Raw genomic sequence first — 144179 nt, 5'->3', positions numbered from 1 at the left:
TAGAAGAAAATGGTAAGCAGAAGATGTAAATCCAGATTCTGGATAAGAGGGGACTCAACTCCTGGCAGATACAGCTGACGTTAGCCAATTATGGTTGATCTGAAGTGCATACTCGTTGCTAAACTCTACAGCTTGAAAAATGACAAGGCAAAATTACTTATAATGATATAAATAGACAAATGTAGAGATGATCTTAGACTATGAGTTATATTTGACAGAGACAATTGTGCCATAGTTTCTATGGTATCTACTAGGAAATTATTTTCCTTCTTGACTTAAATTTCTTCCTAGGAGGTACAAATAAAACACAAAGTAGCCGGGCATGGTGGTGCACACTTGTAATCCCAGTACTTGGGAAGCAGAGACAGGAGGATACGGGTTGCCAGCTAGCCTCAGCTACTTAGTGAGGCCCTTTGAAACTTAGTGAGATCCTGTTTTAAAATGAAGAATAAAAAATAGGGCTGAGGGTGTAGCTCGGAGGTAGACTGCTCTTGGGTTAAATCCCCAGTACTGCAAACAAACAAATAAACAAACAAACAACAAAAGCCACAAAGTAATTTTATGAGTTTTTTTAAAGCAAGAATTTTTGAAGAATGGGTAATTCATTCACTAAACTCATAGTTGTTATAATATTTCTACTTTCTATAAAATACATATGAGGTAAGATATACAGAAAAATAGATTTCTCAGGAAAATATGTAAATGTATAGAATATAAGGCAATCAATGAAAAAGAAAACATAAAATGAATAATTCAGATAATATATTCTGGATGAGAAATTTTTTATAATTACAATATACTTTCTTTGTCAGCTTTCTGTATTATGCCTAATCATGCATCATTTTAAGACACTATTTTCATAACACTTCACAGCTAAAGTAGAAAAATAATAATGACAAATAACATTCCTTAAACAACAAGAAAAGAAACCTGAAATTATTTTCAATAAGGCCTTGCTAAAATGCACTGAAACATTTGTCCAATATGAGAAAAAGGTCAATGTTTCATTTGTCTTTGGTAAATGCTGCTTTAGAAGCAAAATCAAGGAGCGCTCTCCATGACATGTGCTTCCATTAGTGGAACTACAACAGTGTTTAAGTGGTTCCTTTCCTCTTGCATATCGCCACTAGTTTTAATAGCTTTAGATTTTTTGTAGCATGAAACAACTTTAAAAAAGGACAATCTGCCTTGAACTCTGTATTTTAATCAAATAATAGACTCTCTAATAAATTTTTGTACACTTAAGTTTTACAACATGATGTTAAATGTGATATAGAGAGTAGAAAAATTTTTATAGCAATGCAGATTAACATGCCTATAATTTTTCATAGTTACTTTACTTTTTGTGTGAAAAAGCAGCTAAATTTACTTTCTAGACAAAAATCCTTAATATGATTCAATTTTACTAACGTTAGTCCTTACGTTGTATGTTAGGTCTCTAAGCTTGCTCAACGTACACACCCGCTATTCTGTCCTTTGACCTGGATCTTGCTGTTTCCTCCCGACTCCCATGGCTTCCACCACCTCCCAAGCCCATGGTAACCATGGTTTCATTTTCTGTCTCTTTGAACACTTTTTAAAAAATTTTACATGCATGTTGGCATATGCCCATAATGCTAGTACTTGGGAGGTTGAGACAGGAGGATTGCAGGTCTGAAGCCAGCCTTAGAAACTTACTGAGATGTTCAGCAACTTCGCAAGACCCTGTTTCCAAATAAAAAATAAAATAGAGCCGGAGTGTAGCTCAGTGGTAGAATGTCCCTGGATTCAATCCCCAGCACCACACACACACACACACACACACACACACACACACACACACATTTACATGGGAGATCTTGCAATATCTTTCTCTTTTCCTCTGCATTATTACACTTAGCACAATGTACATCAGTTTCATCCATGCTGTAGGAAATGGGAATTTCTCCTTTCTAAAGCTGAATAATATTCCATTGTGTATATATGCTACATTTATTTCTGAAAGACATTTAGGCTGCTTCCATATCTTGGCTATTGTGAATAATGCTGTGACAGTTATGGAGGTTCAGATACCTTTACAAGGTTGTCGGATCATCTTCTTTGTGAATACACCCAGAAGAGAGATGATTGCTGGGTCATATGGTAGCTCTGTGGGGCTTTTTTTCTTTTAAACATCATTAATCTTATTCATGAGAACTCTACCTTCATGACCTCTCAAGGCCCATCTCCAGACACCATCACATTGAGGATGAGGTTTCCACATATGAATTGTGGGAGGACACAAACATTCTGATTATAGCATCAATTTATATTTTCCTAGGCCCTTTCTTCTTAAAAAACTCTCCAATCAGCTAAATCCTATTACTCAGAGGCCAAGAGTATTATGGGCTCCCACCATTCCTCTTAGGAACATAAAGCCATGGAATACCATGACTTCTAACCCCAGGTTCCTCCAGTGCCTGCAGAGGTGATAGTTCCAGTAAAGGTACATAGAACGTAAGTATCTTTGATAATTTTGATGGAGATTTGTCTGCATCAGAGGTTGGGACCTCTTGGGATTTCTTTTCAGTGTCTCAGTGTTAAGGGTTAACCTCTTAGTGTGCACTTTTTCAGACTGTGTTACTGTGTAGAGATCACAATTTGGAGGTGGTCTGCAGTTATAGTCCAATCAGTAGCCCTTTTCTGTTGGGCTTTTCCAGTGTTTTTAAAAGACTTTGAGGCCGGGCGTGGTGGCGCACGCTTGTAATCCCCGCGCTTGGGAGGCAGAGACAGGAGGATCGCGCAGGTTCGAAGCCAGCCACACGCGCTGGCTTAGGAGACCCTGTTTCCAAATAAAAATGTAAAAATAGGTCTGGGAGTGTAGCCTGGAAGTAGAAGGGCTTCCAGGAACCCCAGTACCAACAACAACAAAAAAAAAGACTTTGAGTTAGGGTATCAGGAAACTTCACATAAACCAGTGGGTTCCCATCATGGTCTAACTCAGAAGATATGGTAAAATGAGAAGATATGGTAAAAAGATATGGTAAAATGTTCCATTAGACACAGGCTGTGAGATTTGGCAGCAGTAGCCCCTTAGATGGGATATGGTCTTCAACCTGTACCCTGGTCACTTCTCTCTCTTTCTGTCCTATATCTAACCTCCTTCTGTCTGATTATGTTTTCTGCCTGGTCCTATAATTGTTAGATTTTGTAACTCGTGTACAATATTTCAGGGAAACTGAAAATTTAGGTCTTCTTGGTATATTTAGAATAAGTTTTTCTTTGAAATATGTAGCTCATATTTTATTCTGCCTTTTAAAAACTCAGGGACAATCATCAACAGAATTAATTCTTATGGAGTCAGTTTTCAGAGTGCATTAAAGTTGGATGTAACATGAATACAATTTATTTATTTAAAAGAATATTTTTTTCCATATTCTTTTTTTTTCATGGTGCTGTTAACTGAACCCAGGGCTTTGTATATTTATAAGAATCTTTAAGGCAATGTATTTATTGGATAAACCAGGCACATTTTATAATGGAAACATTACTTGATTTTTAGAACTTAGCCCTCTCACTGTCCTTGTAGCTTGTCCTTAGGTATGACTAAAGACTTTTCCTTGCCTGTCAATTTGTCTGAAAGAGAGTACTGCTATTCTCACAAAATAAGGGCATTGGTTCATATTGACTGGGGTGAATGGTACATCTGCAAAATTCTTTGAGTTTCTCTTATTAATAGGGCTATACAAATTCTCTGAAAGGAGTAAAGGGATAATTGTGATCCTATGATCATAGAAACTCATATCACACATGAGGAAGCAAGAGGAGGATTTATAACAAAAGCATTCACAAGGATTCACTGTAATTCAGAACCAAGGTAAAAGGGTCTCATGTCAGAAATAGCACTATTAGAAGCCAGATCATTATAGAGGATGTTTAATTAATTCTTTACTGTGAGAAGAAATGCCATTGACACTTCATTATTTTGATACGGAAACCACAATTGATGCTTTCAGCATGTATATGAAACCACAAATAGATCCCATCCCTCCATTGTGAAGGCAGCTTCTATTTCTCCATTTAAAACCACTATCTGCTGGCAATGTCCTTGTAATTCTCTTCTAATAAATTTCCACACTTAGTCCCTGCATGTCTGCTGATGTGAATTGTTAGATGCAGTTTTTAGAATTTAAGAGATCATGTCTTTGGAATGGGAATAGGAAGGTGCTCTAAAAATAGATTACCAACAATTTATTAAAACTATTTCATTCAGATAAAAGTGGTACTCAGAAAATGAGAGAAAGGTAATTAAACTATTTTATAGAAGACAGAACAAATCCAAAATCAGATTAGTCACTCCTTTTATAGTTTCTTTTTATCTATTACTTTAATTACAAGATTTACACTTAAAATATGGTTATTTTCTTCAAATTTTCATTAAAAAGGGATATTTAAGATTTAAGAAAGTGATTTAGAACTACATGTTTGTATTCTTAATTTTTTAACATATGTTTATTTTTATTTTTTATTTTTTGCAGTACTGGGAATCGAACGCAGGGGCATTCTATCTCTGAGCTATACCCCCAGCCCTATTAGTGTGTGTGTGTGTGTGTGTGTGTGTGTGTGTGTGTGTGTGTGTGTATCTGGGGATGGAACCCATAGATCTCTGAGCTATACCCCTGCCCTATTTTTTATTCTTTATTTTAAAGCAAGGTCTCACTAAGTTGTGGAGGGCCTCACTAAGTAGCTGAGGCTGGCCCCAAACCTGCGATCCTTCTGTCTCAGGCTCCTAAGTACTGGGATTACAAGCATGCGCCACACCCAGCCTACATAAATTTTTAAAAGGCAAATATTCACTAGTCTAGTTTTGTGGGTATATTTTTGGTGCTCTGATTTAAGGCAGTTAGAGATACAAAATAATTTTTCTCTGTATTTACTTCTCACTTTATATGTCTTTAAGTTTTTTATTTTTATTTTTTTAAATATTTTATTGGTTCATTATAATTACAGCTCATAGTGATATTCAAAGTAGTACAAATGTGCATGCACTCAGATCCTGGTGTATGTCCCTCCATGTTCCTCCCCATACACGTTAGTGAGATTGGCAGTGATAGCTTAGAATATGGAAGTATTATTTGAAGTGTTCGCTTTCTTTCTTTTTTTTTTCTGATTTCAAAACACATATATATATATGATATATCATATATATAACATATATAATTATAAATATATAATTTTTTTGGTGGTACTGTGGTTCCTGGAAACCCTACTGCTTCTGGGCTATACTCTCAGACCTATTTTTATAATTTTTTATTTGGAAATAGGGTCTCTTAAGCCAGCACAGCTGGCTTCAAACCTATGCAATCCTCCTGTCTCTGCCTCCCAAGCGCGGGGATTACAAGCCTGTGCCACCACGCCTGGCCTGATTTCAAACCTTATAAAGCTACAATAATTGAAACAGTGTAGTACTGCTATAAAGATAGATATATAAGCCAGTAGAGTAAAATAAAAAGCCTAGAAATAAATTCTTCCATATATGGTTAAGTTATTTTTTGACAAGGTTTCCAAGAACATTGGGTGAAGGAAATAATAATCTTTTCACTAAATATTGTTGAAAATATTAATTTCGTGGAAAAGAGTAAAATTGGACCCTTACCTAACACCATACAAATATTAACTCAAAATAGATAAAAGACCTAACTGTAAATCTTAAGACTACAAACTTTTAGAAGAAAACCTGGGTCATAAAACTTCACAACATTGAAATTGGCAGTGATTTCTTGGATATGATTCCAAAGGCACAGGCAACAGAAGAATAAACAAACAAACTTCATAAAAAATAGAAAAAAATATTGTACATCCAAAGACAATGTAAACAGAATTAAAAGTTACTGATAGAATGGGATAAGATATTTTCAAATGCTATATCTGAAGGTATATTAATATTCCCAATAGAAATCCTAAAAATTAGCAAGAGGAGTTCTTAACTGAACCAGAGTTGTTGCATGGATAGAAGAAATTAGTTGTATAAAATATTGCTTTAACAAAGACATGGGCAAGTATAATATGATACTAAAAGTAATAGAAGATTTAATGGTACATGTTTTTAAGAATTCAAGCATGAAACATATATTTCCTCTTTCATTCTGTGTTCAGCCTCTGAAAACTAGACAGAGTGTCGTAAATGGCAGAGAAGGCTTGGCAACAAAGCAAACTAAGAAGTGACTGGATTTGATGAGTGACTAAAGAGATTCATATTCTTAGGAATGGTTCAATGTAGCATTCTATAAAAATAACCTTGAATAATAAATAATACAAAAGCTACATAAAATATATATCATTCTATGTGCTATGTTCTATAAGTATGTGTTATTTTGAGTTTGGCTGGTGTCCTAAAAATTCACCAAACCATGATCAATAAAATCACACAAATTAAAAATATACTTAATATTGTTCAGAAAAGCCTAGAGAATATTAAAGTCCTAAGCTGCTCCCTAAATTACCAACTGCGCTAAGGCAGGGAGTCCTGATGCATATTTCTCCTTACTTTCAAGCCCATCTGTACTCCACATATGCATAGTTGTGGGCATTTCACTGAATTCAATTTAGCAAAAATCCCTAATTCATCCTTTGAGGCACAAACAGCAATTCAATCTAATTTTACTAAAATTGGGCATCTCTCATGTGTTGGCAAAATACCCTCAATATAATTCAGGACTTGTGACAGAAAAAGAATAAACAGAACTGTAAATGTTATGGTGGTGGCTTTACTTTGTTTTAGGAAGCCAATGATGACTTCTACAGAAGGAACTGATCAACTCCCAAAGGTTAGGAGATTAAAGAAAAGGCAAAGAAAATAGCGTTGATAATGGTAGTAGTCAGATTTTCCTGTAACCAAAACACCTGACATGAACAACAAAGAGGAAAAAAAGTTTATCTGGCTCATGGCTTCAGAGATATAATCCATACTCTGCCAACTCCAAGGCAGGCATTGTGGAAGCCAAGTGTGACAGAAAAAGCTGAGCTCAACTCTTGGCAGCCTGAAGCAGAGAGAAAATTCAGAGGGTCCAGGGGCATATATCAACTCTAAGGTCATGTGTTCAGGGATCTACTTCCTCCAGCCACACACTACCTGCTCACAGGCCAACTCAGTAAATCCATTCAAACTATTAATCCATCAATGGGTCTAGCTACTGATTAGATTAACCCCAATTAAATGATTTCACCTCTAAAATTTTTTGAATTTCCAATCCATGAGATTTTCTAAGGAACATTCTATATTCAAGCCATAAACTATGGGTTAGAGCTTATCAGCTCTCTGTTCCAAGATATGCAGGCAATTCAGAGGATGCTGGGGCAATGCGGCTAAAATTTAGCCAGGTCATAGAAGACCTCCTGCTCAATCTGTTCTTTCTCCTGCATCCTCTGAACTGAAAAATACTGCAATCACACACAGCTACTGTCTGAAACCTCAAAACCTTTAGTTCCCACTTGCTGACACCTTCCACATTGAAGGAGTTAAACTTGTCAGTTACAACTTCTTCACTATGCCTACAAATCTGATTTTTTTGTCCCAAACATAACATTCTACTTTTTCTCTTTGTTGCCAGTGTCCAAAGTATTAAGGATTAATTAATTAATTGATTGATTGATTTTTATTTTGATACTGAGAATTTTAACTCAAGGGCACTCTATCTTTGAGCTACAGCACTGGCCATTTTTATCTTTTATTTTGAAATAGGGCTTCACTAAGTTGCTGAGGCTGTCCTAGAACCTGCAATTCTCCTGTCTTCCCTAGTACTGGGATTACAGGCGTGCACCACCATGCTCATTTTGTGTCCAGAGTATTAAAGAATGAAGTTATAACAACACTCATTAGTGATAATTGCATAACTCAATGTATTTTAACAAAAAGTTCATGTAATCATTATTTAGACCAGGAAATAAGCCACTGCTGTTCCTTTAGAATGTTAGTGGGGGGAAAAATCTATAAATCAGACCAAGTTGACTAATGTTATTGTTCAGATAATCTATTACTTCCTTATATTTTTGTCTACTCACTTATACATTTCCAATAAAAGGATAATACAATCTTCAACTCTGTGACATTATTTCTCCTTTTAATTCTGTTGTTTTTACTCTATGTGTTTTGGGGTTTTGTTGTGGAGCATCTATACACTTGTCATTATTCTGTCTTCCTGATGAGTTGAAAATTCAATCACTATAAAATGTCCTTTTCTATTCTTGGTAACATTTTTTGTATTGATGTTTGTTTTATCTGATATTAATACAGTCACTCCAGCTTTCTCATACCTTATATTTTTAAGAGCTTAATCTTTTTATTAGTTGGAAACTAATAAAATATTTATTAGTATTTATTATTTATTATATTATTATATTTATATTATATTTATTAATATTTATTAATATTTAATATTTATTAGTTGAAAACTAATAAAAAGTTTTCCTTTTCATTATTTCCTAGATGTCTCTTATGATCTTTTCTCTATCTTTATCCACTTCTACTAATTTTTCCAGATAACAAGCACTTATTCAGCCTTGTCTAGTTTACTGTTTTACCACTTCATAGCTACATTTTGATTTTATTCACTTTAGAATTCCCATATAATGCTTTATTATAGATGTCAGTTCTTTGATTTAGTTATATTTTGCCACCTATTTTATTGAACCTATTAATAATAGATATAAAAATTATAATTCCTAAGTCACTTGTTTCTCTTGTCATTTATTTTGTCTTTTCTTTTTACTGTCTCTTGAATTGCCTGTTTTTTTTATTAAATTCCATATATCTTATATAAAAATTCTATTATCTCTGGATTTTATTATTTTCTTTCATTAAAGATCTTGTTAATTTGTGAGAGACAATCAATGTAACTTACCTTAATCTAGTCCAGAATTGAGATAAAGACTGCCTTTAGGTCATGACAAGGCCTTCTCTCTATTTCTGATTAGCTGTTATTGCCAGAAAGAAGTTCTTTGAGGCTCCAACTGAGTGCTGGGGATGTTTACCAAGATTTCTCTTCTTTGGATGAAGGTCCAGTTTTTATCTCTCCAGACCTGTGATTATGCCAGTAGCTCCATTCAGGTTTTCAGCCGCCTTGTGCTTTGCTTCTCAAACTCTGTTTATATGGCTTTGGATTTCAATAAATATTTTCATAAACAAAGAGCCATTGGGCTTGTCTCTTCTTTTCTCTCTTGTATGTAAACACCTTCTCCAATTCCTAATGGTTCCCTTTGAACTTTTATTATACTGGGGATTGAACCCAAGAGAATTCTATATTCTACATTGGAGGTACACACCCAGCCCTTTTTACTTTTTTTTTTTTTTTGACACATGGTCTCACTAGGTTCCAAATATATTTTAATTGAATTAATGCATAAAGGAGTGATAAGTATTTGATACAAATGCTCCAGTATCAATACGATGGAGACAAGAGTTTTCCTCTCACCTCTCAGGGTTGCAGTATCACCAGGAGTACTGAGAGACAACTGAACATGATGAATAATTATCCCCAGAAGCAAAATTTTAACATAACACATATGAAAATCCAAATCATTGTTTTAAGCAGACATAATTTAGTATTGCTATGGACAAATATATACAACTTTACCTAACATTTTATTTTATCTTTTAATCAAATTCTTGTTCAAAAATTAAGTTGTTTACAGGAATGTTACCAAAGTTCTTTCTATTGGCCTTAGTTGACAGGTTACTCCAGCCATCAAGACTTCTCATTGATCAACTCTTCTATGCATTCTGGCACTTAACTCTGGAAGTTCATTAAAATATTTGCTGAAACATGTATGGCCATCCCCAAAGAAATACACCATAGAAACGTCTTGATCCATTCTGTCATTGCTTAAGATATAAATCAGGATAGTTTATTGACATAATAAGATTTTACTTTTTTCTCTTACTCATTTAGAGTCTGAAAATGACAAGTTTCCATTCAGTGGTTAGCAGAACATTTTTTTTTTTTTTTTTTTTTTTTTTTTTTGCAACCAACTGTTAAGGCCTGGCGCACCCTGGGGATGGATGCTGGAAGGTTCAGAGGGAATGCTATTCCTCTGTACAGCGTGGTATTCACAATGATTCTCAGGTCTCATCTGTTGAGATACTGATTAAGAATTCCACAAAGCTGGGCGTGGTGGCGCATGCTTGTAATCCCCGCGCTTGGGAGGCAGAGACAGGAGGATTGCGCAGGTTTGAAGCTAGCCCCGCGCGCTGGCTTAGGAGACCCTGTTTCCAAATAAAAATGCAAAAATAGGTCTGGGAGTGTAGCCCGGAGGTAGAAGGGCTTCCAGGAACCCCAGTACCAAAAAAAAAAAAAAAATAATTCCACAAGTCTTTACATATAAAGCACTCATCTGAGACATATATATGTGTCCAGTAATAAAATCATAGTGCCTAAGGGACTTCAAAAAACCGTAACTTACCTCAAGTGTCAAGAAGAACAACTATGTCATAACAAATGGGTGAAACTCTTTTCCTTTATAAATCCAATAGAAGCACATCAACCAATTTTTCTTGTCCCTTATTCACTTTAAGATTAGCACCTTCAATCCGTATGCTATATATTGCATGTTTTCTAATGAGGACAGAATATTTGAAATCAGAAGATAAAAAAAAAAACCTTTCCCCAGGCATGCTGACTTTAGTCCTCATCTGTGAAAATGGCTAGCCCTAACCATTCTAAGGCTAAGAACATTTTCAAACAAGTATTAGTTGATACAGTACAGATTTGTGAAGAGCTTTTTCTCTTCTTCGTTAGGGGTAGTTGTTATTGTCCAACACAAAGCTGCAAAAGCTTCTGCACTCAAGTTTGTTTACTGTGCATTCTCAGTGTCTACAAATGCCAACAGACAGATTAGGGAAACAGTCAGCTATTGCTTTTAGCAGGTTTTGTAAGTCTCACACAAACCGTACCCCAAATGCCTTCAGGTGTGGATAGAGCTGCATCTTCCTTTGTGTGATTGTGAGGCCAATAATCAGCTTCAAGCCAAAGCAGAACTAGCCGGACTTCCTCTTCTGATCAGGCAGAGATAAGAGTGAAACCTTACCTGTCAGACTTTGACTATGGTCCTTAGACAAAATGACAATCTTGATGGACCTTAGTAAGCTCATTTAACTTAGAGGTAAAGAAAACCCTTAATAGTGGAATATTCCAAAGCAGCAGGGTGATTTTTTGTTTGTTTGTTTGTTTGTTTGGTGGTACTGGGGTTCCTGGAAACCCTTCTACCTCTGGGCTATACTCCCAGACCTATTTTTTTATACTTTTTTATTTGGAAACCGGGTCTCTTAAGCCAGCATGGCTGGCTTCAAACCTGTGTGATCCTCCTGTCTCCACCTCCCAAGCGCCAGGATTACAAGCGCGTGCCACCACGCCCAGCTCGCAGCAGGATGTTTAAAGCAAATATCAGAACACATATCAATTGACTTATTGAATGAAAAGAAAATTGCTAGGTAAAAGACAATGCGCTGGGCACAGTGTTGCTTGCCTCTAATCCCAGTATTTGGGAGACTGAGCTAGGAGGATAGCCTCAGTAATTTAGCCTGGCCCTGCACAACTTAGTGATACCGTTTCAAAACAAAAAACAAAATAGGGCTGGGGGTGTAGCTCAGAAGTGGGGCACCCCTGAGTTCAATCCACAGGGCTGATACATTTTTGTTGTAACAAAAAGCTATTCATTTCTATGCTTTGGGAAATAGGGAGGAGAAAGTCAGGTTTCAGAGTTAGGGTAGAAAAGGGTACACTGGAGAGGATTATGAAACATGTCTGCCTTCACTGAGATGTGTCTGCAGGCAGCATTTGAAACTCACGTGTGGAGAGAGGCTGTCATGAAGCCGATGTCAGATTCCTGAAAAGGAGGCTCACGTGCCCCTCACCCTGGGGCTGCCTTGATGAAATGCTATGTCACTAAAGAGCAGCTTCACAGAGAGAGCTTCCTTAGTTTAACACTCAAAAACCTCCAGTGGAAATAGAATACGTCCGTTCTTTTACTGTGGACATGAAAGGAACAAAAAATAGGAAGGAGCTTTCTGACCCTCTGAAACAAGCTCCCAAGCACTTTACTCCCTTTTGAAAACCCTGTGAAGTTTCCTCCAGTGCTCCTGGGCTGAGTCGCCTGGAGTGAGGAGCTCTCACTCTGCCCCAGCTCTGCACTCCGCCCGCCGCCTGGTCGCCTGGTCGGAATGCCTGCCTTCTGTGAGCCCCTTGGCCAGGGCCCCTCTTCTCCCGCGTAGCAACAGCACGTGAGTCGTGGCAAGTGAAGTTGGCGTGTGCTGTGGATTGACAATAGGCTTGTGGGTAACCTGGGTTCTATTCCCTGCTTACCCATAAAATTTTGTGTTCCAAGCAAGTCACTTTCCCTCCCTGGCCTTCTGCTCCAATATCCACAAACCGAGAATATTAATTGGTTGATTTGTCAGGTCAACCAGGGATTTCATATCTGGAATTTTAAATTACTATATTAGCAAAATATTATCAGTAGGCAATATTTATTTATTTATTTATTTATTTATTTATTTATTTAATGATACTGGGGATGAATCCAGGGGCATTCTACCTCTGAGCTACACTCCGCAGCCCAGTTTTTTATTCATTACTTTGAAACAAATTCTCACTAAGTTGCAGAGGGCCTCACTAAGTAGCTGAGGCTGTCTGTGAACTTGGACCCTCCTGTTTCAGCCTCCCAAGTACTGGAATTACAAGCATGCATTCCCACTCTGGGCTGGCAATTTTTATATTTGACATCCTCTTTTTTTGGAGGTGGGTAGGATCATTACATTCCTTCGTGGAAGATGATAACTTTCTATGTGCTTTTTTTTTTTTTTTGGTGGTATTGGGGATGGAACTCAGAGACTTTCTACCTCCAGGCTACACTCCCAGACTTATGACTTATTTTATATTTTTATTTGGAAACAGGGTCTCACTAAGTTGCTGAGAGCCTCACTAACTAGCTGAGGCTGGCTTCAAACCTGTGAGATTCTCCTGTCTCAGCCTCCCAAGCGCAGGGATTACAAGTGTGAGCCACTACACCCAGCTTTCTATGTGTTTTTATTTTCTTCAATCAAGCATACCCTGCTCTTGAAAACTGAAATTCAACACTTCAGTTTTCTACCCCTTGGCTTTCAAATATTCTCAGGAATTTAGTGGTGACTTAGCAAAACCTCATCCACCTCAAACTGGCTCTGATTTACTTTCCAGGATTATTTACACTGACCAAAATGCCTTGATAAAAAACCCTAAATGCTACTTTTGAATGAAGATTTATAGTGTTTTTGTTTGTTCAGTTGCTTGTCTGGTTTGGTTTCTCTCATCCACATCTGGGGAGAGCCTGGCTCAGCTGCGTTGAGAAAGCGCATCCATTTTGTAACCCTGCAAGATGTCCTCCTTGTTTAGTCTCTTCTGGTAAGATTCAGCCAGAGAGGGGAGATCAGCACTTAAGAAAATTTACTAAGCTACCTGGCAAATGTGGATACAGAGAGTTTATTAAATAATCCTTCCAATGAGGTGACCATTATCTTTTTATTTCATCCAGTTCTCTGGTAGGTTTCTTTACTTCTTTATTTAATTTTTTTTTCTTTTGCATTACTGAGATTGAACCCAGGGCCTCATATACGTAGGCAAGTGCTTTATCTCTGAACCATATCCCCAGCCCTTTCTTTTCTTTTACATTTTCACTGTCAGTAAAGTTATATGTGATAATTTAATATATCAAATCACTTTGGAAAGCTTATTGCAATAAACTAGTTCCAGCCCAGCCCAGCCCAGCCCATTCCACCTCCCTACCACTCTTACCTAGACATCACCACCATCCTGTGCCTGTGGCCCGGGTTGCAGAATCCCTTGTCATCCTCCAGAGTCATTTCTTCATATTACTATTAGCACATTCTAGCAACCTCCTGCAAAGGATGCCCATTCTTCTATTCTGCATAGATATAGACACTTTCATATATTTTACTAAACTTAGGTTACCGAAGGAAACAGAGATTGATGTTTATTCAATCTGTTTTGCTCAGTGAATAAGGAAGCCAGTGTATTCTTCATAATATTAAACTCAACTGTGGATAAATTTTAGTATGGAGTTGAAAACAGATCCTTAACACCACTGGAAATGCTACCATACTGATTTCCTCCAAAACTATGATACAATTTGTCTTATAAGTAATTAGTGAAGTTAATTTTAGTGTTTTTTGTATTCTCCAACTCAACTCCAAAATCATAGTCATTGCTTTCTGCTCCAAACACATTTCTTATCTGGAATTCCTAATATTCATAGGAGTCACATATACAATCAACCAGATCTTAAACTCTGACATCTTTATCTCCTTCTTCCCTTCACCCCTTCATGTTCAGAAATGTACTCTTTTCTATCCTACCTCTTTGGGTTTTCCCACTTTTTTATTCTTATTGCAGCCCCTGAGTTTTGTTCAACCTCTTGTTATTTTTAGCCACATTGCTGACCCTTAACTCAAAAGGTAGAATGGTTTCAACTGCAAGAGCTGAAAGATGGACTGAAAGTGGAGTTATCTTAATGATGCCACCTTCCTCATCAAGAAGTTCATGGGCAGGCAGCTGCTGGGTTGGCTAGCAGCCCCAGATGTCATCAAGGACCCGCAGGCTAGCTCTCTGCTCTGCCACTCCTACTGTTAGTAATGCTTCATTTGTACTCACAAATTGATGTTTGCAGTTCCAAGCAAAAAATTTTCCCAGTCCTCTAGTCATAGTTGACTTATCTCTCCTATGTGTTCAGAGAAATAGCTATATTATTCCTTCTATGACATTTAAGAGTGAACACATCTACCTTGTAAAATCATGAATTTCATAATGAGTGATTTATATCTGCTGTATATATCCCTGTTATTTTGTTCATAGGTGTTCAATAAATATGCATTGAGTTAAATAATTTTAAATTAAATTATTGAGCTCAAAGTACTGGAAAAATAACTCTAACTTGACATTCCAGTAACCTTCAAAGTTTCCTAATGAACTTTTCTCTCACTAAAATGAGCCTATCTTGTTCTTTTTGCAGGGATTTTACTCTGAATAGTATATTGCTGTTTGGCTGGAATGCAATTTACAGATTTGGAATTCCAAGAAGTTTAAAGTAAACAGAATACAACAATTGAAGCAATTTAAAACAAACAATATTATAGACATGCTCACCTTCGGAACAAAGTCAAGTGCTGAAGGAACACTTACAGATGGTGTCAATTTCTTTCCATTCTTCTCATTCTTCCATAGCTTTAAAAGCTGAAACTAAAGATGGTTCTTTCATGTTACTTTTAAGGCATGTGGTTGATTTACTCATTCATTTAAGGGCATTAACCAAATACAAAATAAACACAACTTGTAATTTCTAATATAGTGACATACAGGCAAATGTATTATTAGCTATATAACAAGTGCATGAGTAGCTATAACTTGAGTTTATTTTTCCAGTTACTTGAGTAGGGTGGAGATAAGGAGAAAGGAATCAAAGATAGACCCAAGATATTTCTTCAGTACAAGGACTCTTGAAAAAGTGGCAAGATCTCAGCTTGGGCTGCCTTGATCCAAAACAGAGCTTCCTACATGAAAAATTAAGTCACTGCCAATCACAGGATCAGTTTTTTGTGTGTCTGTGTGTGGGAAGGTTCCAGATGTTCTTCATCACTGAGTTTTTACTTTCCTGAGTTAAAGAAAAACTTGTGATCTGATTTTCTTCAAATCTTTCCAGAAAGTTTTTTCATAAGATTCCCCTGGTTTACCATTGCTGATTGCACTTATCAGAAGCAATTGTTTAATTTGCAACATTTACTCTGAAATCACAAATTTTTGTCATTATTCCTGTTGATAATTTAACCGAAGGATGTTCTACCACTGAGTTATACACCCACAGCATATTTTATATTTTATTTTTTATTTTGAAATAAGATCTTTCTAAGTTGAACCTTCTGTCTCAGCTTTCCAAGTAATGGGATTACAGACCTGCACCACCACCCTTGGCTCAGTTTCTTCCTCTGTAAAAATGGGACGAGGTGTGATAAGTATATGGTTTTTGAGAAACTAATACATGTGAGCCATCTAGACTACTTCACTATAAATTGCACATGCTCAGTAAATGCTGGCTAGTAGATTTTTATTATTATTATTTTATTTTAGTTTTTGGTGGTACTTGGGTTCCTATTTTTATATTTTTATTTGGAAACAGGGTCTCTAAAGCCAGAGAGGCTGGCTACGAACCTGCGCGATCCTCCTGTCTCCGTCTCCCAAGCGCGGGGATTAGAAGAGTGTGCCACCATGCCCAGCCTTGGCTAGTAAATTTTAAGTTATAGATAGAAGTACTTTTTAGTTTACATGTTTAGAAGTACTTTTTAGTTTACATGTTTAATTGCCTCTGGAATTAAATTTATATATCACTGAATTAGTGAAAATACTGACTGGATTCTGTATATCTCTGACCCATCTGAAGGCTTAAAGTGATATTAAGAACTGAAAAATAAATGTTTCCCTAAAGTTTTCTACTCCCGCGATTTTCAAGATCCTTTTGGCTTTACATTATGAATGAAGCAAGTATAAGTTATTACTATATTTTAAAGCATTAATATTTTTCATTTAAAAATTAATGCTATAAATTTAAGCTATTTTATCTGTACAAAATCGATGTCAGTCTATATAGGTTATTACAAGAAAGTTTTGTTTATTCATTAATTCTTATTTATTCAACTAATTCAAAAGAATGTTATGCTTGTTTAAAATGTTAAATATGAATTTGGTTGCTAATAATTTTCATTTGATTTATAGTAAAACTAATATTTAAACTACTTATAGTCTAGAATTTGAAATTTTATAATAATCACAATATTAGGAATTCATGGATTTTTTATTTTGCAACTGTCTCATATTTTGCTATGTCTATTTTATTGTATTCATGAGTTTTTTACATTTGAGCTTTTAGTAATTTTAGAAATTCTTTAAACAGCCAGGCATGATGGCACACGTTTGTAATCCCCGTGCTTGGGAGGCTGAGACAGGAGGATCACACAAGTTTGAAGCCAGCCTCAGCTACTTAGTGAGGCTCTCAGCAACTTAGTGAGACCCTGTTTCCAAATAATAGAAAATAGGTCTGGGAGTATAGCCCGGAGGTAGAAAGACTCTGGGTTCCACCCCTAGTACCACCAACCCCCCCAAAAAAAAAAATCAAAAAAAGAAATTCTTTAAACATAAGGAAAGATACTGTAGTTATGTATTTATTCTTAAAATGTTGATTTAAGTTAAAATGGAAAGTTTGAGAATAAATTTTGTCTGTTTAGTGTTAAGAGAGAAAATTCAGTGTTGAAATTTTGAAGGAACAGGGCTATTTTCCTAAGCTGTTCACATTCTTATAGTCACTTTTTGAAAACAAAAAATCAGAATTTTTTATTCTCTGAAGCAGCAATATTTGCTAAACAAATGTAGAGAGTGGGAACATTTTTCAGCTTCCTGAAAACTTCTGAAGGCATTACTGCACATCATTTCTCCAAAGTGAAAATACAAATGAGGGAAACTAATAAAATCTGTTCAAAATAAATGCACATTTGCTAGAAACATGAAGATATGGGAAGTAGCTCCGGCGACTATTGTCAAATATAGAGTGCTACTTGAAGAGCTCATGTATTAATGTTCAGTGTAAATATGGTTTGGTTTGGGGATTGTAATCTAATCAGTGATTACAACCACTAGGTGATGATCTAGGTGAGTGAGGTGTGGCTGGAGAAGCTGAATTCCTGGGGATGTGGCCTTGGGCATTGTGCTTTTATCTTTGAATCTCTTTGCTTGCTTGATAGCAACATTGCAGCATGTTAGAGTACCATATAGAATGGCAGAATAGGAGTCATGTCACATAAAACACTGCTACCCAGAGCAAGAGAAGAAGGAGCTATGCCTTTCAACTTTCTTTCTAAGTACAGATTTGAAAAGTAGGGCTCATCAACTCCTACCAAGAGAATAAGAACTAACAGAAAATTCAGGTGCTCTTTCTGTTGGCAAATTTCAAGACTATATAGACTTTTTTTCATTTGAACATAAAGAGCGGAGAGAAAGAAAAACAAGAGAAAGAAAAAAGTAATGAAGGAAAAATACTTTATTAGACTGAAAAGAATAAGGAATTCTAAGTAACAAGGAACTAGAAATATACTAAAGTTTTGGAGGAGTACAATTATGAAAAGAAATTACAATAGCTTTTGAATTTCACTTATAATTGCTCAGGAAACATTTAGGAGAACAACAGTGTAAAAACTTTAAATTATAAGCTGAAGACAAGGTAGGAAAACAAAACTGTAGACCTTTTTATATTGTTCCTAAATGATATTGTCCCCTCTTGTAGCCAGAGCTGATAGCTATGTCTGATCCTGCTGTCAGTGAGCTTCAAAGTTGGTTGATGCTATAACATTGTCAACTCTTAAGTGAAACTAAAATTTGGTTGAAAAGAAGGAGATGCTCTGAGTTGAAATGGCCAAATTTTTGAGGATTTGAAGAATTCTCAGGGACTCACATATCAAATCCTTCAGGGCTTCCTAGGCCAATAAAGTTAACTCTGTTGGAAAGGCTAGTCTTACCTTGCTTAGGGACTCTATTATGTCTTCAGTCAATGTAGGTAGTTTGAAAGAGGATGTCAAATTTTCATATCACCCAACTTTACTGCCCCTTAATATTGATATCTTAAGTTCTCTAGTGAGGGCTAGGTGAAGTATACTCCAAATGAACCTAAGAAGAAAAGGCTTCATTTAAAAAATACTGTAACAGTTTTTTCTTACTTATTTTGGACAAGGTGTGGGGAACAGGTAAACTTTAACATATTTCTAGTTCCTTGTTATTTAGAATTCTTTATTCTATTCAGTCTAATAAAGTCTTCTGAAGATTCTAGACCAGATGGAGTAGAATTTATTTTAGCATATTAATATGGCTGCCGTTTCCCAAAAAATTTGGATTCAGTGTTCTACATTGAATGACTCTAAGTTTATTTTAATTACTTGTTCAGGTGGTTGATCAAAATTGGCTTAAGCTGAATAAATTTGAGACATGAAACATTATTGGCTGTAATACAAAGGACGAAATGTCAATGTTTCAGGATTTTAGAAATAAGAATGATAGGGTAGGTTTATCATGCATGGAAAGTTCATCCTCCAACCCTGTGTCCTGAGAAGGCTTAGGACACATACTCTTCACCCAGACATACATAAACACATTGGCTGAAGGCAGGGCCAGCCATCTAGAAGAGTTTTGTAGTGGTGCTCTCAGGTAAAAATGAAGAGAGAATGTCAATGAAATATGGCTCCTGTGGTCAATAGGAACAAGGGGATTCTAGGGTGGTGGAAGCCAGGAATTAACACCTCACCTCAAGGATCAAGGTGGTCATGCTTACTGCTACAAAGTAGGCCTGAGAATTTCGTGGTGGTTAACTGATCATCAGAAACTGAAAGATGATAGTTTCTCAAAACCTAGTCGGTGTAATGGAAAGAAATCTAATCTTGATGGAAAAGTCTGACCATTTACTATGACTTAAGTCACAGTTTTGGACGTGAGTCCATTGATAGATTCAGAAGCTTTGGTGAATCTTCTTAGTCTGCCCAAAAGGGAGCTGTAACTTCTTAAAGGAACAGAATGTACTGAGGGTCAGCATTAGGATTATGTGAGGAAATATCCAGGTGTATGCAGGAGTATGGAACACTTGTTTTGAGCTTTTTGCTCTGAACTGAAAAGGTTGCCTGTGCTGTACTCATTAGCATGGAGGTTTATGGAAGTTGGGTGACAAGTGGTGTCTTGGTCTGAGCTTATCTCATAGCAAGATGGATAGAAAAAGTCCATTAAGCTGTTTGGTGTTTGTATCACAAGTTCCTGAATGTATAGTTGGAATATATAATTTTTTAGCATCTGGCAGTATTCCCATCTTTGTTCCTCAGACATGTGGAGTAAAATTTATGAGATAATGTATGAAAGGGAGGAAGGGAAGGATGGAGGGAGAGAGGGAGGGAGGGAGGAAGAGAGAGAGAGAGAGAGAGAGAGAGAGAGAGAGAGAGAGAGAGAGAGAGAAAGAGAGAGGGGGGGGAGAGAATGAAGTCCCTGGAGTTCCCCTTAATTAGCAAAATAAGAAACCCAAAACAGTATTCATCCCTGAGGAAAATTGGTCAATGGTGGATTTCCCTGTCAGCAAAAGAGGAATGAATCTCTTGACATCTCTTAATTCAGTCAAGTTGACACCCCAAATTTACCATCACAATATCTCAAGAATACATTAACAAATAAAGACATATTTGTGTACACGATGGTATGCTGAAGATTCTTTGCTGGGAAAAGTATTGAAAAATAGTAATTGTTTAGTAAATTATACTCTGACTATTTAATGAAAAATATATGAGGCTACTATAAAACGCCTACTATAAAATGTTCAGGTTTCTCAAACCTCTGGTTCTTCAGCTGTGGATCAAATTCAGTGCATGCGCAGCATCCACTTGGGCCTCTGTGCCTCTCCGGTGGGACTTGGGAGGCGAGGAGAAGCATGGCAGACATGACGACTGCTGCTGCCATGTGTATTGAGTAACAAAGTCCTTGAGTTCTGACCCAGGGCTCATGCCTTACGCCAGCGTCCATGAAATTATGTCGGGCTAACTTATTAGTTTGACACTAGGACAAGTTTGCACATTCCCTATAGTTTTTGGCAATGGTTCAGAAAGGAGTCTTTTATTGAAGCCACAAGGTCTTATAAGGACTTCTTGGGCAAAGCTGTATCTTTGAATAAATGTATCAACAAGCTGAAGTGAAAGTAAGAGAAAGAACATTATTGATTGTTAGTGGATAACCAAAAATGGATTTATTGTATGAAGAATATAGTACACAATGTATACATTTATCAAATAAGACATGTAGTAATAAACCCTAGTAATTTCAAGAATTTATGATTAGACATTAGTTAATTCCTAAATCAGTTGCTCAGAAATATAATTATTCTAAAATATCTTCTTATTCATGCTGAAGAAATTAAGATAAAAAGATATTTTCTTTTTGTATAACATTTGTACATAATGGCATCAATGCAAGGCATGCTTAAGTTTTCACACTTCAAAGAAATGACCTTTAAGCCACACTTAGGGAAAGTAAGCTAAAATCCATGAGCCTTTCTAGTTGCCAAGGACACTTGTAATCATTTCCTTAATTGTCCTTGACAATCTTATCATTAAAGGTGTGGAACCTTAATTAATGATGAAACGTCTATTCTTGGAAAAATAGGCCTTGCAGGCACAATAGAGAGCTTATTCTTTGCAGATTCTTTGTGAACACGGTTTCTGCAGCCTGGGTCATCCATGCTGCAAGCGTTGCCTGGATGGCACGTAAACATTTGGAGCACTCGATTGTATGAGAATTGGATTGAATAAAACCAATGCTGATAATGCTGAAAATATGTTCAAAACCAATGTTTCCCAAAGAAGCTTTTATGCCTAGATTAGTATCAGTGTTTAATTGACAGCCTCTTCACTTGGTTAATTACTTGATCTATTGTGGCAGGGAGAGGGGGAAAAGGACAAAAGCATTTGTGTTATGAATAGTTGCCAATAAGGGAATCAAATAAGAGAAAGCCGAACACCCTGCTACAGAATGCCATCTTACATAAAATCTTCCTAGTACATTGTATGATTTTTTTTTTGAATGACTGTTCTTTGAAAAAAATGGAAATCACTGAAATGGAGCCTGTCTTTCAAAACACAAGTTAGAACCTTTGTGTTTTTAAGCTAACACATAGGACAAACTCTGAGGTCAACTTTTTGCCTTTGTATAGTTTTTGCTGTAAATAAAAAAGTAGAGAAACCTACACAAAATAAAAACACATATTAAAGATTAAGCCTTTGTACCTTTAAACTTCAGTATAAGTTAAGCCTTTTCTGCAGAGGTAGACAAAGTGAGATACTATGCAAACACATTCACATATTTATTTTTTATTGCTTGAATTCATAACACTGTAACTTATAACAGTTATTTTCCAGACTTTACTGCAAGAATGTTAGTGCAATTCCTATTCACTCTGTAATGTTACAATGATGCTCAAAGATATTGAATATGTATTGTTATGAATATGTGGCTTGGGACCAGAAGTCTAGTTCATTTCCTTTTTGTGGTGAATACTCACCTATCTTACCTCCACACGCTGTTGTTCGTCATGTTCGCCCAAGGCTCAGTGCTTGGTCCTTAGCCCTTTTCTTTCTGCACATACTTTTTTGGTTTGCTAATTTGGCCTCATGGCTTTAAGTATCATCCATATGATGGTGACTGTCATATTTGTACTTCCATCCTGTTCTTATTTCTGAAATCCCACTTGGACATCCACTTTGCTTAAACTCAACATGTTGAACATTAAAGGCATCTCAGTCACTTTCTGCTTCTGCCACTGTCCCCTCTCACTTCCTGACCCAGCCTTGAATCCTTCATCTGAAATAGATCACAAGACCGTGCATGTGCTCCACTCTCACTGCCACTCTGAGACATGCTTATTATATCTTATCTACATATTATAGAAATCTTCTAACTGGGTCCCCTCTTGAATCCTTGTCTCTGGTATACTATTATCTGTTGTCTTTCTTTAAACTTAACCATTCTACATGTGCCACCTCATTTTAATCCTCTTCAAAAACGTTCTGGCATGGGCATAATTATACATATTTTATTTATTTATTTATTTTTTGGTGGTACTGGGGTTCTTGGAAACCCTCCTATCTCCGGGCTACACTCCCGGACCTACTTTTTTATATTTTTATTTGGAAACAGGGTATCTTAAGCCAGAGAGGCTGGCTTTGAACCTGCACGATCCTCCTGTCTCCACTTCCCAAGCACGGGGCTTACAAGCGTGCGCCACCACGCCCGGCTGCATTTTATATGTAAAAAAGCTGAGGATCACACAGGTTGAAGCATTAGTAAGGAACAGAACCAAATTTTAGGTCTAGTCTTTCTGATTCCCAAGCCCATGTGTTTTCCACTAAAGCAGAATATATATTACATTCAGGACATCAATCACCTGTTAATTAAATGAAAAGATGAGTGTGAGCAGTTGTTTCAGTCACAAACAACAGGGATGGATTGAATGTTTCATTTCCAAACACTGGTTTTGTTACAGCCAAAACCAAAACTCAGACTTTAGTTGTTTTAGTTAGAGACAAATCTTACTCCAGACTCTTGCTCCCTGTGGGTTGGAAGCCAAGCACTTTGCTGTCCTTTGCAGGAAGAGCAGCAAGAGCCCTGGAGAGCAAGACAGGTGGAGCAAAAGGAGAGTGCGTGGCTCGGTGCTGTCAGTCAACACTTGGTCAGGGCCTCAGATACTCCAGCGCACTTATGAGTTTCATACAAGTGATTAGTCTTAGAGCTGAACATCAAAGTCAAAAAGTCATGCCGCCTTGACTGATGTGAGGTATGCTCCAGAACTAAATAGTCAGGCAAGTCCTATAGGGTTGTCCAAACTTGTGTCTCAGCTGGCTTTTTAATGATCTATTTGAATAAAACAAATGCTTTTGTAGTACTGCGAATTGAACCTAGGGGCACTCCACTCATGAGCTACATCCCAGTTCTTTTTATTTTTAATTTTGAGACAGGGTCTTGCTACATTACCCAAGCAAGCCTCCAGCTTGAAATACTCATGCCTCAGCCTCCCAGATTGCTGGGGACACAGGTATAGGCCACTGTGCCTGACCATACATATATATTTGGGAAGAAGAACATCTTTTTGTTTCCTTTGGAAAGAGAAATATCACTCATAAATCATCTAATTTTTCTCCTTTTTTTAGGTCTGGATTTGTGCATGTCTGAATACATTAGTATTTTTTGTGTGCTTTACAGATCTTTAGGCCTCTAAGCCAAAGAATTATAAGCCTAGAATCATAGTACTTTGAAGTCTGAGACATGAGGTTCAAGTCCAGCATACAGTAACTTGTCAAGACTCTGTTTCAAAATTTAAAAATAGGAGCCGGGCATGGTGGTGCATGCGTGTAATCCTAGTACTTGGGAGGCTGAGACAGGAGGATCACAGGTTTGCTGCCAGCAGCAGCTACTTAGAAAGGCCCTCCACAGTTTAGTGAGACATTGTTTCAAAACAAATAATAAAAAAAATAGGGCTGGGGGTGTAGCTTGGAGGTAGAATGTCCCTGAGTTCCATCCCTAGTACTACACCAAAAAAACCTTTAAAAATAGGACCAGAGATGCAGCTCAAAAGTAGAAGGCTCCTGTGTTCAATCTCCAGTGTCCTCCTATACACATACAAAGAAAAAAAAAAGAAATGATTAAAAGTAAAAAGTACTGTGGGTATAACTTGGTGATAGAATGCTCCTGGGTTCAATCCCAGCACCACACACCCACACAAAAGACCTCAAGGACTCATTTTTATCCTTATTCTATTCCAGCAGAATGGCAGGAATATCATACTAATCACATCATGACTATTGTACATAAATATGATGCCACGAACCCTTTAAAGTTGAGACTAGAAAACATTTACGGAGTACTCAGTATCTGCCAATTTGCTCTTACTCTTCCCAGCTTGCAGATGAGAAAATTGAGAACCAGACAGGTTAAGTAACTAGATAAATCATGACACTAGTTAGTGGTAGATACTTTCTCTGAGTTCCACATCTGAAGACCCAGTGTTTTTTCTTTTTACTCTGTAATTATTAAAATGAAAACCTAGCACAACAACAACAAACAATATCAAAACCTTGAGTTTTTATAATGACATTTGATTTCTATAGAAATGCAATTATTCTGCTTTTGTAAACATGGAAATTAATACACAATTGACATCATATCATAGTGCCAATTCTGTGGAACGTGGCTGTGACTTTATAGGAAAATATTATTTAAACTAAATCATAATGAAAGATAATATGAGCCGGGGCATGGTGGCGCACGCTTGTAATCCTAGCATTCGGGAGGCTGAGACCAGAGGATCGCGGTTCACGGACAGCCTCAGCTACTTAGTGAGCCCCTCTGTAACTCAGTGAGACCCGGTTTCAAAATAAAGAATAAAAAATAGGGAAGGTAATATAGCTCAGAGGTCAAATGTCCCTGGGTTCCACCCCCAGACCCGCAAAAAAAAAGATATGTTAATTTACTTACTTTCCACATATCCCAATTTTTATCATTTTAATCCCTAAAGATGATATTGTTATTTTCTAAAAGGGAAGTTTCATATCCATCAATTTAAGCATCTGAGACACAAGCCACTTTAATAATAGGGACATAGCAAATGTCACAGGACCAGCCAATTCTCTCATTGATATGTTGGTTCCATAAGATAGCTTCTTAAACCTGGTATATGAAAACAAATACTCATTTCTATAATTTGCTTATAGCACCTAATTTGACTTATAGCATCCTAATTTGACTCTAGGATATACTTGGACTTAAGAGTTTACTATGCCAAGATTGCGGTGAGGTCTTCTAGATATTTATCAGCAGACAGACATGCCTTAATGCCTATGTTAAAAAGCCACACACATAATTATAGAGGTTAAGATGTATGTCCTCATGGAATCCAATGCCTCAGTCATAATCAAAGTCTTAATTTGATAAACATGATTGTTGGGTCTTCTAAATATAGTATCATGTCATCTGCAAATAGTGAAAATTTGAATTCTTCTTTTTCTATTTGTACTCCTTTGATTTCCTTTTCTTGCCCTTTTGCATTGTTGGTGGGATTGAAAATTAGTGCAACCACTTTGAAAAAAGTATGGAGGAGCCTCAGAAGAATGGGAACAAATCTACCATTTGATCCAGCAAATACCCACTTCTGGGTATCTACCCAAAAGAAAGGAAACCAAACTGCCAAACTTACGCGTGTGTATCTATGTTCATAGCTTCATAATTCACCATTGCCAAACTATGGAACCAGCCAAGATGTTCATCGACAGATAAATAGATTACAAGACTGTGGGTATGTACAGAATGAAATTTTACTCAGCCATAAAGAAAAACACAATTACATCATTTATAGGGAAATGGATAGAAATGGAGGACAGTATGCTAAGTGAGATTAGTCAGTCACAAAAAAGAAGAAATTGGATGTTTTCCCTCATATGTGCAAGCTAAGAAGAAATGGGTAACAGGAGGAACTGTAGATGAAGGAGATCCTATAGAGGAGCGAATAAGGCAGAGGGCCTCATTAAGTAGCTGAGGCTGTCCACGAACCAGGATCCTCCGGTCTCAGCCTCCCGAATGCTGGGATTACAGGTGTGTGCCACCATGCCTGGCTCTCTATTAAGCCCTTTGTATTTGCTAGTTTCTCTTCTTGAAATTATCTTTCTTTGAATATTTTGTTTGGTGACATATTCTAATCATTCAGGTCTCAGATCAAGGGTTGCCTCATCAGCGACTTCTATCCCCAGCATCCTTCCCTCCAGTCACTCTATTACAGCGACTGATTTGTTTTCTACATAGCACGTGCTGCTTTCCAAAATTTACTTATTAAGTGTTGGCTATTCCTCCAATTGAATGTGAACTGCTAAAAGCAGGAATCTTGCCTTTCTTGTCTTTCAATGTATTCTCAGCCCTTATAATAGTACTTGAATGTTATAAGAATTCAATTAATAACTATTATATGGATCAATGAATGAATAATCTGAGAAATGTTTCCCAGAGCATATGGAAGGAGCCATCTGAGAAAACCAGAAGTAGTTGGGAGGAGATTGAGTGTGATAACTTTTTATACTTGGTATGAAAATAATCCACTCTGTAAAATGGGAATTACAAACAAACAAACAATCAAACAAACAAACATAAGCTGACTTTCAGTTTGAGCCAAGATGTAGTTAACTGGGTCTGGACTTATCCTCCTACTTTAAATAACTAGAAACAAGATAAAGTGCAGGATATAATTGTTGTTAAACATAGTACAGCTGGTATGTATTTCAGTTAGCACTCTCATTGTTGTAAACCAGAACGCCCAACCATCACAACTTAAAGGAAGAAAAATCTTTTTGCTCACAGTTCTAGAGATTTCAGAGCGAAAAAGCTCTGCTCTCACGTCATGTAGGCCAGAAGCAAGGGAGAGTTTGTAAAAGGCTTTTATGGACATACACAGTCCATAAAACTAAACCCTCAAGGACCCCCTGCCCCCCAGCATGGCTACCTTGTCTGTACTGAGGGATAGATAATATATGTCACACACATTTTTATATTCTATAAAGATTTTCCATATTTTTTGTTTTTTATTTTAATTTCTAAAAATGTATTGTTCTCTTCTATCTTGAGGATGTGATCGCTAAGACTGTATGCCTCTTTTCTCCATTGTAAACAAATCTTTCAGGTTCGGGCCTGTACCTATTCCTATTAGTATTCATTTTTACTAGTGCTATGTTCTTTAGAATTTAATTTGTAAAATGTCTCAATGTTACCGTTCTTTGTGAAAATGAGAGAAAAAATTTATTGCACAGTCTACTCCATGTATGCTCATCAACCCTCTGGATTTTTTTGTTCTTTTATACAGAAACATTTTACTTTTCTTTCTAGCTCTCTTTATTAACCAGATGTTCTTATCAGATTTGTGTGATCCTCAGGCATATAAAACTTGGGAGAGAGGGGTTCTAAGAAGAGAGAATTTAAAACGATGAATATAAAATTGGGCAAATATTCAAAATAAGAAAATCAGTTGCAACAAGTGACAAATTCCATGGGGTTTCCATCTCTCCCTTGCTGGACTCCAGTACACTCAACTCAAACTATTTGTTATTCTTGTTTCTGTGTGTGTGTGTGTGGTACTGGGGTTCCTGGAAACCCTTCTGCCTCCGGGCTACACTCCCAGACCTATTTTATATTTTTTATTTGGAAACAGGGTCTCTTAAGCCAGCGAGACTGGCTTTGAACCTGCGTGGTCCTCCTGTCTCCGCCTCCCAAGCTTGAGAATGACAAGCGTGCGCCACCACACCCGGCCTTGTTTCTTCTGTATGACGGAGGAGGTGAGCACTAGTCACTTCTGTGTAGCCATCTTTCTCTGATCAAATTACAAATACCAAAAGCTGACAAATCACAAACTCTATCAAAATCAAGAAAAACAATGCTTCCTTTTTACTTTTACCTAAAATACTTTTACCCTACATTTTTTGCATCTACTTTTAAATTGCCTAATTATATCACAGTAATTAAAAATATTTCCAATAGACAGAATATAAAAGTAATTCAGTTTCTCTTCAAATATGAATAAACATATTTTTTATTCTCAATAATTGAAATACATAATAAGTTTGACTTAGAATTTTTTTGAAGATTTAAAGAAGTTTATTAGAAAGATAGAAATAGAGAAAATAGAAATACAGCCCCATGCCAAAATGGCATGGGGGGGTGACTCGAAATGAATACACCAAAGGAATTACACGTGGACTCAGCCTTTTATACCCATGACCTCCATCTTGTTTGCGTGACTCTGACATAGTGAACGTCCCTGTAAGGTACCTTCTCTTAACCCTGTAAGGTACCTCCCCCAGCAAGGTGTGGCAGGGTGTCTCCTCTCATGAAGGTCGACCCCTCCTACCATCTTAGCTAGCTTAATTTTTATACATATGGGGAAAATTTCCATGGACTAGCTTGTTGCTCTAGACAACTCTAAACTTGTTTTGCTTCTACTATATAACCTTTGGGTATAATAGTATGGGACACAGAATTACCCCTGGAAGGCTGGGTATGGAAAGCAAACACCTGCAGTCTCAGTACTTGGGAGGCCGAAACAAAAAGATTCCAGGAGCAAGGCCAACCTCAGCAACTTAGCGAGACCCTGTTTCAAAAAAACTAAAAAAAGATCAGAGGTGTAGGTCAGAGATAAAGTGCCCCTGGATTCAATCCCTAGAACTCCTCCCCCTCCCCCTCAAAAAAGAAATGTCCCCTGGCAGTGGGTGTTTTGTCTGAGACTTTCTATGTGCCTGGCCCTTTGTGAGTTGCTGTAGTGTGCAGGAGTGTCCTTATCTCATGTGTAGACTTATAAGCCAAACTTTCAATTTTTATTAATACCTAATCAAAACCAAGCTTATTCCACAGTGAATGATCACTAAAAAAATAATTGAAAACCACATACCCATATGTCATTAAACCCAAACCAAATATATCCTTAAATTAACTTCCTTTCAGCCAGATTCCAAAAAGGCTCAGCAACCCCAACATGCAGGGGATGTAACCCAAATCAGAGCAGTCTTATCCATTATTGTTAGAATGTCTTTCATTTGCTCACTTTACAAATGACAAAAGTATATATTGCTAAGCTACTCTCAAAATACTGAAAGGGGCCTATGCAGAGGAGGGGCCCTGAAGTTTAAGCTCCTGTAGCTTGTGGCAGACCCCTCTGGTCCTGACGCAGGCAGCCGCGGAGTCATACTGCCACTCTCACCTGCAGGCTGTTCCATGGCCACAGCTTAGCATTTTCTTCTTCAAACCACCACACAAGATTTTCTCGTACTTCCCCGTTTTCTCTACCATATTTACTGAGCACTCGCTGCGCACTAGGTTCTGTGTTCAGCTCTGGAAATGTCCCTCACAGAGCTTCGAGTCAGACTCAATACCTGCTCACCTTTAGGCCAGAATTCCTCAGCTTTGCAATGAAATCTGAGGTCCTTCCCCATTGGGATTAATTCTTATTCTTCTTTTTATTTTTGGTACTGGTGACTGAACCCAGGAGCATTCTACCTCTTTGCTACACCTTCAAGCCATTTTTTATTTTTATTTTGAAACAGGGTCTTGTAAGCTGCTGAAGGTATTTCTAAATTGCTGATGGTGGCTTCTAACCTGCAGTTTTCCTGTCTCAGCTTCTCGACTACTGGGATTTCGGGAACGAGCCACCAAACCTGGCTGTGATTAATTCTTTAGGCTACATTCCGCCTGAACTTTGGACTATGTATTAAACTCTTCAAACTGGGGTAACAAAGTACCATCAACCTAGCAGCTTTTAAATGATAAACATTTATTCCTCACAGTTCTGGAGGCTGAAAAGATCAAGGCATGGCAGATTTTATGTCAGTTGAAGGTCATCTTAATTGATTTTATGTCAGTTGATGGAATCTTTTCACTGGAATTTTACATGTTGGTAGAGACATGGGACCTCTGGGGGGGGGTGTTCTTTTATAAGGACACTAATACCATTCACAAGAACTCCATCCTTGTGATTTCATTGCCTACCAAAGGCCCCCATCTTCTAATACGATTATATTTGGAAATAGGTTGTCATATAAATTTTGGCCATACAAATATTTACATCATAGCAGCCTGGATTGTCACACCACAGACAGGTTACAGAATCAGGGTAGCATCTCTTAACAATGACTCTAAGGTTGTCGGCTTCTCCTCCTCCTCCTCCTCGTCCTCCTCCTCCTCTTCCTCCTCCTCTTCCTCCTCCTCTTTCTCCTCCCCCTCCTCCTTTCTTCTCCTTTTCCTTCTCCTTCTCCTTCTTCCATACTAGGGATTGAACCAAGGGGAATTCTACCTCTGAGGTACACTTTCAGACCTTTTTATTTTTCTCTTTGAAAGCAAATCTTGCTAGATTGTTGAGAGTCTCACTAAGTTGTTGAGGTTGGCCTTGAACCTGTCTCAGCCTCCCAAGTACTGGGATTACAGACATGAACCACCATGCCCAGGCCTAAAATGAGATTTCTTGTCCTGGTTTATATGGCCTCTAATAAATTATCCTGAACTATTCAGTGAGTTCATTCCACTGCTCCTCATCCTGTGACCCCTGTTTACTTCATGAGAACTTCCTTCTGCTGTTGGCTCTTTCTCCCATTCACCTCTCTTCTAGATCTCCTGCCTCACGCAATGCTCTGTGTACCTTTTTCCCACACTCATTCCAACAGCAAAGCAACTGCTTCCATCAAAATGCCTGGATCAAGGCAGATATTGTGTCTTCATCCCTTACCACATCCCTTTGGAAAAATGTTATAAATTACATTTTCCAAATAAATTCAAATTACTAGTATTCATTTAATCCTTAGTACAAACATAGTATTATAAATGTGTTGATTCTTTTTGAAAAGTGCATGGTTCTAGGTAACTCTTTTAATGTTCTTCTCAGTTAAGATATCACTACTTTTCTAACTGAAATTTGGGCAAAAAGAGATGTGGGAATGATGAAACACAGTGGCATTTGTCTACAAAACATTGTTTATTGTATGATGCAGTCCTAGAGCTCACTAAGGTTGTGACTGGTTTGCTTTGCTAGGCTTGCTTCCTAAATTAGCTTTGCTTTCTGATCCAGATGTAAATATGTGAAATGGACAGCGACCCAGTGTGCAAAGATACACAAGTTGGCTGTAAAACACGAGGTCCCATCCAGTGGAAAGATGACACCTGACAGAGACCTGGAAACCAGCTCAAATTCCACCCTGGGATGCTCAGGAATCTGGGAAGAAGCACACTTAAACCTTGAAGAAGGGAATGGCCAATTTGAAAATGTACTAGCAGAAAAGTGAGCAAAGGTTCAGCAATGTTTTTTGAAAAGGCATCCCAGTCTTTGGGAAGTTCAAAATTAAATCATTATCACCTCAGTACTACCACAGCCTTGCTAATGACCATTCAGGCTCACATGGGCTGAGCCATAATTCATTATATGCGAATCAAATAGTGCAAGTGCCTAACACATCTCTGTGAATTAATGAGCTACGTGTGGCCCTGAGGATGAGAGGATAATAGTTGTATAGTCACTGTTGTCTCAGAGCTGGTCACATGAAAGGAGTAAGCAGTGTTGTAGGCAAATGTATTTATAACCTGTGTTCAATGATGGAAAAAACAGCATTCAATACCATGGTCCACAACTTTTAAAAGAAGCCTGGAATCATGTGTTTGGGAATTTCCCAAGTTATCCAGCTAGACACAGGATTCAGTCTTTATTTCTCAGTTTCACAGAATTTTAAAATGCATTCATTGAGAGAGGGGGCACTGGGATATCTCTGTACCTTCCTCTCAATTTTGCCGTGAACCTGAAATTACTCTAATGCGTCTTTAATGATGATTTTTTTTTTTACAAACCAATGTAAATTATGTAATTTCTAAACTTCAATATTAATCAGTAACTGTGATTTGAAATTTAGAAATTTTAGTCAGGAAAACATACATTTTGCGAAAGCCTCTTAGAAACAGTGGCACTCTCCCATCTGGGCAGGCACGCTGCCTCCTTTGACAGATGGCCGGGAGAGAAGCAGCCAAAGACCATGTATGAACAACAAATGTGCTTGCTAAGGGCGGGAGTCCAAGTGGCGAAGGTTGAAATTGTTTTCCATCCTACGCTTGCCGGCCTGCGACAAGGACACTGGGGATCAGTTGACTTGTGTGCAAAAGCAAAATGACCAAATAGCCCCCGTGACTACAGGAAAGGGACCGGCAGACCTGTTGTGCAGTGTCCCCAGCGTGGCCCTAGGAATGTTCATTGTTCTTGTGATCTTATGTGGAAGTCCCTTCTGCTATTTGTTAACACCATATTTTGTCTTGTTTTCATTCATAAAAGCCAAAACATGGGTGCTATATGTACACAGCTTGGCATCCTTAAAGATAAGCATTTCTACTAGAGGGATCAAGTAGAAACTAATTTTGACCAAGAAATTATTGTTTTGGGGAGGGAGCTGTTTTTGATTTTTCATGTCCATTTTACTGTGCTTTAAACAATTTTCTGCAACTTGTTTATAATTGTGTGTCTTGTTCAAGTCCTGTAATGATGTGGTGAAATAGCTTAAGTCTTAAGTCTTACTTGTATATCAAGACCTATGGAATATAATCCTGCGATGACCATGAATATTGAAATGTATTGCTGAATAATAACTTTTACATTAGTGAGACTTTTCAGTGTAGTCTGTGGATAGAGCAGAAGTTTTTATAGAGCTGGAATGTAGCTCAGTCGTAGCTAGAGTGTGAGGCCCTGGGTTTGAATCCCAGCAGCAAAACAACAAGACAAAACAAAAAAACTGGAACAAAACAAAAACCCCAGCAACAATAAAAAACAATCAAGCAAACAAAAAACCCCCAAACATCCAAGAAATTTAAATGGAAATATAACTGTATTAAAGTCCAGTGTCACTGGGTAAAATGGTATATATGTGTGTGTGTATAAGGATGGCTTCTATATGAAAATGAGCATACATATACATATTTACAAGTTTTTATATATTTACAAGTTTGGTCAGACACATGACCTTGACTGCCTTGTCCAGCGCTGACTTGATCTGCAATCTGCTGCTCCAGCTGGCATTGAAATTCAAATAGGATTCTTGATACTCACAAATCCATTTTTCTCCGTGGTAATTCCGTTCTCTACAAGCTAAGTGACAAGACCCAGGTACTTTTCAGTCTACCACCGGAGTGTCAGAATTGGAAACGAGGTTGTTTGGGGATATACTCCAAATGTTAGCAAGAGATGTGTCTCTGGTCCCCAAGGTTGAATGAGGCTTTTATATATTCTTTGATGGTAGTCCATGCCCACTGAAACTCTGATTCTCTCTTGGCCAGTAGGTAGGTGGGAATATATCCCTGATAAGACACCTTATTGGTTCCTCCGGAGGCGTTGGTCTTGCAAATGTACAGCTAATCAGCAATCCCGGGAACTTTTCCTCCATAAACCCAGTCGATGACGTGTTGCTACATCTCGTTCATGGCGGACCCCCATGGAGGCGACTCCTCACATCTCAAACATCACCTGTAAGTGGTGGTTACGTTCTGTTTTTCCAATTGGCCCACTCCATGTTCATCTCCTGCTGTATTTTTTTTGGTAATGACCATGTGGACATCACCAATCCAATTTTTTTTTCATGTTGTAGTCTTAAGGCAAATTTGCCTGAAATTCTAAAAAGCCATTCTGGATAGATCCTGGCAAACCCGGAATATTATTTTCAAAATCTTTGGGCAGTTTACCATCAGCTGGTAAAAAGTCACCATGACATAACGCATTTTTAAGTTGTCACTTTGAAAGCGGAAGCCAGAATGACGAAGAGTAGAAATGCATTTAGCTTTATACAAAATGGCTTCCAGTGAGTGAGTCACACGTGGCTTTTTTTGATTGGTCAGCTGGTTAATGATTAATCTGCTGAGTCATTGTCAACGGAAGCGAAGAGGCTTAGACTGTGTGTACATCCGTCATTTTCTTAGAATAGATTCTGTTTTTTAAATTATTGTATATTCATGCGGGGCGAGGTGGTACAGTTTGTAATCCCAGCATTTGGGAGGTTGAGACAGGAGGATCGTGGTTCTCGGACAGCCTCACTCAGCTACTTAGGCTCTTTGCAACTCAGTGAGACCCTGTTTCAAAATAAAGAATAAAAAATAGGGCTGGGGGTATAGCTCAGAGGTAATGCCCCTGGGTTCTATACCCAGTACCGCCCTGCAAATTTTTGTATGTTCATAAGAAATGAAGATAAGAGGGAAGAAAGATCTATTTGATGAATTCCACCAATTCCCACATGCTTTTCTCCCTGAAAAATTTCAGGAAATAATTACTTTCAATCTAACTATATACAATCTTATATAACAATCTTACTATATTCTCTGCCATATAGGACCTCACTCATATTAAAGTAGAATAAAATTTGAGTAGGATAAAATAAAGTAGGATAAAACATGTCTTTAAAAAACAGTCTGATGGTGAACATCTGTGATCCCCATACTTGGTAGGCTGTGACAGGAAGATCATAGGTTTGAGGCCACCCTCAAAAACTTAGTGAAACATTGTTTCAAGTATATAAAATAAAATCTGGTTGGCAGTTTAGTGGTAGCATCCACTACCGTTCAATCCCCAGTAAAACACTCTCTCTCTCTCTCTCTCTCTCTCTCTCTCTCTCTCTCTCTCTCTCTCTCTCTCATACCTTTTCCATATGTTTTAAGTGAGAAACTATAAAGTGGTCAGATTTATTGACTTAAAAATTATCCTATCTGCTGAGTCTAATTAATGATATAAACATTTATTGGTTATTTTCAGGTATTGATGCAGGATTATGAAATATACTCCTAGCAATTCTTTCCCTATCTGCTTTGAGTTTCTAGGAATGGAAATCAATCAAAAACAAATAATAACTTAATCAAAGTTAATAAAATAAATAATAAATGGCTTATGTTATTATAAAATTTTAATATAATTCTGACAAATGTGAAACTAGTCCCTCAACTTTCATCAAAAACTAAATATTATTTGTTATGGTAATTGAGTTGCCTCATCTGTAGTTTCATATAATGTTGGTTTAAAATAATGTAATTTAAAAGTCCATTGTGTGTGTGTATCGCCTTTTTGTTATCCATTTCAAGAGGTGAGGAGGAGAAAAAAAACTGATGAAGTAAACAGGTTAATTGTATATTTATATATGCAAGTAACATATATGGGCAGGAGTGGACAGAGGAGTGGAATCTGAAGGGAAAAACATCAAAACATGTGTGCATATATGTTTGTATCACTCTGAACCTATAATGTATAATTACAATGCACCAATAAGAGTTAAATATAAATAAAATGATATAGTTTATTTATTTATTTTGGTGGTACTGGGAGTGGAACCCAGAGGCTTTCTACCTCCGGGCTATACTCCCAGACCTTTTTTATATATTATTTGGAAACAGGGTCTCACTAAGTTGCTGAGAGCCTCACTAAATAGCTGAGGCTGGCTTCGAACCTGTGCTATACTCCTGTCTCAGCCTCCCAAGCGCGGGGATTACAAGCGTGTGCCACCACGCCCAGCTAAAATGATGTAGTTTAAAAAGAACTCTTGGAACTGAAATTCCTGGATTATAACCAGAATTTGTATTAAAAGCTCAAATTTTTTAACGAACTTAAAATTTATATAACTATAAAATATGGTTAAAGAATTTATAGCTCTGAAATAAAAAGCACACTTTTATCAAAGTAGAATATTTAATTTGAAATTAAAAAAATTATCAAACCTATTGCAATGAGACCAACAGCAGTTTGAATTGTTAAATTTCTGGGACACTACTGCCCTCTAGTGATAATATTGGTGAACTTGCTTTTTTGCTTATTTCTTAACACAAAGTCCCTTGATTTAGATTCATGCTCATAAGCCTTGTTGCACATTAGAATGACCCAAGGGGCTTTTAAAGCAGTATTCATTCTCAAATTTTATAGATGCTGATTTATTCATCTATGTACTGGGCATTAGTAGTTTTTAAAAGCTCCTTTGGAAATTCAAATATGCATTCTGTTGAGAAATGTTAGTTTAGGCAGAGAAATAAAGTATTAACAATATCAAAAAAGTTGTAATCCAGTCTCCTGAGCATTTAGCACACTACGAATCACTAGAATCTGTCATCTGTTCTGAAGTTCTACTTTTAGGGACATTACTCTGGCCCCCAAGTTTCCCCGATTAACTTCTAGCCAAGTTACCAGATATACACAGCATTATATATAAACAAACATGCAGATATATATCAGTAATGAGGATGGAACCCAGGGGCATTCTACCTCCCAGCTACACCTCCAGCCCTATTTTTTACCCTTTATTTTGAAACAGGGTCTCACTGAGTTGCAGAGGGCCATACTAAGTAGCTGAGGCTGGCTGTGAACCCTGAATCCTCCTGTCTCAGCCTCTGGAATGCTGGGAATACAAGCGTGTGCCACTATGCCTGGCTGCAGAAACATATTTAGATACAATTCAGAAACCTCCTTACCCTGCCCCTCACCTTTCTGCCAACTTCCAACCAAAGAACAGCTTTGTTACTATATTTCAGAAGGCTCTTAAACTGATGCTAACCAACATGTTAGGAAGAAAGAGAAATGACAATTTGAGATGGCATTAAAACTAAGGGCAGGAGGCCTTTAAAATTGTGTGTGTGTGTGTGTGTGTGTGTGTGTGTGTGTGTGTATGTATGTGCGTGTGTCTACCCCCAATGGAATATAATTCCAAAAATATGAAAATTTTCATCTATTTTAGGGCAATACCTGGCACCACTTGGTATTCAACAGGCATTGTTTAATGAATGAACATATCAATGGTTGAGTGCATGACTGACTAGCTTCACGTGTGAGACTAGGTGAGAGAAAGCCCAGTATAAACAGTAGCCAAGATCTTGCAAGAAAGAACAGGTAACTCTGTACTAAATAAGTGACTTGCCCAAACTGAAGGTTTAAAACATGTATCATTGTAAAAAAAAAAAAAATTGAGAATAATGAAAAATAAAATTTCTAATTAATTTGTAGAAACCTGAGAATTATATTAAAACCTAACTATTTTTGCTTCTCCTATACAACCTATAGCACTGGGTATCCAAATATAAGTATTATTTTGTAGAAGTATTACAGTTAATGAATGAATACAAAATTAGAATATTATTACTTTCTACCCCCAGCGAATTGGCTATTTAAGTACTGACCATCAACAGCTGCTAAGAAGAGAAAGGAGTGATAACTAGGAACTTGTTGGATAGAAATACCACAACTTGTGAAATGCTTATACTGTAAAAAAAAAAAAAAAGGACTTAAATAGAGCAAGCCTCTAGGCCCATATGACAATATGTAATGTCAACCTACAAATACTAATATACAGAAATTCAGAAAAAAACTTATTAAGGTATACAACAGATGCAATCAGCAAAATCCAAAATGAAGGGAATTCCATAGGCAATCAACCTGGTCTTATGAAATATTAGCTGCAAGAGAAAGCAGAGCTGGAAAAGAAATCTACAGGTCAAATGATCTTAAAAAAAAAAACATGTCAATCAGACACACCATGTAGATCTTTGCTGGAAATTAATTCAAAGAAACAAGCCATAAAAATTTAATGATGTTTAGGGAGTAAGTGGAATTTGAACACTTACTAGATAATATATATTGAGGATTTTTATTGATTTGTAGTTATAATAATTTTATATTTAGGTTCAGAAATGCATTTGGAACTGATGCAACAACAGAGGGCTATTGGGTACAGACACTGGGTTGGCCCTGTGTGGACAATTGCTGAAGCTAGGCAGTGAATACACAGAGGGCACCATTCTTTCTACTTTTGCATAGGTGTGAAATTATCCACAATAAAAACTTCAATAATTACATCATGATAAAAATGCTTTCTTTCTGAGATGGGCAAGAGAGACTGGGGGGGGGGATATTTATCACAGTGTTAGAAATGAAAAGCGAAGAGAGGGCAATGCTTCAAACATCCACTTGTTCTTAGTAGATGTTCATTTGCATGTTTTTCTCTGGAAGTCTTCTAAGTAATGTAATTCTAGCCAGGCATGATGTTGCACACAAGTAATTCTAATACTTGGGATGCTGAGACAAGAGGATGGAGAGTTGGTTGGGGGCCACTCGGAAACTTCGCAAGACCCTGCTTCAGATTTTAAAAATAAAATAAAATAGGGCTGGAGATGTAGTTCAGAAGTAGAATGCCCCTGGGATAAATCCCCAGTAACCCCTGCTCCTCCACAATCAATGCTTGCATGGAAGCCGGCACACTAAGAGCATTTCCGTTTGCTTTGAGAAAGAAGGGGGTGCTGTGCCCTTGACAAGGATGTGGCAGAAAGGAAAGGACTGGAAGCTGGCAAGTGCTGCTGCTGGAGCATATGCAGATACTTACTCCCATTTCTGGAAATAGTTTCATATCCTGGCTATTTAGAAGGTGTCTCCACTGTGAGTCCATTGCTTTCTGCTTTTCTTTCCTGTGGAAATTAAGTGATTGTGTGTTTTGTCATCCAGGAATATAACCTGTTAGGAATAGGTTAAGTCAACTTTGCTCTCCCTTCCCACCAAGATGTTATTTCACACTTCCAAGCAGAGGACAAATGAATGGCTGGTTAGAGTTTATAAATCTGGTGATCTATGCCTGTCGATCCAGCAGAGGGAGCAATAAGCACGGATTTGCCCGCCCCAAAGAGGGAGCGGCTACCTGCCATCAGTCTTTAAACCCTCCATTCTGTAAGGGCCTGTTTTGTTTGTTTGTTTTTGTTTTTTGTTTTTTTTTTGTTTTGTTTTGTTCTTTCACCTCTATTATTTAGACCCTGCAGTTCCTGGCTGGTGATTTTCTACAAGTAATCCCATTCCATTCTCACCCTAGAGTGATACAAAGATTCTTGTGGTAATGTGGAGCCAGGGGCAAGAATCCAAGAATCTCCCCATGGTGATTTGAATTCCTCTTCAGAGTTAGAAACTTCCTTTACCCCCCCCCCCTTATTTAATTCTCCCATACTCCTTTCCACTTCTCTATCTCCATTTTCTCAAAGTCTGGCCAACATTGAGATAAGAGCCATTCTATATTTTTTTGCTGCCTGCTTTAGATTAAGAGTGAGTTTCAGGCAGGAAAATAGCCTCTGCTGTTTCTGATGCAGGTGTCCCTTTCCGTGTCCCCCTTAATAAAGAGAGGTATAGACCTTTCACGCAAAGGGCCAGGACAAGTGGGCCAGTTGCTTCTTCATATACGTTTAGGTATCAAAGCTTTTTGTTTAGAGCTGAGGAGCAGTTAGGAGAACAGGCTGTGGAACTAGGCGGCTTTTCTATTCATTGCCTTTGAAACTGAACCAAACCACAAAAACAAAGGCTTAAGGGACCCAGTAACAGCTGATTCACTTTGGCCTAGTTGGTAACACTCTAAGAACACAGCAGTCCAGCTGTATCAAATGCTCATTCTATAAAAAGCAGGAGAGACTGACACCAGCTTAGCTGTCTCCTGGGCATCAGCTAAGCCTCCACTGTCCCTTCTTCCTACAGAGTGCCAGGAGATGAAAACCTGAGACGACATGGCTCATTCAAATAATTTTATTGTTATTGTTTAGAGCAACATAAGTTTGTCTTCCTGGTTTCTCATGTAGAAAGAACCCTCCCCCTTGTATCAGAAAATCTGTCTTCTAGATTAGTACTCTTCTCCCACTTCAGTATGCATATGAATCACTTGGAGATCTTGTTGCAATGTGGTCATGGAGGAGGGCCAGAGACTCTAAGAGTCCAGCTTGGCTTCTCAAAGTGTGGTTCATGGACCAGCCCCAACAGCATCCATCACCTAAAACATTCTTAAAAATGTAAAAAGAAGTATTTCTCTAATTTTTGCCTAAACATTTCAGTTGCTGGTATAATAATAATAATAATAATAATAATAATAATAATAATAACAATATTATTGAAATACCATTCAATGAATGCTTATTGTGTGCTAGAAACTGTATATATAAGTGTAAACATCATTTCCTTGTTTTACACATAAAAATCTGAAGCTCAAAGAAGAAGAGTAATTTATGCAAAATCACAAAGTGAAAAGTGCCCATTCATATCATTAATATCATTTCAAATGATATAAAACCAATGCCTGGAAGCTCTTTGCCATGCCACACTATAATAACCGAGACTCTTTATACATGTCTATCCCCCACGGTATTTTCTGACTGCTTGTCCAGGCTCACCAATTGTTTGCTCTTCCCACTGAATTATTATTATTTTTTTCATTACATTTGCTTGGTATGCAGCTCTGCGAATGATTTTGCACCACCCAGCTGTTTAAAAGTGGTCATTTCAGGGCAGTTCCTCTACACTTGGTTCAGTTAGAAGAGATCATTGTGTCCTTTTGAGTTTAGCAACTGTCTAATCTTTACTTTAGAGAAAAAAGTTTCTCTCTAGTGTTTTACTAAATCATTTCATTTCCTTTTCTTCATACTCTATTTTTATTTGTGTTATCTTTTATAAATGTGAATTCTCATGTTACGATATCTGTTTGCGGACAGTTTTCCTGTAATCCATTAGCTGAGGACTTGTTTGATTTTCTTGTAAAAACATACAAAGACAGCACTTGATCGAAGACATACAGGTTCTTATGGCTCAGCCATAACATCTTCCCCTATTCTTCTCTCAAATGCCTATATGTATCTGTTCGAAAAGTATGTTCTGAGCATGTATTGTGTACCAGATATTGTACGAGGCCCAGAAATACAATTTTAGTAAAGTATACATGGTCCTGCCTTCATAGAGATTTATTTAAATTGTGGCATCCTAGTAAATTAGCTTCTATTCTTGTGGACCTTTTGATAGGACATCTTAATTACAATCTCAAGTGTGAAGCCTGAAAAATACAGTAGATTTAAGATTTTATATGGAGGATGGTCTAGTTTAAAGAGCAGCTTGGGGGTTTGGAGACCTGAGCCATCTCTTTTCTTTTCCCCTTTCTGTTCCTCTTTCTCTTCTGTCCTCCCTTTCTTCTTTCAGTTCACCTCAGACCTCTGCACTTTCCTGCTCCCACTTGCTTTATCATTAAATATCAGTGCAGTATTGGCCTATGGTAGATAGTAGGCTTAAGAGGTCCCCCTTTTCACAGGGCTCAAGTCTAGTGGGGAAGGCAGACCTCATTTTAGTTGCTTGAAGTTAGATGAAGAAGAAGTGTAAGGTGTTGTAGGCATAAGTCACAAATGGTCCCAACCTAGAGATGATAAATCTTGATTAGTTACCAGTAAGTTGTGTGATGAGTCATGAATTTCTCCAGCCCATGGAGTTTTGTTTTAGTTTTTGAACCTTACACATATGAAAGAAAACGTTTAAAAAAGAAAGGTGTATGCATGCATGTACAAGAGATTGAGTTGGCTTTAAAAGTCTTTTTAAAAAACTCTTAAAGTTCTCATATTCTACTCAAAACCTTAGTGCATAAATAGACTACTTATTCTAAATAAAAATAATATACTGTGTTTTAATTCATATATAAAATATTATTACCATATAACAAAATAAAGTAAAATATGCATGCCTGTAGTATAGAATTCTTCAGAATAGAGAAAAGCCCCTGTGACACTAAAGAATCTCTTTCTGCTTTGTATTCAGAGGTGTTTTGCCATTAAAGTTCTCTAAGTAATCCCTTCTCCCATCTTCCCCTTATTACATTACTGAGATATAGTTACCTGTCCTGTGAAGGGTAGCAGTCAAAACAAGAAAGTTGAATTCCTGAAGCTTGAATTAGGAAAAAAAAATCTCTCAAGGATTTCCTCCATAAGTGTTCATTTGAACTGGTTTTTTTTACAATGGCATTTCTTATGTAAGTAGAGCCACAGGACTAAATGCCAAGCCTATTAAATAAAATTTCTTAGTATATATAAAAAACTACAAAACCAGTACCATTCATACTAATGTTTAATCTAATGTGATGAGTGGTTTTGTTTTTCTGAGATCAAGCATCTCTTTAAAGTATGATGTGATGCAGAATGTTGGGGTCTGAGTCATTAGCTAGGCACACTCTCATGCAATGTGTTGATTCGGCTGATCATCACTTCTCTTTTTTATCTATAGTGACACTGCCATTCACAGAGCATGTACAATATCTTTTGATTTTCATTTAGCATGAACGAAGCATTTGGTTTGCTTTTTCTCTAATTAAGACATAATCCATGAAATCATGAACGTAAATTCAGATGTAGGTACCAATATCCAATGCAATTAGATTAGATAATCTTTTTTAAATTGTGCATTATGTTTATACATAATAGTGGGATTCGTAGTGACATGTTCATCCATACACATATGCACATAACATAATTTGATCGTTTTCATTTCCCAGTACTTCCACTTGGCTTCACCATTCCTCCCCCTGATGGCATTTACTACTCTCCCTTCTGTTTTCATGAAGTCTTTCCCCCCCATACACACACCCTTTTAAAATCTTCTTCATCTCTAGGTTCTATAGCAGAGAGTAAACATACAACCTTTGAGTTTCTGGGTTTGGATTATTTCAGTTAACATGGTACTCTCCAGTTCCATTCATTTTTCTGCAAGTGACACATATCATTCTTCTTTATGAATAAATAAAACCCCATTTTGTATTATACCACATTTTGTATACCCATTCATCTATTTATGAGCACAAAGGCTGATTCAACATATGGCCTTTATGATGTTGAGGTAATTTTCTTCTACCCCCAGTTGCTTCTGTGTTGTATCATGAATGAATACTGAATTTTGTTCAAGGACTTACACTTAGTTATTGAGATGATCATGTGATTTTTGTCTTTAATTCTATTTATGTGATGAATCATAATTACTGATTTGAATATATTGCATCCTTAGAATAAAGCTAAATTAATCATAATGTATAATTTTCTTACTTTGGGAATACAATTTGCAAAAAAATTTTTAAGGATAGTTGCACCAATATTCATCAGGGATATTTGTCTATAGCTTTCTTTTTGATGTGTCCTTCTCTACTTTGGTATCAGAGTGATACTGGCTAAATAGATTGGTCTCTATTTCATAAAATAATTTGAGGAGTACTGTCTTTAGTTCTTCCTTAGAGGTCTGATAGAATTCAGCTGAGAATTCATCCTTTCTTTTTTTTATTGTGGGTCTAGGGATGGAACCCAGGGGCATTTGACCACCAAGCTATACCCCCTGTCCTATTTTTTATTCTTTATTTTGAAACAGGGTCTCACTAAGTTGCAGAGAACCTCACTAAGTAGCTGAGGCTGTCCGCAAACTGCAATCCTCCAGTCTCAGCCTCCCAAATGCTGGGATTACAAGCGTGCGCCACCACGCCCGGCTTCATCCTTTCTTTTTTGGAAGGCTTTTTTTATTACAGCGTTAATCTCATTACCTATTATTGCCTTGTTCAAGTTTTCTATTGATTTAATTTTGGTAAATTGTATGTTTCTATAAATTTATTTATTTATTCTTCTAGGTTTTCTAATTTATTGGAATATAAGTTTTCAAAATAGCCCTTAATTTACAGATTTCAGAGATACATATGATGTAATGATATCTCCTTTTTCATTTCTAAGTTTATTAATCTCTCTCTCTCTCTCTCTCTCTCTCTCTCTTTGATTCTCTCTTATACTGGAAATTGTATCCAGCAATATTCCATCTCTAAGCCTCACCACTATTGCTATTTTATTTTTTTTATTTTGAAGCAAAGTTTCAATAAATTTCTGAAGAACTCACTAAGTTGCTGAGGCTGACCTCAAATCTGCAATTAACTCTGTCTCAGCCTCAGCCTGTACTGGAATTACATGGATACTCCACCAAGCCCAGCTTTTAGTTAGATCAGGTAAGGTTTTGTCAATCTTATGTATATTTTTAAAAAATAATTCTTTTTTATATTGATCATTTGTATTTAATTGGTTTTAGCTCTATATCAATTATTTCCTTGATTCTCTAGTTTTTAAATTGATTTGTTCTTGTTTTTATAGGAATTTGAAATGCATCATTCGGTTGTTTATTTGGTATTTTTTTGATTTTTTTTTTCTTTTTTTTGGTGGGTCTGGGGATGGAACCCAAGGGCATTCTACCTCCAAGCTATATCCCCTGCCCTATTTTTTATTCTTTATTTTGAAACAGGGTCTCACTAAGTTGCAGGAGGCCTCACTAAGTAGCTGAGGTTGCCAGCGAACTGTGATCCTCCAGTCTCAGCCTCCCGGCTGATCGTTCTTATTTTTTAATGTAAGTACTGATAGCTACAAACTTTTCTTTTAGAACTACCCAGAGACACTCAAATCTTAAGTGGTAAAGCTGAAAATAGAAACACTTCCTAGGAGAGGTGAAAAAGGAAATTCTGATTCTGTATTTTCCTTAGAGAACCTCCACAAATATGGTAACTCTCTTGAGTAGAATTTTTTTGTATAGGAAGAAAATGGTAAGATATGAGGACTACAGATACCAGTGAGCAAGCTCAGCTTTGGTACAGTGTCAGGAACAATGTTTTCATCACTTGGACCATGTTATATAGAAGACAAAGGATAAGTAGGGTAAATAAAAATTAATTGTTGGCTCAGGAGAAAACCTCTTATGGCATTATACTCAGACTCTGTAAATCTGATGAGATTTTAGGAAAAGAACTTGTTCACACACCTTTTCCAAGAAAGAACAATTCGTTCAGACTGAACAATCTGGGAACAGAGATGTTTTTCTTTGAAATTCTACTTTATTTATCTGCTTTTCCATAATAAGTCTAATGTTGTACTTGAAAATAACCTATAGAAATGACAGAGGAAGGAGCTGAAATTCTCTCACCTCAATAATATGATATCACAAACCCTGGGTGCCTTCACCTCCATTTGCTGCTTAAAGACTTCCTCTTAAACAGCCAGCTGGGGATGTTAAGTGATGTTTAACCCTCACCACTTCTTATTGGCATTTGATTTTTGCCATAAGCAGGTATTTTTGTCTCTGTAAGAACTGATTGGTACTTATGGTCCACTTAATGCAGTAGTAAAAGATTTTTAAAAAGTGGAACGTGATTGCGTCAGTATATTTTCAGGTACTAAAGTTCGAGCAAAATGGAATAAAGGCCAGGTGGTAGTATCTACAAACTGTGCTAATGGCTCCATCAACAGATGTTTAATGTACTAAGAGTTATTCTCCACATCCTACTGTTGCTAATACATTTCCTCCCATACCTCCTCTCAACACAAAAATTTTGAGAGGAAAGGAAACATTAATAACCCCAAAGTGTTTAATTTTAAAGGATATTTAAATCTTAATACTGGTCATAGGTGACCTATTTGACCACTGGATAGCTTATTGCAGGCTTCAATAATTTTGTTGCCATCATTAGTAAAAGTTGTTAACCAAGAGAAGGCTTTAAAATGTATGGGTGTTCTCATTTATTTGCCCTTGGATTGCATTCCATTTTGAAAATATTTTTCAGCTGACTAAAAAAATAGAGGGATGCTATGCAGTGATGATTTAGCCTTGGATTCAGACGGCTGGTTTAGTGTGTGTGAAAAAAGTTGCCAGTAAGAAAGCCCAGTCATGCTCATACCACCCTGAACATGAGCACTCTTGTTTGACCTCAGAAGCTAAGCAGGAGTGGGCCCCAAATAGTACTCTAATGTGAGAAAGTCTACTTTCTGTCTAGAGTTTTTGATTCTACAGTCAGTCCAATTTGGAACCAAGGTAGATTAGATCACCTTGTAAACACCAGGTGATTTATCAACATCAGGGCATGAAATTTTACTATAGTGGGAAGAAAAGATAAAAAAGTGACTCTCACTTGGAGCTACACCTTCTCCAGTGAACATATCGGGAGATTTATTTGTATGATGATCCAGCCTTCAACTTGCTAGATAACAGAATAGGACTTCAGGGGACAGCTGAGGGACAGAAAATATTTGATGAAAAAGAAAGGTAAGCAGGCAGGATAGTTTTGAGTGTGATGGTTGTGGGCTTCTGAGGGCTTCTCAAAACAACTCTACAAGGAAGAGGCGGCCCCTGAGAGGAGACTCCCACCCATCACTGCCCACCTCTGGGCAGATTGTTTTTGTCATATCCCTCAGCACTTTTCACAATTTCATCTCTTTAGATGTTTTCGCCATCATTTTGAATTGAAAAACTTCCAATCTCTATTTTTTTTTAAATGGAGGAAGAGAACTATAAAGCAAAGATTCCCTAGATACACAATAATCATGATGCAGGCCTGCTTGTGCATTCCCATTTGACAAATTTCTAGTTGTTCTTGTGATTTAAGGTATTCTCATTATAGATTGCATATAGTAATTTGGTTAACTGGGAAGTTAACATAAAAAGAGTAAAGGCATCTTAAATCAAAATGACAGGAAGTAGATTTTCTATAATGCTCGTTTTAGGTTTGATTTTAATAACTAGAATAACTAGGAAAAGAATAATTTAATCACTAAAGTTAGACTGAAATGAAAGCAGCAAACAGTGGTTGACAAAAATTTGTAAAAGAAGTCAAGATATTTTTTTCTTAGTGAGACTTTCTCTAGTTATGATAGATTGGGGCAGTCACTCGATTTATGTAGACATTCTTAGAATCAAATAATTTTTTGCTGTTGTATCTAAGCTACTAAAACAAAATAAGACAAACAGAAATCCAGTTCTCAACAGTTGGGTTTGGTTCCAGCTTGAAAAAATTCCCACTCTTCTTTCTTTTTTTATTTTCTCTTACATTTTATGGTAAAGTAGATTGTCATTGTTTGTTTGTTTTTTCCTCCCTGGGTACTGGGGATAGAACCCAGGGGTATTCGACCCCTGAGCTATACTCTCAGCCCTATGTTTTATTCTTTATTTTTAAACAGAGTCTCATTAACTTGCAAAGGGCCTCACTAAGTAGCTGAGGCTGTCCTGCAAACCTGGATGCTCCTGTCTCAACTTCCCAAATGCTGGGATTACAAGCATGGGCCATCACACCCCGCTGTTATTGTTTTAATAAGAATCATTGAAAATCCTAAATTAATTGCTTATTTATTTTGTAGGACTGGGGATGGAACCCGGGGCTTTCTACCTCCATGCTATACCTCCAGACCTATTTTTTAATATTTTATTTGGAAACAGGGTCTCACTAAGTTGCTGAGAGCCGCACTAAGCTGCTGAGGCTGGCTTTGAACCTGCGATCTTCCTGTTTCAGCCTCCCAATCAGTGGGATTACAAGCATGTGCCACCATGCCTGCCTCTGAAAATTTTAAATTTCTTATTTCTTTTATTATATTTCTTTTAAAAAAATTTTATTGGTGCATTGTATTCATACATCATATTGGAGTAAATAACTTGTGTGGACATACATGTACGCATTGCCCATTTAGCCCCTACCCAATTCCCACCCCATTCCCTTCCCATCCCTTCTTCCCATGCTTGGTTTAGTGGTTGACTTTGATATGTTTAAGTACATTGTGTTCTCTAGAGAATTTCCTAAAATTCTCTAAATTTTAGGAAGGAAATTTTCTAAACCCATTCTTATTTGTTTGTAGACAAAGGACAAGTTGAAGAAGAGGCAAAAGTAAGTAACACAAATTTTTGTTCAACAAGGATTAAAATTAAAAGAGCTCATTCTTATGTGATATCCTATTTAAATATAATAACTCAGTAAATTCAAAAAATATAAATATAGCCGGGCGTGGTGGCGTACGCTTGTAATCCCCGCGCTTGGGAGGCAGAGACAGGTGGATCGCGCAGGTTCAAAGCCAGCCGCGCGTGCTGGCTTAGGAGACCCTGTTTCCAAATAAAAAAATGTAAAAATAGGTCTGGGAGTGTAGCCCAGAGGTAGAAGGGCTTCCAGGAACCCCAGTACCACCAATATATATAATAACTCAGTAAATTCAAAAAATGAACTTGATATGAAAAAAGGCATTTTGACACAAAATTACAAGATGTATTTCCATGAACACTCAACAATATAAAAGAATATTGCCACTCCTTTGAGAGATACTTCTTTGAAAAGAGATGAGATGATGTCTCGCGAATCTCATGAAAAACAGAGAAATGTAGAAGATGAAGACTAACAAGAGAGGGAAAGTGGGAACATAAAACAGGGAAGTATTTGAGGTGATAAGAATAATAGCACAAAGTGTAAATGAATATTACTAAAATAGTGATATGATGAGTGAATTACAAAATTATGGTATATCTACACAGTGGAATGCTACTCAGTAATAAATAACAAAATTATGTCACTTGCAAGAAAATAGATGGATCTGGAGGATATTTTATCAAGCTAGATTAGCCAGTCACAGGAAGTGAAGGGTCATATTTTTTCTCTTCTTTGTGGAAGCTAGGAAGTAATATGATACAAGAGGGACTTTAGAAAATGAAGAGGAAATCCCAGTGGATCAATGGAAAAGGCTTAAGGGAGGATGTCGTGGTTGAAGAGAGGGAAAAATCAATGAAGGAAATGCTTCCACTGAAATTATGTACGTATGTAAAATTACTAATGCCAGTCTCAATATCATGTATGAGGAAGTGAGGGAGTAGCGAGGGGTAATCTCACAGGTACTATGTTTACATATGTCCCTGCCATGCTGAACTACATTATGATGTAAGACTACAATGCACCTATAAAAGTATATTAAAATAAAACAAAATATTGACATGACGTAGACTAGAAAAATAAATGATCAAGATATTAAAGAGTAAAAATGTTCTATCACAGTGATGAGCTCACATAAAGACATTGTTCTCTTCTGTAGCCATCAATAACTTATTTTCTTTTTAAATTTAGTTTTCTTGGTAAAATATATAAAAATATAAAGAAAAAGAAAAGAAAATGCACCCTAAATCTTATTCCAGAGTAAAAATTATTTATACCCATATATCTTCTTTCAGATATATATTTAAAATAAAATTTGAGTTTTACTTTGAAAATAGTTTTATGTTCATTTTTCCAAAATATTGGTTTTTTTTAACCAATATTTTCTCATCAAATAAAACAAGTCTTTAATTATTGATTTTAAGTCAGCCTACAGAAATTCATTTTTTGATGAAACCACTCCCTGTTGTTAGGAATTAAGAATCATCTCTCAGTAATCACACTGAACGTAAATGGCCTCAACTCCCCAATAAAAACACATAAGGTGGCAAAATGGATTAAAAAACAGAATCCATTTCAATCAAGAATCAACAGAATGGGAGAAAGTTTTTGCCACCTACTTCTCAATAGAGGACTAGTATATAGAATATACAGAGAACTCAAGAAACTCAACACAAAAAAACCCCCAAATAATCCAATCAAAAAATGGGCAAGTGAACTAAATAGATACTTCATGAAAGAAGAAATTTAAATGGCCAATAAATGCATGAAATAAATGCTCAACATCATTGGCAATCAGAGAGATGCAAATCAAAACTATCCTGAGATTTCACCTTACCCCAGCTACAGTGGAAACCATTCGAAACACAAACAACAACAAATGCTGGTGAGGATTTGGAGAAGTTGCAACTCTAAAGCATTGTTGGTGGGTTTGCAAATTAGTGCAACCACTTTGGAAAACATTATGGAGAATCCTCAGAAGAATGAGAGCAAATTTACTATTCGATCCAACAATACCACTTCTGAGTATCTATCCAAAAGAAAGGAAACCAAACTAGCAAACTAATGCATGTGTATCTATGTTTATAGCTGCACAATTCACCATAACCAAACTATGGAACCAGCCAAGATGTCCATCAAAAGATGAATGGATTACAAAACTGTGGGATAGGTACACAATGGAATTTTACTCAGCCATTAAAAAAAAACAATTTCAGCATTTACAGGGAAATGGATGGAACTGGAGGACATTATGCTAAGCGAGAGTAGTCAGTCACAAAAAGTTAGAAATTGGATGCTTTCCCTAATATGTGAAAGCAAAGGTGAAATGGGTCATAGGTGGAACTCCAGGTGAAAAAGGAGATCCTATAGAGGAACAAATAAGGCAACCTAGCTCTGGGGATGGGAGGAGGAAAGAAGGAAACTCTTTAAAGCACACGATGTACTTATCGTAGTCAACCACTAAGCCAACCATGGGAGGGAGGGGGTGGGGTGGGGACTGAGAGGGGGGCTGGCTGGGTGATGTGTGCATTTTTGTTACACAAGTTTTTTACCCTATTATGATGTATAAGTACAATGCATCAATAAAAAATTTAAAAAGATATATAATTTGTAAAACAAATAAAAACAAAACAAAAACAGAATCCATCTATCTGCTTTCTGCAAGAAACACACCTTACAAGTAAAGATAGTAACAAACTAAAGATAAAGGCCTGGAGCAAGGCAATTCATGATAAAGGAACTTGAAGACAAGCAGGAGTAGCAAGTATGATATCAGACAAGTTAGACTTCAAGCCCAAGTTTATTAGAAGAGAAAAAGCATGCCATTCTTTATTGGTAAAAGGAAAAATACAGCAAGAAGAAATAAAATGATAGCCAACATTTATGCCCCAAATGTAGGTGCAGCTCCTTTCATAAAGCATTCTTTGTGACATTAGGTCTCATATAAGTCCCAATACAATGATTCTGGGAGACTTCAACACTCCTTTCATACCATTAGAACAACCTTCTAGACAAAAGATTAGTAAAGATGCCTCAGATTTAAAGAATACCATCAACCAAATGGGCCGACTAAACACATATAGAATATTCCACCCAACTACAGCAGCGTTCACATTTTTCTCAGCTTCTCGTGGAAACCTCTTCAACATAGATCACATCCTGGGCCACAAATTGAGCACTAGCAAATTCAAAAAATGTGATATACTTCCTTGTGTCTTTTCAGAGCATAATGGAATGAAATTAGAAATCAACTATAAGAAGAAGATACAGAGAAACCACATAGACTATGTGGAGACTGAACACAACACTGCTGAATGAAGAACAGGTCATAGAAGAAATAAGGGGTGAAATAAAGAAATTTCTAGAAGCAAATGAAAATAGATATATAACATATCAAAACCTCAGGGACACTTTGAAGGCAGTATGAAGAGGAAAATTCATAGCACTGAGTGCCCACATAAGAAGAATAGAAAATCACCAAATAAATAACCTAATGATACACCTCAAAACCCTTGAAAAACAGGAAAAATCTAACCTCAAAGCCAATAGAAGACAGGAAATTATTAAAATCAGAGAAAAATCAATTAATAGAGAAAAATACAGAAAATCAACAAATTTCTATTGTTTTACATTATTTTAAAATGTCACTCTTACATGGTAATTTGCAGTTAAAAGTATGACTCCATGTTAACATAGAAACATTGTTGATCTTAAATCTATAACTGTAAGTAGGTAAAAGGTAGAAAACATAATGAGATAAACAACATATTATTACTATCAGTAAAATTGTGTGCATCCAAAACAACAATTCACATTGTACAAGAACATGGAAACAAAAGGCTTGGCACACTCACTATGTAATACAGCTTTGATCTTTCTGTCTAAAGGTAAGCATATTCAATAGTAAAAATTATGACTTAATCGCTCCATTCCTAGGCAGAAGCAGAAATATATGTTTGCAAAAGATGAGTCAAAAGGTTTTTTAGCAATCCTATTAAGAAGAGCTAAAATGAAACTTACCCAAATGGCCATCAAAGGTAGAAGGGAAATAAATAAGTGTGATACACAGAAGTAAAAGTGTACAATCTTCAACTGCAAGCAGTTGAAGATTGGGAAATAAATAAGTGTGATACACAGAAGTAAAAGTGTACAATCTTCAACTGCAAGCAGAAGCATAGTTGTAGCTAAAAATACAATCTTGAATTTAAAAAGCCAAAAACATAAAAGTGCTTATGATATGGATTCATTTATATAATGTACAAAATAAGCCAAGTTAATCTTCTATGCTACAAGTCAGCGGTGTCTCTGAGTTGTTAGTGACTAGAAGTAACACAAGAAAGGCAGAAGGGGTGCCAGCACTGTCTGCTTCTTGGTGGTGGGGCTAGTCTAGGCACAGACGTATTTAGGATAAATAGCCTGGTCTATATCTTCATTATATTTCAGTGCAAACTTTTTAAAAAGCTATGATATATTAGAATGATGGCATTATTAAAGGATTCATGAAATTGGAAAATGAAAGAAAGGGAATTAGTGAATTTTAAGTGAATGTTTTTCAAGAATTTATCACTGAGGAATACCCAAAATTTTCTTAATCATACTTCAGATTTGAAAAGTAAGATAATTTATCCTTTGCTTTAGGACTTTTCAGAAAATGTGTGGCAGAAAATAAAATTAGGTGCAATTACATGTAAATCTTGTGACTAAGAATTTGGACAATTAAATTTTAATAATTTTTCAAAAGTGATATTAATGTGTGGTGATTATGATTCAAGAAGTTTATTTACTTTGCTTCAGTGTTTTAAATTTTCACTGTTAAGATACTTTCATTTTTAGGATAAACTATAATTTTTCCCTCAACTTTTCTCCACATTTAGTCTCAATACCTAATTTTCCAAATTTTGTTGAATATGAATTCCAGACATTTCTTTCTGGAATGAGGCCTTTTCCTTCCAGAGCAACTAAAGAGATTAGAAATTGCAAAACGTGTATGGTTTTAATCCCCTGCAGAGTGGCTAGAAAAGTTGTTTTAGGTTATCCTGGTGACATTTATTAAGATCAGAAGGCCCAGAGATAAGACCATCAGAAATGTTTGTTTTACTTAACTATTTAGAACCTCCCACACCTGCTTAGCTCAGTGATCCTAACTATCTTGTAATTGCCTACATTAAATGTTCAGTGGAGAGAAGGCAATAATACATCACTTTAAGAAAAGTGCACCACCTTTTCTTTTGCGTAAGTTTTATAATTCTATTGAAGAGATAAAAAGCAACCAAGTCATTTGATATATGAACACACTATTAAGCATTGGGCACATTTTCTTTCATCAGACACTATAATTTTATTTTTAGCGCCATAAATTTAATTAGATTCAGAGTTTAATTCATTAATAATTTTTTGTATCAGCCCTCCTTCCTGTTTTAGGAAAATATGATACTTAAAGAAAACAGATTTTTCCCTCTCCTATAATTTTAAAAACCCTCTACAAGCAGCAGGCAATTGAATCATTTCCTATACTGTTATTTTTTCTTTGGATCTTAAGCAAAACTTGACAATTTAATTCGTGGAAACAAAATTTACCAAAATTCACTTCAGAATGATATCTTTTTTAAAATGAATTGCTAATTCATTCATGGGACAAAATCCTATTTGGTGTGTATCCTTAATATTTCCTGATTGTTCATTTTTGCTGAAATCGAACCCATCTCATCCTGTTGGGTTCTAGTAGACCTCATCAGACTTGTGTGTATGTGCACATATTGCATAGTGAAATATATATCCACAGATATAATTATTCTCCCTGAGGTCATTCAACAAATAGGAACCCAGGATCATGTGCTCTGTAGTTTACTAAAGCCCCATGGAAAACCCTACTGCAGTAGCTATGCAAAGTTCTGGTTAAATATTGTCCTATCGTTTGCCCTGCTCCGTCTGTTGTTTTTACGCTAAAGACTCAGCTTGGGTTGGAGGCAGTATTGACTTTGTAATTAAACCATTTTACCTTCAGAATTTTGTAATCACTGCATTTCAAACCATCTGTTGTGGTGAAAAGGTGAACTCTCTTTTTACCCTCAAGGTACAGAAAAAATCTACAGTGGTCTTTTTAAAACTTGAGTCCTAATTTTATCTCCTTGATTTGCTAAAGTATTGGAAGGAAAAAAAGAAATTCTTTCTGAGGGATGGGAAAGGGAAGCTGTCATATAATTCAAAATGAATGCAGATGAAAGTACTTTCTTATTTGTAGCTTTTTTCAAATTTACTGTGTTTCTTCATATGTGCAGAGTTATTAATTTAATAGAGAAGGAATGTGGTAATACTGAAGACAGATCTCAATGGTTCAGAGTCCTGGGAACTTTTCTTGCTCACTTGCTGTGGAATCGTCAGGAGTGTGACCATATGCATTAGCCACAGGCTCCTTATTATGTGTGACAGTGAGTAGAGTGTTCTTAGAGCACCAGTAGAATGTTCAGGAAAGAGGAAAATATTCTTTAAATAAATTGCTTAAGAAATGTATTGGTGTGATATTGATGGAGAACACACAGGCCCACCTTTGTTCCCAGAAAGAGGAAGGACAGGAGTGCCACATTTACTTCCTACCCCCACACCATGGATATGAGACCACATGAACTACCATAAATTGTACCTTTTGCATTTGGGAGATGTAGCCAAAAGAGTTTGAAAATATGAAATTTAGAGTCAAATGAAGGGCCAAGCATAGCTTGGCCACTTTCTAGTTCACAGATTTAAGGAAGTTGCTTAAACTTCCAAAGGTTCTTGCAAACAAATAGCAATTCACATCACAAAAAAGTATAAAAACAAAGGGATTGACACAAACACTCATTCTGTAATATAATCTTGGCTACAGGTAAGTATATTGCATACATTATGACTTATATGTCTATTCCTAAGCATATGCCTAACAAAAATAGTGACATGTGTTCACAAAAGATGAGCCAGAATTTTTTTTGAGCAACTCTGTTAGATATAAGATTGTGAAAATAAAAAATCCTTCTATCACAGGGTTATTGTGGGGGCTTTGTGAGATATAAAATATTTTCTACTATTAGGAAGCATAACAAACAGTTTACTTCTATCATAATCTGTTGAGCTATCTGAAAAATTCTTGAGGCATTTCACCTTTAAGTTTCAGTGTAGTTTATCATAATTGGATATGTACGTTGATAGTGGATTAATGAAGCAGTTTTGTAGTTCTCTTTCTGTTTTCCTGAGCTATATTACCCATATCCATTTGTAGAGAGGAAGGAGCCAGGGAAATAATATCCATCTGCCACAAAATTAATTGAAGACTTTTTTTCTCTCTTGCTCTTCTTTTTCTTCCTCCCTCTTCTCATCAAATAATTTTAATACTTTGAACAAAAGATAAAATTTGTAGATCCCTCCTAAAAAGTTATGAACAGCCCCCAAACAGCTGATTATAATGTGGGGCTGTAGTATAAGGGGGCAGGGTAAGGAAAGGAGAGGATGGGTGGGAGTAGGCCAGGAACTTCATCCTCAGAATTGTAGTATCTCAGAATCCAAGCTTCAATCTCAGGCTTCCTGGCTTTCCTTCCTGGTTGCTTCAGTTTACTCATTATGTAACTTTGGGGAGCCCACCTATCTTCAACACCCTATTTCCTCATCAGTAAAATGGAGATAATGATAGTAGTACTTCCACGGGTTGACGGGAAGGCTAAGGTTCTACGTACAATACATGTGGTACAGCACCTGGGGTGCAGCAGTTACTCATCAGATTCATTAATTCTTATAAGATCTGCAAAATTAATATGTGATGACTATTTGTTGCACATCAGAATTCAAGGTAAGAGAGCTGCCACCGATGTTATAATAATTCAGAAATAGTTAGGGGCATTCAATGCTCTTACAAGTTTATTTATCCTCTGGTAAGCTCCAGGTTTTTTCTTTAATGGAGTTAACTATGACTGGATGAACAGGAACTGTTATAAAAACTATATTTTGTGGCCGAAAACCATTAAAGTAAACAACAATCCTACCTATCTTGTAATATAAGATGAAAAATAACACATTGTGCTAGGCACATAAAAATTACTAAAGAAGTGTGCATTCAAAGAATAATCAATAATATATATTACTTTGAAACCACTAAAGTGAAAGAAGGTTTATAAGGGGGGGGGCTGATTAAAAATTATATGCAAAGAAAAACAAATGCTCCATAAAATTTTGTTCCATTTGTGTTTAGAAAAAACAAGATATATATGTATATGCATATACATATTTATAATTTATTTTAATCTGGTAGCATAAGTTTATAATTATTTAGGACAACAACCTCAAAAGTTTTCTATAAAAAGTCTATGTAAACGCATAATCCAGGGACACATTAGGATATATAAATATTTTAACTGGGAGAAAATTTATGGAAAAATCCATAAAAATGTAAAAGGTCTACTGAGTAAAAAATAACTTCTTTTTTACATTCTGTAATCAGTTCAGAAAGCAATAGTTTCTAGAACTCAAAGGATCACAGGGAAGTTTCTATAATCCTTAAAACTTCATCTGGTTTATTTCTTCCTATGGATAAGAAATTCTTTGGTATGAATATACAGTTTTTCTATGAGTCAATGCCTGGTCTCCTGCCATAGCTCAGTTCCTGCAGTGATAGGTCCGTGGTGCATACTTGAGTCTGTAAGAGATTCCTTCTGTTCACATGGGAGATGGGGAGAAGTAAAATGGAAATTCTTCAAATCTTCCTGGAGAAAAAAACTGTGTGGAACACAATTCACAGCTGAATGAGCAGCCTGACACTGCTTAGGAATTCCTAACTATTCTTTTAGACGTGTATGTGAACATACTAATAACATCCTATCATCTGCCTTTGTCCAGGTCAGAGACTTTCCTTTCTCTTATCAGCATAGATAAAAGGAAGAAAATCAGATGGGGAGAAAGCTGGGAACCCATCAGCTGTACATTGGCTGCCCAATTGTTCTCCTGGGGCTCTGCTCATCTTGCCAGTCAACTAGCTCACAAAGGACTCAGCTTTGATCTGATCTGACTCTGTTTGACAAAGCCAGTTGCAGAGGCTCTTCATGGAGACAGCAGATTACAGACAATACCATGTCAAAGAAATGCTATCTTCTAGCCATGTACACACTGAGAGCTATCTATTCCTGGCTATGCTTGTTTCAAGGAGGCCCAGAAATGAGGCAACTGTGGAATGGAAGACATCTATTTACCTCACTTATAACTTCTGCCTGAGAAAGGCTGAATTCAGGGGCAAGGACTAAGTAATAATAGTATGAGATGTAAAAATCATAGAGTCATTTCCAAGGAGTAGCTAGAAAGAATACCGGTTAACTCAGGCAGCAAAATCTGCTCTGTCTCTGACCAGAACACCTTCAGCTGTTGAAAGTGAACAATGAGCTGCATGTGCTGGCACACATCTGTAATAACAGTATTTGTGAGTCTGAGACAAGAGGATAACAGGTTTGAGGACAGCCTCAGCCATGTAGCAAGACTTTCAGCAATCTAGTAAAATCCTGTTTAAAAACAAAAAATAAAAAGGGCTAGGGGTAGATGAGAGGTAGAATGCCCCTGGGTTCAATCCCAGTACCACAAAAAAAGAAAAAAAAAGAATAAGGGAAAGAAAGAAGAAAGAAAGAAAGAAAGAAAGAAAGAAAGAAAGAAAGAAAGAAGGTAAGAAAGAAAGAAAAGAGGAAGGGAGGCAGGGAGGGAGGAAGGAAGAAAAGAGTAATGATAATTACAGATGGCTGAGAGTAAACTTGCAGGTATGTGATACAAATTCTGAAATTTCATTTTGGCCATTGCTACCACTCTGATTGAGGAAAGAGATTCTGATTTTATGTTGGCCAACACCCATGCAAGGAAGAATGATATTTTCATAATTTAAAATAATCTGTATAAAACATATAACCTCAAATTGATACAAAACACAAAGTTATTACACTATGAAAACTTAGGTTCAGAATTGAGCAAATGACATTGTTGATGTCAAGAAAACAGACTGAATTTTGTCCTCATCCTTATCCTTAGGTTGGTGAGTTACATAGTAGTTTAGTCCCTTTCTGGCTGCGGAGCCTTAGAAACATCAAATAAAATGAGATTGCATTACATCACATTTTTTTCATACTAAGACTTGCAACTCTTAGTTCTGCAGTCTATTGAAGTTAATGAATAAAAAACTGAAGCTCTTACTCAGCTTCACTGCCTTTTAAAAGTTGAAAGAAGATACACTTATCTTTAAACCTGAGATTTCATGCTCAGAGTGATGTTGTCACTCAGGTTGTCTTGATGCTTCCCAAGCCTTTTCATTGGTCTAGGCACTCCTCTGGTCATTCAGATGTGAGAGTTTCCCACAGTCCAAGTCTATTCATTTACTCTACTTAAACACATTCTCCAAAAATCTCTTCTGGTCCAATTAAACAGATATTGTTTAAATTCTGCTTAGGTAAAATACAAGTGGTGTGTTATGTTTTGATTTGTATCTTTCCTTGGGCAATGGTAACAAATCTCTAAAACCAAGTGTGTGCACATCTTTCATTAACTAATACAGTGCTTATCTTTTCTCTTTGATATATATCATATATATATATATATATATATATATATATATATATATATATATCACAAACTAAATCAGATAATGCAAAGTGTTGCTTAAAAATAAGACAAGTATTCAAGGATAGATCTTTCCACAAATCAAATTCAAACAGGGCCTGCTTGGTAGCAAAATTCTCAGGAAAACACAGATTAGAGCCGGGCCTGGTGGCTCACACTTGTAATCCTAGTATTTGGAAGTCTGAAACAGGAGGATCGTGGTTTGTGGACAGGCTCAGCTACTTACAGAGACTCTTTGCAATTCAGTGAGACCCTGTTTCAAAATAAAAGAATAAAAATAGAGCTGAGGATGTAGCTTGGAGGTAGAATGCCCCTGGGTTCCATCCCCAATACTGCATAAAACAAAACAAAAACAAAACAAAACACAGATTAGGCCCTGGTCACTAGCAAATAACCAACAGTTTCTGGAATGTGACTTTACCTATACTTTAATTACCAATTTCTAATACAATTTATGGTAGATTTTTAGAAATTATAATAATATTCACCCTAATTTAATGATTATAGGAAGTCACTCAATAGAAAGTCTCCTGTAATTTCCTCCTCTCTGGAATACCACTATCAACAGTTTGAGATATAGATTTTCCCCTAGTATTTTCTTATTTATTCTTATACCACAAAACTGTAAAAAAAAAACTCTACACTTCACCACATTTAGAGATTTTTCTATGTGTCTCAGAAAATACTAGATTTTAAAAATCATTTTGGAGGAGCAAGCAAAGCCAAACTCATCTTGTAGTGTTTGCTTTGCAGCGATACTCAAAGTAAAGCCACATACCTCCCAAATGTGGTAAGCTGAAGTGAAAAGTAAGAAGAGATTGTTCAAGGACTTTCTAATTATCATGAAATAATATCATTTCCAAAGGCTCAAAGGACATGGAGAAAGGCATGAACCCTCTCATCATCGCTATAGCTGGACAGTCTGCAGAGGTGGTTGTACGAATCTCTTCATATCTGTATTTGACCAAGATGCACTGTGGAGTCTTGATTAGTGATTGTTCTCTGGATCTCCTTCCACATTTCTCCTTTGCTGTTTTATTCTTTATACCTAACCCAGCAGCTAGACTTTTTTTCCTATCTACATATTTCTTGAAATTTCTAATTTTAAAAGTTTGAAGTAATTTTAAGAAAATATCATTTCTACTACAGGAAGAGTAAATGACTTATTGTGAGTTCATTATTAGTCATTTTCATCCCATTTTTATGTCTACCCCTCCTTTAAAAAATTTTTTATTGGTGCATTGTAGTTATACATCTTAATGAGGTACAAGATGGTAGAGGCATACGTGCACAATCACCCAGTTAGCCCTTACCCAGTTTCTACCCCATTTCCTCTTCCTCCCTCATTCTCATATTTGATTTAGTGTTTGACATTGATTTGTTTGTTATTGTACATCATGTGCATCAGAGAATTTCCTTCTTCCCCCTTCTCACCTCTGTTAGGTCACCTTATTTGCTCATCTACAGTTTCTCCTTCTTTGTCTGGAGTTCCTTCTATGACTCATTTTCTCCCTAGCTTCTGCATATTAGGAAAAGCATCCAATTTCTTCTCTTTTGTGACTGACTAATTTCAGTTAGCATAATGTTCTACAGTTTCATTCATTTCTCTGTAAATGATATAATTTTGTTTTTACTTATGGCTGAGTAAAATTCCATTGTGTACATATCCCATAGTTTTGTAATCCATTCATCTGTTGATGAACATCGTGGCTGGTTCTATAGTTTGACAAAAGTGAATTGTGCAGCTATGAACATAGATATGCATGTATTAGTTTGGTAGTTTGCTTCCCATTCTTTTGGGTAGATACCCAAAAGTGGTATTGCTGGATCATATGGTAAGTTCATTCCCATTCTTTTGAGGATCCTCCATAGAGTTTTCCAAAGTGGTTGCACTAATTTGCAATCCCACCAACAATGTATTAAAATTCCCACTTCTCCTCATCCTCGCCAGCATTTGTTGTTGTTTGTGTTTTGAATGATTGCCATTCTAGTTGGAGTTAGGTGAAATCTCAGGGTAGTTTTGATTTGCATCTCTCTGATTGTTAATGATGTTGAGCATTTTTTCATGCATTTATTGGCTATTTGAATTTCTTCTTTCATGAAGTGTCTATTTAGTTCACTTGCCCAATTTTTTTTTTTTTTTTGGTGGTACTGGGGGTGGAAACCAGGGACTTTTCTACCTCCAGGATATAATCACAGACCTATTTTATACTTTATTTGGAAACAGGGTCTCATTAAGTTGCTGAGAACCTCACTAAATAGCTGAGGCTGGCTTTGACTCTGCAATTCTCCTCTCTCAGCCTCCCAAGTACTGGGATTACAAGCATGTGCCACCATGCCTGGCCTTCACTTGCCCAATTTTTTATTGGGTTATTTGTTTTCCTAGTGCTGATTATCTTGAGTTCTCTGTATATTCTAAATATTAGTCCTCTATCAGATAAGTAGAAAGCAAAAATCTTCTCCCATTCTGTTGTCTCTCATTTGAGGTTCTTTTTTTAATATTTTTTAGTTGGTGCATTATATTCATACATTATATTGGGGTAAAAAACTTGTGTGTACATACATGTACACACCACTGATTTAATCCCTACCCAATTCCCATCCCCTCCCCTCCCCATCCCTCCTTCCCTTGCTTGGCTTAGTGGTTGACTTCCATATGTTTAAGTACATTGTGTGTTTTAAAGATTTTCCTCTTCCCCCCTCCTTTCTCCTCCTTTAGGTTGTCTTGTTTGCTCCTCTATAGGATTTCCTTTTTCATCTAGAGTTCCTCCTATGACACATTTCTCCTTAGCTTGGGAGAAATCTGTTGAGGTTCTTAATAAGCTTCCTTTATTGTACAGAAGCTCTTCAGTTTCATGCAATCCCACTATTCATTCACCTTTTTGTTTCTTGTGCCTTTGGGGTCTTGTTGAGAAAGTTTTTACCTGTACCTATGTCTTGCAGTGTTGGACCTCTGCCCTCTTCAAGGAGCCTGGTCTCTGGTCTAATTTCCAAGTCTTTGATCCATCTTGAATTGACTCTTGTGCAGGGTGAAAAATTGGGGGTTATTTCCATTTTCTGCATATGGTTAGCCAGTTTTGCCAACACCATTTGTTGAAGAGGCTATCTTTTTTTCCCAGTGTATGTTTTTGGCCTCTTTGTCAAAAATCAATTGGCTATAAGTGTGTGGATCTGTTTTTGAGTTTTCTATTCTGCTCCAATGGACTATGTATCTGTGTTTGTGCCACTACTATGCTGTTTTTATTACTATGGCTTTGTAGTATACTTTAAAGCCAAAGAAACCACATAAACATGTAGAGACTGAACACCACACTGCTAAATAAAGAGTGGGTCATAAGTATGGGGTAAAATAAAGAAATTTCTAGAAACAAATGAAAATAGAGATACAACATATCAAAACCTGTAGGACACTTTGAAGGTAGAATTAAGAGGAAAATTCATAGCACTGAATGCCCACATAAGAACAGAAAAACATCAAATAAATAACCTAATAACACCTCAAAGCCCTTGAAAAACATGAACAATCTAACCCCAAAGCCAGTAGGAGACAGAAAATTATTAAAATCAGAGCAGAAATCAGTGAAGTAGAGAATATAAAATTACAGAAAATCAACAAAACCCCAAACTCGTTTTTTAGAAAAAATTAACAAGATAGATAAACCACTAGTCAACTTAACAACAACCAAAAAAAAAGACAGAATCAACCCATATTATGAAGATAAGAGATAAAAAATGAGATATTACCACTGACAGTATAGAAATCCAAAGAATTATTGGAAATTACTTTGAAAAACTATGCGCCAACAAAATGGAAAATCTGGAAGAAATTGACAACTTTTCAGATAAATACAACCTTCCTAAACTGAGTCAAGAAGATATGAAAATTTAAGGAAACCAATAGCAATCAAAGAGATTGAAAAAGCAATAAAGAGCCTACCATCAAAGAAAAGCCCAGGGCCAGATGGTTTCCCAAGTGAATTTCTTAAAACCTTTATAGAAGATCTAATTCTGATACCCCCTCCTTTTTTTTTAAAGAATAATTTGGATTCATGAAACCTGTTTGCATTCAAGATGGTATGCAAACATATATCTATCTTGTCTTGAATTATCCTCTCTCTCTCTCTCTCCCTCTCTCTCTCTCTCTCTCTCTCTCTCTCTCTCTCTCTCTCTCTCTCTGCAGTACCGAGGGCATAAGGGCAGCTGGAACATGTGGTCTTTTGTTTGATTAAAGGTAATGATCAACCAAGCCCAGAGGAAGATAGGTCAGCTTTCCTAGTTCACCTGCCTAATAGAATCTTTTTACGTTCTTTCCCATTGTGAGCCCATCTGTGCCACCATTAAGTTAAAAAAAAAAACACAGAAATAAAGGGATTGGCTACAGAAGGAACAGAACATTTAACATTGCTGTGAATATGCATATGTAGTAATTACCACTCTTAATGGAAATGCATTATTTTCTCATTTCTGTGAATCTAAAGCACCATAGATTGCTTGCTTTTTTGTTGTTGTTTGTTAGCATATTTGATCTTTTATTTTATTTTTCTATATCACCATGTTGTCCTTATGTTTCTGTTCTTCTTCTTTATGTTTTAAGTAGAGGGCACAAACCTGACATTAGTGCCCTAAAACACCAAAAATGATTTATATATTCTACAATAAATATTTTCTAATTGTAATTTCTAAAACAAATTTTTTTATTTATGAAGAAGAATGACAAGGGAGGAAAATTCATTCCAGAGTTCCTTAAGTGTTAGCTATATTAATGTTTCTTCTAGCACTTAAGGAAAGTGTATACAATATCTTGGAATTATCTATAAATCTATTTGTTTTAAGATTCAAATGATATTAATACTTTAACTTTACAGACCCTATATTTCCATTTCTTTAGATCGTATTCCCTGGTGCTTAGCAATACTTGTTGGTTGATATATTGATTGATCAATTCAGAAAAAAAGCTTCCAGAGATGTGATTGGAAGGCAGTGACAGTTGGCAACAGAATGGGAACAGTGAATAAAGAATTGTCATATCAGCTACTACAGAGAAGTCTAAGGAAGTCACATGTTTTTCTGACAAGGCTGTTTTTATGTTATTATCACATTATGACCATTTATATACAGTCATGAAATTTAAAAGACAAGCATTAAACTTTCAGCTTGTAAAGCAGGGCTTCTTCACACATTTCTAAATCTCACTCTGTCCCCCAGGTCATGCATGGGGATGTGGGAGTGCATATGAGGGGTGGGCTGGTAGTCAGCAATGGAGTAAGGTTGTCTAAGGGAATTTTATTAGGTAAAATGAAAGGCTGAATATTTAATGTCTGCCTTTAGATGAGCTTAAATGTGTCTTTGGCTTGTTAATGTTATATCAAAACTTCTGCTTCTCCAGAAAATACCATTATATGTCTTCTCTCTATATGCATGTCTAGTTAAATCTACCATACTTCAATCCATGCAGACAGTGAATATCATGAGATGTGCCTGTGAAGTTGGAATTTCTAGAAATCTCTGCCTTATCATGAAAATTTTGTATCTGTGTTGCTTTGATAATGGAGTTTTTCTTTAAGATGAAGAATACCAATCATGAGGGGGGAAACACAACCTGGTGAGGTAATTTTATTCTTGATGTAGCATTAAGAAATAAGCAATAGCTGGGTATGGTGGCATACAACTATAATCTCAGTACTTGGGAGGCTAAAACAGGAGGGTTGCAGATTCAAGACCAGCCTCAGGAATTTAGCAAGATAAGATGCTCAGAAAAATAGCAAGACTCTGTTTAAAAAATAAAAAGAAACAAACAAACAAAAAACATGGTTGGAGGTATAGCTTGGAGGTAGAATGCTCCTGGGTTTAATTGCTAGTACTATAAAAGGAAGAAAGGAAGGAAGGAAGGAAGGAAGGAAGGAAGGAAGGAAGGAAGGAAGGAAGGAAGGAAGAGGAAGGAAGGAAATAAAGAGAATACACAGCCAAATAACATTTCTGCTTTACACACCAAGCACCAGGACTATCCCATTTTTCTTCTGCCAGGATATTGAGGCAAAGCTTGAAAGAACAAGCTTCATACACAGACAGTCATGTTGTAGATCCTGCCAAAGGATGTAAGCAGATGGTCAACAGCATGTGGGTAGAGAATGTCATGGTCATGGTGTTTTTTGGGGATCTTCTTCAGGCCCACTGTTCTTCCCAGTCTATGTATTCTATCTAGATAATAACTTTATTGCTTATAGCTATAGTAACAACTTATCTTAATGATCATCAAATACACATTTCCAACCTTTAGTTTTCCTGAATTTCAGACTGGAAATAAGTCAATCCAGGCACTTCAAAATGAACCTGTTTATACTCATTACATCTCTTGTCCCTCTTAATCAGAGTATCCCATACAGAATGACCGTACTTCTTATAGTTCTTAGTTAATATCACCACCTCATACCTGGTCTCCTGGATCTTTTTATTTTCTTTCCCATCATTCTTAACATCACTACACTCTCCCACATCCAATTAATCAGGTGTTCTAGTTTTGTTTACCTTTCAAATTGATCATAAGAGTTGAAGACCCAAACATCTTTAGTTGATATATTACAGTATATTTGCCACTGTTTATAAAAGTTACAGTAACCATAGGAATTCCAAGCACTCAATACAACTTTTATGTCATTGTTATGAGGCTTATGTTATAAGGCTTCTAATAATTTACTGAATTTCAAAAGAAACATGCATAAATAGACCTGACTCAGTAAGAAGTCCAAGCAAAAGTTATTTCCTTAATGTACCTTGGAAAAATCCTGATTATTGGATCTTGTTTGCACTGACCTTTGGCATAAATTTGGATTTGGTGCCTTGAATGGGGATATGTGGATGATGTGTCTGAATCACTCCTTTTATCTAAGGGAATGCATGGTACGTCTAGCCTTGAAACCAGAAGGCAGATGAGTTGCTAGGCTATTGAGAGGTGTGTTTGCATGGAGGAATAATTTCAAGGGAGGAAACCATGTGTTTATAACCTCATCAATATTAACTGAACTTGAAAGAATGACTTGTGACATTACCATTGATAGTGGATGAAACAGTACTCTCCATAGTGTCTGACTTTCACGAAGCATGGTTACTTAATGGTTATTTACCTTCACTTATGTTTACTTGCTCTTGTTCTTCATTGTACATTGTGTTCATCATTTCTTACCTAGACTATTGCCATACCTAGACAGATCTGCCCACAGTTAATGCAAATGCAAACAAATTTTCATATTTTAAGGTCTTTTTTGATATATAGGCCAACAAGGCTATATTTCACAATAATTTATTATCTTAAAGTTTCTGCTAACATTTTGCATAGCCATAAATGTGGTATATTGCATAGGGTTGCTATGAAGATTAAGAGCACATCCATTGCAGGCCGGGTGTGGTGGCGCACGCTTATAATCCCTGTGCTTGGGAGATGGAGACAGGAGGATCGCGCTGGTTTGGAGCCAGCCTCGCTGGCTTAAGAGACCCTGTTTCCAAATAATAAAAAATAATATAAAGTAGGTTTGGGAGTATAGCCCGGAGGCAGAAGGGCTTCCAGGAACCCCAGTACCGCCACCAAAAAAAAAAGTGCATACATTACACTACATTAAAGTGCATACATTAAAGTGCATACATTACAAATATTTTAGGAAGAATTCCCATTTAAGTATGTTAAAATGATTTAATTATCCTCTATAATTTTTATTTTAAACATTGTTAGTGTGGCATCATTTTTCTCTACCTCTAAAGTAGACAGGTAAAATTTATTATGGGGGGGGCGCAGGAAACAATAGAGGCCACACGCGCAGAGTGAGCGCTCGCAGCCTCCCCACCCCTCCCGCAACATATGACCCAGGGATCCCAGACTAGCCCGCCGCCATGGCCGACAGGGAAGCAGCCTTTGACGACGTGGTGGAAGAACGTGTGATCAACGGAGTACAAAATATGGAAAAAGAACACACCTTTTCTGTATGATTTGGTGATGACCCATGCTCTGGAATGGCCCAGCCTAACTGCACAGTGGCTCCCAGATGTAACCAGACCAGAAGGGAAAGATTTCAGCTTTCATCAACTTGTCCTGGGGACACATGCGTCGGATGAATAAAACCACCCGTGATAGCCAGCGTACAGCTGCCTAATGATGGTGCTCAGTTTGATGCATCACACTGAGAAAGGAGAATTTGGAGGCTTTGGCTCAGTTAGTGGGAAAATTGAAATAGAAATCAATATCAACCATGAAGGAGAAGTAAACCGGGCCTGCTATGTGCCCCAGAACCCTTGCACCATTGCAACAAAGACTCCATCAAGTGACGTGCTTGTTTTTGACTATACAAAACATCCTTCTAAACGAGACTCTTCTGGAGAGTGCAACTCAGACTTGCATCTCTGTGGACATCAGAAGGAAGGCTATGAGCTTCCTTGGAACCCAAATCTCAGTGGTCACTTACTTAGTGCTTCAGATGACCATACCATCTGCCTATGGGACATCAGTGCTGTTCCAAAGGAAGGAAAAGTGGTCGATACAATGACCATCTTTACAGGACATACAGCAGTAGTAGAAGATGTTTCCTGGCATCTGCTCCATGAGTCTCTGTTTGGGTCAGTTGCTGATGATCAGAAACTTATGATCTGGGATACTTGTTCAAACAATACTTCCAAGCCAAGCCATTCAGTTGATGCTCACACTGCGGAAGTGAACTGCCTCTCTTTCAGTCCTTATAGTGAATTCATTCTTGCTACAGGATCAGCTGACAAGACTGTTGCCTTATGGGATCTGAGAAATCTGAAACTTAAGTTGCATTCCTTTGAATCACATAAGGATGAAATATTCCAGGTTCAGTGGTCGCCTCACAGTGAGAATATTTTGGCTTATAGTAGTACTAATCGTAGACTCAATGTCTGGGATTTAAGTAAAAGTAGAGAGGAACAGTCCCTGGAAGATGCAGAAGATGGCCCACCAGAATTGTTTATTCATGGTGGTCATACTGCCAAACTATCCGATTTCTCCTGGAATCCCAATGCACCTTGGGTGATTTGTTCTGTATCAGAAGACAATATCATGCAAGTATGGCAGATGGCTGAGAACATTTATAATGATGAAGATCCTGAAGGAAGCGTGGATCCAGAAGGACAAGGATCCTAAATATGTCTGACCTTGTGATTTTAGACTCCCCTTTTATCCCTCTCAACCCTAAGATTGATTTAACACTGGTTTTGAGACACAGACTGTGTTCAGTGATCCCTCTATTGCAAGTACCACCAACAATGCTAGTAACCCAAACAGTGGGTGTTTTCTAAATATTAACTTGGGCACTTGATTCAACAAAGCCAGACTTATATTTAAATTTTTTTCAGGAATTTTGTAGTAAAAAACCCAGGTCTAAAGTAGCTACAGAAAGGGGAATATTATGTGTGGTTATTTTTCTTCTCAAGCTATATCCTCAAGTTTTTCAGACTCATTTAAGTAAAGGCTAGATTGTGTAAGGAATAGAGCCAGGTGAAGTGTGTGTCTGAGTCATGAACCATAAATACTGCAAGATGTCTTTTTTATTCAGGAATTAGGGAAGATTCGAGTCAATATAGATTCCTACTCTAAAATTGTCGCATCTGACTTTCCAGAACGCACATTTTCCTATAAAAACCAGTCTCTTGGTTTCTTCAGTTAAGTCAAAACTACATGTACTTCCTTCCCCATATATTTTTGCTTGTTAGTGTATTTCTTTCTGTTTTCATATTATTCATTTACTATCTGTGAAATGGTTTTTGTTGTGTTTTTTTTTTTTAACTTGGGACCACTAAGTTGTAAAGATGTATGTTTTTACCTGGCAGTTGTACCACAAGTGGACTGTCATGTTGAGAAGGGTGAATAGATAGCTTGTATTTGTTTTGAAAATTAAATGAATTCTTGATAAGAGTTGTAATTTTTTTAGGAGTTAGTCCTTGACCACTAGGTTTGATACCATCTCCATTTTGGGTGATCTGTTTCACCAGCAGGCCTGTTACTCTCCATGACTAACTGTGTAAGTGCTTATAATGGAATAAATTGCTTTTCTACATAAAAAATTTATTATGAGATACATACATATTACAGGGATTCTACTCACTAGACCTACGAATAGTTGGTCAGGATGCTACAGTGGTTTTGTTTCCTGGACATCAGACATGCTGCAAATATCAGGGAAATGTTTGTAGTTATCTGGACAATTCTTTATGTTGAAGAAATTAACTCTGTATTTATATGTTAAGTTTAAGGGAAAATTATACTGGGTTTGGGGGATATTCCATATTATATTATTTCCAATAAATCAGGAAATCATTATTTTTTTCTAGACACCATTAAATCTAGAAACAACCTAAAAACCCATTAGCTGGGACTTGTTATTATAACATATCCATATGAAGAAATTCTACATGCCTAATAACAATCTTTAGTCAAAGGAAACTAAATTACACAGAAAAATATTCATTTAGACAGTAAGACAATAATGATTATTGATCCAGCTGGCTCTAGCCTCAAGATGCGATATGGTGCACAGCATTTCAAACAATGGTCTCACAGGTGATCACTCATTCTGAATGTAAAGGTGTTCCTTACATGCAATCTTAGTTAACTAAACATAGTTTTATTGTGGGGACTATATCAGAAAAACCTGATAATTGCCTCAACTATCCCAGAGAATAAAGTCTACCTTAGGATACAGAAGTGTAAGTGTCATGTTGGAGAAATACAGGACCTAACAGAAACATATAGAAGGGGCCCATCCTGGACTTTGGGAATTTAAGACTTCTTAGGGAATCCAACATAGGTACTGCAAGAATCGGTAGGTAATGAAGAATCAGCCAAGGGCAAAGCATTTAGAAAGAGACTTTATTGAGTTAATTAAATCCCTATGTATTATGTTGGGTGTGGTGGTATACACCTGTAATCTCAGTACTAGAGAAGCTAAGTCAGGAGCATCCCAGGTTTGAAGCCAGACTCAACAATGTTGTAAAACCCTTAGCAACTCCACAAGACCCTGTTAAAAAAACTCACGTATTAGCTTTCTTATCTTAGCCTCAGCCACAATTAGACTTCTATATATCTTTATAACTTGAAGGTCTCTCAAGGCCTTTTCCCAGGCTTTTAGTATCACTTTGTAATACATTAAAAGACCAAGAATTGAGCCAAAAACTTCCATTAAATACGGTTTTCTTTTTCAATTTTGTTTGTGTCAAATGCTAACGTCCTGAAATATTTTAGAGCCATTAAGGCTATTGATTTTTATAAAAATTTCTTATCTCTGTTAGCCATTTATCATTCATATCCCCCTGCTTTCTACGGTGACCACAAAATGTAAAGAATATCCCAGTATCTACAGTATGATTACTTTTTCCATTTAAAAATCCTATAACCCTTCCAATTGCAGACAAAGTTGTCCAAAGCACATCCATTATAATAATGAATATTAGCCCCAAACAGGAAAAGTAATGAGAAAGCTTTAGACCCATGTATGCAAGTGCAGGCCTTGTTCTGAGGTCAGAAAGGAACTGGCAGAGATCCCGAGGAGAGCTATAATTTGTGTTTAAGAAAAAAGTGAAGGAGGAGGGGTGGAGTTGGGGTTAACACGGTCATCATGTCAAGAGCTGTGAGTCTGCACTGGGTTGTACATGAAGCTGACAAGGATGAGAGCTCAGAGGATAGTAAGGAGGGACAGAGTCACCAGAAGGAGGGCATGAGCGATGGAGGTGACTCCCAAGTTTCTACCACCATAAGGGGGAGAGGAACATGTGGTAACGAGGCCATCTGAGAATAAAGAACTGGCCTGGGTTGTACATGCTGAGCGAGGGCATCATAGGGAGGGTTTTCTAATGGCTCAGTGGCTGGGGAGACTGCTTTTGGTTAGGGTAATGGTTCTCCTTGCAATATTAGGAAAGAGAATGGAAAGCACTTGGCCCAAATCTTGCAGTTTTGAAGCATTAGAAACATTCAGCACATTAATAATTTCTGTTTATTATTTTAATCAATTAGAAAAAAATTTGACTTCTAAGGAGAAAGGAAATTAGTCAATGGAAAATGCTTTCTTTGTAACAGAAATTTTTACAGAAAAACTTCATGTTTTGACCATTTATTATAGTTTGGTAAAAACAACGACAATCAGACTGAAACATTGACAGTTCCCCTCTTATAATTATTCATTAATAGAGGAAGAATTTGCATCATTGTATAAAACTTGTTAAATATGTATGAAAACAGGTTGTTTTAAAATATTTCTCTTAATCTTGTTATCATTTATAACAACCACACCATATTGTAACCAGTGAGTGCCACCTCTATGAAATCATTTCGGAAGTTAATGATTTACTACATTTTGTTTTTTCCCCTTTACTTTTACATGACAGAGTCTTATTTAATTAGCACTGGTCTAGGTTATCTTACTAGACAACACCAGCAATAGAGTAGTCTATATTGCACCTAAAGACACAAAAGAACAGTGTGTGTTATTTTTAATATCACCAATTCCATACAATCTGGAAAATAATATCTAGTAAGTTACTATTTACCAGGCCTGTATGACACGTCAGGAATCATCAAGCTAACAGACCATTGGTCAAGCCATCTCAACAGAAACTCCTGTGGTAAATACCATTATTAAACTTGTTTTGCAGATGAGAAAGTTGAGTCTCTAAGAAGTTATCTAACTTATCCCACAACTAAAGTCGCCTCAAACACAGATCCATCAAGCTCTGCAATGTTTTCAATTGCTACATATTTGACTTTTACTTTGAACACATATTTTGTGTTAATTCTGGCTTTAATATCTTACTAGAAGCTTGAATAACAACTTCAGCACTGCTATGTAGAGGCAAGCCTGGTATTCTTGGAGAAATCCTTTTCCCAGGGGGCACTCTAGGCTCTCTTTTTTCCCTGAGGTACCCTATCTGACTCTCAAAGGTGGGGAGTCCAGAAAAAGCTACACAGCAGTTTCACTAGGTCAAGCTACTTAGCACAGAAGTATATGCCCCCAGCTAGTTTTTTGCTTTGTTTCTGAGATTTGCCAGTTTGTTTCATTGTCTTACATCCAAGGTTCAACACACCCGCAGCAGGCATTCTCTGCTGGGTTGATAACAAAGTATCTTAATCCCACAGACCAGTGAATATTCAGCTTTATATAAAAATACATCAGACAGCATCTTCAAACGCATTTTCTTTGAGATGTTTCTTTGAGGAACAGAGAGTCAAATGGATATTATAAATTGTACAGGTGTCCAGACATTGAGTGATAAATGAAAATGTGTGTGTGTGTGTCAAACGCATTGTACAAATATATTTTCCTCACAATTCAGAGGCAAGAAATCTTGTCACTTTTTAATATAAGATTGGAACAGTTTTCTTATTTATGGAGGTCATGTGTAAAGCATTAATAAGCTAAGGTACACAAAACCAAATGACAAATCTTGATTAGCAAACTGCCCACGAAGCTCATATTTGCCTCGGTGTGTTATAGATGCTTGAAGGCTGTAAATCTCTGACCCTCATTCTGACTATTGATTAGTAAGAACACCACCCTCGTTTTTAACTAATAAAAACAATGGTTTCTCTTTGCTTTAGGGCAGGTGTCATATTGAGTGGTTAATTTTTCACTTTTGTGAATGCACTCCTTTCTAGATTCCTACTTGAAGGTTCTACAACTCTTTTTAAGAAAAAGTAAAATCACCACAGAGGTCTCTGTTTTGACCTCTTCACCTTTAGTTCCCTTTAACTATAGGGTTAAAATCAACCATGCTCAGTACAGGAAAATGTTATTTAAAAATATTATGGTATTTTCCATTTTCTTGTTATTTAATGCATTTTTTTCCAGAGAGGAAGTCTCAGATTAAATTTGTGGGAAAATAATAAAGAATTCTACCAAAACTTGTGTATATTGGCTGAAATAATTTGTGTGTGTATGGGGGGGGGGGGAGTACTGGGGATTGAACCCAGGGGCGATTCTACCTTTGAGCTACCCTATTTTATTTTTTGTTTGAAACAGAGTCTTACTAGGCTGCTGAGGGTCTTTTTCTGAGGCTGTTCTGGAACCTACAATCCTGTCTTAGCCTCCCAAGTACTGGGGTTTCAGAAGCAACACTGGGCTTGAAATAATTTTCAAAAGATACTCAAATTTGGCCGGGCGTGGTGGCGCACACTTGTAATCCCCGCGCTTGGGAGGCAGAGACAGGAGGATCGCGCAGGTTCGAAGCCAGCCACATGCGCTGGCTTAGGAGACCCTGTTTCCAAATATAAAAATGTAAATTTGAATTCTTCATAAAGAATTTCACGAGATTAATTTCCTTGAGTATGTGTTATAGCATACATGAAAAGGGCTTAAACTCTGGTAAATCATTTTTAATTGTGGAATACAGGAAAGCAGGGGTTTTCTCTTGAAAATACCTCAGCAGTTTCAGTTTATCAAAATCTCAGTTAGATTTTCTTTACCTGGTTCTTGTTGTTCTTTACAGATCTTCACAGTCATGCAAGTCCCATGTTCTGTCTACAAATTACTAAGACCATCATTAAAGTTGGAAAGCCCAGACCATCTCTCCACACTCATTCTGATCATTTTTTTCCAGACTTTTCATGCTGTATCACATCTTTTCATCTTTTTTGTCCAGTTGTAGGTTTCTCATGTCCTGGATTCTTGTCCAGAACATGTGTCCTGCTACTCATCTCTGCCAAAACCCCACCGCAAATTTCTTTCCTTTCACCATCCACTTCTTTCAGGTCTCAGCTGGTCCATCATTTCTTCCAAGAAGCTGCCTTGACTGGCTCTCTCTGCTCATTCCATCCAGCATGCCATGTACCTCCAGGAGCTTAACTATTACAAATTTTCTGAGCAACTGTCACATATCACACTTGCAATTATATCTTTTCTCCTCCTCCTCCTCCTCCTCCTCCTCCTCCTCCTCCTCCTCCTCCTCCTCCTCCTCTTCCTCCTCCTCCTCTTCCTCCTCTTCCTCCTCTGTCTCCTTCTTCTTCCTTCTCCCCCCTCTCTCCCTCCCTTCCTTTCTTCATTCATTTCCTCCCTCCCTCTTTTTTGGTACTGGGGATTGAACCCAGGAGCATTCTACTTCAAGCTACATCTCCAGCTTTATGTTTTAAAGTTTTTATTTGGAAACAGATCTCACTAGGTTGCTGAAAATCTTATTACATTTCTGAGGCTAGTCTCAAACCCAAGATCCTCCTGTCTTGGCCTCCCAAGTACTGCGATTTCAAATGTGTGCCACCACATCCGGCTGCATGATATTTTTTAATTGTAACCAACAGTATGAATATTTAGTGTCTGCCCCTCTTTTATTTAATGTCTGTCTGCCTTCATAAACTTTAAACTTCATGAGGGGAGGGACCTTATCTGCTCTTATTATCACCAGTGTGAGCAGACATATGTGTCAAAATGTGGCATAAAAGGAACTGTCTCTTTGGACCTTCAATGTGTTAGTTCCTTAACAAAACCTAACCACATTAAAGAACACTACCAAGATACTTTATTAGGAATACTCAACAAGTAAATTTTAATTCTTGAGGGACAATAAAATATTTGTAAACAATAAGGTAGTCTTTAATAGGAAAAGGAATTCATAGACATATGCTTTGGTATGCCCAAAGTTTTCATGCCATTAAATGAACAGAGAAACTTCTATTAGAACCTTATAATATTAAAAGTGAAAGTCAAACGAGTGTTCCGTTTTACCTTTTATATTTTTAAATTCTCATGACTATATTGGAAAACATGAACATATAAAGAACAAATTTGAGGGGAAATCAGATATATAACCAGATAAATTAAATTCTATAATTTGTTTTCTCATTCTAGAAAACAAATTGTTTCCATAATGGGAAACATTTATGCTGTAGTATTTTATAACCATGATCTATTTATAGAATTTTGCTATTAGAAAACTACTTGGAAACCTTTTTAACAATCATAGCATAGTTAAGGGTTTATTTTGTGATTAAATATATCAAAAAAGTAACTAAATTTTTTATCAGAGTCTATTTACAACTACCAGTCTTTTCCAGCCATTGCTAATGCCTATAATCAAGGAATAACTGAAATTTATTTTCTTTTCATTTAATCAGTATGCCTTTTGAACAGACAGGTTGTGTTCTCTGCCATTTACAAACTCTAGGATTTAATTTAGAATTCAATAATTGAATGAGATAGTACAATAACCTTTTATATCAATTCATCATTTCTTATCTTTCCCAAAGAACAAAATGTCCTGTATGTCATAATCACTATTGTTTGCTTTTCTGGAGGGTTTTTGTTTAAATTTCTATAACTCACATTGGATTGTAAATCTGCCCTCAAAATATTATGTGAACAGTTTAAAGAACTCATAGCTGCTATTGTGATATCTATGTGGCAATTAATTTCACTCTCTGTTATATAAAAGCCTGAGTGCCTATAACGTACCTTTCCAAAGCCAGGCATGGTGTTGTGACTTTTAATCCTAATACTTGCAAGGCTGAGACAGGAGGATCACAGGTTTATGGCCAGCCTCAACTACTTAGTGAGGCCCTCTGCAGCTTAGTGAGACCCTGTTTCAAATTAAAGAATAAAAAATAAGACTGGGGGTTGAGCTCAGAGGTAGAATACCGCTGGGGTTCAACCCCTGGTACCACAATATATACCAATTTTCAGGAGGTTTAGGCATATGACTCATAATATTTTTTTGAAAAGTTGAAACTTTAGGTTGGGGTTTCAGAATTAATTTAGGTCAAAGATTTTATTCCTTCTTTTCCACCCTTTTCTTCCTCTCTCCCTTCCTTCTCTTTTCTTTTTCTTCAATTTTTTTTTTTTTTTTTGGTGGGAGGAGGCTAGAAAAGGAAAATATACTAACTAGGCTGATTTTCAAGAACTATTTTAAAATCTATGATAAAGAAGTTTGAAGGTTTTCACCATAAATAAATGAAAAAATGTTTGAGGACATAGTTGTGTTTAGACTGATTTAGATATTAGCCAATGTATACATGTTTGGAAACATCACATGATACCTCCAAAATATGTGTAATATTTAGGTTTTTATGTTATCAGTTAAAATAATTTCAAATTAAAAAGACTTGCAATATTTTTGCCCAGTTTTTATAAAATATATTGGCAAAAATAGATCTAGCACTTCAAAAATAAAATAGGTGAGTCTCTGTTTTAAACAAGTTTTTTTGTTTTTTGGGGTTTTTTTTGTTTTTGTTTTTTTGGTGGTACTGGGGTTCCTGGAAGCCCTTCTACCTCCGGGCTACACTCCCAGACCTATTTTATATATTTGTTTTTGAAACAGGGTCTCTTACGCCAGCGCGGCTAGCTTCGAACCTGAGTGATCCTCCTGTCTCCGCCTCCCAAGCGCGAGGATTACAAGCGTGCGCCACCACGCCTGGCTAAACAAGTTTATTTGAAGAAGAAGAAATACATACTGCAGTGGACCTGGAAGTATAGTTAAAGCAGCTATACCTTAAATTGCTAAATGGAAACTGCATTCATCAAAGGTCCAAAGGCAAACTCTGGTGGGCAACAGACAGCCAGACATTGTTCCTTACTGGTCAGGATATTGCAATCACTGCCCTGGTGTTCTATGGCAGGCATGGGAACTTGTCGTGTCTATGTGCTATTGGAGGAGCCTATTTTTGCTTCAACTCAGCCTCTTCTCTACTGCTTCTTTCCCTTTCTCTCCTAGACTTCTGTGCCTGTCGGTCTCTCTGGGCAACATGTGTAAGTTTTGTAGTCATACAAAATGTCATACATGTAGTTCTTAGGCAATTCTGTAATTGAATTTGTTGTTTCTAATGCAAAACATTGTTATTGGGCAAAATTAGGGTAATAACTTAACCTCACACCCTACTGCAAGTATTATTGGTTTTAAAGTGGGACAATTCTTCAATATGCAAATATGTCTCACACATTGTCAGATATTCACATCCCTGGTCTTGGCAGTAGATACTGATGGCCTGCCCTTTTCCAGCACCGTGGCAACCCAAAACACCATCCTTTATCCAGTTCCAATAGGCTCTCACTGTATGAGGCTTTAAAGGGCCCATTGATTCTACTTTCTTGAATTAGGAACAGAGAAAGATTTTTATATCACAACTGTAATTTGATTTTAAATTAATTAGTTTTTTTGTGGTACTGGGGTTCCTGGAAGCCCTACTACCTCCGGGCTATACTCCCAGACCTATTTTATACTTTTATTTTGAAACAGGGTCTCTTAAGCCAGTGTGGCTGGCTTCGAACCAGCACGATCCTCCGTCTTCACCTCCCAAGCGTGGGGATTACAAGCGTGCGCCACCATGCCCGGCTAACTTAATTAGTTTTTAAAGACCCAGGTTCAGTGGTGCACTTGTCATCCCAACAACTTCACTTGCTGAGGAATGATATTTCAGAGTTCAAAGCCTGAGCAACACAGCAAATTCCTACCTCAAAAACCAAACCCAAACAAAAAACCTTTTTAATCTAAAATATATTTGGGATAGTTAAAAAAAAAACTCTAATTCTTCTTAATGCTATTTTTTCTTAATCCAGTTGGTAACTTGAAGGGAGAAAGATAAAACAGATTTCTTCTTTTCTGTGATTCTATGTTAATGACATAGCTGGGCTTTAAGTTGTTAACAAAACACAATCTTGGTCTATGAACTCTATTAAGAATTCACTTAACTAATTGTACCATTAATTTGTCATCATGCCTTTTATCTAGTATAGTCATCATTACACAAGATTTAAAAAATAGTACCCTAAGAAGAGTTATAAATCTAGTAGTTTTAAGCTCTAATTTCAAATGTTAACTTTGCATTTTAAATAAACATTAGCTTGAACAGGTCACTTCTTTATAATTAATACTAAACAATCTCAAAAAAAAAAAAAAACTACTGGCAGAGTAATTTTGTTGACTTTGAAAACAAAAACAGTAAAAATAAAGACAAGGTCCTTTAACTATATTAAAACCAACAAAAAAGAATATCAGAAAATGCCTTGAACATACGGGCTTTAGATTAATTAATGAACAACTCTCAAATGATGCATGTAACTAAAGGGCAGAGGGAAGTTCTGTTGTCTCCTGTTCCTTCTAGGCAAAACTTAAAGATGCTGCCACCTTTAATTCATGTAGGACTAGCATGGACTGTCCAGGGGCATTCAGAAATACATGAGGTATTTTTTGATTGACATAATGACTGGGAGAGGATGTTCTTTTGCCTTAAATGTATTTGGGATACAAATCTTGTGAAATATGCATAACTGTCCAATAAAACAAAGATGCAGTGCTGGTGCCTGCATTGAGAAACACTTACACATCTGCCAGGCACAAACTCAAGTCCCATTGCCTAGGGAAAAGAGCAAGTTAGTCATCTGTCTTTTCTTGAAGTCAATCAATCACCTTTATCAGCCCAGTGCAGGGAAACCCAGAGATACTGCTCACCTGTTTTCTGAGTTTTCCCTGTTCCAGAGTCAACTATTTCTGCTGCGATGTTTTAAAAATAGGTTAGGGAAAATCTTTGCAAATAGGGTTAGGGCATATCCTTTAATATTCTTTTAAATGATGCTCATGTTCTTCAAAACGAGTCTTGCGTATCTTCCTGTTTTCCACTTCTTCTTTCTGCTGCTCCTAACTATTCTCAGCATATCTGCTGGACATCTAGAGAAGAGAATCATCCTTCCAAATAGATCAGCTAATTCCTCTTCTACTCAACGCACCTTCCTCCATCTGCTAGTAGGTGTCCGCTAAAATAACATATTCCTCACATTTTCTACTCCAAAAAAACCTTCAGTGAACTACTTTATGTCATATCAACCCTTTGTTATTACAAGAAATCATTTTAAAGGCATAGCAGTGTGACTTTCATTTTTGTGTTTTCCATGTTGTCTACTACAGTATCTGACATATACTGGATACTAAATATACATGTAATCACAATACATTGACATTTTGGTTCCTCACACTGAAAACATGGCTAAACACTTCTGAAAGCTATTTAGTTTGATATTTCAGTTCAAAACTTTCCACTCTCAAAATTACTCATAAAAGGGATAGAATGCTTTCTATTTCTCATAATTTTCAACTGTTGCCAACTTTTCTGCTTGCTTCATTAAATGCTACTGTGCACACTACTAAACAAATAGCAGAGCAACACTCAGACAAGTCCACAAGCAACTGTTTACTGCTTGCTGAAAACAACTTCAGTTTGTTTTACCAAATTACATTATGATGTAAATGGATATCTGGGAATTACCTATTCTTTTATGAAACACCTGGGGCTTATGATACAATCTAATTCTTAATACAAATTCTTAATACAAATAACATGAGATAGAATAATGAAAAAGCTAGAATGGTGATATCAAATTGTATTAATTTGTATGTAATGAATTCTTTCCTTCTGAGTTAGTCTTTGCATTCAAATGTTCATTGAACACTCATTGACTCTCAGTGTATAAGGAAAGTATCTGATAGAAGACTGTTTCCAAATATGAGGAAGTTCAAACCAGTCTACAGGTCACAATTTCTTCATATATATAGGCATGTATCTGATATGCAGATGTTCTTGAGTGTTTCAATTAACCAGCTTTAGTCTTTCATTTCACATGCAAATCATTTCTGCTATAAAACCCCAGCATCCTTCAGAAACAGCACCAGCCCTGAGCACGACCAAGCCTTTAAAGATGTTTCCATACATCATTTCTTTTATTTTGTATCTTTTTTTAGGTAAAGAGGGGGAAACATTAATCATCTCTATTCAGTTACATAGAATTGGAATACTGCTATGTAACAGAAATCATCACACCAATGCACAGGAATTCAAAGTCAAGCCACTTTGGTCTAGGCTGAATTTAATTAAGTCTTCACCTTGTAAACATTTCCATAGGAGGTAGAACATACACATTTGACTTTTTGTCAAATAAAGGAGAGTAAACAATGATTCTGAGATCCTAATAAATTAAAAACTTTGTAAAAGCATTAAATAAACTTTTCTCTGTTTTAGAAACCAAAGATAAAGAAACATACAGATTTTCAATAAATTAGAATGTGAAATATTAAATCTTCAGAGTTGAAATGTTTGCATCTTCAAATCGCCACTGGCTTCATTTGATAATGTTTGAAAGTACAATTAATAATGAGATCACACTTGAAACTATTTGTGTGCAAGGCAAACTCTGCCAGTATCTCCATTCACTGTGGAATTGTCCTTAGTGACTGTGACTTAAGAAACAAGAGCCCGTCACTGCAGATTTTATTTTCTTTACTCTTTTATAGTCTGAGTAAATGACAATATTTCTGTGGTAGAGATTTTAAAAATTTCAGCTCCAGAAAAGATTTTTGGTCTAAGTGCCTCCTGCTGCTGTTCCCATAAACACAGTGTTGATAGGTGGCAAAGAGGAAACCATTTCTCTACTGCTTGCCCCATGGGAGTCCAGGGTTTCTTGCGCTGGGTACTGACTAGAAGTTCCATACATACACTGAGATGAAGAGGAAGGAATTGGGGTTTGCAAGCTGGAAGCTGTAAAGGAAAAGAGAATCAGAAATTGCAAATTGATAGATGTTTTGTACGCCCTGGGAGTGTGTATGTTCACTGCCTGCATGTTGCAGAAATTACATGTGCTCTGTCAGTAAGAACAAGGCTTTAAAATTAGGGAAGCCCACAGTGGGTCCCTGTAGGACTCACCAACTCTGTCCCCTCTGTTCACCCTGAAGTCCACTTTGCAATCCATTTGTAAGCCAGCTCAGACAACTGGAGCTTAGAACCCACCCTACTTCCCATCTGTGTTCCATCAAAGCTCACATTACCTCTGCGAGCAAATAGAACTAATAGCAGCAAGAGTCACCCAGTACGTTTTAGTCTCATGGTGAGTAAATGTCCTGAAGTGGAATTTTCTACTTCATTAGAGTAACGTAGAAGCAATGACTATTTGTAGATAGCAGGAGATGAGTAACTAGACTCTGTGTGGGGAGCATTTGTGATGGTCACCGGAAGGAAAGAGAAGTGCTTCCTATTGAATTATTGAAAAAGTACACTGAGCGAGGACAGATAGAATTTGTCTCATTTCCCCATGTGCTCTGGATGAGTGTCAATGCCCTTTAGTCTAAAACAAATTCCATTGGAAGATTTCAGTCATCTAATATAAACATTAATGTTCTGCCTTGATGCTCAGCTAATATATCCTTGTCCAGTGATACCTTATTATTAATTTTAGAAATTTAATTTACATATAGATTTAGTCTCAAAATCTGCTATTAGTGTTAATATAGTAATTAAAATAGACTAAATGTACATGTAAATTAGGTTTTAGAGTTTTTTTTTTCAGCAGTGGGAATTGAACACAAGTCTTTGAACATGATAGGCTGAGTCCTCTACCACTGAGCTATACTCTGGATTTAGTTTTTATTCCTTCTGTTCACTTGCTGGTTTACTGGTTCCTTCTTTGCAGTAAAAATGCTTTGCTAAGTGCTGGGATACATCAAGAACAAATTGTAGAATTACTTCATAGATGAAGTTCAGGGACACCAACTTGGTTAGAAAAAAACAAGAAACTACATAGCAAAACACTAATTTGTCAGTTTTTACATGAATTTTGTGTTACAGAGTGATGAAAATAGCAACACTTTCTACAGAGATGCTCGATCACATTTTACAAAAGATTGAGAAAGCACTATAATTCTCATCACAGAACACCATCTTAAAAAAGTGTGGAGTGGCGCTGGGTACTCATGGAGATTATTGGGTCAAAAAGCATATCATTTGTAGCTGGGCGTGGTGGTGCATGCTTGTATCGCGCAGGTTCGAAGCCAGCCTCAGCTACTTAGTGAGGCTCTCGGCAACTTAGTGAGACCCTGTTTCCAAATAAAATATAAAATAGGTCTGGGAGTATAGTCCGGAGGTAGAAAGTCTCTGGGTTCCACCCCCAGTACCACCAAACAAACAAAAAAACACAACATATCATTTCTATCTTCTTGAAACTTATTTGGCTTAAGATGGCATTTGACAGGTTACATTAATGTTTTGCATATATAATAGATGCCAGACATTCTTTTTGGAAAGAATAGCAGATCTCACAATAAGTGGCATAGTACTGACACATGGTGTAAGCAAAGTAAACTATTAGTAACTATATATTATATACAAAAACATAACTTCAGAATCACAACGATAAATCAAGAGTGAGACTGTTATGTCTAGGCCACCTCAATATTTTCTTCTAAATCAGGCTGCATATTTGAGATTAGCCACATTTAAAAAGTGTTTTCAAGAACTGCAAAAACATTTACCTACTACTGGAGTCCGACATGCAACTGGAGACGATGCGTCTGCATAAAATGAGTTGGCCTGCTTTCTATTGCTATCGTCTAAAATGTTCAGTGGGTCGTGGATATCACTGTATGGAGGCAGTGAGCGAATGCTGCTGATGACAGACACGTGTTGATTCACCATGGAGCCGAGCCTGTGAGACTCTGGGTAGTTTACATTGCTTCCATAGTACCCTAGAACAGAAAGTGTTCAGAATGTATTATTGGCTTATTACAAAAAACATTCCAGAAGAAAAAGAACCACAAGGTAATCAGGTAGAGTTTGATATCTCTAAAGATATCACACTCTAAATCTAATATCTTTTTCTTACAGAACTGGATTTGTGCAAATATGGTTTACTATGCGATTTTTGTGTGTTTTTTTATAAAGAATCATATTTTGAGACAGAGACTGCACATCTGTCATATTTTCTTATCTAAGTTACTTAGGCCTGCATATGATGAAAGAAAAAAGCACTCATATTATACTAACTTTTAAATACTATTTCTTATAACAAATAACCCAGTCAAGAAATAGGCAATTAAACTAAAGATACTTTGCAAAAAAAAAAAAGAAAAGAAATACAAATGGCCAATAAATGCATAAAAAAGTCCAACATCATTAGCAATCAGAAAGATGCAAATCAAAATTTCACTGAGATTTCATCTAACCCCAATCAGAATAGCAATTATGAAAAAAAAGCAAACAACAGTAAAATGCTGTTGGTAGCATTGCAAAGTAGTACAGCCACTATGGAGATTCGTGTAGAGATTTTCAGAAAACTGGGAATGAAGCTACCATATGATTCATCTAAACCACTACTGGGTATCTTTCCAAAGTAACTGAAATAAAAATATTGCATTGATTCATGCATATCCATGCTTATAGAAGCACAATTAATAATAGTCAAGTCATGTTTATAGTCCACAATTCATAATTGTAGAACCAATCTAGGTATCCATCAACAGGTGAATGGATTCAAAATTATGGGACATACACACAGTGGAATTCTACTCAGCGCTAAAGAGCAAAATTATGTTATTTGCAGGAAATGAGTGGACCTGGAGAAAATTATGTTAAGTGAGAAGCCAGTCACAGAATGTTAATCATCACGTGTTTTCTGTTGTGTGAAAGATAGGGAGTAAAAGAGGGACTTTAGATAATGAAGGAGAAACCTCAATGAAGCCAGGGAGTAGGGGGAGGGAGGAAGGAAGAGAATGAATGGAAACACTTCTATGGATGTTATGCACATATGTGAGAATATCAATGCCAATCCCAATATTGTATATGGTGGGGGGGGGAGCCGAGAGGGGAGAGACTTACCAGTGCTGTGTACATGTATGTCAACATCACTATGAACCACATTATGCTGTGAGACTAATGCCAGTAGTATACCAATAAATGTATTAAAATGCTATTTTTATTTATTTATAAGCTCACATCCACAGGAGGACTGGCTTACATTCAGAAGAAAGGCTTCAAAGAAACTACAAACAAAGCTCATTTTTGTGGCTGAAGGTGACAACTACCACAGGTCTTTTTTTCTTTTTCTTTTTCCTTTTTTTTTTCTTTTTTTGTGGTACTGGGGATGGAACCCAGCGGCATTATACCTCCAAGTTGCACCTCCAGCCCTATTTTTTAGTCTTTTAAACAAATTTTTTTGAAACAGGTTTTCACTGAGCTGCAAAGGGCCTCTCTAAGTAGCTGAGGTGGTCCACCAACCTGCAATCCTCCAGTCTCCACCTCCCAAATGCTAGGATTACAAGTGTGCACCACCACGCCCCTGCTACCACAGGTCTTTCTAGCTCACTTAACTTTAAGTTTTACTAGCCTAACAAAGTGAACAGGTTTTTTTTTTGTCCTAATCATTCAAAAAATTTTTTCAGTTTTCCATAAAACACATTCTTCGCTAAAAATATTTTAAAAGGAAAGAACACTCTTCTTTGGGCCTATTAAGGTTTGTCTCAAGCATATGGCTGAGCATAGGTCTTTTTTATATGATGTGTGGCGTGAAAAAATGCAAATTTAATGAAGTCATAAGAAGCAGGAAATACGTATGTGGCAGAAATCATTCCCAAATATCTAAGACTCCATGATCTTCATAAGCCTTATATGAGATGGTATGCTACTCGGTAGAGGTAGAACTCAACAACAGATTTTTCCTTATAGCCTTTTCAAAAGCCAGAAAAAATTCTTTAAGAATTTCATACCATTTGGTGAATTTGAAGGCAGCGTTGCTCCTTGGCAACTGGTAGCCCCTGTATTGCTTAGGAAATTAAAGTTTCCTGTATTTAAAAATTGCATGCTGTGTGAATCTTGGGCATGTGGGGATGGTCCATAACTGGAAGGTGGCCGAGAATTATATGGAGACCCAGCACAGCTGCCACTGAAGAAGTCTCTAGAAAGCTGCTGCTCAGTCCAGGGCATGCATCGACTGTGCTCACTGCGATGAGGATAGAGTCCAGATGTGGGGTGGGGCTGTGCCCTAAATACAGGCTGATAGTTAGAGTTGGTCCCATAAAAGTCATGGTTGGCTTGCGAGAGAGTAGGGTAAATGGTCTCTGGGTATGTGGAGCAGTGCGATGGAACGGAGAGGACTGGGCCCACACTTGGGGGCCTCCCTGCCATCGGCCCTTGGTTAATGACGCTTCCTCGGCTAGCCATGGCTGGAGAGATTGGTGGTGTCATCAGATGACCAGTGCTCTGTGAAAGCTCCACTGGACCTGGAAAAGAATTACCATAGCATTCGCTTAGTGGCACATGAGAGTAGATGGACTCGACTCCTAGAATAGTCAAAATATTTACTAATATACTTTTTTTTCCAACTTGGTTTATTCCTACTCCCCCCAAAATATCTGTACTAAAATAAAAATTGATTATATGTATGTTATACATATAATATGTTCCATCAGTAGAGATTTGGAGTTAGTGACTACCCATTAAAGTCTGAAATACCTGCATACTCCTACAGGTATTAAGATGGTTAGAACTCACACAGGTGGGAAGGACAAGGAAGCCTGATGCTCATGTTTCTCCATAATTAAAACGACAAGCTGAATATAAAGTGGTTTTATTGTTAGGGTAAAAGAAAAATTCACTAATTTCAAAATGGTCAGAGCTTCAAAGCAGTCAATTCAAAACATCACATAAACATCACTGATGAGCATTGGGATCTATGAATGCCACCAACTCCCAGAGCCTACAATTTTCCATTGGTGGAATTAGACCACTGAACAACAAGACACTTCCAGGTTTAAAATTCTCTATGTACAATGAATTCATGTATATAAAAGGATTTTAAAAATGCAAGGCAATAAGCAGATTTAAAATATTCTTAAGTAGCCAATTCAAACCACTATACATTTATTTTAATCCCCCCAAAGTTGTGATAGTTACCCTAAAATGGCTGGATCTACTTTTTAATAGAGAAAATATCTCATCAAAAACCAAAATTAAGGCCGGGCGTGGTGGCGCACACTTGTAATCCCCGCACTTGGGAGGCAGAGACAGGAGGATTGCGCAGGTTCGAAGCCAGCCTTGCTGGCTTAAGAGACCCTGTTTCCAAATAAAAATATAAAAATAGGTCTGGAAGTGTAGCCCGGAGGTAGAAGGATTTCCAGGAACCCCCGTACCACAAAAAAAAAACCACCCAAAAAATAAGTAAGTGGTTTTTTTTTTTATATTCAAAGCATCTTAAAAATTATATGCACAACAAATCTAGTTTTTTCTCCCATTAAAGAGAATTACTCATACTTCTTACATAATTTACTGAGTACCAAACTGTGATACTTATGTTAATAATGGTATTAATAAAGATATGAATGGCAATTGCTTTAAATACAAAATAATAAATCTTACAATATTTTAAATCTTACACAAATTTAACTAAAATACTTTAAATCCTATAAACTAATATAAATTAGTGAAGGTAATCCTGAGAAACCAAGCAGTAAGCTCCTCTGAGCCATGTGGACATCAAGCGGTTCTCTTCCCTGTTCCTCCTGTACCTGTGAGCACCATGCTCTCTGTGTTCCCAGCGGGGAAGGGGTGCAGAGCAGGGGCTAAGCCTGCAGGTTGACTGGATGGCAGTGGAAGATAAGCTGTCTCTGCGTGGCTCTCGTTCTTCACAGAGTCACTGGAAACTGAGCTTCCTTTATTACGATTGGCCAGAAAGCAAGAACTTGGGGAAGCAGTGAAGGCAGCCTTACTTGCATCTGGAAAGATTTTTTAAAGTAAGAAAACTGATGATATTCCCATATTCCAAATGGATAATCTCAAGTTAAAGACACTAGGAATGTTTAATGGTGAAATGGAAAACTCCTAAGCAATGTTTTCTGTGGGAGAGCTTTTCTTCTTGGCAGTGGGGCAGGGTTTTGTTATCTGCTTATTTGCAGGGATAGGAATGTTTTGAGGGGCACTCTGACATGAATATTCTTCAAAATAGAAGTTTTCCCATCCTAAATAAATGCCCTTTTCCCCTCTCTCTAAGTTCCTATAGAGTATATATAAATATATAGATAGATGCTGTCACGAATTATAATTATTTTTGTATTATTTTCACTTTTCCAGCTTCCCTTAAGTTCTTATAAATTAATACCATCAATTTGGTAAACTTTAAAGTTTCCAGTAAAGAACTTTGACTATGTATAAATGGAAGGAAAACATCCTGCTCCATTTGTGTATATAGTATAAGTAGGGCCACGTATGAAGGTAAACTCCAAGACTATTTATAAATCTAGATTGTACACTTGCTTCTTGAACTTAGGTTTAAACAAAGAAATATGAAAAACATAATAGCTTTTCATATTACCTGAATTCTTCATATACTTGTCCAGCAAATTCTGTAACTCCTGCTCTTTGTCGTTATTAAACTGGGTCTCCATGGCCAGGAGAATGTATTCATCAAGAAGCATTCGGATCAGATGGAAAGAACCTTGTTCATGGGTGAGGAAAGGAGAGAGATGTTGTGGATGGATGAAGAGAGAGAGAGAGAGAGAGAGAGAGAGAGAGAGAGAGAGAGAGAGAGAGAGAAAGAAGAAGAAGAAGAAGGAGGAGGAGGAGGAGGAGGAGGAGGAGGAGGAGGAGGAGGAGGAGGAGGAGGAGGAGAGAGGAGAGGAGAGGAGAGGAGAGGAGAGGAGAGGAGAGGAGAGGAGAGGAGAGGAGAGGAGAGGAGAGGAGAGGAGAGGAGAGGAGAGAAGAAAGGGAAAGAGAAAGAGAAAGAGAAGTCAAGTTATCTTTGTGACCATCTCACCACACTTTACAAGGAGCAAATGAAACAAACAAATACTTGTTGGACTTTAAATGACCTGCTAAGACCAACATGCTTAACTTGAGTCTCTAATCTTTCTGTGTACAGCCTGCCCAGCTCACTGTGTGTACTGTCTTGCCAGCTCTGCGGCCACTAATTACATCAAAGGAAAATACGGATGAAAGTGAGACATGCTTTATGCTTTAAGAGGGCACACATTGGAGAGTGATAAGGTTTAACTTGGGGAGAATGAGCTCTAATCTGCTCTATTTCTGTTTACTTTGTACTAAATAATTAGACAATGGCCAACATGGTCTGAAAAGTATCAAGTCAGATGTCTTTTTAGCTTGAAACAAATATTCCTTAATTTGAAAAAAAGAGATGGCCAAAGGTATAAAGCCTTATACCTTTTGTAACTTTTCAATAAATTTCCCAACAATAGTTTTTTCATAATAAAATCAGGTTTTAATGCTATATATTTTAAAGAACTTAAAAACCAAGCAAATCTATTTCAAATAATGCATTAGTGCATTTTCTTTGTTTCTTCATACAGGTTCACTGATTTTGTTTAATTACATTAAATATTAAATAAAAAGTTGGTGAATTTTAACCTTTTACAATGTAGAAGATTTCTTTAAATCAGCTACTATTAAATGTAGAGTTGCTGCCAATATTCTTAGGATTATAACTGTAAAATAGGAATCTCAAATTTTGAGGAAAGAAGGTGGCCAATTTTTGAAAAGGTGAATTTGACTCATTTTATGAATCACTGAGATCAAGAAAAAATGGTTCCGAAACTTTAAGAGGGTGTTTTCTCAGTTGCTCTTTAATTCCTGGAGTGGAGTTATACGGGTACCAGGGAAAGATAAAAAACTTTGCCATATTGCAGAGTCCTGATTTGAAAATAGTGTTCTAATTATTATTATCAATTTGTTTCTTTGTTTAATGAAGAAAATTTATTTCAGTACTGATGAAACTTAATGGCTGCCACCCAATAATTATTTATTGAATGTTAGGCAATGTTTTTTAGTGTGTGTGTGTGTGTGTGTGTGTGTGTGTGTGTGTGTGTGGTACTGGGGATGAAACCCAGGGGCATTCCAGCTCCAAGCTATACCCCTAGCCCTAATTTTTATTCTTTATTTTGAAACCTGGTCTCACTGAGTTGCAAAGCGCCTCACTAATTAGCTGAGGCTGTCCTTGAACCACAATCCTCCAGTCTTAGCCTCCCAAAAGCTGGGATTACAAGCATGCGCCAGGACACCTGGCTTTAGGCAATGTTTTTTATATATATCTTTTACTAAAGGACTTACATTATCATATAAAAAGCATATTATTTTCCATCTTTAATGAGCAGACTGGCTTGTGTAAAGCCATAGCCATTAAGAAACAGTACTAGGATTTAACCTCACATGAGTTCTGACTTCAAAACCCAAGCTGTTAGCTACCATTCTCAACATATTGATATTCGGGTATTGTTTGAAAAGTAACAGTGTCATGTGTTTAAAAACTGCCAGGAAATATAACTAGGGAACAAAATGATATAATACACGTAAGATTTCTAAAAAGCACGTAGGATACCAAAACTCGATGCATTGTTCAAGGTGAGATTATGCATTACTCGAGCACCAAAAAAGCTCCACTTCAGCAGAAAATCTTGCGCCCTTTTCTTTAACGATCTTCCATTTTGTTTGCTAGTCTAAAAGTAAAGGAACAAAATGAAACTATAAAACCTGTCATTTCGTTAGTACATGCATCCTGTCAAGAGGTAGATAAGCTGTCTGGACAGATGGCATGGCATGTCACTTGTTTCGTCAAATAAAATGGTTTGTCCAGGGGTTTTCATTTCAGCCTGGCTTTGTTGTCATTTTGAGGATAATAAGTCTTTATTCTATATGGCTTTGTTTCCTGACAGAATTAGACAACAAAATGAGATATTTTACAAGATATTTTTATCTTTTAATGTTTTTGATAGTTTAAAAAAGATCAGCATGTAAAGTGGAAAGGAAGGGTGATATATTTCTGTGAATGATTAACAGACTTCTCAGGTCCTGAATGATAATCTGTTTTCCTTCCCAAAGAAAAAAAGGCTCCAGACTATAACTAGCTTCCTTGAAATGGAATGGCTCACACCGACTAGTGATGGATATATTTGTTCTCATTACCTTGTTTCATGATGGATGACTTGAAGGTTAACTGAAAGAGTTGAAGAAACCAAATAGAAAACACAAAATACTGAGCTTTAAGAATTCAGAGCTACAAATGGGTAAAATCAAGTTTTCTGTCAGTATTCATGAAAACTTGACTTTTAGGAAAGGGCTAGAGCTTTCCAGTTTCTGAGTTTATCTTTTACTAATGAAGTTACTCAGGTGGAACTTTTGTGGCTGGCAAAAAAAAGAATAGCATCTTGTAGACCTTGGTTTAGAAAGGAGGAACATAATTAAATCCAGGCCAATGCTCTCAAAGCTGGAATCTTCCCAAGGTCAGTATTTGGGCTACCTTATTTGTAGAGCTTCAAAAGCTTCCCCAAAAAGCTTTACACACAGCCTTACCCCACCAGTCAAGAAATAATATCCAGCTTAGCATTAACTCTTTAAAAATTCACTTTCTGAATCTGTTATTTAGACGTACCTTAATAACTCTCTGTTCTACCACTGTATCCAGCCATTCAATAAACGCCTCCACGGTGGCATTCTTCTTAAGGAGATCCTTCAGTTCTTGGAATACAATGATAGAGTCATCTGCCATGGAGAGAGAGAGAGGGAGAGGGAGAGGGAGAGGGAGAGGGAGAGGGAGAGGGAGAGGGAGAGGGAGGGGGAGAGGGAGAGGGAGGGGGAGGGGGAGGGGGAGGGAGAGGGAGAGAGAGAGAGGGGGGGGAGGGAGGGGGAGGGAGAGGGAGAGGGAGAGGGAGAGAAAGAGAGAGAGAGAACACAAAACAGAATATTGCATAAAAACCTAAGAATCATAAGAATCATTAATAATTGTATGGCATGAAAGGGAAAGTCAGATTGTGTAAAAAGAATTTTTAAATTCCTGAGAACAGTAACGAAAGAATGCTAGATATTTAAAAATTTTTAATCATAAGTATGTATACCTTGGCATGTACTGAAATAGAAGTTTTCATATGTATGCATATGCATATGTGATATACTGGGGGAGAATAAATTAATAGTTAAATATTAATTTTTAACTCAGTACTTTTATTATATGAAATAGATTATTTGAAAATGAATGAACCAAACCAAAACTGTTAATTTCCTGCTTTCTGAAAAATCCTTTATATTTTAAATTTGTACTGCAAAATTGAATCATTTACACAAAGAACCTTTTATCATAAAATTTAATAAGCTTAGGTTTATCATTTTATTGACAAGTTTGAGGTTTGCTGAGTCTCAAAAACAATAAACTTTTATGTTAAGAAGCAAAAAGTAGTGTTGAGGTTGGACCCCAAAGAGCAGACTGAAGTTTGTGTTATATCCTGTAGGAAGCTGTAGTTTTTGTATTTCAGATAGGAAGGAAGGGGAAATAGAGGGTTTCCAGCCATGCCTTAGATATGGAGCCTGTTGTCTAAAAACCATCAACTAGTCTAAACTTGCATGAAATTTCTACTTCAAATAGTATCCTGTTGAAATATTATTTTGATAAGTTCATATACCATAAGATGACAGTATAAAACACATGCAAATATGTATGCACATAATGTAAAACTGAACAAAAATTCACAACTAAAAAAACCACTTTGATTACCTAAGTTATTTTTATTTTGGTTATTTCTAGGTAATGAGATTATATATTATCTTCGTTTTCCTCAATATTTTCTGTATTTTCTACAATACATATTGATTCTTAATAGAGGATACATTTTTTTCTAATTAAAAATGTTTCTATAAGCAGAGTTTCTCCAATGGATGTGATTTTTCAGCCAAGGGAGTTTTGGTAATGACTGAAGATATCTTTGGTTTGGGAGATGCTGCTACTGGAGTGTGGTGGACAGAGGTCAGGGATCCTGATGAACATCCCATAATGCACAGCACATGCCCCCACAGAAGAGAATTATTCATCCCAAATGTCAAGAGTGCCAAAATTGGGAAATCCTTTTCTTCATAAAGAAAATGGACTTACGTTCACTGTAGATATCAGATTCAGTGTCTGTGCTGCCTGAAATGGTAAGAAGGGCCTGAGATCCAATGCTATTTAAGTCAACCTTTTCAATGTCAGATACCATAGAATTCACAACATGCTGGTCAAAAAGAGCTGGTCTGGCAATCTGCACAGAGAAGGCAAAAAAAAAAAATTAATACTCTATTATTTGCAGTTTATGTAAAGGAAAGTTTTATTAAGAAAAATAGTGCATTGAGAAAAAGAACCATAAATAACTTCTATAATTTTAAAATTAAAAACTATAGCTGAGATACATGATCATCTCTGTAAAGGGTTTGAAATTTTATTTTTAGATTTAGAAAATGAGGATGAGTCTCTTTTTGTGATCCTGGTCACAAAACAAGGATTTTAAAATGTTATATTTATTATCTGGAATTATCCTTAGCTAGTCTTTTCAATTTTGTGGCTAAACACATTTAGAAAGCAAATTCAGAGGAGTGAAATCACATATTCCTAATTGTGTTTGTTCTTCCCTATTAAAGAGGTCCATAATTAGTAGCAGTTAAAAATGTGTTTGTTTTGTGAGTTTCACAACATCAAATATCACATGGGCTCATTCCTCACTACCTTAATTTGTACCAGTCAGATTCACACAGTAAATATGTGCCTTACATTTTGGTTGCATTAAGATGTTTTTTGTTCTTTATTTTGAAATAACAGAAAAGTCACAAAAACAGTACACAGCACTTCCATCTTCTTATCACCTCGCATAATCACTGCACTTTTTCCTGATTTAAAAAGAATCAGGAAAATATCCTTGATCCAATACTAACAGTAAAACTATAGATGATTTCAAATTTCACCAATTTTTCCTGCTAACATTCTTTTTATTTCTAGTATTCACTCCGGGATCACATATTGCATTCTGTTGTTGTCAATTTAGTTTCTCTGTGAGAGTTCTGCAATCTTCCCCTTATCGGAAGACTCGCTTTTGATTTGGTGACTCAAAAGCCATCAGCTTACCCACATACCTGAGCAAGATGTAGGAAAGATGTTTGTCGCTTCAGAGAAGACACAAATCTTCGCACAATGGGTATTTTCTTGTCAGTTAGGGCTTCTGGCAAGTTTTCCAAGGACGAAACAACCCACTGTTCCCAATTTTTAGCAAAATTTCTTATGTCTGCTAGTAAACTGCAAATAAAACTGTGTTAAATGCTATATTGTTCAAAAGAGCATTTAATAAGTATATTTGAATGGAAATAGATTATTAATCTCTGCTTCCAAAAGCATAAATTTGAAGTGAAACAGGATGCAGCCCGTGTCTGCCATTTATTATCTTGGTCAAAATAGTCAAGTTCCTCAAGCTTCAGTTTCCTCATCTGTTGAATGGGAATAAGCATAGCAGATAGTCATAGCATTATTTTGAGGATTATATAAAATACTTTATGGAAAATGCCCAGGTTAAAGCCTGGAATGTGTGAAGTACTCAATAATCAATCCTTTGTTATTACAAGTTCAAAATCCAATCATTTTCTAGGAAATATATTTATTGGAAAACATAAATGTACATGGATATTGTATAATCTTGACTTCTCAAAAGATACCACATTGGGATTGTATCAATATTTTGTGTATTTAATATTAGTTTTCATAAGATGTTCCTGTGTCCAGTTTTATGACATGAATTACCAAAATCATACTAAGTGGCTGAAATTGGAAAGTAGCAGAATAAATGTAATAGGTTCTCATTCTCCTGTAAAAATATATAAAACAAGCTTGCTACACATGAAAATTTCTGAACACACAAGGAACTAAAAAATCATAAGGAAGAAGGATCTTTCATTTATACACATGAGGATGTGTATAAAAAGAGGAAAGCAGGAGAATATAACCTTAGAAATGTTTAATTATAAAAACATTAAAATGACTTGCTCAAGTTCATACATTTGGGAAGCAGAGTTATGAATTCATTTGGCTCCTAAGTAAAAACAGAGTAATTTTAAGCCCAACTTAGAAAATTGCAAATGTTGACTGTGTTGATATTAGGAAAACATAAACATTTAAAATCACTTTAAAAGCTCCATATCGTATCTCAACAAAACAAATCCAAGTACATTTGAGGAAGTGCATATGTTGAATAGTGACATGGTACAGGAAAAAGTATAGGAAAAGTCTGGAGTCAAAATCAAGACTCTTGTTATTACTAATTAGCTGGGAAGATATATATTAACTTCTTTCTGCCCCAGTTTTACATTTGAGAATTTTTGTATCACAATAGCTACGTTAGAATAAGACAATGATTTTTTAAAGAAAAAAATCAAATTATTCAATGAGAAGGAATTGGTCAAAGTACAGTGCTCTCTGAATAGTGGATATTTTTGTCACTACTTGATAATGCTGAGCTACATTAGAATGGCAGGGTTTTGCAGTAAACCATTCACAGCATGCATACTAAGGCTCCATTTTAAAAATGTGTATATTCACTGAGATTCCATCTAACCCCAGTCAGAGTAGCAAGCATAAAGAAATCAAATAACAACAAATGCTGGCGAGGATGTGGGGAAAGAGGAACTCTTTTACACTGTTGGTGGGAATGCAAACTAGTTCAACCACTATGGAGATCTGTGTGGAGATTCCTAAGAAAGGTGGGAATAGATCCACCATATGATCCAGCTATACCACTCCTGGGTATCTTTCCAAAGGAGTTGAATTCAGAGAACTACAGCAACATATGCATACCTATGTTCATAGCAGCACAATTTGTAATAGCCAAAATATGGAACCAACCCAGATCACCATCAACAGATGAATGGATAGCAAAACTATGGGAAATACACACAATGGAATTCTATTCAGCCATAAAGAAGAACAAAATTATATCATTTGAAAGAAGATGGAAAGCCCTGGAGAACATTATGTTAAGTGAGATCAGCCAAGCACAGAAGAAGAAGATACATATGTTTCCTCTAATATGCCCAAACTAGGAAACACAAAGAATACCAGAGGGACTCCAGATATTGAAGGGGAAATACTAGCTAAGTTTGGATGGTAAGATAGGAGAGGAGGAAGGCCGGTCTCGATTAATAAGGGTCTACACTTGAACATGTGTAAAATTATGAATAAGACATGGTTAACCTGGACAACCATTGGTGTGTGTGTGGGGGGAAATGTGGGCGGGGGGGGGAGGGCACCAAATATAGTGTAAATGTATACTATTTATGTTCAATAAAAAAATTGTCATATTAAAAAAAAAAATTTCCAAAAATAAAAAATAAAAAATAAAAAAATAAAAATGTGTATATTTACAAATATTCCTAGAAATAGTCTGAGATAATAATCTAAGAAATTAAGAAGGTAGTGAATTGAGAGATGTTTTAAAATACACATATGTATTTTTTATTCTTTACAACAAAACTTTAAGAGTTGTGGTAATAACAAAGTGAAATAATGTATAGTCTCAAAGCCTATATTTAATAGAAATCAGCTATTATTTTAAAAAAGTTATGTGACCATATGCCTTTCACTTAGCATAGCCACTTTGCTATTACACAGAAGTGTTAGTACCAGTTCAGAGTACAGATTAGGTGTTTAAAGACCATAATCAACAAAAGAAACTACTGACCAGACCAATATCAACTGTTATATCAATAAATAAAATAATATAGAGGAAGAGACATAAAAAATCAAAGTTTCTTTTATGAATCATCACGTATTACTGAGCATCAACTATGTTCAGGCCTAAATAAATGTTTTCAAGGGAAAATTTGGCTCGATTTTTCCTCAAGTTACTCTTGTGCACACATTGGAAAGAGCTTTATAAAAAATATTTAGGTATTATTTTAACAGACTGCTTGAAATCATATTTCTCTATTAAATGGAGGCAATAATTAATTCTGTTATGTGACTTTCTGATTTTGCAATTAAGGTCAAAGTTAATAAAATATAAAAATGTTCTTATAGTTTTTATTTTGTGAATATCTCTATCAATTATCCCCACTTATCATCTTCCATCTAGTTTAAATTAGAGAATTTCTTAGCACTTGAAGGTCAATCACACTAAAGTGCCACTTTGGCAGCTCCTAAAGGGATATTTCAGGGTGTTGTTCCACTCATTTTGTTCACTGAGGTTCAAATTAGAGGATTGAGGAACATCTCTTCTAGCTAACTTAAAAGGACAGAAGTAGAGTAACAAATTCTTCATGAATAAATAAATCACTACCTAATATTTTCCTTAATAAAATGTATGAGGTGAAATCCTATACTAAGAAAGAATTATATTTTATTCATGGACCGTACCTTTCAGGCATTTCTTGCATTGTTGCAGGAATGAGTACATCTGTAAGAACCTAATCACAGCAAACACAGTTAACACAAATCTTTACTATTTTTTTCTGTTTTATTTTATTTTTAAATACTTTTATTGGTTCATCGTAGTCTCACATTATAATGTAGTTCATAGTGAATGTGACATATATACATATAGCACTTGGTGAGCTTTCCTCTGGCTCCCTTTCCATTCCTCCCCTTCCCCATACATGATAGACATATTGATTGTTATTTACTGTTCTTTTTAGCTTCCTGGAGAATAACATGATAACTCTTTTCTGAAAGTTGTAGTGTTATCTCTGAAATGAGTATATATGTGTGTTATATGTGAATGTATATGAGAAAATAAAACAAGAAACAATATTATGTGTGCCCAGTATGTTAATTATCAATGAAGTGGCCTGGGTAATAATATCCCGTTCCATGGATGAGAAGTAGACCACCCTGTAGAAGTGGAGTGAAGGTCTGCAACTCATCTTCACTGCACTCACTGTGCTGCCCTGCATCCACCATGAAGAACTGAAACTAGGTTCATTTATAGTTTAAAGTTAGGTATTGTGATTCCTCCTGCATGGTTTTTCTTGCTGGGAACTACTTTGGCTATTATGGATTTTTTGTTGTTCCAAATGAATTTAAGGACTGATTTTTCTATGTCTGTGAGGAATGATCTTGGTAATTTGATGGGTGTTATGTTTGAACTAGGTTCATTTAAAGACATCTAATCATCGGGCATGGTGGTGCATGCCTATAATCTCAGTACTTGAGAGGCCAAGTCATTAGGATCACAGATTCACAGGTTCGAGGTCAGCCACTGCAGTGTACCAAGACACTCAGCAACCTAGTGACATCTTGTTTCAAAAACAAAACAAACAAACAAACAAAAAACCCTGGGGGTATAGCTCAGACATAAAATTTCCTTCAGTTCAGTTACTAGTACCACAATAAAGAAATGAATAGACATTAAATTGAGGCTTTTTGTATTGAAATATTTTTAAAAAATCACTTGTGAAGGCAATGTGTTTCAAGGGTATTTCTTAGAAGAAACGAACACAGTCCAAACAACTTTGCATTAAATGGTGATAACTGTGTGTACATTAGCTCCAGGTCTTTTCTATGCTTATAGCTATCTCTGTTCTCCTTTCTGGCTGCTTCCTCAACTGTTAAACATTGCAATCAGTTAGTACAAACTGAGCCTTCTCTTTAAATAAGGGCATTCTTTTAAAAAATACTCTTCTTGGTCCATTGTATCCATATATCATTTTAAGGCTTAGTCTGATAGAAACATAAATGCACATAGTACCTGGTGCATCTCCCTTCACATTCCACTAGCTTTCTCCTTCTTCCATTCATAATTTAAAAATTAATATTGATAGTTTAGCTGGGCGTGGTGGCGCACGCTTGTAATCCCTGCGCTTGGGAGGCGGAGACAGTAGGATCGCGCAGTTTCAAAGCCAGCCTCACTGGCTTAAGAGACCCCGTTTCCCATAAAAATATAAAAATAGGTCTTGGAGTGTAGCCTGGAGGTAGAAGGGCTTCCGGGAACCCTAGTACCACCAAAAAAAAAAAAAAAATTAATACTGATAGTTTCACAGATAGCCATAAAATTGTTTGAATTGTTCCCTTCATCAGATTTCCCCTTTCTCCTCATCTGCCTCTGCAAGTCCACTTCTATTCTACTGGTGACTTTCTTCATTTATCTGAAGTCTTTGTTTCCCAATTTCTCAGATAAAAGAAAACTTATAACCCTCTACTTCCTGAGACTGGCTAATCTCCATAACATATTCTCTACTTTCATCCATTTTTCTGCAAATGATATAATCTTGTTCTTTACAGCTGAGTAAAATTTGTCTTATAAATATTGCATTTTCATAAAAAAATAGAAATGCAAAAGAACACTCACTCTCCTTTGTCCTTCTTCAACTTGAACTTGACATAAAGGCAGGGAATTCCTGCACTTATGCCTATATTCTCTTTTCCTGTGATAAGGAAGAACTGTACAGAGGAAAAAATATGGGCTAAAGCCATCCTTTCAGTTCTTGGTCTGCACAATAGCTTCTGGACAGAGTCGACTTCGCTTCAGCTTTACTTTTCTACAAAGCAGAGAACCTGCTAATTGTTTGGCTGGAAGGCCAACACATTCTTCTTTACTTAGGACGATTTTGTGATCTTTCTGAAGACACTTGGGGACACTCTATTTGGTTTAAGAACAGTTAATACATTAAAGATAGGTGTTTCTAAGATTTTCAGGTTATTAACTTTATGAGGGTACCTAATTCTGCTTTTTTATAAAACACATATTATGAAACAGCCACTGTATTATTTTAATCTAAAAATGCCTTGGAGAGTCAATAAAAATTTTTCATGTATCAGCAAAAATGTTACATGTTGAGTCATTCTTACCTGTAAACAGAAATTGAGTTTTTAACTAAATGTTAATGTCTATTAAAATACACACTGTTACATATACACTATTCACATACGTGTTTTCTCAATTGAAAAAATGATAGAGTATCTCCAACCAGAAATAACACTTTTATTGCAAATATGTTGTAAGAGTTTAGATAGGATGCTATTTAAACAATAAATGGTTCATGTTTAAGATATCCAAAAGAGCTTACCTTATAAAGAATTGAGTCACAGACACAAAAAATATCAATAATAACCGGATTTTCAAGCAGAGGAAGAAGATGATCAGGCATTCCTTGCCAAAAGTGTAATAAAAAATGCTGTATCTATTTGTAGAGCAGAGAATATATATTAAGATCTTTCCTTAACATGAACTCATTAAGAACAGGACATGAGAGTATGTATAAGCTGGTCAAGAAAGTGTTCTTTGTCACTCTTACCTCTTCAAAGTTTCCATTAATTGCATTATCCAGGATACACTGACAGTGTGTTTTGTACATCATTATGAGTGTATCAACCTATTTTCAGGAAAAAAACAGTTTAATGAAAGTATCTTTTAATACTGCCTTCATTTGTTCATTCGACATACATTTTAAGCTCCTGTGGTATACCTGGCTTTATATCCGAAGATGAGAACTCAGGAATAAAAATATAATTCTTATTTCAAGGATTTTATTGCCTTGCCAAGGGATAAAGGCGAGTAAATTGACAACCACAGGGTGGCATGATAAGAATAATGAAATAAGGAGGTGGTGGTGTGACCCAAAACAGCATCCTCATTTTCTGTAAGGATTTTTTTTAAATTGGGAAACTAAGCATGAGATGACAAAATACATCAGCTCTCCACAGCGTTTTCATAAGTGGATGCTTGAAGCAGTGTCGCCCGGTGATTTCAATTTTATGTTCTGAAGTCTGCTTAATCTGAGTGCCCAGCTGCACTGTAACTGACTAGATGGACTGTTCAAGGCCCCAAGCTTTTTATCTTTTTGTAAATAATAATAGCATGCTACTCATATGGTGTTAAGAAAATCAAATAAAGCAAGACATGATGCACACAGCTCTGTGCGTGTGCCTGGTACACAATGAGACCTTCTGAAGTATCATCTAGAATCAGCAATAGCATAAAGTGGAGCATTTACCAGAAAAAAAGGTTTCAAACACTGAGTGTCTACTACGAATAGTTTCTATTTCCAAGTTACTATGTCTCTTTGATTTGTATAATGTAAAAAATTTTAAACAGTTGAGCTAGTATGTAGGTGAGCAATAAAGCACTTTCCCTGGGTTCAATGCTGACACTAAATAAATAAGCATATTTTAGATTTTGCTGTGGATTAGAACTAGATAATATTCTAGCAACTTAATGATATTCAAACTAAAATCTTTAGTTTGAATGCTAGAAATGTCCACGACCTGTTACTGGATGTGTGATATACAGGGAAAGGGGCATCGCTGTAATGGTGAAAGTGAGTGTCTCCTCTCTGGATTACCTGGATCTGAATCTAGATCACTTACTATCTATGAAACATTAGGCAGGTCACATACCATTTGTTTATGTGCTTTAAATTTCTATCTGTGAAACTGGCATGATGTGTCGGTAAAAATATTATAGAGTTGTTATGAGGTCTGAATGAAGTAACCTATATAAATAATTTTAAAAATCATGTTATGCATTAAGAAATTGAGGGATGTTAGATATTTTGATCACACTGGAATGCAGGGTAGAGGTGGTGATGGGCTTTTCCATCCCAACACTTTGCATTTTTCCTTTTAATCCTGCAGCCAGTGAGAGCACACACCTGCGTGGTCTAGCTCACAACTAGATAATGAGGACATGTCAAGTGTCAACCTACTTCCAAGGAGTATACTGACCACAGGATACCTTCAGCAGGATATGCTAGATCAATGCAAGTGAGACTTTCTCTGTACTTTTGATAGTGCTGTTCTGTTGTTAGATGGATCATCAAGATATACTTCTATTTTTGGTGCTATGGGGGATGGGAACCCAGTGGCCTTCTACCTCTGGGCTACACTCCCAGACCTATTTATTTTATATTTTATTTGGAAACAGGGTCTTGCTAATTTGCTGAGAGCCTCACTAAGTAGCTGAGGCTGGCTTTGAACCTGCACTATCTCCTGTCTCAGCCTCCCAAGTGCGGGGATTACAAGCGTGTGCCACCACACCCGGCCAAGATACACTTTTGAAATGAGGGTAAGGTCAGCATAAAAAATGGAAGTCATAAGTATTGTCAAAAATTTACCTTTAGAGCTCTAAAATCTACTAAAGTAAAAGTAAGCTCTTCTCAAGTCCTTCTAATTGTTTATGTCAAAATATATTTCTTTATATGCAAATCAAAATTATTAATCTTACTATTAGTACCCCGTTTGTTTATTTAATACTGGCATAGTTTTAGAGCAATAAATTTTAATTATAGTATACTTGCATTCTTGTGTGTATTGGGGAGGGTACTGGGTATTGAACCCAGAGGCATTGTATCTCTGAGTGACATCCCCAGACCTTTTTTCTGTTTTTGTTTTTCAACAAGGTCTCACTAGGTTAATGAGAGTCTTGCTATATTGCTGAAGCTGATCTTGAATCTGTAACCTTCCTGTCTTAGCCTCCCAAGTACTAGGACATGTGTCACCACACCAGGCTCTACTTGCATTCTTTTTTGGGGGTTTTTTTTGGTGGTACTGGTGTTCCTGGAAACTCTTCTACCTCCAGGCTACACTCCCAGACCTATTTTATATTTTTATTTGGAAACGGAGTCTCTTAAGCCAGGGAGGCTGGCCTCAAACCAGTGCCATCCTCCTGTCTCCGCCTCCCAACCTTGGGGATTACAAGCGTGCACCACCAGGCCTGGCTACTTGCATTCTTTATAACCATGACTTTACTTTACTTGATTTTCTGAGAGTAGGTATCACATTAGAGAGGGCAGGGGAGGCTCAGCACCATTAAAGGCGGTGAGCTTGAGCAGGGATGGGGTTGAGATGCTGCCTGGAGCACTAGTATGCTGAGACAGAGTGCAGGGGCTTGGTTTTGGCCCACATCTCTCACTGGGCTCAGCCTCTCAATGAGCAGTCTCTGTTCTTTCTGTCTTAAAACTACAGGTGGTTCAGCCCCACCCTCTTTCTAGGACTTAACCTGAAGGAACTTCGCTACTGGCCATTAAGGGAAAGGACAAAGAGGAGTGTCATCTCTGACACACAGGAGGGACTCCAGCGGGATGAATCTAGAAACCAGAGGTCTTAGTATTCTCTAGTTCCATCCATTTTTCTGCAAAAAACATACTTTTGTTCTTCTTTATGGCTGAGTAAAATAAAAATAAAAAAGGAAGAAACCAGGAGCTCTAAAGCTCCTCAGTACCTAAGTGAGACAGGATCTATTTGTCTTGCAAGTTAACAAGTAAGGAATTTCTTGAAGTCCAGCAAAGACTGAAATAAACCACTGAAGCACATTCTTTGTCTCTCTGTTTCTCTCTCTCTCTCTCTCCTCTCTCCTCTCTCCAGGTATATTTACACAGTAAACATCTTCATTCTATGTTTGCTTGTAAGCAATCCTTTTCGCAAAGGACCTAACAATACCCTCCCTCAAAGAACCCAAGTCTTACCATGTTCCTCAAGTTTCTCCACAAACTGCCACATGTTAACAATTATTGGCTGTTTCTTGAATATGAAGTCACCCATTATGTGTAAAAGTTTAAAAACATGATGGAAGAAGAGATTAGAAGGAAGTGGATATGTTTCAGAAAACTCACTTGAATTCATCTTCTGAGAATAATCTTTAATATTTTACCTATTTTTGAGGTACTGAGAATAGAACCCATGGGCATTCTACTTCCAAAGTATACGCCCAGCCCTGTTTTTTTTATTTAATTCTTTATTTTGAAACACGGTCTATCTAAGTTGCAGAAGGCCTCACTAAGTAGATGAAGCTGTCCGTGAACCATGATCCTCCTGTCTCCACCTCCCAAGTGCTGGGATTACAAGCGTGCATCACCACGCCCGGCTATCAAAATGAATCCTACATAAATTACACTACATAGCTACTTATCATAGCTTTGTTTTTTTAAAAAAAAAAACAATGTGCTTTATATTTTCTATTTCTTCAAAAAGTCCATTGCTAATGTAAGGAAGATGGACATTAGTTAATATATTTCTCTATTTTTACACCTCGAAATATGAATCAACTCAATATACTGTGAGGTATTTTCCTTAAATGCTAATAAAAATGATCTTTAGTTAAAAGAAACATGAAAAGACCATTATGCTTTGATTTAATAATGGTTTCTGCACGTACAGAGACAGGCCCCCTATAATTGACTCTAGAAATGCAGAAATAGAAGAGGATTTAGCCGTAGACTTTATTACATGAGCATTGAAAAGTCACGTTGCGGATTACTTATAAACTGAATCCAATGAAAATACTTCATCGTTAACTTTTAAAAGAACTGCACATGTAGGGGACCACAGAATTTTAGAATTTAAAACAGTTTTCTTTCATCTTGTGTACTCTTTGAATTCTCTAAGTATCGCCTACTCAGTGCTAGGGATAGATTCTATCCTAGAAAAATGCTTGCTTACTATTTGTTAAGATGAAATAAAGCGAACTGAAAACATAAAATTTACAACCAAAACACTATTTGATAAATACATTCTTGAATTTTCTTCCTTGATATAGTTTTAAATAAAAAATAATCTCTAACCTTTTAAGGTTTATTTTACCACTTCTGATTACATACCATCATAGAGATGGTAAATAATTAATTGAAAAGTGTTTAATCGATGTCAGTAAACGTTTGTCTCTCCTATAAATCAGTCAATTCTGTTTGATTATGCAGATTTCTAACTGCTTCCTGCAAGTGCCATGGGATTCCCAGCAAATCGAGATATGGAACCAACATATCAGAAAATCAATAGAGAAGTATCTTTAATTGTTACCTTGTCCTTAGAAAGGCATCCCTGGTACACAAGGTGTTGCGCGCTGGGGAATTCTGGAAGAAGCGTTCCCGTTTTTGAGCTAAGAGAATATTTACGAGTGAAACCACCCTATAATTTAGAAAAAATAAAAAGAAGTATGTCATTATAAGCTATATAGATCAAAATACAACTCTAATAAAATTGGAGCCTGTACTCTTTCATTCTTCATCATCCTCCGAACATTAGAAGTGAAGAGATTTGAATAAACTATACTACAATTCTGAATAAACTAGACATGTCAGCCAAACTGCTTCCTAATCTTAAATTGTTCATAAAATACATTTTGCTTGACCTCTAAGTTTTTTTTATTTATATACTAGTAATTTGGACTTTTCCATATTAACATTTTCCCAATTCAGTTCAGATATTTGCTGTTCTTTCACATCTCTAATGGAAAGCACAATTCTAGCAGTTTTCTGAAAATTGGAAAAAGTTATAAATAAATAGTATACAACACTACAGTGCATCTGTAGCTATAAGAAACCTACTCAAAACTGCAAGTATGCCCTAGGCCATCAAAGACTGCTCCAGTTCTGCAAACAAAATTTTAGCAAAGTAGATTATAGTCAAAAGTTGGGGCAAAGAATAAAATTGTGGCTAACATAAAGGATATAAAATGCTTCTGGAAAGGATAAAATTTTGTTCTCTTCTAGTTTGACCACGCTTATTTTTTCTGAACTTTTTGTATTTCTTGTTTATCTCTGTCATACTAAATATGTTTACTAGAATAAGATTTATTACTGACATAGATAGGTTGGGTTTCTACCCTGTCTTATCATTCCTGGCTTTTGTGGACTTTTGCAGACTTATCATGGTAGAACAGAAAAAAATTCAGAAGGACTTTGGAATCTTAAATATCATGAACTTAAAACCTCTGGTTTCATGTTGACTGATTTTTGATATGAGCTTTTAAACAAAATTTATATTAAAAACCTGGTAGAAATCTGCTGGGCATGGTGACACACACCTGTAATCCTAGTACTTGGAAGCTAAATGGAAAGATTACAAGTTTGAGGCCAGCCTTGATTTGGAGATTCTGTCTCCAAATAAAAAATAAGATGATGGGGTGTAGCTCAGGTATAGGAAACTACTGGGTTAAACCACTAGTGTGGCAATAAAGGTAGAAATCTATTTTTTTCAAATTAGGTGGCAAATTTTAGCCTTAACTTATATTTTTAAGTATGATGGTTATTTATATTAAATAATCTTTAAATTAATAAAGAACTATCTCATAAATAGGTAGCATAAACTAATATAACAGCACCAGTGATCTCAACAAACTCTATATAATCTGTCTTAATAATTCAAGATATATTTCAAGGACTTTCCATGCTCTAGGTTTGCCATATATGAATACTACTTGTCATTGTACTATCAAAGAATGATACTATAAATCAATAAAGTAATAAGAGTGCAAGAAAATAAAAGTAATTTAATTTCTAATGGAATGAAATGGTATACAAAATATAAAATTAGTATTTGATATAAAACATGACAAAATGCACCTAATTCTTAATAATTCTAATTTATATTTTTATAAATTTTCTTTCAGTTGAAAAGTCTTATTTATTCCAAGAGTAAATGGAGAAATAGGGAAAGAAAAATAGAAAATGTAGCCGGGTGTGGTGGCACATGCTTGTAGTCCCTGCGGTTGGGAGGCTGAGACAGGAGGATCACACAGGTTTGAAGCCGGCCTCAGCTGGCTTAAGAGACCCTGCTTCCAAATAAAATATAAAATAGGTTTGGGAGTATATCCCAGAGGTAGAAGGCCCCTGGGTTCCATGCCCAGTATCACCAAAAAAATGTAAACAAAAATGTCAATACAGAATATTGTGTTAAGTTTTAAGTTAGGAATAAAAGAATAGTTTTATTTCCATTAAGGAAATATAATTAGTAATCAAAATTCTTTCCACAAAAGAAAAAAAAAGGCCTGAAGAATTTAATAGGATTTATTGTTTAGAAAAAAAAGATATTCTCAAGCTTAAAATATATTTTTAGATAAGAAAAATAAGCACTTCTAAATTTACTTGAAAACATATATGCCTTGTCAAGATGAGACTGAAAATTAAAGATAAATTATGGGTCAATTTCACTTAGTACAATGCTTGCAATAGTATCAAAGTATTAGCAAACTAAAACCAGGGGCATATAAGAATTATTATAGTCAATTCACCAGCTTAACAGAGGAAAAAAGGAGTAATAGTATATGTTACATAATTCTCTCTAAGTTAGAAATAGAGAAAAACTATCTCTCACACACATCTTAGTCAATGGAAAATATTATACAAATTATCTTGTAATTCACAAATAAGATAAAGTTGTCTGCTTTCACTTCTTATTCAACATTATACTGACATTCATAGCTAGAGCATTAACACCCAAAATAAGTAAAGAAAAAATAAATATGGAAAAGAACAAATAAAACTAGCATTATTGGGGATGGAACTCAGGAGCATTATATCTATAAGCTACACCCCAGTCCTCTTTTTTTTCTTTACTTTAAAACAGTATCTCACTGAGTTGCAAAAGGCCTCACTAAGTAGCTGAGGCTGTCCTCGAACCACGACCCTCCTGTCTCAGCCTCCCAAATGCTGGGATTACAAGTGTGTGCCACCACGCTGGGTTCCAATTAAATTTCTAAAGTCAAGAAACAAACATTAAGAACATGCAATAAAAAGATAATGCATCAGCAACAAACATTAGAAGATTTCTAAGAATAAGTATAGTAAAAGAAATGCAAGCATTTAAACAAAATGATTAAACTTTATCAAAAGATATTAAAGAAGTTGCAAAGAAGATTCAATGTTGAAGCCGGGCGTGGTGGCACACACTTGTAATCCCAGCATTTGGGAGGCTGAGAAAGGAGGATCGCGGTTCGCAGACAGCCTCAGCTACTTAGTGAGGACCTTTGTAACCCAGTGAGACCCTGTTTCAAAATAAAGAATAAAAAAAAATAGAGGTGAGGGTGTCACCATCCTTAAACCACACACACACACACACACACACACACACACACACACACAGATTCAATGTTGAGAAAAATATCAGTTCAACACAAATTTATCTTTTCTTCAATAAATCCTAATTAAAATTCAATTCAAGTTTCCTGTAAAATATAACAATCTGATTTTAAACTATGTGGAGTTACAAAGATCAAGGATAGACACAACACTTCTGATAAAAGAGAACCTGACAGGAGGATTTGTACTCTCAAACTTGAAGGTTTATTATAATATTTGACAAATAAAACAGGATATTAGCCCAGGAATCAATTAAAAGAGCATTGAGATGGAACCGATAGCTCAGAAATATCCCTTGAACACATGATAAACTGAAATTACAGATTAGCTGAGATAAAAATGGCTTTCTGCTTCATATTACTTGATAATATGTGGAGGGTGGGGAAGATCCTGGGAAGAAGGTAGCATAGGAAGCACTTTTTAAAAATACTTTTCATCTCTATAATTTCTTTTTTAGGTTTTCTATATTTTAATAAGAGGGATTCAAAAGCATATTTGATTAAGCAGAAGAATCATTGAATTAAAAAAGTTAATTTAACTTACAAAGCCTTAAGAACAAAAAATAATTGAAGAGAGCCTAAAAAACATGTGAGATGCCATCAGGACAACCTACACCTGCTTGTACGAGTCCCACGTCTCAGAAGTAGGAGGAGCGGGGTTTGGGAAGAGAATCTTTGAAGAAAATATGGCTGCAAATTTCTCAAATTTGCTGAAATGAATATAAACACCCAGAAATATAAAAAATAAAGCATGATGAACTCAAAAGAGACCCACTTCAAGAAATAATCAAACTGTGTAAAGACTTAAAAAGAAAGTAAGTCAGAAAGACTCTTTGAAAATAGGAAGAGAGAGGTGAAATCATGTACAACTGATTCTCAATAAGCTCATGAGCAGATTTTCACCAGAAGCTTTAGAAATCAAATGGCAGTGGGCTAATAAGATGCTTAGAGAACAACTACTCTGTCAACCAAAACTACTTGATCTGGCAAAAGTGCCATTCAAAATTGAAGAATGTCCTTCTTTTAAAAGAATAAATAATATTTCATGTGTGTGTGAATACAGTTCCTTTGTCCATTCATTCCCTAATGGGCACCTAAGCTGTTTCTATATTTTGATTATTGTAAGTACTTTCTGAACAAACACGAGAGTAAAGATACTTTTATGAGATGGTGATTCTACCATTTGCCATAACAGGGGTGAACCTGGAAAACATTATACTATGTAAATAAACTAGACAAAAAAGAAGACAATTATGTGATCTCGCTTATAAGTGGAGCCATCTTTTAAAAGAAAAATATTGAACCAATCCAGGTCCACATCAACAGATGAATGGATTGCAAAACTCTGTGAAATACACACAATGGAATTCTACTCAGCCATAAAGAAGAACAAAATCATACCTTTTGCAAGAAGATGGAAAGTCCTGGAGAGCATTATGTTAAGCGAGACCAGCCAAGCACAGAAGAAGAAGGTACATATGTTTCCGCTAATATCCCCAAACTAGGGAATCCAGAGGATACCAGTGGTACTCCAGATAATGGAGGGGAAATACCAGCAAAGTTTGAATGGAAAGATAGGAGAGGAGGAAGGCTGAACTTGATTAATGAGGGTCCACATCTGAATATATGTAAAATTATGAATATGGCATGGTTACCCGGGACAATCATTGTTTTATTGCTGGGAGGGGGGAAGGGAAAACAGGGGCGGGAGGGGGGAGAGGGCATCAAGTATAGTTTAAATGTATACCATTTATGTTCAATAAAAAATTTAAAAAAATCCTGTAGATTCTATCTTGGTCATGATGATATTAAAATATAAAAAAAATAAAAAAAGATCAATTATAATCTGAATGTGTTGTCTCACACTTGTAATCCCAGTACTTGGGAGGCTGAGACAGGAGAATCACTGGTTCAAAGTCAGCCTCAAAGAGGAAATAATGATAGACAACATTTATGCTGTAAACATATATGCAGCTACTTTTATAAAACAAACTCTTTATGACATTAAGTCACACATAAATCCCATTACAATAATACAGGGTGACTTCAACACCCCTCTCATACTTCTAGACTGATTTTCTAAACAAAAGACTATAATGGAATAAAAGTAGAAATCAACTATAAGAAAACCCAAAGAAACCACATAAACATGTGGAGGCTGAACACCACACTGCTGAATGAAGAATGGGTTATAGAAAAAGTAAGGGGTGAAATCAAGAAATCCCTAGAAGCAAACAAAAATAGAGATACAACATACAAAAACCTCTGAGATACCTTGAAGGAAAATTTGTAACACTGAGTGCCAATATAAGAACAGAAAATCACCAAATAAATAACTTAGTGACACACCTCAAAGCCCTTGTAAAACAGAAATAGTCTAACCACAAATCCAGTAGAGGACAGTAAATTATTAAAACCAAAGCAGAAATCAATGAAGTAGAGAATAAAAAAACAATACAGAAAACCAACAAAACCAAAAGCTTGTTTCTCAAAAAATTAACAAGATAGATAAACCACTAGCCAGTTTAACCAAAAAAGAAGAATCAATCCAAATTACAAATCAATCCAAATAAGAGATGAAAAAAGAGACATTGACACCGACAGTGTACAAATCCAGAGAATTATCAGAAACTACTTTGAAAATCTATACTCCAACAAAATAGAAAATCTTGAAGAAACTGACAAATTTCTAGATAAATGCAACCTTCCGAAACCGAGTCAAGAAGCTATAGAAAATTTAAACCAACAAATAGCAATCAAAGAGACTGAAGCAGCAATAAAGAACCTACCATCAGATAAAAGCCCAGGACCAGATGGTTTCCCTCAGTGAATTTTATAAAACCTTTTTAGAAGAGCTAATCCCAATATTCCTCAAGCTATTTCATAAAATAGAAAGAAATGGTACTTTCCTAAATACTTTCTATGAAGCCAACACCACATTAATATCAAAACCAAATAAAGACAGCTCAAGGGAAGAAAACTACAGGCCTTTATCACTGATGAACTTAGATGCAAAACTGCCAAACAAAATACTAGCAAAACACATTCAAAACCACATCCAGAAAATCATACACAGTGACCAAGTAGGGTTCATCCCAGGGATGCAAGGCTAGTACAACATACAAAAATCAATCCATGTAATTCATCACATAAACAGAACCAAAGACAAAAATCACATAATATTTTCAATAGATGCTGAAAAAGTATTTGACAAAATCCAACACCCATTTATGCTAAAAGCACTGGAGAGAATTGGAACAGAAAGAACATAACATCATAAAAGCAATATAAAATAGACCCACATCCAACATCATATTAAATGAGGAAAAGCTGTGAGAATTCCTTCTAAAAACAGGAATAAGAACTGGGCGTGGTGGCACACGCTTGTAATCCCAGTGCTTGGGAGGTTGAGACCGGAGGATTGCACAGGTTCGAAACCAGCCTCAGCTACTTAGTGAGGCTCTTAGCAACTTAGTGAGACCCTGTTTCCAAATAAAGTATAAAATAGGTCTGGGAGTATAGCCCAGAGGTAGAAAAGCCCCTGAGTTCCACCCCCAGAAACACACACACACACACACACACACACACACACACACACACCCGGAATAAGCCAGGATGTCCATTATCACCACTTCTTTTCAATATAGTCCTAAAGACTCTGGCCAGAGCAATAAGGTAAGAAAAAGAAATCAAAGGAGTACAAATAGGAAAAGAAGAACTAAAACTTTTGCTATTTGCAGATGACATGGTACTATACTTAGTATATAGTACCATGACATCTGCAACTAGACCAAATGCTTATAGTACTGATCAACAAATTCAGCAAAGTGTCTGTATACAAAAATAATCTTAGAAAATCAGAAGATTTACTGTATGGCAACCATAAATCAGAAAACATTCAGAAAACACTTCCACTCAGGATATCCCACAAAACAATAAAATACTTAGGAATAAAAATAACCAAAGCCTGGTGTGGTGGCACACGCTTGTAATCCCCCCACTTGGGAGGCTAAGACAGGAGGATCGCGCAGGTTCAAAGCCAGCCTCAGCTACTTAGTGAGGCTCTCAGCAACTTAGTGAGACCCTGTTTCCAAATAAAATAGAAAATAGGTCTGGGAGTATAGCTCTGAGGTAGAAAGACCCTGGGTTCCACCCCCAGTACCATCAAAAAATAAAATAAAATAAATAAACATAACCAAGGAGGTAAAAGACCACTACAAAGAAAAACATAAAACATTGAAAAACCAAAGAAGACCTTAGAAGATGGAAAGATCTTCCATATTATTGGATAGGCAGAATAAATATAATCCAAATGGCCATTCTTCCAAAAGTGGGCTACAGATTCGATAGCCACTATATCATCGAGGTCATTCCTCACAGAAATAGAAAAATCAGTCTTTAAATTTATTTGAAACAACAAAAACCCAGAATAGCCAAATAGTTCTCAGCAACAACAACTATGCTGGAGGCATAATAATACCTAACTTCAAACTATACTACAAAGCCATAGTAATAAAATCAGCATGGTACTGGCACAAAACAGATACATAGACCAATGGAACAGAACAGAAGACTCAGAAACAAATTTGCACACTTACAGCAAATTGATTTTTGACAAAGAAGCTGAAAACATACACTGGAAAAAAGATAGCCTTTTCAACAAATGGTGTTGGCGAAACTGGTGAACCATATGCAGAAAAATGGAAATAAAACCCACTCTCTCACCCTGCAAAAGAGTCAATTCAAGATGAATCAAAGACTTGGAAATCAGACCAGAAACCTTGCAGTTTCTTGAAGAGGGTATAGGTCCAACATTGCAACACATAGGACAGGTAAAAATTTTCTCAACAAGACCCCAAAGGCACAAGAAACTACAAGGTGAATCAATAGTGGGACTGCATTAAACTGAAGAGCTTATGTACAGCAAAGGAAACTGTCAAGAACCTCAACCGAGAGCCAACAGAACGGCTGATTTTTGCCTACTATTCCTCTGATAGAGGACTAATATCTAGAATATACAGAGAACTCAAGAAATTCAGCACTAAGAAAAAACCCAATCAAAAAATGGGCAAGTGAACTAAATACACACTTCACAAAAGATGAAATTCAAATGGCCAATAAATGTATGGAAAAACGCTCAACATCATTAGCAATCAGAGAGATGCAAATCAAAACTACCCTGAGATTTTACCTAACTCCAACTAAAATGGCAATAATTCAAAACAAAAAAACAACAAATACTGGCAAGGATGTGGAGAAGTGGGAATTCTAATACCATGTTGGTAGGATTGCTAATTAGTTTGAAAAACAGTATGGAAGATCCTCAGAAGAATGGAAACAGTCCTTCCATATGACCAACAATACCACTTCTAGATATCTACTCAGAAAAACCGAAACCAAAGGACCAAACTGATGCATATAAATCTATGCTCATAGTCACACAACTCAACACTGAAAACTGTGGAACCAGCCAAGACGTCCATCAACAGATGAATGGATTACAAACTATGGGATATGTACACAATGGAATTTTACTCAGCTATAAGGAAAAACAAAATTATGCCATTTACAGGGAAATGGATGGAACTGGAGGACATTATGCTAAGTGAGATTAGTCAGTCACAAAATGTAAGAAACCAGATGCTCTCCCTAATATGTGGAGGCTAGGGAGAAATTGGGTCATAGGAGGAATTCTAGGCGAAGAAGAAGAAACTGTAGATGAGCAAATAAGAGGAGTAACTGAGGAAGATGGGAGGGGAAAAGGGAAGAGGGAAATATCCTAAAGTACATGATGTACATGCTTATCAAAGTCAGTCACTAAACGAAACATGAGATGGAGGGGAGGGGTCAGGAATGGGAAGGAACTGGGGAAGAGCTAAATGAGTGACGTGTGCATGCATGTCTTTACCATCTTGTTTCCCATTAAGATGTATGACTACATCTTATGCACCAATTTAAAAAATTAAAAATAATTCAAAGTAATAAAAAATTTTTTGAAAAAACAAAATCAGCCTCAGCTACTACTCTGCAACTTAGTGAGACCCTATTTCAAAATAAAGAATAGATAATAGGGCTTTAGGTATAGCTGGGAGGTGGAATGACCCTGAGTCCAATCCCCAGTACCACAAAAAAGCGTGAATTATCAATTATATAGAGCTAAGAAATAAAACAATGGTTACCAGAGGTTGGGAAAGATAGAATATAAAGTATCTAAATGTAGGATGAACAAGTCAAAAAATCTAATTTACAACATGAGGACTATGTATAATAATAATGTATAGTATTTAGGATTTTTGGCTAAATGACTTTTTTGCTACAGGGAGAAAATGGGTTACTCTGTGAGATGAGAGCCATGTGTTAATTTGTTCCACTACATTAACCATTTTACATGTGTACTTTATAACATTATGTTGTATATTTTAATGTACACAATAAATTTTATTTCAAAAAATGGAGAAATTAAGATATTCTCAGATAACAGAAGCTGAATGAGTTACTTATTACTAGACTTACCCTGCAATAAATGCTAAAGAATGTCCTTCAGGTTGTAATTAAAGGATGCTATTATGATATCAGAGCCATATAAGTAAATAAAGATCTCAGAAAAAGGTAGATATAGGGAAAATTATAAAAGTTCATGTTAATGTAACAACAGTTTTAACTTTACTTTATTCCCTATATGATTCAAGAGACTAATACATTAAGAAAAAATAACTGTTAGTATAAAGGATAGTATTAATATATTTGGTTTATAATTCCATACTTTGTTTTCTATTAATTTAAAAGACTAATGCATCATAAATGCAAGGATTAGTGTGTGCTTTTAAATATACAATGTGTAAAGTTGTAATTTTGCAACATAACCACCAAAAAGGATGGGAATGAAGGTATAAAATGTAGAATTTTTGTATGTTATTGAAATTAAGCTAATATAAATTCAAACTAGAGTGTAATAACCTTAGAATGCTAACTATAATACCCATGGCAACTACAAAAAAATATACTTGTAGAATCTACACAAAGTGAATTGAAAGGAAACTTCAAGCTGGGTGTGGTGGCCAACACTTATAATCCTAGCATTTAGGAGGCTGAGAAAGGAGGATCACAGTTCATGGGCAGCCTCAGCTACTTAGTGAGGCCCTTTGCAACTCAGTGAGATCCTGTTTCAAAATAAAGAATAAAAAATAGGGCTGGGGGTGTAGCTCGGAGGTAGAATGTCCCTGGGTTTCATCCCCAAAACCACAGGAAAAAAAGAAAGAAAAGGAAACTTCACTACAAAAAAATCAAGGACACCGAAAAAATAGTAATGCAGTATGTGAAGGATATGAAGGGAAAAACTACACATAGAAAACTGGGCATGTGGTGCACACTGGTAATCCCAGCACTTGGGAGGCTGAGACAGGAGGATCGTGGAGTTTCGAAGCCAGCCTCAGCTACTTAGTGAGGCTCTCAATCACTGAGTCCCTGTTCCCAAATAAAATATAAAATAGGTATGGAAGTATAGCCCCTGAGGTAGAAAGCCCCTGAGTTCCATCTCCAGTACCACAAAAAGAACATTTCTACACATAGAAAGCAAATAGCAAAATAACAGAAGAAAGCTGGGGTGGGGTGGGGGAAGCCTGCGACAGCATCTCATGCAGATCTTGAGAAAGCTCGATCAGGGGACCCGCAAAGCCGTAGATCCCCCATGATGTATGTTTAGCATTCCCTTCTTCAAAAAATTATTTTAGGATTATTTGGACCAATATGTATAACTGGAATTTTATGTATAAGCATATAACTAAAACTGATGGCCAGTGGCTTGTGAAAGACTCAGGCAGCAAAGATTTTTTTCCCAAGGATAAAGTTTGGGCCAAAGATTAAGTTCAAACTGACCTTAGTTTGGGCCAGTATATAAGATTAAGTTCAAGTCAGCCTTGCGAAGTGAGACAAAGCATACTTTCTATGATTATTTAAATGTCTGACACCCTGCCCTGAAGTCTACTAAAAAAAAAAAAAAAACTTTTCCTGTCCTTGGAGTTCCTGCTTACATGGCTATACCTTTGCTTTCTGCCAAAAAAGAAAATATAAAAATTGTAACAAGTCCTGAATAAAGTGGAGAACATTATGTTGTATATTTTAATGTACACAATAAGATCTTCTCTCATTCGACCTCAGCTCTCCTCTCACCAACACACAAACCTCGACTCATTCTAGGGCTGGACCCTGGCAGAAGCCCATCAAGTGCTGTGTGCATGTATGTCACTACCACTATGAACTACATTATTATGTCAGACTATAATGTACCAATAAAAGTATTTAATAAAACTCCATATAGAAAGCAAATAGGAAAATAACAGAAAAAGTTCTTCCTTATCAGTCACTAATTTAAATGTAAATGGATTGAATGTTCCAACCAAAAAATAAGAAATTGGCAGAATAGATTTAAAAATGTGGGGCTGGCTAGGTGATGTGTATATTTATGTGATGTGTATATTTTTGCTTCATTACGATGTATAAATACAATGCACCAATAAAAAATTTTTTTAAAAATGTGATCCAAATATATGTTGTCTATAAGAGACTTACTTTAGATATTTCATTTAAATAGTACCAAATAGAGTGAGGATGGCTATACTAATATCAAATAAAATAAATTTTAAATAAAAAATTACGAGACAAAGAACATTATATAGTGATAAAAGCTCAACACAACACAAAATATGAGATTATAAACACTTACATACCTCAGAACAGATGTTCAAAACATGAGGCAAAAACTGACAGAATTAAAGAATAAATAGTTCTAAAATAATCATTAGAAACATCAATATCCAAATTTCAATAATGAATACAAAAATAAGACAAAAGATAAGTAAGGATATAGTCATTTGAAGTAATTTGATTGACCAAACTTATAAAGAATACTCTACCCAACAATGATAGAATACACATTATTAAATGCCCGTGGGATATTTTCTTAATATGTAAGGTCACGAATTAAGTCTTGATGAATTATTTATTTTTATTTTATTTTGTTTTTGGTGGTACTGGGGTTCCTGGAAACCCTTCTACCTCCAGGCTACACTCCCAGACTTATTTTATATTTTTATATGGAAACAAGGACTCTTAGACCAGCGAGGCTGCCCTCAAACCTGCATGATCCTCCTGTCTCCGCCTCCCAAGCGTGAGGATTACAAGCTTGTGCCACCATGCCTGGCAAGTCTTGATAAATTTTAAGAGATAGATGTCATACAAAGTATCTCCTATGTCCATCAGAGGAGGAAATTAAAAATCAATATAACACATACACAAACACACACAACCAGGAAAATTCACAAACTTTTGAAAATTAAACTACACACCTTTTCTCAACTAAACAATGAAGGAAAAAATATAAGAGAAATTAGAGAATTATTAGAAACAAAAAAAAAAACAGAAACACAACATAGCAAAGTTTATTAAATGTAGTGAAAACAGTGCTAAGGAAATGTTTATAGTTACAAATACTTATATACAAAATAAGAAAGATTCCAAATTAACAAACTAACTTTTTTTTTTTTTGCAGTACTGAGGATGGAACCCAAGGGCATTGCACCTCAGAGCTACACCGCCAGTCCTATTTTTTAGTCTTTTTATATTTTGAAACGGGGTCTCACTGAGTTATGAAGGGCTTCACTAAGTAGCTGAGGCTGTCTGGGAGCTGCAATCCCCCAGTCTCTGCCTCCTGAATGCTGGGATTACAAGTGTGTGCCACCAAGTTAACAAACTAGCTTTACAACTTAAGGTACTGAAAAAAATAAGCACAAGTTAAACCCAAAGTAATCAAAAGAAGGAAATGATAAGGACTTGAGAATAGATAAAGAAAACAGAGAATAGAAAAATGGTAAAGAAAATCAAAGAAAACAACAATTAGTTCTTTAAAAATATCAGCAGGGCTAAATATAGCTCAGTGTTAAAACATTTGCCTAGTATGTTGGTCAGCAACATGAAACATGCATACACATACATGAACACACATAGAATCAACAAACTTGACAAACCTTTAGTATGAGTGTCTAAAATAATAATAAAAATAGTTTCATTACTACTGAATCTACAGAAATAAAAAGGACAGCACTATGAACAATTGTATGCTATAGAATTGGTGACCTAGAAAAAAAATGGTCAAATTCTTAGGACACAAAACCTACCAAGACTACAACCTAAAGAAATGGAAAACCCAAATAGACTCATAATTAGTAAAGAGACTGTATTGGTAATAAAAATACAAAAAAAAATCAGCCTTGAACTTGATGGCTTCACTGAGAAATTCTTACAAACACTTAAGGAAGAACAAAAACTTGGTACTTCTCTCAAAGTTTTCTAAAAATAATGGAAGAGAAAGGACCGCTTTGTAACCTTTTATGAGGCTAGCATGACCCTGATAGCAAAGCTAGACAAAGACACTAAGGAAAAGTAAACCGCAGAACATCCCTTATAAGCTTTCATGCAAAAATAATCAACAAAATACTATCGAACAAACTCAGCAGTATATTAAAAAAGGATGGTACACCATGAACAAGCAGGAGTTATTCTTGGACTAGAAGGATGGTTCAGTGTAAGAAAATTATACCACAAAAAAACAAAACAAAACAAAAAACAAAACAAAAAACAACAATGTGGTATAATCATAAAAGTGGACCTACAGGTCAATGGAATGGAAGAGAGAGCCCAGAAACACACCCTTACATAGATGGTCATACAAGTGATTTTCAGTATGGGTGCCATGGCTACTTAATAGAGAAAGTCTTTTCAATAAAGGTCCTGGGAAAACTGGATATTCACATTCTAAAGAATGAAGTCAGACCCTTACCTAACACAATATACATCAAACCTGAATGGATTGGACTTGTCAGCAATTTTTTTGTAACTGATGACAAAACAAGGCAACATAAAAGAAAAATATACAAACTTAGCTTCATAAAAATGAATTTTTATGCATCAAAACACAATATAAATAGGATTGGCAATGTAGCTGAGTGTAAGAGTGCTTGTCTAGTATTTGTGAGAGACCCTGTGTTCAGTTTCCAGCAAAACACACACACACACACACACACACACACACACACACACACACACACCAGAATGAAAACGCATCTTATGAAACAAAAAATGTTTGCAAAATCATGCCTGTGTAAGAAATTAATATGGAGAACTCCTAAAATTCAACAACAAAACAAACATCTTGATTCAAAAAGGACAAAGGGCTGATATACATTTCTCCCAAGAAGATATATGAATGACTAAAAAACACATGAAGTGATGCTCACTGTTACTCATAGCTACAAAAGTGTACATCAAACCCACGAGATACACCTCATTTCCATTATAGTAGCTACTATAAACACACATAAAATAAAGATTGTTTTCAAGGATGTGAAGAAACATGAATCTTTATGCACTATTTGTGAGACTTCAAAATGGTACAACTGCTTTGTAAACAGTATAGTGAGTCCTCAAAAAAATTAAAAATAGAATTATTATATAATCCAGCAATTCCACTTCTGGGAATTTACCCAAAATAACTGAAAGAAGGAACTTAAATAGATACTTGTACATCTGTGTTCATACTGGCATTATTCACAATAGTTTAAACATGGAAGTAATCCACATGTCTATCAACAACTGAGTAAATAAGCAAAATATGGCATAGGTATAAAATAAAATGTTAGCCTTAAGGGAATTCTGATATGTGTTACCAACATGGAACCATGAAGACATTATGCTAGCCGGGTGTGGTGGTGCATGCTTGTAATCCCAGCATTCAGAAAGCTGAAACTGGAAGATGGCAGTTTGTTGACAGCCCAGCTACTTAGCGGGGCCCTTTGCACCTCAGTGAGACCTCGTTTCAAAAATAAAAAGACCAAAAAATAGGGCTAGGGGTATAGCTTGGAGGTACAATGTCCCTAGGTTCAACCCCAGTACCACAAAAAAAGACATTATGCTAGGCCGGGTGTGGTGGCGCACGCTTGTAATCCCCGCGATTGGGAGGAGGAGACAGGAGGATCGCGCTGGTTCGAAGCCAGCCTCACGGGTTTAAGAGACCCTGTTTCCAAATTTAAAAATATATATAAAATAGATTTGGGAGTGTAGCCCAGAGGTAGTAGGGTTTCCTGGAACCCCAGTAACACACACAAAAAAAAACCATGCTAAATAAAAACTACATTATTAAATAAACCAGTCAAAAATGATAAATACTGTGTAATTCCACATATATGAGGTATACGTAAAGTCACAAATATCATAGAGATTGAACGTAGAATGGTGGTAGCCAGGGAGTAGAGAAAGGAGAAATGGAGAGTTGCTGAATGGTATAGAGTTTCAGTTTTGTAAGATGAAAGATTCTGAAGATGGATCATGGTGATGGTTGAAAAAGAATAAGAATTTAATTAATACCATAAAAGTATAAACCTGAGTCGCTGGGCATGGTGACGCATGCTTGTAATCCCCATGCTTGGGAGGCAGAGACAGGAGGATCGCGCAGGTTCGAAGCCAGCCTCACTGGCTTAAGAGACCCTGTTTCCAAATAAAATATAAATAGATCTGGGAGTGTAGCCTGGAGGTAGAAGGGTTCCATCACCAGTACCACCAAAAGTATAAACTTGGAAATAGTTAATTTTAGTAAAAAATAGTTAATTTTGTGCTACATGCATTTTATCAAAATAAATTTAAAGACAGTTACAAATGAAATGACTTACATATTAAGAGTAAATAATTTATAAAAACTGTTTTATAATCTTGACATATATATTTATTTATTTATTTATTTATTTATTTATTTATTTTTGTGGTACTGGGGTTCCTGGGAGCCCTTCTACCTCCGGGCTACACTCCCAGACCTATTTTTCTTATATTTTTTAAAATGGCATGGCTGGCTTGGAACCTGTGCGATCCTCCTGTCTCTGCCTCCCAAGAGCGGGGATTACAAGCGTGCACCACCACGCCTGGAGACATATACATCTTTAAAACACATATACAAAAGTACTAACAATAAAATTTTAAAAATTATCTTCATCAAAAGACTGTAGAGTGTTGAGCCAAGCATGATGGCATATGCCTGTAATCCCCGCGCTTGGGAGGCTGAGACAGGAGGATCGCGCTGGTTCGAAGCAGCCTCAGCTACTTAGTTGAGGCTCTCAGCAACTTAGTAAGACCCTGTTTCCAAATAAAATATAAAACAGGTCTGGGAGTATAGCCCAGAGGTAGAAAAGCCCCTGGATTCCACCCCCAGTACCACCAAGAAAAAAAAGACTATAGAGTGTTGAATCATGCTAGCAACACAAAAATTGTTATGATTACTATTATTATTATAATTATCATTATCATTATTATTATTGCAGTACTGGGGATGAAACCCAGGGAAATTCTATCTACAAGCTATACCCCCAGCCTAAGCTACACCCTATTTTTTATTCCTTATTTTCAAACAGGGTCTCACTGAGTTGGAGAGGGCCTCACTAAGTAGCTGCGGCTGTCCATGAACTGCAATCCTCCTGTCTCAGCTTCCCAAATGCTGGGATTATAAGCATGCACCACCACGCTTATAATCCCAGGCTCCACAAAAAATTATTCATCCCACAAGACCTACAGGATATAAGTATCCAAAGTACATATAGAATTCCTAAAAATACATTTTTTATAATTTTATTAGGGCATTATAGTCTCACATCATAATGTGATCGATAGTGCAGTGACATACATGCATACAACACTTGGCAGTCTTTCTCTGTGCTCCCTCCCCATTCCCCTTCTTCGCAGGATATTGAGGTTGACATTGATATCCTTGAATACATACATAATGTCAGTGGAAGTGTTTCTCCTACCACCCCACCCACCTTCCCCTAGACGACCTCTCTCCTCCACTAAAGTTTCTCCTCCATTGTCTAAAGCCCCTCTGGCATTCTGATTACTCCCTACCTTCCTCATATGAGAAACAACATATGACCCTTCACTTTCTGAAGGAAATACACATTAAAGAACAAACCATATACACTTTAATATTTTTAACAATCCTTGTGGAACATCAACATGAGGCTTAAAAGCCCAAGGGGAAAAATTCTGAAAAATTAGATTTTTTTGATATGTTAATGATTGTGTACAAAGATGCCATAAGTCACATAAATCAAATAATAATGTTGTCCAGAATATGTAACACAAAAAAGGACTGATCATCTGCAAAAAGTAAAATATGCTCCTTTTAGTTCCACAAATATTTTTGCTATTATAATCGTACTAAAAATGGGACTCCTAGGCTTGCCACAGTCTTTTTTTCCCCTCAGTTGATGACCGTGGTACTCTTAGGCAAACTATTAAGAATCCTATGTTAAGAGAAAACAAGAATAAACCTATAGAAAAGAGACAAATATGATTAGCCAGTAAGAGGGTCTGATTTATGAAGAAAGATTAAAGGAGTCAAGCAGCTCGGGTTGGCTAAGTGATGACAAAGGAAAGCGTGATAGCGTTTGACAAATATTTGACGAGCATATCCCAAGGAGGGAGGTTTTGATATTGATCTTGGTACAAAGTTGTTCAACTGGCCGTGAATGGTTGATGTTAGAGGAAACCCAGGCTATCAGGGGAATTTCCTGGTTGAAATGTCTGAAACCAAAGGATTTATTCTTTAAAGAATATTGGCAAAATAATTTCCCTAACTGGTTTAAACAACTGGAAGACTCATAAGAAAATAAAAGCTTCTTTTGATCAGGACAAAGTATTAGAAGTAGTTTTGTTTGTTTTATTCCTAGGTAATAAAGAATTTTGAGACATGCATCTGACATTTCTGAAATAGATAGTGGCTACCATATTTCACAACATAGTTAAGAATATTAATTCTTTGCCATGCATAGATGATTTATAAATATCCAGTTTTGTTTTACATATTTGTTTTTATGTCTGCTTTTCATAACTAACAGTTTCCCATATCATTACAGGAAGTTTTAATAAATAAAATGACACCCAGTCCCATTCAACACTATAATAATATATACACTCCATGACTACTAGTCATTCATGTTACACATATTTTTTTCACTGAAGTCAATAACAATTTTGTTCACCATATTTTATTTGCATATTTCATTTTTATGTAAAATTCATACAAAAGTAGAATTAGTAGGAGTAAGGGCATAATTTTTTAAGAACTCTTGATACAGATATTCCAACTGATTTCCAGAAAGTTCATTTTACCCACACCAGCAATATTTGAGTTATCTCATCATACCTTCACCAGCTTCACAATGATTTCTTAATACTTGATCATTTTGTAATATAAAATGTAATTTTAATTTTTATTTCTTTGATATTCAATTTTCTGCATTTTACTGGCCTTTTCTTCCTATGAATTATATATTTCATTTATCTTACTATTTTGAGTGGTGTTTACTTTTTATAAATTATAGATTTTTTTCATGTAGTTGAGATATTATAATATTTACTGAAGATATTTTCCCCAATTTTTCCTTTGACTTCAAATTTTGTCTATGATCTAGGAGTTTATGTATGTAAAGGATTTTCCTATTTATGCTATTTTCATTTTTTCTTTAAAATTTTTATATTGTTGCCACTGAAATTTAGTGGATAGAGGCCGGAGACAGGGATGGGCAACTAAGTTTCCTATAATGTACAATTGTCATCTCCCTAAACAGGACCGTCTGGTCCTGTTTCTTGAAAGTCAAGGTAGATCCTCTTTCTTGACTTTCTCTCATTCTCCATCCAAACTTTCACTTATTTGAGTTATTTTCTTAAATGTTATTTCTTATAGGAAATGTTCCTAACCCCCTAAACTCAATTAACCCCAATGATACTCTTTATAATATTTTACAATTACTTGTTCAAGACATGTTTTGCTGCTACTCTATAAAGTTCTATGAGGACAGGACCAAACCTATTCATTTGCGATTTTCTTCCCTAGAACCGACCTATCACAGATATGTCCATTATTATTTTGACCATAGGTAAAAAAAATTAGAACTTTGAATTTGTTTGAAAAGCAAATATATCTCTTAGCCTAATTTTCCTTACCTGTAAATTAACAATGGTAGCACCTATTTTCCCTGCCTCACATTACTAATTAATGTTTATACAATTTGGAATTTATATAATTGTATAATATATAACATTATGTATTACATTATTATATATTATTATAACATATGTAATATATGTTAATATATAACATATATGTCTGTGTGTGTATAAACACATACACACACACATACACACACAGATGTATTTTTATACTTTATTTGGAAACAGGGTTTCATTAAGTTGCTGAGAGCCTCACTAAATAGCTAAGGCTGGCTTCGAACCTGTGCAATCCTCCTGTTCGAGCCTCCCAAGCGTGGGGAATTACTGGTCCTTTTAGTTCATGGAGGAAGGCTTGCTGTGCTCATGATGCGTCACCAGTGTTCCCTAGGACGGCCAGCCTCACCAAGCTGGCAGGAAGAACACCTGAGAGAAATGACTTAAACTCCCTACTAGCCTAATCTCTTGTGAACCAAAGTATATTCCTAAGTCAATATTTTTGCAGTTTCACAATTGTTTACCTAATAAAAAGCTATTATTTCACTGATAAAAGGAGCAATCTAGGAGTTTATTGTATAATTAGCCATTAACTGTATTAAAAGTACTGGAAAGAAATGGGTCCTTTCGGGGGCTGGGGGCTTTTGTCATTTCTTAAGATAATATGCCTGCATCATTTGAGCAAACTAATGGGGTTACACTTTACCTTAGGTCCAAATTTCCACGCAACACACTGTCATGTGCTCTTAGCTCTGTGGCACCTCGTTTTAATGATTAGTTAAGTTGAGGATAATGAAGGCCTTATCATGTGCCTAATTAGCCATGCAGTCCCTAATGGTGGTATAACTCATTTAGATAAAGTTAGTTTGCTGATCTGTTCTTTAAGGAGGGGTAAAGAGGAAGCCAAGGGTGGTGTGTGTGTGTGTGTGTGTGTGTGTGTGTGTGTGTGTGTGTGTGTGTACAAAAAGTAGTAAAGCAAACCATAGTATAGCGTAGCACTGAGGAGGCTTGATAACTATTAAAAGTTTTGTGGATTTTTTTCTCTAAATGGGTATAATCCAAATACCAAATTCTTTTTATATCCTCAGCATAGACTTTTTATGGTGAAAACTTCTTTAATCAATGATGGATTTTTTTTTAATTTCTTGCATATCCGATATAGGTATGAATTGCTGAAAAATTTGGTAATTGTTCAGTAGGTCTATGTAAAGATTCATCAGTTGCCCTCAATCTGATTCGCCTGCATTTGAAGTGCTCAGTTATTCAAGGGGCTTCTAACAAATAACATTTATTTTTATACTTGTCAGTGGAGATGATTTATATGCAATACTGAGCATGTAAGGCATATTATAGCAGAGGTAAAATAGAGATGGAAATAATTCTTACCTCATTCTTCAGCTTGCTTCCAGAAAACCTAAAAAAAATATATTTTATATTAGTTCAAAAATAAATGATAGTTACAGCATTCAAGGAAATACACAGGACCTAAAACATTAGTAGCTTCATACTATGATTACTGAAATAAACAATAGAAATTTGCTTGAATTTTCAAAGGAATCCAAGCATCTTTTTCAACTTTTAAAAAAATTAAAAATTTTTTAGGGGAAAGTAAATGAAAGCTATTTGTGAAAGTCAGGTAAAATCTGAGGCAAGCAAAGAACACTTGATATGAAACACTGTATGTGTCCCACTGTGTTTACATTTCACAGTGGGCAATGGCTAGTAAACTGCCCACATGTTTCGAGTAATTTCCCTTTTTAAGAATAATTTCTTTCTTTTTTTTTTTTTTTTGGTGGTGGTACTGGGGTTCCTGGAAACCCTTCTACCTCCGGGCTACACTCCTAGACCTATTTTATATTTTTATTTGGAAACAGGGTCTCTTAAGCCTGCGAGACTGGCTCCAAACCAGCGCGATCCTCCTGTCTCCACCTCCCAAGCACAGATATTACAAGCGTGAGCCACCACGCCTGGCAAAAATAATTTCTTTTAAGAGCTAAGTGTAATTCTCTGAAAATCACATATTTTCATTGATTTCACTGGTTGCTGCCTCAGTTATTAAAAACATCTGCCTGATCATTAATGGACGCTTAAGAGCAATGTGCTCTTTTTAATCATTTATGTTTTTCCTGCCATAGAGATCCAAACAGACCAATAGCTTCACAGGCTTAGTATGGTAAGATGCTATTCAACTTAAATGTGATTAATCATTATTATAATAAACTTCTTAACTTGGTAAGCAAGCACATAAATGTTTAAACTAGTACATATTTACTGATTTTATTTTATTACATTCAGCCCAAATATAGACTCATACTTATGAGTAAATAGTAATTTAGAAGCAATTCTACTTCTTTGATTTCTCTTCTTCATCTCTCAGGTACACTTAATTCACCATTAATCTCTCATTAATTATTAAATATTATATAATTTGAGCTGGGGATATAGCTCAGTGGTAGAGTGCTTGGCCAGCATGCACAAGGCCATAGATTTAATCCTCAGATCTGAATATATATATTCCAGAAATATAGATATAGACTAGATAATTGTAAATGTGTACACAAAAAAGTTGACATTAAGGTTTGATGATTATAAGAATATTTGGTAAGCAAAATTAGAATGCCATTTTCAAGAGATATCATGCATATTTATAGAAATACAGAGAATAATTAATCTTGAATATAGTATAAATCTACCTTGTCAGGCCTTTTCCAGAATAAACGGAGTGGTAATAAGCACTGCTTTCTTTGATGCCAATCCCATAGTAATGATACCTAGAGTATGGATAAAAACCAGGTCTATGTTACTGAAGGAATTTTTGAAGGAGAAAATGAAACTCAGGTGTAACTAAAGTAACCCCAGGAAGAACTGCAAGCCCTCGTTTCTGAGAAGCACCACCTGCCCACTTGCTTCCCTGTCACTTCCACTTTCATTCACCTAAATTTAGAAAAGGAAGAAAATAAAAGACAGTGGGCATCTCTCCAATGGCCCATAGCCCAATTATATTTTAAAAATGTCATTTCTTGGCATCACCAACTGAGTTTAAAGTAGACGAAACAATGAAGGATCTAAGTTTCAAGACTCCTGACCTTAAAAATAAATAGTTGCCAAGTGGTTCCACCTCTAAACATTTGCAGATTCCAGAAGCACAAATGGAAACCTACATACCACATATTAAAATATTTGAGAAATATCATTCAAGCTCACAAACTGCTAAATTAGATATTCCTGTCCTACATTGACCTTTTGCCTCCACAATGATCTGGTAGCCAGATTTGAATTTGGAATTCTTAGCCTTTTAGAGTTCCGTTTCAGAACAACCTACATGGTGGTGTTGAGAGGACCTCACCCTTTCTCCACCTATCAGCTTGTTTGTTCAGTGTGAGAATACAGCTCTTTCAAGATCCACCCACATCTCCCATGAACAGCTGCCCCTTGGCGACTCCTCAGTCTAGGACTATGTTCACTGGTAAAGCAGTGTGGCCTCCTGAGGGTGGACTGGGAACACAGTTGAGCAGGCATCCCTAGACTTTTTGGATGGGGAACTGCAGGGTCCCAGGGACCCTAGAAGGGGGATGTGGTCTTTGAGTGAACAAATACACTTAGAAAATGAACTCCCTGCCCCATGGAAAGGAGTGCACCTGGAAGAATCAGAACAGAACCCTCTAAAACTGAAGCCCAGAGATGGGTTCTCTCCTTTTAGGTAACAAGAGTAGGACTATAACATCAAAGTTGTTTCTATTGACTTAGGGTCATTTGATTTGGATAAGAATTATTTTATTAGTGCACTGTAATTTTACATCATCTAATGGGGTATTAGAGTGTCAGAAAAATACATGCACACAGCTCAGAGAGGAAGTTTTATACTTTTAAAAAATATACTTGATATATGTTTTAGTCTTTAAAAATAGAGTATGATAAAAAAGATTTTCAGAAAGTCATAGTTGAAAAGCAGTAATTTTGAGTACTTAAGATAAATGAGCCGGGTGTGGTGGCGCACGCTTGTAATCCCAGCATTCGGGAGGCTGAGACCAGAGGATGCGGTTCGTGGACAGCCTCAGCTACTTAGTGAGACCCTCTGCAACTCAGTGAGACCCAGTTTCAAAATAAAGAATAAAAAATAGGGCAGGGGTGTAGCTCTGAGGTTGAATGTCCCTAGGTTCCATCCCCAAACCCCCCCACACAAAAAAGTTAAATAAAAGTTTTATGATTATGGCAGGCTGGAAAGGAGTCCTAAATTTTGGTAGAAGAATAATAATACTATGTAAACCTGAATATTGGAGCCTCAGAACTGCTCCATTTTTAAAGAATAGAAAAAATACTATGGTATATGATGAAAAACAACCTCTAAAAAAAGAAAATACGAAGTGCATTAAAACTCCAAAATATTGAACTGGCTTATGTTTCTAACTGAAAACTAAAAGAAGAAAGCTAAAGTCATAAAGAATTTATCAAAAGAGCTTTGCTAACAAAAATAGTTAAGGGAAATACCTAATGACTACAAATAAATTAGCAGAGTTCGATGATATTCACCAAAGTATATTATTAGAATTAGGACTAATGAACCTAAGAGTCTGTAATAAATATTATGTTCTTTATTAGATTTAGAAGCAAAGATACCAAAGGAAATGTCTATATTTTAGAAGAAATAAAACAAGAGATGCTTGAGAACAAGGAGGCATATTAAAAATGAAAAGTTATTTCAAGTTCATGTTCTTTTGCAAAGCTTGCTGTTCATTCTATGGACTTTATGGTTTAAATAAGTACCATTTATGCTCTTTGCTAAAGTAATACATGCTAAGCATTGCTTTAAAAGTATGGAACCAACCTAGGTCTCTATCAATAGATGAATGGATTGCAAAATTATGGGAAATACACACAATGGAATTCTACTCAGGAATAAAGAACAAAAATCATGTCATTTACAAGAAGATGGAAAAACCTGGAGAATGTTATATTAAGTGAGATCAGCCAAGCACAGAAAGCGAAGGGACTTGTGTTTTCTCTAATATGCCCAAACTGGGGAGTATTAGGGATACCAGAGGGACTCGGGATGATGGAGGGGAAACCTCAGTAAAGCCAGAAAGGAGGGGTTGGACAAGAAAAAGGGTGAAATTTATTAATGGAAAAGCTACATTCGAATATGTGTATACGTGTGAATATAACATTGTTAACCTGGGCACTCAGAATTGGGAGGGAGGGAAAAGGGAAAGCTGCTGGGGGCACCAAGTGCTGTGTGAATATATACCATTGTCAACATGATCTACATTATGATGTGAGACTATAGTGCACCAATAAAATAAAATAAGTTGATAAGCTTCTTTTATTATAGTTTCTATCTTCCTTTTTCTTGTCTCCAATACTTCTTCGACATAATACTATACTATGATAGAGCAGCTTGCCATGAAGACTGAGAAGGAACTGCACTGCCGTGCCAGGTAGACAAAAATCCCGTGAGAGAGGCAAACATGAGCTCAATAAACACTAGCGCACATACTGTGTCTGAACCCTCTACTAATTATCAATATTATCATGAACAAAAGAGCCACCTCAGACCGTGGCTTCCAGAGCCGGATGCTTGCTGGCCACGGGATGGGGATTACACTGACCACCTCTGGGTCAAAGTTCACTTTTGGTTTTTAAAACTACTAGATGATTACATTTTTAGTTATATATTTTAGGATCCAATAAATATTAATTAATATGGATATATCCTTTTTCCTTGCTTTTGATTGTGTGTTTGTGTGTGTGTGGTGTTGGGGATTGAACTCAAAAGCATTCTACCTCCAAACTATACCTTCAGCCCTATTTTTTATTTTTAAACAGAGTCTCACTAAGTTGCTAAGGCTGGCTTCAAACTTGCGATATTCCTTTTTCAGCCTCCCAAGTAGTGAGATCACAGGTGTGCACCACCATGCCAGCTTAACTTTTGACTTTTGAGAATAGAATATTATATTATATACTTGTTCCTAATTTTTACTAAATAATTGTGTTGTTTTTCCCCCTAATTTCCACTCCAAATATTAGGGCAGAATATCTTTACAAGAATAAGTGTTTAATGCTTTTACCGCATTCAGAGTTAAGATTTTATATCTACTAAAAACATCCCCCCTTTTATTTTACTTATTTATTTATTGGCCATACCAGGAATAGAACCAAGAGCTCTATTCTGCTCAGCTGTGCCTCCAGATGTTTTTGGTTTTGTTTTGTTTTTTAAGTTTTGCTCATTAAGTTTCCAAGGCTGGCCTTGAACTTGTGATTATCTTGTCTCATCCTCTGAAATACTGGGATTATAGGCATGCACCACAATATCTGTATAAGAGTCCTTTTTAAGTAACGTATTTTATTCATAAGTTAAATGTAAATAACACTGTCAATCCAGACACAAGAGAAGTGACTTAGTCAATTCAGTTAAGCAACTGAGAAACAGCATGTCCTTCTCACATTAGCCATGGCTCATAACTTAGACATGTTGATGTAGCTGAGCAGGTTCCCTCAATACAGTGTTACATGCATGTGTGCCAGAAAAGAGGCAACCAGTGTCTTCTTCCACTGTATTCAGTGTGTACTGTACAACAAATCAAAGAGAGGTAGAGAATCATTTCTGCCCTCCCTGGAGGGTGACAGTCTCATGGTGGAGAAAAACATGCAAAGATAAAAAATTATAATACCAAATTCATTCATGGTATAACTGAAGTATATGACAGTAGATAATAATAGAAATGGTTTATTTTAATAAAGCCCTTATCACATGTAGAGAATTTAATGTATACATAGTCTTAAATTTCCACAGCTTGCAAGTATTATCCCAATTTCAAAACACATATGCAAAAATTGTGATTTTTTATTATTCAAAAATATTATGTAAAAAATTATGGTTTGATAGCCAAATTTAAACCCCATTACTTCACAGAATGCTCTCTTGATTGCTCATGCTGCCTCCACACTCAAAGTGCGGAACATATGTCTACTTTTACATCGCAAGTTTGTTTATAATTAGAAATTATTAAGTGAAATATAGTTTGTATATCTTTTCACTTGTGGACACACACTTCTGTTTCCTTATGAGCTATAGTAATCACAGATAACTAACATGAATCATTAAGATCCATACCATCAATCAGGATGCTTCACACTTGATATTCCATATGTAAACAAACCCTCTATCCAGAACACAAGCTCCCTACAACAGGAAGTCAATGAGCATTCGCTGAATAACTGAATGAGCAGCATGAAGACCTTAAAAATAGCAAAGTACAATAATGGGAACTATAAAAAATTATCAACTAAGGGTATGCATATATTATTGGCACAATTTGAAATCTGCCAAAGATTAAATAATCTTATCTAACATGATAAAAAGAAAATCTACCAACTCCTTTATTACTGCACAAGCACTGTTTAAACTTATTTATTACTTACTATAAGGAGTACTTGCTCTCCCTAAGAAGTTTACGCTTTCCATGTGGATACCTCTTTTGTTGAACTCCCCTTTGGGAGTGCCTCCCTTCCTAATTTCTGCCTGCATCTCAAGGTACAGCTTTATTGTATGAAGCTTTGCCTGCTCTCTCAGGCAAAACTAACCTCACTGTCCCCTGACTCTTTCGGCTTTTTAATCCCAGGTGGCTTTATCCCTTGTAACTGGTATGTGTGTCCATGCCTTACCATCTCTACTAAATCCAGAGATGTAGAGGAAGAAAACTTTATTTTTCTCTTCATCTTATTCCACATTAGGAATTATGATTACAAATTTTTCAACATTTATTGACTGAGTCAATGTGTTATTCTAGAAATCTTGAAATCAATAAAACTAAACTTTTTTTAAAGCCCAAAATTTTCAATAAACACCATTGATGCTGCATTTCTGTTACCAATAAAATACTGTAGTTGAACAAATGTATACCTAAGATATATGCGCGGCATGAAATCGGTATATTTAGGGAGAAAGGCTGTTGCTAGCAATCTAAACCTCAATATTTTAAAATGATCATTGTAATGCTCAGCATATTTCATAACCTGTTTCTTGAGCCAATAAAATAATCTCCCCCTTCAATCTTTTTTTTAGTCTAACTAGGTACGTGTTATCATCTGAGTGATGATTTAGTGTCTTTCAGAACAGACAAGGGATAATAAATGGGCAGCTCTGTCTTCCTAGCAGCCAATGATAAACCTCATAAACCTGGGAGAGTGAGTTCATGAAGAGGATACATGAAATTTTCAGCTCCCTTGCAAAACTTTATAGCACTCTTGGTTGTTAATAGCTTTCCCTAAAATAAATCCTTCTAGGAAACATTTTTCAGAATATCTTAGCCTAACAAGACCATGAGCTGGGCATGTTAAATAAAAAGTACCTCACCGTGGAATAGCTAGCTGTTTTAATTTATAGCCCACTACCTGATGCCTGCCTTGTAGGTTATTCTGAAAAAGGTTCCCAGACGTTTCACAGTACTTTTTCCCTATATAATTATTATCCGTTTTTATTTAAGAAGATATATGATAAATGGTAAAGAACATCCAGAGTATGTTTAGCTAATTTCTCCAAGAAAATATTCTCATCATCAAAGCAGGCTTTCTACTTATCTAACAAAATTGTGTTCATTCATTATCATCAACTATCTCCAGCTTTGCACCATATGTCAGGTGGTAGATGTCACCTATAATTTACAAGTAAAAAAGAATAATTAATTCTGTGTCTACATTTTAAAGTGATCCTGTTATAAAATACAAGATTTTGAATAGGACAAATGAAATTCCTGGGCTTTTTTTTTTACAACTAAAATATTTACATTGTATTCAATACCTTTTTTCATTTGCTGATCAATTTATGCCTATACCTATATTTCTTCTTCTCCATTTTAGTCCTTATATAGAATTCTTGAAACATATGTTCCCACTGAGCTAGTAGCCCTGATGTTAGTTTACACTACACAAATGATAACTGATAAGGAAATGATGGGATTAAGCTGTTCAGGGACTTGCAATAACTTGCCATGATAAGAGCAGCTGCCATATCAGTTTTATTAACCCACTAAATCACTACTAATAAATAAGATAATAGCTTTTGTCCGTCATGTCTGAAAACCAAGATTTGGTTGATCAAAGTCTACAAAAAATTAAAATGTAACTTCAAAACAAACAGTCTACCATGTGCATGAAATCTACGTGTGGGATCAAATATGTTCTCCCTTACTTTTCCAAGCCAGGGTTGGATAAAGGCCCTCTTAGCTCTCTTTGCATAAGTCTAGTGTCTAGTTAGGAGTGACACTCTCAGTAGAGTCCTTGTTTAATTTAATATTAATAGTGAAAGTTCTTTGACAGCTGATACCCTATCTTTTAATTCTCCGCATTTAGAAAGGGTTGTCTGATTTTTCTCATATGTGGAAGCAAGAGAGAAAATAGGAAACAAAAGGGACTTCAGATAAATAAGGAGAGAGACCAGCAAAATAGTGGAAGGGAATTGGGGGAGGGAGGCTTGAGGGGGGAAATGAAGCTTCATAATGGAAACAATTAAAATAATGTTATGTCCATACATGAAAGTATCACTACTAATCTAACATTTATGGGGAGGGAGAGAGGGTGGATCTGGAGGGAATCGTACCAAATGCTGTGTGCATGTATGTTTGTGTCACTTTGAATTTTAATATGATGAATAATTATAATGCACCGATAAAAGTATTAACAAAAACTCTTTAGAATCATGCTTTGTGTATCAATACAAATATTAATAGGTTAAGTATTCCTGGAACAATATACTTATAACCATACAATATGCAAGAATTACTCTGTATTACTTTATTGTACCTATAGAATTTTGTTTAATGTTTATTAAAAACCTAAATTAAAAATTTTACAGAGAATAAAACCCGATGTATACTCTGGGCACTGGTGGTAGACAAAAGGATGAAAAGAAGAAACATGAAATGGAAGTCAGTTTCCTTCTTGGTGTTGAGAATGTGCAGAACCTGCCACTGAGGCTGCAGGGTGTCCTGGCAGGGAAGGCATGGGAAAAGTAAAGGAAGAAGTGGAGAACTAAATGACTGATGCTGTCTGCACAGTGACTGGCTTATCCCAAAATCACACTTGTGAGGTACACTGTCATAAGGCTTTCTGACCCCGATGCTTTAGTCGTTAGAGGTCCCCCCCCATAAGCATCTGTATGGTGATGTCCTCTGTGGAACAATAGACTTCTGGACTTACTATGGAAACAAATCATTCCCTTTTTTTGTGGTACTAGTTATTGAACCAAGGGACCGTTTCTCTCTGAGCTACACCTCCAGCTCTAGTTGTTTAGTTTAGTTTAGTTTTGTTTAGTTTGAAACAGGGTCTCACTAAATTGCTGAGGGCTTTACTAAATTGTTGAGCTGACCTCAATCCAGTAATCATCTTGTCTCAGTTTCCCAAGTACTGGGATTACAGGTGGACTCCACCATGCTCAGCTTCAGAGATATTCCATTTTTCATTGTGTCTTTCTTAGATGGCAAATAATATCTGGGCCTATGTAGTGATTCTGGTCACTGGATTGATTTTTATTTTATTTTGGATAAATAAAAATAGTGGATCTACTTGTTTTATATATTTTGTATCTTCCTTTCAATTAAACAATATTTTGCCTCATTTTATTTAGTTGATTTTTTTATCTTTTTACTTTTCAATAAGGTAAAGAAGTAGCAAGCCCCATCTTCTCATATGGACAGATCACTGATTGCCAATTATTTCAGAGCACAGACAGAGGGGTTTTTTTTTCTTCATAAACATCTGTAGTACTCAAAAACAGAAATAACTTAATTTGTAGATTCTACTAATCATTTCTTTGTCACATAAATTGGTGTTTCCCAAAATCTGGATTTCATTCATGGGCCAGTGAAATTTAGAGTAACTTTGCTCTATGGATTCAAAGACATCTAAGGTCAGTTTTAGAAACATGATACAGTGGGGATAGCTTCTGACCAGATTACCCAGTCGTTTAAGCCAATCATTATCTAAAATCAGTGTTTTTCTGACAATACTAAATAAAATAATTGGACATACTCTAGCAATTCTATCAAAATTTGGCAGAAATTAAAACTTACAAGTTTTCATCTTCAGAAGAGTTACATAATATTAATATGTTAAATGTAATCCAATAAACTTAAAATAAATTGATAGTATATTTATTCATATTTTAAGTAATTCAAAAATAGGTAGTAGTAATATGTTTAGGGCACTAAACACAACAATGATAAAATAAATTTTATAGAATTGAAAGAAATGATGATTCTCCAGAATATACTTCATTTATATTTGTTTCACTCAATTTTTCATAATTCTGCAGACATAAAAATATTTTCATAAAATATACATTTATAAAATATAAAATATCCATGAGAAATGATCATTGTGAAGCTAGGTGTGATGGCACATGCCTGTAATCCCAGTACTTGGTAGGATAAGACAGGAGGATTGCAGATTTGAGGTCAGCCTCAGCACCTAATAAGACCCTCAGCAACTTAGTGAGATCCTGTTTCAAAATAAAAAGAACTAGGGGTATAGTTCAGAAGTAGAATGCCCAGGTTTCAATCCTCAGAAGCCTCCACCCCTAAAAAAGAAATGATTGTGATGATACTAAAATGAACAAAGAAATGTTTAGAACAAAAATTAAATGGCAGAGGGTAAAATTTTATTGGTGATACAAATTTGTTTTATATAAAACTTAAATATCTGTAAATAAAATTAATAATTTAGACTTAAGTATTATTAGCTCCTTGAGGAAGAATCTAATTTATAAATAAATCTTAAGAACTATTATATAAATAGAACATACTTCAAAAATGTCCAAAGTTTTGATTAAACAATTATTTTGTCAATATGACCAATATGGGAGAAAGGAACTTTTACTCATTGATAAAGTGTAAAATTTAGAGTCAGATAAAGCTGACGTGTATTATTGCTAATGAGTGCATCATTGTGACCTTGGACAAGTCAATAACTTTTAAACTGCAGTTTCCTCATTTGTAAAATACAGTAATTCCTATTTTGCATCATTAAAAAGATTATAGGTAATAAGTGTGGGCATATGTGTATTATATTATTCAATAAATAAAAAATTTAATTATTATTTTATATTCATTCAGTTACTAATGTCTGTTATTAAGGATAGAGAGGTTAAAAGCATATTTATGTCTCCATTCATTCCTATGACTTCTCTTATTTAATTCTCACAACAATCAGATGAGATATCATATACTCATTTGCTGATGAAAAGCTGAATAATCCATCCAGTGTCACACAACTACATAAGGTAGTAATGAAATACACACTTAAGAATCAATTAAGAGTCACATTTAATATTAATAATGAAAATTCTTTGATAGCAGTGCCGTATCTTTCAATTCTCTGCCTCTCAATCTCCATGTTTCTAACTACTAGGCTATGTTCCCTTTTGATGCACTATCTTCTAAAATAAACTCAAAGGATATATTTTTTAAATAAAGGGGAAAAAGTTACCTAAGAATAATTACATCAAAACATCTCCATTTACAAGATACACTAACTCTTGCTATATTTTTAATATTTTTAGCTTATAAAACATTTTACTTTTTCCCATGATACAAACATACCCCAAAAAAGTTATACTCGTGTTATATAAAGTAGATATCAGTAATGCAGAAAAAATTCAAATTGTCAATGCTTTGCTCTTAGGCACATCTAGGGCTCTTAGATGTCAAATAAATTGCCAGAAGTCACCAAATGTTGCTATACCAACCTATGTACTGGAGCCTGACCCACTTACAATGGACAGGGTTAATGATTCATCCCTTAATCCTAAAGGCTCCTTCTAGGATTAATTGACTTTCTCTGTAGCCAGCCTGCCCACACTCTTGTAGATTCTGTCAAGAGGATTTCTCTGCACTACTTTACCTCTTCTCCTATCTTTCTACTTCAAACACTATCTGATTTCTCCTCTATTTACAAAATTCAGTGGAAATCAAATTCAGAAGAAATCATTGAGTTAAACTGAGTCAACTTTGAAATAAAACTGACTCCAGAGGAAAGACAGATTTTATCTTTTTCAGTTTGTACTTTTATTCTTCCTTCCCAGGCTGCAATACTGTTAACATTAGTTGAGGTTAACTAAATAATTATTAATTGATCATCTATTACATATCAGGCAACAGAGAAGCTATAAAAGTAAATGAGAAGAAGTCTCAATCCTCAAAATACTTATGTGTTTAGGGGAGGAGATAAATGAATACCACATTAAAATAGATACCAAAAACACTGCTATGAGGGTGCAAAGAGCCACAATAAGTCAACAGGTACGGAAAATTCAAAAGAGAAAGTGTATGAGACATTTCTATAAATGGGTGAGATTTCCATATACATACAGGAGAAAGGGTTTTCTCAGTGGAGGAACCTAGCATGGACAGAGGAGTAACTGCTGGGAGGAAGCAAAGTTTCCTGGGGTAATAACTCAGTGAGAACACAGACTCCACGCTGAAAAGTGAGAAGTAGAAGATAAGATAGGAAAATAGATTGGAACTAGATCACAATAGACCTTGAAAGCCTGGGGGAGACAAACTTGTCTTGAATACTAGAAATTATGAGCCAGTGAAAGTCTCAACGTGGTAGAATCTGAACTTAGAAAGTCAGTTTGGAAAAGTTGCAATGAACAGACTAGACAGATGCAGTCAAGGCCAGGTTATGAAAGTAGGAATGAAAAGACAAATTCAAAAGGGTTAAAAAATTGAGACCTAAAATAAATCGTGGGACCTCTTTCTGAGTAGGTGACTTGAGCTATACAGCAAGGCAATCTCTAGACACAGGGTAGTAAGCACTTGAAATGTGGCTCTTCTGAACTAAATTGTACTACATGTGTAAAATAGACAGTGGATTTCAAAAACTTACTATAAGAATGGGTAACTATCTCCCTAATAATTTTATATTGATTTTATAGTAAAATGATAATGTATTAGATATGTTGGATTAAATAAAATTTTATTAATTTCTCCTGTCATTTTTATTTTTGTTGTTATTGTTGTTCTTTTGTATTGCGAATTGAACCCAGAGGCATCTCCCTCAAAACTACACTATCAGTCCCTTTTTATCTTTCATTTTAAAACAAGGTCTCACCAAGTTGCTGATAGCCTCACTACATAGTGCAATGGTGAAGGATATAGCAGATCTGACACGATTTTTTTCCCAGTGTAAAATATCTGAATATGCATATACACACAAGGAAAGGAGAAACTGATAACACAGTAGACAGAGGAAATAACTGATGAGCAGGAAAGAATTTGTAACTGGGAGTTCTACAGCAATAAACACCACACACACACACACACACACACACACACACACACACACACACACTGCAGATAACAAGGGGGAATAGATGACAGCTTATTTTATGTTTATATTTACATTAAGAGAGGATCAAAAAAGTCATTTGTACATGCCACTTGGGAAAAGAAGAGGATATTAAGAAACTACCATCATCTGGGAAACACAACTAGAGGAAGAGCTTGAATATTCTAAGGCATGCTCTTTAGACTCATAGCTCCATGCTTCCTGGTTTGGGCTTTACTCTTTGAGAGAGTGCTATGGATTCTGCTTGGCCACTATGTTTTGTCTTCCTGACTCTCATGCTGTTAGTAATGGCTTCAAGATTTAGAAAATGATTCACTCATTTCAGCAGAAAGAATACTATGATTTTTTCATTGCAAATGTTATTTTCTAAACCTTATCCTAAAATCTTCCTGCTTAATTTTTAGTTCTTAGAACTGGTAAAAGTCTGCTTCATTAAGAAGGAAAAATATGGATCTATTCACTGATAAAAATAATATTTTACATTCAAGGGAGGAATATACTGTTCTTCCATGTATCTTACTTTGAATGGCCTCTTGTTCCAAGCCGTCGTGTTGTTAGGAGGGGAAATTTCTGGCGAATTGTCTAAAACAAAATAGAAAGAAGAGAAAATACTTAAACTATGTTATTCTAATACAAGCCATTTGTAACCAATGAATTCAAGAATGTAAATGTTAAACTCAAGTGAGCTGCAAGCAAATACTTAATCGGAAAAAGTAATATCTTAAACATATTGGCAAGAGTTCCCAGTTCTCCACATCCTCACCAGCATTTGTTGTTGTTTGTGGTTTTTTAAAATTTTTATTGGTGCATTTTAGTCATACAGCTTAATGGAGTACGAGATGGTAGATGCATACATGCAGATATCACCCAATTAGCCCTTACCCAATTCCCACCCCATTCCCTCCCTTCTCCCTTTTTCTCATGTTTGGCTTAGTGATTGACTTTTGAAATGTTTGTGAATGTACATCATGTACATTAGGAAATTTCTCTTTCTCCCTCTCATCCCCCTCAATTAGGTCACTTATTTGCTCATCTCTAGTATCTCTTTCTTTGTCGAGTTCCTCCTATGACCCATTTTCTTCCTAGCTTCAGCATATTAAGGAGGACATTAGATTTTTTATTTTTTGTGACTGACTAATCTCACTTAGCATAATTTTCTCCAGTTCCATCCATTTCTCTGTAAATGACTTAATTGTATTTTTCTTTATGGCTGAGAAAAATTTCATTGCGTACATATCCCATAGTTTTATAATTCAAGAAACACATCAGCAGAAGCAGACAGGTATTTTTTAAACTGGAGCATTCTATATTATTCTATATAGATTATATAGTTACAATATACAGTATATCTTATTGTCATTGTGTCAGTTACCAAGGCATATTCTACCAGTTTGTGCTTTTGCTTGATGTTACTACCAAAGTAATTATTACTTCATTTATGTACAGAGAAGGAAGATTTGGGTTTCTGTATGATAATTCCATCTGGAGCTTTATCTATATTTGTCTGTCCCAAGACTTGAAAGAACACTTGGATGTAAGAGATCCATCCATGAACTTCACTGGATTCCATGTCAACTTTATATGTGTGTGTTAATATCCTGGGAAGTGTATTATTGTTTATATCTGATTCTCAAGCTGTATCATACCCCCACAGTTAAGAATTATTATTACTATAAGATATACCTGCAAAATAGTAGTGCTTACATGGACATTTGAAAAGAATCTATCTAACCTCCTCATTTTATAGACCAAATGAATTGCATTTTGAAGATTAAGTGCTTTTCAGAAGGTCTCACAAGTTAGTCAGTCTTGGCTAGAACCTAGGCCACTTGATCACCATGTACCAATTCACACCATCTCTATAAACAGATAAGTTTCTAAATACATAATTTTTTAAAATCCAGGAAAGCTAGTCCATAGTCTTCATTATTTTCTGGACAATGAGTCCCTCTACAGGTTAGAATTTGGATTTCAGTTTATATGTGCTATAATATTTATATGTGATACAATACAGAAAAACTTTACTCAGTTTTTCTGGGATTCCCTAGGATTCCAGATAACATAACATTAAAAGGATTTCAAGGAAAAGGTTTTTTCACAAGAGATTAATATTGTTTTCTAACTCTTAAAATAGATAGATGATAGATGAAAGATAGAGATAGGTAGATAGATGATAGAGTAATGTCAGTTATGTAGATTCCCATTATAACCATACTGGCTGGGTAGAAAGGCATGTTTTAAATTGAGAGAAATTTAAACAATCCCATCTTAAAATCTTTAAATTGAGAGTATAATCATGTTTAGAATTAAATGAAGAATTAGAAGAACTATTTAGGTTATAGAATAAAAAACAACTAAAAACTTATATTTGGGCTACTTAAACAATAAGAACCACTCATTTGGATTAACAAAATATCACCTCCATTTAATTTTGCCTTGCCATACATGCTGTTCATACTCTTTAATGCATGCCTCTTTGAAGGAAAATGCTACTGTTAAAAGTGCTAGCTTCGCCGGGGTTGGTGGTGCAGGCTTGTTATCCTAGTACTTGGGAGGCTGAAATAGGAGGATTGCAAATGTTTGAAGCCAGCCTCAGCTACTTACTGAGGCTCTCAGCAACTCAGTGAGACCCTGTTTCCAACTAAAGAATAAAAATAGGGCTGGGAGTGTAGCTCAGAGATAGAATGCCCCTGGGTTCCATTCCCAGTACCACACACACACAAAAAGTGCTAGCTTTAAATTTACATTGGGTCTCCTGATAGCCAGAGTTCTAATAGTGAAAAGCAAGGTGTAAATAAGTAGCAGTTTCAAACACAGCTTATAAGATATTTCACTTATGTTCATAAAGTAAGTGCCTTAACATTCTCTAAGAAAAGAACTTGTTCAGATGAATTTGTTTCCATGCAATCTGCCTAACATGACCACAGTCTTGAGGTAGAAGAGCCAGTAAGTGCCATTTTACCTTCCCAAAGGTGGCAGCGCAGGCTGGCTCCAATTTCTCTTTCCTGCAGAAATCTAAATAGTGTGCATACAGGATGCATCTTGGTAAGCAAACTCCTTCACACACAATGTAGTTCTCTTCAAGCCTAAAATAAAATGTACCAAATTAGGCCAACCTTTTCTTTATCATTCCTTTTCTTTGCCCTTTCTAAATGAAGTCATTTAGGGTTATACAGATGAGTTAATAAGTAAACTTCCTTTTTTCTGGATATTGTTAAAAATTAGACCAGAGTGAATTTAATTGACAATAATATGTTGTATATTTCAAAATACTTAGAGAATTTTGAATGTATTTACCATAAAGAAATGATAAAAGATTAAGTGATAGGAATGCTAATTATCCAGTTATTTCTCCTAATGTACACATAAATAAAAATATCACTTTATAGCTCATAAATATGTACAAATGCTATATGTAAGTAATTTTTTAATTAAGAAAATTAAAGGAGATGATCCTGGCTGGGCCTGACCTAATTTAGTGAGCTCTAGAAAGGAACTGAAGTCAGAAGCAGAAGACAGATTTGAAGTCTTAGTGAACATACGCCTACAGATATGAAGAAACATCTTACTGTATTCTAAAGAGGCCAGCTGTCAGGGAACTAGACAGTCTCTAGGAGCCAAGAGCATCCATTCAACAAGTGATTTATTTTAGCCTGATGAGCCTATGAACTTTATAACAAGGTGGCCCATCCCGAACTCTTGACCCTTAGAAATAATGAGATTATAAGTTTGTATTGTTAAGGCAAAAAAAAAAAAAATCAGATCACAAGGATTCCTGATAGAAGAGCAAGAACCCCAATGAACACTGCTGGTGCAATTAAAATATCATGGCCAATGTGAAATCACTCCTACTCGGTCTACATTGCAAATATTAGGTCTTACTTCTATATAAATCTTCTATATAAATCCTCTCACTGTCCATCATGGTTCACTCTTAGATATATAAATACCAATTGTGAAATTGAAGATGACAATTCTTTTCAAAGAACATTAAGAACATTCTCAACATGAAAGGGCTGCCAAGGTTCAGAGTGGCAAATGATTACACTCTTACTTTCATTCAAAAAACTGAATAGTTAGGGAAAGATAATGATGCATTTTTCTACCAATTCACAAAAGTCAACTCAATCCACATGAGCCAGGATGATACTGATGTATTCTATCTCTATACCATTTCAACGTGATTAGTGCCATAATTTTTAAAAATAAACAGTGTACTTGAAGCAAAATATAAAGTAGATGTCTCCAAATATAACGTTAACTATATTCTACATGTAAACATGTAAACATTAAGTAAAGTTTTAATCCCATTTAACTGACAATTAAGTATAATTTATATAAGTGCAATTAAGAAATCAGAACTTTTAGGTTCTATTCCTAGTTTTTCTAACAATTAAGTGAGAATTGTGGGTAAAATTTATGTATGTCAATTTTATGTCTAATAAAATCATAATTACTTATAACAAAAGAACAACGAAATATAGAGAGTGCATTTGAATTCAAATAGGGGGCAAAATCCTTCAAGACTTCTGAACTCCTATATTCCCAATATGCACAAGTTAAAAATTAAGAGAAGTATTTCCTGAGCAGATAAAGTATCAGACACCCACTTTTCAATGAGGAGGAGGAGGAGGAGGAAGCAGGAGGAGAAGGAGGAAGAGAAAGGGGAGGACAAACTGAAAATCACTAAATGTAGTGTTTCAAAACAAATAAATTTACATACTTAATATCAAATACCTAATTGACAGTGCAAATTAGAGTTAATCAGATTTTCTACTTTGATTTTCAGTTCTAATTTTGTTATATTCCCATCTAATAACCTTAAGGGAAAATTCTGAAAATATCAATAACTCAGGATTTTTTTGTAATACACAATACTCATTTTTGAAAATTCAAACAAAATGTTAGTGTTTCATAGTTTTAGAAATTAGAAAATTATTATGTAGAATATGTAGCTTCTTAAAATTATATTTTAATGACACATAAAATGCCCACTTTTCATCTATTTTGATATTGTCATAGGTATTATTTTGTCTTCAAAATACTCAGTAATCCTAGACATAAGTAAAATATTAATTTTGGGTAAGCTTAAGGTTATTTTCATTCACTCAATTTAAACTGAAAAAATGAGAATTATTTGAAACACCTCCATAATACATCTGAAATTGAAGCATTTTGCCCCAATTATCTAAAAAAGTAATTGTATCTTAAATATTCCAGGTAATTAGCTCAATTATTTACAACTCTAGTGTTTTCTTAACTAGTAATCATGTTAACTTCAATATTTAAGATATAACTTTATAGGAATATTTGGTTTATACTTCAAATGTTAAAATTTTATACATACAAATTCTAATTTAATGCTTTAATAAGATAAAATTACTGGTATTTTTAGATTCTAGTTTTTCTACCATATTTTTCTAAGGCTTAAATCACACTTGATATATAAACAGGTTATATAACTGCATTTTATATAACAAGTAAATAAACAGTCGTTTTATTTCTTTATTTTGAATTTGGAAGAAAATTTATGCTCCTGATTTTTCACACTATTCAAAAAAGTTTAATATTATGATTTACTTTAGATAGCTTTCTTTTAGCTATGTATTACAAAATGTTCTTTATATGTAAATAGCCCACTGATAAACTCTTGGCTTTAAATTATTTTCAAAAAATTCAATTTGTGAGTTTTCACTATAATAAACCATATATGACAGATGTCACAAAACTAATTGAACATTTATTTAAGTTAATAGTGATACCTTAACTTATTTTAGTGTCTTCTATTTCAAATGCTTTCACCTTTCTCATGGCCAATCCATTGTTTCTAATGCATTCTCCTAGGGTAAGGCATTGTTAAGACCCTTCTACCTGTTAAGTTGTTTTTAGTGTTATATTTTATGATCAGAAAAACTGTCAAATAACATATATAAGAACCAAATTGATTGCATGGTAAGCATGTTATAAAACATTAATTATTGCTTACACTTGAAGAAATTATGGTTTCATTCAATAATGTATTACAGAGCATTTTTCAATATTGTATCAGATAAATGCCTCTATACGAAATAGGCAGTGAAAACAATTAGCCAAATTTCTAATTGATCGTTTAAAGTTGCCCCCAAAGTCGTGAAAAGCAAGGATACCAAAGACATTGGCTTTAAAACTTCAAGGAGTGCGTAGGCGCACGCCTCTGGCCAGTCTTACCACTGCAGTGTGAGCTGGGCCTGCTTCTTTTTATCTTTCATAATCTGCGTGATGGTTTTCTTCTGAGTGAGGTGTTGATCAGCTGCTTTAGTTTTGCTGTCGTGATTGTCTGCATCCTCCTCTTCAGAGGAAAAGTTGCCGTTGCTTAAATGGATTTCTGATTGCAAGTTGAAGGAACGATAAAGAAAAACAACATACAATCAATGAAGAAGCCCCTAAAAGAAACTCCTTTGTGTCAAATGAGGTGCCCCATGGGGAAGAGGACCGAAGAGCCGTGCAGAACCTCTTAGAATTAACAATCCTAGAGGACAAACTTTTTTTTTTTCTTGGAGAAACAATGATATGAACAGAACAGTCTACGTACAGGTATATTTGAGGTGTGCTCGTTTTTATTACTGGATGCCCGTCTTAGAACACATCCTGGTCGGAATCTCCTCCCGGGAAGAGACAGAGCACTTACCCGACTTCACGCCCAAGCGCGGCTCGGGATCCGGCACTTTTTCAGAGATGCCCAGCGCGCCTCGGGGCTGCGCTTCTGCAGCCAGGTACGCTCTTTCTTCGGGGTACACCAGCAGGTCCTTGCCCAAGAGCTGCACACAACACTCCTCCTGGATCTCGGGGGAAAGTTGGGGCGAAGGCTGCGCCTGCAGGAAGGCGTCCTCCAGCTCCCGGACCTTGGCCATCCTCCTGGCCGCGGGGACCTCCGCACCGCCGCTCTGCCCGCGCCCCCGCGGAGCCCGGACCCTCGGGCGGGGCGGGGCGGGGCTGGGGACCTAGGTCTCGGAGCAGGGACCTCGGAGGAGGGACCGCTCACCCGTACAGCTCAGAAGGCCGAGGGAGCCGGGCGGGACTGCCTCTCTCCACCTGTCTGCGCTCAGAACAGACTTCCTCACCTGCGCCCGTCACGCCCTGAGCGGTGGAGTCCTGTTCCCCACCCCCTTCCCGCCCTTTCTTTCCTTTCTCTCTTTCTGAGCCGGGACCAGAGACACGTTTCACGCCCCAAACTTGCCCAAGATCCCAGAAAACTGTGTGGCTCTACTCTCTGGAAGAAGAGTAGCTTTGAATGTCCCCATCCCTACCCTATCAGGAGACATAAATGAGGCTCCGGGCAGGCAGCCCTGACTGTACACGACTAGACAAGGGAAAAGAATACTTCAGATATCCGCCGCCTAGTCTTTGCACACGGAATGGGACTGGTTTATTTCTTCCCAAAGGAATCCAAAGGGTCCGGAGGGCTCTTTTCAGTGGTCTAGGACGGATCCCATATACTGCTCTTCCACACCCCTCCCCCCGGGGGGAGGGGGAGGTCTGATCCCTGGGCCTCGCAGCCCTCTAAGAAGTGGCCCTGAGCTTGGAGGGGAAAGTTGCTTTCACTCCCTATTTAAAGTATTTTGTCATTTAAACGCATCCCCAAAGCTTTCTCTTCTCATGTCTAGCAGTAGAGCAATGGACATTTGTTTATGTGGAAAATGAAATTGCATTAATTTTCTCATCCAAAGTGTCAAGAGTCATTTGTAGTGGAAAATAACTTATGCTCTGTTTAAGCAAAAGCCCTGGGTGATGACTTTAGGAGTCTGCCTGCTGCAGAATCATCCCTCCTCTTTTCTTCTGTTCTTTTGACAAACACCTCCTGTCCCTTGTGCTTGTCAAGAAAAGCAAGGATCTTGCATGATTTCCTCTGTCTGGCATCCCCCTCTGAAGAAATAGAGAGAAATCACTGAAACTTTAATATTAAATGACATTACAATGAAATTTAACATAGAAAAAATAGGACCCACGGTGGGTTATGGGGAGGGGTACTACAGATAATAAGAGCATTAATTTGACAAAGCAGCTAAAATCACACTGTATTTGAACCTCTGTTTTCAGCACAACTTATTGGGAAAGGCCTCAACTACCTGACAAAGTTTTTCTTTTTACCTGGTGCCTGCAGGTGTTGGATTCAGACTGGGGCCACACACTCACCCACACAGCC

At 36.2% G+C, this 144179-nt stretch overlaps 1 protein-coding gene and 1 pseudogene across 2 annotated transcripts; one reads left to right on the top strand and one right to left on the bottom strand.

The window, feature by feature from the left end:
• The first annotated feature begins 66136 nt into the window (after positions 1-66136).
• LOC308265828 (histone-binding protein RBBP4-like) lies at positions 66137-67400 on the top strand (annotated as a pseudogene). Its single transcript has one exon. The product of its transcript is annotated as a histone-binding protein RBBP4-like (transcript).
• A 12178-nt stretch (positions 67401-79578) lies between these two features.
• RFX6 (regulatory factor X6) lies at positions 79579-142887 on the bottom strand (the record flags this gene model as incomplete). The annotated part of the gene is made up of 19 exons (XM_080700520.1): positions 79579-79754; positions 81521-81733; positions 83750-84262; positions 85547-85753; positions 86350-86472; positions 88366-88483; positions 89416-89525; positions 90907-91051; positions 91917-92076; positions 95182-95231; positions 97830-97943; positions 98058-98135; positions 102556-102663; positions 123041-123068; positions 124348-124425; positions 136518-136579; positions 138960-139083; positions 142205-142361; positions 142665-142887. The coding sequence occupies 19 exons, from the start codon at positions 142885-142887 to the stop codon at positions 79579-79581; spliced, it is 2787 nt and encodes a 928-aa protein (XP_080556646.1).
• Positions 142888-144179: the final 1292 nt, after the last annotated feature.

Source organism: Muscardinus avellanarius, assembly GCF_963383645.1.
Source record: "Muscardinus avellanarius genome assembly, chromosome: 8".
NCBI lineage: Eukaryota > Metazoa > Chordata > Mammalia > Rodentia > Gliridae > Muscardinus > Muscardinus avellanarius.
This window is presented reverse-complemented; position numbering and strand designations above follow the sequence as displayed.